This window comes from Amblyraja radiata, chromosome 20 (assembly GCF_010909765.2).
Source record: "Amblyraja radiata isolate CabotCenter1 chromosome 20, sAmbRad1.1.pri, whole genome shotgun sequence".
NCBI lineage: Eukaryota > Metazoa > Chordata > Chondrichthyes > Rajiformes > Rajidae > Amblyraja > Amblyraja radiata.
Genome location: NC_045975.1, coordinates 43569255 through 43700724, shown reverse-complemented (window position 1 = coordinate 43700724; position 131470 = coordinate 43569255). Strand labels below are relative to the sequence as shown.

The 131470-nt window shown below is 43.7% G+C and overlaps 2 protein-coding genes across 7 annotated transcripts; both read right to left on the bottom strand.

Annotated features, from left to right (window-relative positions):
• Positions 1-13633: 13633 nt before the first annotated feature.
• Positions 13634-68992, bottom strand: rras2 (RAS related 2). The gene is made up of 6 exons (XM_033038510.1): positions 68636-68992; positions 29033-29120; positions 26638-26740; positions 23687-23795; positions 16184-16302; positions 13634-15163 (listed from the first exon to the last, which is right to left on the bottom strand). Exons 1-6 carry the CDS (start codon positions 68735-68737, stop codon positions 15076-15078), a joined length of 609 nt encoding a protein of 202 aa, XP_032894401.1. The 5' UTR covers positions 68738-68992; the 3' UTR covers positions 13634-15075.
• Positions 68993-90670: 21678 nt separating this feature from the next.
• copb1 (COPI coat complex subunit beta 1) lies at positions 90671-127631 on the bottom strand. Of its 6 annotated transcripts, none has more exons than XM_033038508.1 (22): positions 127510-127631; positions 124031-124161; positions 121781-122010; positions 120689-120858; positions 117965-118079; positions 117124-117216; positions 115252-115389; positions 113972-114091; positions 112966-113073; positions 112722-112868; positions 111028-111173; positions 108382-108478; positions 107660-107817; positions 103826-103946; positions 102571-102798; positions 101351-101530; positions 100505-100649; positions 100263-100382; positions 99231-99376; positions 99042-99131; positions 92735-92890; positions 90671-90969 (listed from the first exon to the last, which is right to left on the bottom strand). In XM_033038508.1, the coding sequence occupies exons 2-22, from the start codon at positions 124119-124121 to the stop codon at positions 90910-90912; spliced, it is 2859 nt and encodes a 952-aa protein (XP_032894399.1). In that variant the 5' UTR covers positions 124122-124161; positions 127510-127631; the 3' UTR covers positions 90671-90909. The 6 variants fall into 6 exon arrangements, with proteins under 6 accessions (XP_032894399.1, XP_032894398.1, XP_032894397.1 ...); XM_033038507.1 differs by having other exon boundaries at positions 127506-127618; XM_033038506.1 differs by having other exon boundaries at positions 127490-127591.
• Positions 127632-131470: the final 3839 nt, after the last annotated feature.

The window sequence follows — 131470 nt, the reverse complement described above, 5'->3', positions numbered from 1 at the left end:
GCCATTTGCTGTGGATGTAATAGTGAAATTGGAGATAAAATAATTATGCTAGTGTGTAGGAAGGAACGGCAGACGCTGGTTTTAACCAGACAGACATAAAAATCTGGAGTAACTCAGCAGTAAGACAGGCAGCATCTCTGGAGAGAAGGAATGGGTGACGTTTCGGGTCGAGACCCTTCTTCAGACTGGTTAGGGATAAGGGAAATGAGAGATATAGACGATGATGTAGAGAGATAATTATGCTAGTTTATTTAACTGAAAATAAAATTAAATGGATAGTCAGCAGAGGAATGTGTTATTGCAAAACTAGACAGATTTAATATATTGCCAGGAAGTATGCAATATATTTTAGAAGTTCCATCAATGGGTTTAAAGTAATAATGGATTAGCCAAGTCATCCCAGGTGTGGATGGCAGATCCACGGATGTCCACCTTTCCAACAGCACCACCTCCTGGACGTGTGCTCTGATGTGGGGCGGCCAGCATTTGCTGATGGATTTGGGAGCTGACGGGAGCTGCAGGTGAACCTCATCTGGAATCCAGCGGCCATCCCCGTTCTGTTGGAAAACTTCTGATTCTGAGGAGGATGTGCCAGCGTAGACCAGGAGCAGGGCCAGAAACATGTGTAATAACAAGGAACAAAGTGCTGGAGTAACTCGACGGGTCAGGCGGCATCTCTGGAGAACGTGGATAGATGACGTTTCAGGCGGGACCTTTCCTCAGAAAGTCTGAAAAAGGGTCCTGACCCAAAACGTCACCTATTCATGTTCTCCAGTGATGCTGCCTGAAGTGTTGAATTACTCCAGTACTTTGTATCTTTCTCCATCAACACATGAGCTGAGTTAGGACAAAAGGTAAGTTCCAAATTATTCTCCTTTAGTGTCAAGTTTTTAAAATTATTTTGAAGTGACTTGCATTTTAATTAACTTTATTTTAATGTATTGTAATTATTGTTGGTCAGGTCGGGGGGAGTTCCTCCCGCCACGGGTAACATGTAATCCCGTGCTACCTGCTGCATGGTCGGATAGTCGGCAACTAAACCATCTCCCCCACCTGGTTTGCCAGGTGAAGAGGGGGCTGTGGACCCCCAGTAGGACCGAAAAACAAGACCTGTCAAAGGGCGGATGCGCTCCTAGCGAGCCAACGGCCATCCACACTTCAATAGAAGTTGCGATCACTGTCGTACATAGCATTATAAGGCACCGTACCCATTGATGTTTTCGACGATGATGATGATGATGTAATTATTCACTACAAACTTAATGGGTTTAATGCCGCTGGAAATGCCTCTTCTTCCTCTTAGGCCCCCTTCGGTCATGACTGTTTAGAAGGATGAGGGGGGTGTTATAGAAACATATAAAATTATAAAAGGACTGGACAAGATAGATGCAGGAAAAATGTTCCCAATGTGGGGCGAGTCCAGAACCAGGAGCCACAGTCTTAGAATAAAGGGGAGGTCATTTAAGACTGAGGTGAGAAAAAAGTTTTTCACCCAGAGAGTTGTGAATTTATGGAATTCCCTGCCACAGAGGGCAGTGGAGGCCAAGTCACTGGATGGATTTAAGAGTGAGTTAGATAGAGCTCTAGGGGCTTGTGGAGTCAAGGGATATGGGGAGAAGGCAGGCACGGGTTATTGATAGGGGACGATCAGCCATGATCACAATGAATGGCAGTGCTGGCTCGAAGGGCCGAATGGCCTCCTCCTGCACCTATTTTCAATGTTTCTATGACTGACCATGGGTGCCTCCAGGGTGCCATTCCCTATATTGAGGAGGCCTGTGCGTGACTTTGTTTAACGTGGGGAGACTGGTGCACAGACAGATCTGGGTCGGCATCCAGTGGCATGGAGTCCAAGACGACCGGAGACCACTTTCTGCTGCAGCCTTCATCCGTCTTCACAGCCGTTGTGACGCTCCACTAAGGTCAGCCATCGTCCCTTGCCTGTTCCACCATTGAGGTCTTGATTGGATCGCTCTTTGTCAGAGTCCTCCCCCTCGACCTTACCGGCATGGGTGGCCCTACCAGGAGCATAGCTCCAGACAGCATCACTCTCAGGATCTCAGGTCCACACAAGCTTCTCCACCACGACAAGGTGACAATGTATGGAGAAGTGCCTCATCCCTTTCATAATTGGCTGACCCCTAACTTTATCTTTTGTAAGTCCCATCTGGATATTCTAGGTCAGAGACTGAAGTCTTATGCCATACAGACCAGTGGCAGACTGCAGAGAGATCTCCCCTCCACCTCTGGCCCCAGTCAGTGCAGATGCATGGGCAATAGATAATAGGTGCAGGAGTAGGCCATTCGGCCCTTCGAGCCAGCACCACCGTTCAATGTGATCATGGCTGATCATCCCCAATCAGTACCCCATTGACTGATGAACAAGGACCTCCAGATCCCGTTGTGCTTCCCTTTTTCCCAACTTGACACCATTTAAATAATAATCTGCCTTCCTGTTTTTGCTACCAAAGTGGATAACCTCACGTTTATCCACATTGTAAGGTATTCTCATCTGAAGGTAAGGCTTCGTTGTGACTAGCACAAAAGACAGGTCCACACCGGGTTTGTGTTCCAGAGCAAGAGCACGTTTATTCTGCAATCATTGCCTTTTATCTTGAAGGTCACTTGACCTCAGTCACGAGGCTCATGCACGAGTTTCTGTTACATTGATAGCAAAGACATCACAGACATCACACACATTAAACTGCATCTACCATGCATCTGCCCACTCACCCAACCTGTCCAAGTCACCCTGCATTCTCATAGCATCCTCCTCACAGTTCAATGAAAGTAAGCATGCAGCTACAGCAGGCAGTGAAGAAAGCGAATGGCATGTTGGCCTTCATAACAAGAGAAGTTGAGTAAAGGAGCAAAGAGGTCCTTCTGCAGTTGTATAGGGCCCTAGTGAGACCACACCTGGAGTATTGCATGCAGATTTGATAAGATAAGATAAGATAAGATAGATAAGATAGCCTTTTATTGTCATCCAGACCGAAGTCTGAACGAAATTGAAGCAGTCATACATACAATACAATACAATAAAAAAACAACAATAAACACATATTAACATCCACCACAGTGAGTCCACCCAACATCTCCTCACTGTGATGGAGGCAAAAGTCTTAGGGCTGCAGTCTCTTCCCTCCTCTTCTCCTTCTGCGCTGAGGCGATACCCCCCGGGCGATGTTAAAACCTGTCCCGCGGCTCAAACACCGCGGCCCGGGGTAGTCGAAGCTGCCGCTCACCAGACCTGCTGACGCAGCCGCTGGCCCGCGGCCGAACCCCGGTCTCAGGCCACCGCCACCAGAACTGCCGTCCCAGCCCCCGGAGCATCGTTCCAGCCCCGAGCCGGATCGCCCTCACGTGAGTACTGCCACCGTCTCGAGCCTCGCGCCAGGCCGCCTCCTTCCTCTCGCCAGGGCCGCCCCGGACCGGGAGCAGAGAGATCTAGGGATGGAAGCAAAGGATGTCCGGGAGCCGCTCCTACCTAGGGAGGGGACGCAACGACCGTGGCCGCTCTCCATCGGGTGGGCCGCCCCGACCGGGCACCGCTCCTCCCTCGGGCTGGAAGCCGTACCTCCCCCTGAGCTCGGCCACTCCGACGGGAGCACGTTCCTTTCCTCGGGACGGCTCCGTCACAGCCCCTCACGAAAAGCCCTGTTCCAGCCCCGAGCCGGGCCGTCCTCACGGGAGCGAGCTCAGTGCGAGTCCTGGCGGGCTCTGCCTCCCGAGCCTCGAGGTCGCCAGCTCCGCCATTAGGCCTCAGCGCAGACGGAGGCAGAGAAGGGGAATACGACAAAAAAGTCGCATTCCCCCGCAGGGAGAGACAGCAAGCCCGTTTTCAACCCCCCCCCCCCAAAAAACACAAACTAAAAACCAAAACTAGACTAACCAAAACGAAAATAAACAACCCAAAAAACACAAAACAAACAGGACTGCCGGAGAGCCGCTGCAGCCAGAGCCGCGCCGCCACTAGGAGCCGCCAGAGCCGCGCCGCCATTTGGTCCCCTAATTTGAGGAAGGACATTCTTGCTATTGAGGGAGTGCAGTGTAGGTTCACGAGGTTAATTCCCGGGATGGCAGGATTGTCATATGCTGAGAGAAGGGAGCGGCTGGGCTTGTACACTCTGGAATTTAGGATGAGAGGGTATCTCATTGAAACATATAAGATTATTAAGGGTTTGGACACACTAGAGGCAGGAAACATGTTCCCAATGTTGGGGGAGACCAGAACCAGGGCCCACTGTTTAAGAGTAAGGGGTAACCCATTTAGAATGGAGATGAGGAAACATTTTTTCACACAGAGAGTTGTGAGCCTGTGGAATTCTCTGCCTCAGAGGGCAGTGGAGGCCGTTTTAAGAGAGAGCTAGATCGGGCTATTAAAGATAGCCTAGTCAGGGGATATGGGGAGAAGGCAGGAATGGGGTACTGATTGGGGATGATCAGCCATGATCACATTGAATGGCGGTGCTGGCTCGAAGGGTCGAATAGCCTATGCACCTATTGTCTATTGTCAAATAACCTGCAAAGCCGTACGTTTTTGGGATGTGGAAGAAAACCGAACCTGGAAGAAACCCACGCGGTCACAAGGAGAACGTACAAACTCCGCACAGACAGCACCCGTAGTTGGGATCGAACCTGGGTCTCTGGCGCTGAAAGGCAGCAGATTTACTGCTGCACCACCGTTTCGCCCTATCAAACCCTCTCGAGTCTGCTCCGCCAGTCAAAAAGCTAGCTGCTAGATCTTAAATTCAACTCTACTCTCATGAATAAAAACAAATAAATAAATTCTGTTCTGACTGCCCTGTGCTATTTATGGGAACAGCCAGGATTCGAGGGCAAGAGCTAAAGGGAGAGGTTGGGCAGGCTAGGAGTGTAGGCAGCTGAGGGGTGATCTTAAAGAGGTGTATAAAATCACGATGGGGAAGAGATAGGGTGAATGCAGTGTCTTTTTCACCAGAGTATGGGAATCAAAAATCAGTGGACACAAACACAAAATGCTGGTATAACTCAGCGTGTTAAGCAGCATCTCTGGAGAAAAGGCATTGGTGACATTTTGGGTCGGAACCCTTCTTCAGACTGGAGGGATATGGATCACGTGCAGGCAGATGGTAGGTAGTTTGATTTGGCATCATGTTCGTCACCGACATCGTGGACTGAAGGGTCCTCTTTTGTACTGTTCTATGTTCTATGGTAAATCGAGCGCAGGATAAAATGGGCTATCAGCAATTCAGTGCGATGCATTCCAACTCATGAAGAGTGCCGCACTATAGATTATTGTGAAAAATAGCTTTGGATGCAGAGGATGTAGCCTGAAAAGTCACGGGTCTTATCGTAAATAGCTGTGAATCAAATACTGGTAAACCAAGGAATGTCTGTACTCAATGCTGTGTGCAAGGCAGCATCTGTGCCACTGGAGGGCGCCAGTTAGTGCAGGACAGTGTTAAATGTCCAAAAAATCCACACAGGAAAGGTTGTGTACTCAAAACCATTTATTGAAAACACAATGTTGAGCTTTTCAACTGCAGAAAACACATTCTTAATTTTTGATGGAAATTCTTCACCCTAATTTTAGTTTTTTCTTCCTGATACACAATCAACTGCACACTGCAAGAGATATGTATACACATTGAATGTTAATATTCACAAAGATGCAAGATCTTTAAATACATTAGATTCTTATGACGTTTAATGCTGAAACACCCTTTCAGTGGTGTAGACTTGTGCTGAACAGCACTGATTTTTAATGAAAAGTATAGTTTGGCATGGTGGTGCAGCGGTAGAGCTGCTGCCTTACAGCGCCAGAGACTTTGGTTCGATCATGACTATGGGTGCTGTCTGTACGGAGTTTGCACGTTCTCCCTGTGACCACATGGGTTTTCTCCGGGTGCTCCACACTTCAAAGACGCACAGGTTTGTAGGCTAATTTGTTTAGTAAATTGTCCCTAATGTGTGTAGGATAGTGTTAGTGTGCGGGGATCGCTGGTCGGTGCAGACTCAGTGGGCCGAAGGGCCTGTTTTCGTGCTGTATTTCTAAACAAAACTAGAGCTCTAATTGAATTATTAACTCCAAAATAATGTCAAGACATTAACTGTTTACTGTCATCTGCACAATTACAATGAGGTACAGGTACAATGAAAAATCTTGCTGTAGCGGCATCACGTCCAGACACAGAAACAAATTATACATAAATGACACACTGGTGCTACAAGACAGTGAAATGCAATAGACAGTGCAGAAGAAACCCAAGACATTAGCACAAAAAACAATTATAAAACAAATGCGTGCCAGAGGTGGTCCATTGCTGAGGTAGGATTGAGATTGTGCTGGTTGGTTCACGAGCTGGTTGGTTCACGAGCTGGGTGGTTCACGAGCTGGTTGGTTCACGAGCAGCAGTTGTTCCTGAACCAGATGATGTAAGACTTTAGGCTTCTGTACCTCCTACCCAAATGTAGCAGCGAGAAGAGGGCATGGCCCAGATGGAGGGGATCTTTGATGATAGATGTCGCCTGCTTGAAACCGTACCTCATGTAGATGCTTTCAATGGTAGGGATGGCTGTACTGAGTGCACCACTCTCTGCAGCCTCCTGCATTCCTGTGTTGGAATTGCCAGACCAGGCCATGATACAACACGACAGAATACTTTCTGCAGTGCATCTGTGGAGTTTGTTTGTGTATTCCGGTCCTTGTCTAATCTCTTTAAACCTCTCAGAAAGTCGATGCACCTTCTTCATGATTACATCCCTGTGTTGGGCCCAGGACAGGTCTTCCGAGATGTTAACACCCAGTGTTTTGAGGCTAACTCTCCATAGTTAGCAGGTCTGATAAGGGTCACCGGCCCTTATCTTATCACCGACTGATCTTGTAGAGGTGTACAAAACTATGAGAAGAATAGATTAGGTAAACACAGTCTCTTGCCCAGAGCAGGGAAAACAAATCCCAGAGGATATTGGTTTAAGGTGAATAGGGGAGGGGGAAACAAGAGATTTACAAGGGGGGGGGGAGGGAGGGGGAGTACCTTTTTTTTTACACAAAGAATGCTGTGTGCATGGAACATAGCTGCTGGAACAGGTAGTTGAGGCAGGTACTATCATAATGTTTAAGAGACATTTTGACAGGTACACACATAAGATAGGTTTAGAGGGATATGGGCTATCACAGGTAGGTGGGACTAGTGTAGATAGGATATGTTGGGTCGAAGGGCCTGTTTCCATGCTGTATAACTCTATGACCCACTGGCAAGTCCATTTTCTGAAGTTGATCAGTTCCTTGGTTATGCTGACAATGAGTGAGCGGTTGTTTTAGCCCCACTCAACAAAGGTGGCTTCTGTGGCAAATTTATAGATGGTTTAGGAGTTGTGCTGAAGAACATGGTCATGGGTGTACAAAAGTAGAATTGTGGATTAAACACATAGCCTTAAGCCGTGCCTGAGTTGATGGTCAATGAGGAGATGCTGTCACTGATCGTACTGATTGAGGTGCCATGTGGAACTGAGGATCTAGTTGCAAAGGGAGGTGCAGAGACTCGGGTCTTGGAGTTTGGTGGGATGATTGTGTTGAACACCAAGTTGCTGATGAATCACAGGCTCATCAGGGTCGTGTGGGTGTGTCATTGTCCTCCCTTTTAAAGCATGCATAAAAGCATTCTAATCTAGAAGCAATGCATCGTTGCCTCTTAACCCACCCAGTTTCACCTCATAGGACGTGATTGCGTGCAAGCCCTGCCACAGAATCTAGTGTCTGCCTGCGACTTAGTCCAGAATTGTTTCTTTGCTTTCGCAATAGCCTTTGGAGGTTATAGAAGGTAGAACAGTACGACACAAGAACATGCCCTTCAGCCCACAATGTCTGGACCAAACATGATGCCAAGATCATCACTTATCTACAGTGCCCTCCATAATGTTTGGGACAAAGACTCATCATTTATTTATTTGCCTTTGTACTCCACAATTTGAGATTTGCAATAGAAATAAATCACATGTGGTTAAAGTGCACATTGTCAGATTTTGATAAAGGCCATTTTTATACATTTTGGTTTCACCATGTAGAAATTACAGCAGTGTTTATACATAGTCCCCCCATTTCCAGGCACCATAATGTTTGGGACACAGCACTGCCATGTAAATGAAAGTAGTCATGTTTAGTATTTTGTTGCATATCCTTTGCATGCAATGGCTGCTTGAAGTCTGTGATTCATGGACATCACCAGTTGCTGGGGGTCTTCTCTGGTGATGCTCTGCCAGGCTTGTATTGCAGCCATCTTTAGCTTATGCTTGTTTTGGGGGCTAGTCAAGAATTGACCATTTTTTAGCTTTGAAAAACTCCTTTGTTGCTTTAGCAGTATGTTTGGGATCGTTGTCTTGCTGTAGAATGATCCACCGGCCAATGAGCTTTGAGGCATTTGATTGAACTTGAGCAGATAAGATGTAATAATAATAATAATACATTTTATTTAATGGGCGCCTTTCAGACATCTCAAGGACACCTTACATAGTAATCGGAATAAAAACATATAATCGGAATAGAACAGGTAAAAAAGACATCAGAGACACAAATTAAAAACAGAATTCAATCCAAAAACAGAAAATCAAGATGTGTCTATACACTTCAGAATTGATTATGCTACTATCATCAGCAGTTGTATCATCAATGAGGATAAGTTAGCCAGTACCTTCAGCAGCCATACATGTCCAGGTCATAACACCCCCACCACCGTGTTTCACAGATGAGGTGGTATGGTTTGGATCTTGGGCAGTTCCTTCTCTCCTCCATACTTTGCTCTTGCCAGCACTCTAATACAAGTTAATCTTCGTCTCATCTGTCCACAAGACAGATTTTTGCAGAACTGTGGTTGTCCTGGCCAAACTGTAACTCGGCCATCCTATTTTTGCTGCTAACCAGTGGTTTGCATTTTGCAGTGTAGCCTGTCTGTTCATGAAGTCTTCTGCGGACAGTGGTCATTGACAATTTCACACCTGACTCCTGAAGAGTGTTTCTGATCTGTCGGACAGGTGTTTGGGGGATTTTCTTTATTATAGAGAGAATTCTTCTGTCATCAGCTGTGGATGTCTTCCTTGGCCTGCCAGTCCCTTTGTGATTAGTAAGCTCACCAGAGCTCTCTTTCTTCTTAATGATGTTCCAAACAATTGATTTTGGTGAGCCTAAGTTTTGGCTGATTTCTCTAACAGTTTTATTCTTGTTTCTCAGTCTCATAATGGCTTATTTGACTTTCATTGGCACAATTTTGGTCCTCATGTTGATAAACAGCAATAAAAGTTTCCAAAGGTGATGGAAAGACTGGAGGAAAGACTAGGTGCTGAGAGCTCACATATACCTGCATTAAGGAGGCATTTAAACACACCTGAGCAATTGCAAACGCCTGTGAAGCCATGTGTTCCAAACATTATGATGCCCTGAAATGGGGGGGACTATGTATAAACACAGCTGTAATTTCTACATGGTGAAACCAAAATGTATAAAAATGGCCTTTAATAAAATCTGACAAAATGTGCACTTTAACCACATATTACAAATCTCAAATTGTGGAGTACAGAGGCAAATAAATAAATGATGGGTCTTTGTCCCAAACATCATGGAGGGCACTGTACTTGCACATAATCCAAATACCTGCATTTGCATATCCACATGCCTTTCCAAAAGTGTTATAAATGGCAACAATGTATCTGCTCCTCCACTTTGCCTGGCAGTGTTTCAGGCACTCACCACCCTCTGCGTAAAAAATAACTTGCCCTGCATATCTCCTTTAAACTGTGCCCTACTCACCTTAAAGCTATGCCCCCTAGTATTTCATTTTCCACCCTGCGACAAAGATGCTGTCCACCCTGTATTTAGTTCATATAATTTTACATACCGGTACTTCTGTCAGGTCTCCCGCCACCTCCAGCTTTCCAGAGAAAACAATCCAAATGTGTCCAGCCTCTCCCAGTAGCTAATACGCCCTAAATCAGGTTGTATCGGGACAACTTGAGATTCTAGATCACAAGCCCTAAATATCATACATCTTGCCTTCTGCAATCAATTTGTAAAGCAACAAGAAATATTTTTTCACAATTTAAAATGGAGCTTGGTTCCTTCCATTGCTACCATCTGTTTTCATTTCAGGCAATGAAAGTAGATCCAACAAATGAACAGTTAATATGTAGGTCAGTATCATTTTTAATATCATTACCAAATTCTAAACTTTACCAAGTAATTTATCATTTAAACTCCCAGAATCAATTGAGACACATTTTCATTTTTCTTTTGCACTAAAAATGAAACATGGTTGAATAAAATGTTTGCACTAAAATAAAGCAAAGTTCCGCTAGGCAGTGCCTATAATTGACATATAAATGACTTGTCCACTTTCTGCTCCTCAAATTTAGCTAATCAACAGGACGACATTCTGGGATACTCACAAAGATCAGCACCATAGATCCTCCTTTTGTCAAACTCAACATCAATAGAATTTTACATTTTGACATGCTCTAAAATTCATGCTTTTTTAAATTCCATTACACCAGATAATTACAGTGATGTGACTGAGCAGGATGCATCTCTCAAAATAATAGAACTAATTCAATGCTTTGCCTGAGAGCACTCAGATAATGAAAGGGAGATTTCCTGCAATGACTATTATCATAATGGTTACTAATGGATCACACCGGTTGAAACAAGTCTTTCCCCAACCACTACTTTCAACAATTCTTAACCACTTAGTGGCACATTTCTCAGCATAAATACCATGAAGGCTATCAGGTAAAACTAATAGGATGTTAAGAAAACTGATGGCAGTTCTGAGGGTTTAGTGATGGGAAGGGTTGCTCATCAAGCATCCTGCTTTACCCTGGTTGGTGCTGAGCTGCTTGCATTTGTGGAGCAGATTTACACAATTCTGATCTGTACCTCGCTGTGCTGCATTTGTGATCCCCTAACTTCCCCACTCGCTCCACACTCTTTGCCAGCTGTTTGCAGGCTTGAACTGCGGAATGCAGAGTTGAAGCCATTTCACAGCCATTAAAATGGGGAAAAGACAAAGTGCTGGAGTAACTCAGCAGGTCAAGCATCATCTCTGGAGAACATGGCTTCAGTTCAGTTCAATTTATTGTCACGTGTACCGAGGTACAGTGAAAAGCTTTTGTTGCGTGCTATCCAGTCAGCAGAAAGACATTACAGTCGAGCCATTTACAGTGTATAGATACATGATAAGGGAATATCTTAGCTAATATAAAACATGTAACTGTAGGAATAGATTTAAGAGTGTGGGGCGAGTGTAATGTATGAGTGTAGACCAGCTTCTGTGACTCGCATGCATATAGTCGCCTGGGTTGCGTGACATTTCACGTTGGGACCCTTCTTCAGATTCCAGAGTTTGTACATTCTTCAGGTGCTCTGGTTTCTTCACACATTCCGAAGAGGTGCAATTTGTGCGTTAATTGACTTCTGTAAATTGTCCCTAGTGTGTCAGATAGAACTGATGCATGGGTGATTGCTGGTCAGCGTGGACTAGGTGGGCCAAAGGGCCTGATACAACACTGTATCCCTAAACGAAAGTAATCTAAAAACATCAACCTAGAATCAATGTCATTTGCAGCAGAATCATTTCTGGGTTGAAGCATCATGGCAAGTCTTCAAGTCTTCACTCATTCTGCAGTACATTACGGCATGTGCTTGAAGTGTCAAGTGGAGAGAGGTTGAACGCTAGCCCTGATCTGTACTCTAGTAAAGTCATAATCACACGGCACAGACATGGAAACTGGCACTCTGGACCAACTCATCCATATCAACCAAGATGTCCCACCTATGCTAGTCCCATTTGCCCAATATCCCTCGACCTTTGATCTATGTTCCTACTCAAACGTCTTTTAAAAGCAGTTATTGTACCTGCCTCGACTACTTCCTCCGGCAGCTCCATCAACATACTCATCACACTGAAACACCTGCTCCTTTGGTTGTCTTTATATTATTCCACTCTCACCTTAAATCTGTTATCTCTAGTTCCCAACTCCCCTACCCTGGGAAAAAGACTGACCATCCACCTCCTCCATGCCCATCATGATTTGACATACCTCCGTCTCAGACTCCAGGAAAACCCCCCCAGTCCATCTAGTCTCTCCTCATGCCTCTCCAGTACAAGCAACAACCTCGCAAATCTGTTCTGCAGCTTTTCCAGCTCAGTAACACTCTTCCTATAGTTAGGTAACCAGAACTGCAATATCAATACCCCATGTGTGGTCTCACTCACAGCTTGCACAGTTGGCTTGACCTGAAATGTCACCTACCCATCTTCTCCAGAGATGTTACACACACACCCTGAAGATTCTATAAACTGGCACATTGGTTATAGCTAATGTCCTTCTTTCAACCAGGGGGCACCGCACGATGGCAGCCTCGCCAACAGACGGTCTGCTTTTTCGTCTTTTTATTTTTATTTTCAGTGTTTTAAAAGTTTGTGTTAATGTTCTTTGGTTTGTTTTATGTGAGGGGTGGGGGAGGTGATCAGAGGCAACGTATTTTTTCCAATCTCTTACCTTGCCGGAGATGCGATTGTTTTCCGGATCGTATTTCCGGTCGCTCTACGGCCTAACATCATGGAGCTGGAGGCCTTGCTCGGGATTGACTTTGAGCCCCACCGCAGGGATGTGAAATTACCATCAGAGCCGATCCCTTGGCTGGGATCGACGCTCCTACCGCGGCTTGCGGATTTCACCATCGAGGAGCTCGCAGTCTCGGGTTGAGCCCTATGTTGGGAAGCTCCAAACGACGCAGGAGGATTCTACCAGCTTCAATCCGGGATCCGATCGCCCGGCGTGGGGTGGTTGAGAATCCCGTCGATGCAAGAGCTTGATCGCCCCAACTCGAGGGCCCAAACACCGCCGGCTACGGGAGCCAATATCGCCCGGTCAACGGAAGGCTCGAGAACAAAGAAGGGAAAAGATTGAACTTGTTTTCGCCGTCCATCACAGTAAGGAATGTGGAGGAGTCACTGTGGTGGATATTTATGTTAAAATGTGTTTTGTGTGTTCTGTTGCTTTTAATTGGTATGACTGTATGGCAAATCAAATTCCTCGTATGTTGCAAAACATACTTAGCTAATAAAGTATTATTATGATTATGATTATGATATTGATCAATACTAAAGTCATCAGCTTTACTAGTCCAACTCAATGTATTGGATGCAACGTAGCCCACCAATACTTCCGTGTAGCTCATCCTTGTCTACAATGTATATGGGACTAAGTTGTTCTTTTATATTAGACTGCATCTACCTCTCACCGTGATATATATTCTCATATTGATTCAATCAGGTCTACTAACATTCATGTCTAAATTAAAACATGAGCAGTCAGCACCAAAGATTTTGAAAACATACATTACATTCAAAGATAACACATCCTAATCCACCTGCATGCAACAAGGCATGGAACTTCTGCAAAATATAACAGAGGAAAAAAACATTACCAGTGTTGTATTCAGATTTCGAGATAGTGAGCCTTTTATGAAAGGGAGCAATTCATTTGAGAAATTGAACAGGCACTAGGATGCTTTGCAATCAGGGCAAAGACAATGATTGCTAATAAGTTTAATTTAAAAAGTATCACGATAAAGGAGGCACAGAGAAAATAATAAGTCTTCCACTAAATTAATCATCCTTTATTCGAGCACCAGAAGCTATACAAGGGTGTAGTCAGATCAAACTTCAAGGAGCTGATGTAGAGGCAGTATCAGGATTGTTGTGTACATCTTTTCAGCGATCGAACTCAAAGGACAAATCTCAAACCAAGTTATTAATCCGCTGAACTTGTACTCAGAGACCATTCACAGTCAAACCCAAAAAATATCAGCAGGAGTTTCTCAGATTCTGGACTTTTACAAAATGTATCCACCTTCTGAAATGGTTGGTCAGAGCATGCTAAAGTTTATGTGGGTACACTTTGCAGGCACATGACCTGATACAACTAGGTGCACCCAGCTGCCGTGAGGAGATTAGGAAAGTATTACCACAGTTCTGTAAATTATACCTAAAAGTTTGTCCGTTAAAAGTGAAATGTGAGAATTAAATACTCATCTTTACATATACACAAGTTATGCTGTGAAAGCATATTTGTTTACAAACATATAAAAATACTTGTTAACTAGTTTGATAAGAAAATAATGTATAAAAGTATATAGCAAAACATTTAATCATCTTCATCAGTGGAAGATTCAATTCCATCTCTTTATATTACATGAGGAAAAACAACTACACTTCAGCACTTTGAATCCCTTATCCCGAAATACAATCACATCAAAGGAAGACAAAGAGAAGACTTGAAACTCCTCAACAATGATGCAAAATTAGTCTTTAAAAAATCTCAAATGTTTACACCCAGTGAGATCACAGGTGTTTGGCTTCATTGATTCCCGATAATGTCTCCAGATGGTTAAAATAAATACAGTAGACTGACTGGATTTGGCCACTGGAGCAAAATGCAGCATTACATGAAACTCAGACTCTCACCAACAAAGTGTTATTTAAGGCTTATTTCTCTGTATTTTATCCAGGGCGAAGAAATGACCAGTTCAACCCTTCCCTGTTGCCCTTCACTTATAATCATTTGATACTTGTTTTTCTTGGAAATCAAGGATCCTTATGTACAATATGTGGTTAGCGCATAATCATAGCATTAAACGTTAAATGGCACTGTGGACAAGACATGTAAGCATGGCTTTAAACACCTCAAGGCAAATTAGCTCAAATCAATTGTCTACATTCTGAATTTTCTTTCCTAACAAATAATAGAAATCCCATTCCTGAAACAAATGGAACTCTGACATTTAAGTAGCAGCCTTAGTGTTTATATTCTTTAAACTTTACCACCTGCCTCAGGACATGAGAGGTGACAAAATACTTCTCCCTCACCCCCTCCCCAATCAAGTGGGCAACACAGCCAGCTTTTTATTAGACTACTAAGGCAATCTGCGACCAAACAGTAAGCATGCAGTAAAGAGGCAATATTGATTGACACAAATGTTTTTGAAGGCATGAATGGGGGCAGGTGGTTTGGCAGCTGTTGAGTAGACAAGCCAGCATCTCAAATTATAACACAGTGGCAGCCACTACTGTCTTTTTCATTCCGCGATGGCTCAGGAGAAGGAGGGCATTCTTGCTCTTGAAATCTTCTGCACAAGAACAAAAATAAACAAGTTATTTTCCATTTAAGTGTTGAAATGCTAATGAAGAGCTGCTCAGAATAGGTAGTTCGCATCGTGCCTGAGCCAGGACCTTTAAAAACCATCCAATTTGTTCTTGCTGTTGCCGTACACCCTTGCAAACATCAACAAGATGCATCAAATTTATGATTCAATCAGCAGCATTATTTCAAGATGTACTGTCCAGATTGCAGCTTAATGCGTAGAAATGTACTCATTTTCTTTCGAATACATCTTACAACTACTTTGAAACTGCATCATCAGTTTATCAATCCTGCCAGTGGAAACGCATTATTCTTACTTTATCAAAGCTATTCCTGACATCAAAGACGCCTGTTAAATCTCATCATCATCTTTCTTGTTTCCCTTAAATTTCACTGTGTTAGTCCCAGTTTCACCAAATATAAAATTAGTAAAACTCCGTTCAGTAGTGCGGTTATGGTAAACCACCAATGGAATGTCTTCAAGAACAATATCCTTTTCAATCTACGGTGTTGAAAAGTATATTTACATGTTTTGACACGTCATCATTTTTATTGAAGATACGCAGGATCATGCATTACAGCATTACCAACTTGCCCTGCAATCTTCAAAGATTTGTGCACACAACTAACTCTATCTATCAATAGCTTCATTTTGCTTATATTATAATTCTTAATTCCAAAACTCATCTACACTTGTTCATGGGGTGTATAACAAATGGTTTACTGGTTCATTAGATTGTGGACTAATGCAACAGGCTATTTCAGATCTGGTATCATGCAATTGAAAAGGGACAACCGATATCACAGTTAAAGGACCTTACGATAAGATGGAATTTTTTTTAATTTAAATTCAAAACCAGAATCTTTTATATGAAAAGATCTCGCTCAAATTTGTGGAAGATTCCAATTTTAATTGGCATTTATTCCAGCACAATTTTCCTTGCTTCACGACTCTCCCTACTAAGGCACGGCAGTCACCCCACATAATACGCCAATTGATTCCTACCTTATAACTCGAACTAGCTCATGAAAAGCCTGGTCTACATTCAAGCGGATTTTAGCTGAAGCCTCCATGTATGTTACTTTGAGCTGCCTCGCAAGCTGTAGCCCTTCCTCAGTTGTTATCTGCAGGGAAGGAGAAAAAAATATTAAATACACTACAAATCTGACTTACAATAACCTTTACAACATAGTGCAGAAAATTAGGTTGATTGTGGGGTGTATATATATATTAGAGAACAGAGGTAGATATTAAAAGATTGGAAACAGACTCCTAGAATCGGTTCAGATAAAAGATTATGCTTGTGCTTAACATAAATAGTTCCTGAAGTTGTTGGGCACACCAGGCACAAGCTTAAAGTGACTGCCCATCCCAAAGTGGCCAGAGCTAATGATGGTCGTCAGTACGTACACTTCTGTGGAATAATGTGTTCCAGGAATTAGACCCAGGAATATTCCCAAGTCAGAGGGTAAGGATGGAAGGATACTTGCAAGTGGCGGTGTTCCCATGCACCTGCTGCTCTTCTAGTAGGAAGTGATGGTCACAGGTTTGGAAAGTGCTTCCAATGTTATGGGTTTGGAAGTTTCAAGGCAAGTAGATACCATTCCATTACTACTCACTATTTTCATGAGACCGCTGAGATGTGACTCCAACCACCAGAACATTTACCCATTGACATTTTACCAGGAATGCACATGCCACACTTCATATAGGGAAACAAAAAATCAAAGCAGCCCCACATCTGACATCAGAAATTCAGCTCTCGTCTGCATTAGATGCAAGGCTGTAATGGAGGTCCACTGCCAAATAATGCTGTTAGAATCCAAACTAAAAAACAGTGAGCAAGGACAATTTCATCACACCTTCCATCTCTTTAATGATGATAATGATTGTCATCTTGTAGCCCTCAAGGTATTACGTGAACGCACAGGATTTAAATGAAATTACTTTTAAAGGAATAAAATGTAGTTTGTACACACTCAGTATTCTGTATTTATTTTGATCACAACACTGTCAAATGCCCACACTTTAAATAAGCAACAGTTCCACTAACAAATTGCAAGCATATATCTTTATTCTTAAAATAGGATGTGACGTGATCGTGGCAGTGTGCTGATCAGGACACATGGCACATCAAACACCTGTCCCATGGACAAAAGGGAGCAGCTGTATGCATTTCCAGAGGAAAACTTGGAGGATGTGTTCCTGATATAAATGAACAACACTGGATTAAATAAAGTTGTATTCCATCTATTGGCCTTGGAAATTTAAATAATTTCAAATCTTTTAACCACAAAGTTAGAAATCGAGTCACTTATACAGCACAGAAACAGACTCTTTAGCCCAAATTATCCATGCCGTTTATCCATTTGAGCTGTATTTGGCTCGTATATCCCTCTAAAGCTTTTCTATCCATGTGTCTGCCTAACTGTCTTTCAAATGTTGTGATTCTATCCACCTCTACAGCTTCCTCTATCAGCTTGTTCCATATACCCATCTCCCTCTAAACTGAAATGTTATCCCCTACTACCTTTTAAATCTTTCCCCCAACCTTAAAACTATGTCCTCTAGTTTTAGGTGCTACTACTTTCGGGAAAAAGTCGAACCATCTGCTTCTGTAGGCTCTCATAACTCCTCATAACTTTATATACCCAAATACCATATCAATGAATGCAAATAACATTATACCCATCCAAATGACAACAAGAATGTCTATTTATACAACATCTTCAGAGTAAAATACTGCTAGATGTTTCACATAAGCATCGTTAATAGACCCAAGTAGCATGTAAATAAAAAATAGCCTCCAGTAATTTATAAAGACTACAGTGGATCCAGGGATTTGCAGTGCATTCTAGCTTTGGATTCCCTAAACTTCCAAGACTCCTTGTCTTGTTGGGAGAACAATCACCCAAAGGACAACCTTTTGTTTAAGAATGGAACTGCAGATGCTGAAAAATCGAAGGGAGACAAAAATGCTGGAGAAACTCAGCGGGTGAGGCAGCATCTAGTGAGCGTAGGAAATAGGCGACTTTTCGGGTCGAGACCCTTCTGCTTTAAAAAAAAAAAAATCATCAATGCCATGACAAAAGAAAAGTCCAATCATAATGTTTAAATCAATGGTGACATTTGGCCCACTGTAGATACCTGCTAATTTATACGATGAAATCAAATTATAATATCCCTCTTCAGTCATCATTGTTGAATACACATGGGGAACTTCAGCTGGTTATATTTACATCCTCATTCCCTGCTCCACTGAAGTCAAGGGCGATGCTTCCAAACCCTTCCATTCATCCAAAAGATGCTGAAGTCAAAAAGGAACAGTCCTTCCTCCTCTTCATTCACGTGTCCCCCATTGGAACTGAAATACACGGGCTCAATTGCCACAAGTGACCAACTAATCCCCATGCTCTCAATCGCCTCTGTCGTCAGGTATCCAGCACAAGATTTTATTTCATCACGCTAGGATAATTATTTTCAGAATATGACATAGATGGATAGCACACAAAACACTTTTTTCAATGCATCTAGGTGCACATGTCATTAATAAACCAATCCCAATAATTCTTTGCTATTTAACAAGATTTCTGCAACCACTGCACCCACAATGTTAGGAGCAGGAACTTCTCACACTTCTGTGCTCTCACAAGTCACAAGGAGTAGCACTAAATATCATAGACACATAGAAAAATAGGATGAGTAGGCCATTCAGCATTTCTAGCCAGCACCGCCATTCAATATGATCATGGTTAATCATCTAAAATCAGCACCCCATTCCTGCTTTTTCCCCCATATCCCTCGATTCCTTTAGCCTTAAGAGAGAAATCTAACTCTCCCTTGAAAACATCCAGTGAATTGGCCTCCATTGCCCTCTGTGGTAGAGAATTCCACAGATTCACAACTCTCTGGGTGAAGAAGTTTTTCCTCAGTCCTAAATGGCCCGAAACGGTGATCCCTGGTTCTGGACACCCCCAACATCGGGAACATTTCTTTCTGCATCTAGCCTGTCCAATCCTTTAAGAATGTGATATGTTTCTATAAGATGCCCTCTCATCCTTCTAAAATCTCTCCTGGCTTTCATTCGCAGGATCAGTGTCATTCTTAACATTTTTTTCATAACTCTGGTGGTGGCAAAAGGTATTGCGAGAAGATATTGCAGGGACTGTAAATAAGAAAGGGAACATGACTGATGGAATCGCTACTGAGAGCCAGCAAGGATATGGTGGGTGACAAGGCTTCCTGCATCGTAATAGATGGGCAAGTAAAATAATTGAATGGCACCAACAGCTCAATGTCCATTTCAGGAATCGACAAAGTTCCAGTGGGGATGGGTGGCACAGTGGTAGAGTTGGTGCCTCACAGCACCAGACGCCCAGGTTCATTCCTGACTATGCCACTGCCTGTACAGAGTTTGCACGTTCTCCAGGACCACGTGGGTTTCCTCCAGGTGCTCCGGTTTCATCCCACAAACTAAAGGCGCGCAGGTTCGTATGTTAATTGGCCTCTGTAACTTGTCCCTAGTGTGTAGGATAGAACTAGTGTACAGGTGACCATTGGTTGGCATGGACTTGGGCGATGGGCCTGTTTCCACACTGTATCTCTAAACTAAAAGATCTCAAAACTGTGCAAATGTATGGGAAATACTTAAAATAATTTGGGTGATCAATGGCCAATATTTTCATGCACCTGCACCTCCTTGAAACAATACATTGAATCACTATCTATGTTTATAAGGATATTAGGGCCTTCCTTTTACTTCTGACATAAAATTAGATTAAAGCAACAAGCGCTCTCCTTTTACAAGATACCTTCTGTTTGAAAACATTGCTTGCAAGATAAGTGATTGTATAAAGTTACATCAGATTGCAGCAGCTTAGATCGGAAATCCATGAAGTAATCATGCTCAGAGCTGATCAGCTGACTTGCAGTTTTCTGTTCACTCTGATTACAGTTAACAGGAATGCTGCCAGTCCCAGCATTTCTAATAATGCTTGTCACATAATTATTCAACATGACAGCCTACCCATGAGAACAAATTGCATTAAAGCACACACGAGTATTTCTGCTGTTCAGCAAACTTGCATCACGTCAAAAAGTTCCTGACAAACGAGCTCATCAATGCAAGGCACTATTAATATTCAAAAGCACAAATTGTTCTGCATCATGACAGCATGATAATAACAAGGTTCACTCGGTGTCCTGAGAACACTCCCGGCATGGAGCACAAGATCCAAAGCTTATAAAAAGGAGGCATTCACAGTCATCTCCAGCAACCCCAAAACTTAAAAAAAATATCTGTGCCTAAATAACAGACCAAACAAATTAGTTTAAAATTAACATAATGCTAAAAAAACATGACCAGATGTATACAAACTCTAGTGAAACTATTGAATTCTTGTATAAGAAATAAGTATAAGAAATAAAGTGCATGAGTTTGAGGCTCAGTTAGAAATTGGCAAGTATGATGTTGTGGAAATTACAGAGACATGGCTGCAAGAGGGCCAGGGCTGGGAACTGAATATTCAGGGGTAGACACAAAATGCTGCCTCAGCAGGTGAGGCAGCATCTCTGGAGAGAAGGAATGGGCGCCGTTTCGGGTTGAGACCCTTCTTCAGACTGAAGAAGACATTCAGACAGATATTCAGACTTGAATATTCAGGGGCATACGTCCTATCGAAAAGACAGACAGGTGGGCTAGCTCTGTTGGGAAGGAATGAAATTCAGTCCCTTGCGAGGGGTGACATAGAATCAGGAGATGTGGAGTCAGTAGGGATAGAACTGAGGAATTGCAAGGGTAAAAAGACCCTAATGGGAGTTATCTACAGCCCCCAAACAGTAGCCTGGATATAGGGTGCAAGTTGTATCAAGAGTTAAAATTGGCATGTAGCAAAGGTAATGCTACGGTAGTTATGGGAGATTTCAACATGCAGGTAGACTGGGAAAATCAGGTTGGTGCTGGACCCCAAGAAAGGTAGTTTGTGGAGTGCCTCCGAGATGGATTCTTAGAGCTGGTTGTACTGGATTTAGTGTTGTGCAAAGAACTGGATTTGATAAGGGAACTCAAGGTAAAGGAGCCATTAGGAGGTCGTGACCATAATATAATAAGTTTTAATCTACAATTTGAGAAGGAGAAGGGAAAATCGGAGGTGTCAGTATTACAGTTGAGCAAAGGGGGCTATGGAGGCATGAGGCTGGCCAAAGATGACTGGAATGAGATCCCAGTAGGGGTGACAGTGGAATAACAAGTATTTCTGGGAATAATACAGAAGGTGCAGGATCAGTTCATTCCAAAGAGGAAGAAAGATTCAAAGGGGAGTAAGAGGCGACCGTAGCTGACAAGGGAAGTCAAGGACAGTATAAAAATAAAAGAGAAGTATAACATAGCAAAGATGAGGGGGAAGCAAAGGATTGGGAGACTTTTAAAGAGCAACAAAAGATGACTAACAAGGCAATACAGGGAGAAAAGATGATGTAAGCTAGGTGAGCTAGCTAAGAATATAAAGAAGGATAGTAAAGGCTTGTTTGCGTATGTAAAGAGGAAAAAAAATAGTTAAGACAAATGTGGGTCCCTTGAAGACAGAAAAAGGTGAATTTATTATAGGGAACAAGGAAATGGCAGATGAGTTCAACAGGTACTTTGGATCTGTCTTCACTAAGGAAGACACAATCTCCCAGATGTACTAGTGGCCAGAGGACCGAGAGTGACGGAGGAACTGAAGAAAATTCACATTAGGCAGGAAATGGTGTTGGGTAGACTGATAGGACTGAAGGCTGATAAATCCCCAGAGCCTGATGGTCTGCATCCCAGGGTACTTAAGGAAGTGGCTCTAGAAATTGTGTACACGTTGTTGATCATTTTTCAATGTTCTTTCGATTCCGGATCAGTTCCTGTGGATTGGAGGGTAGCTAATGTTATCCCACTTTTTAAGAAAGGAGGGAGAGAGAAAACAGGGAATTATAGACCAGTTAGCCTGGGGAAGATGATCCAGAGAACCGGAGGCCATAGTTTAAGAATAAGGGGTTGGCCATTTAGAACGGAGAGGAGGAAAACCTTTTTCACCCAGAGAGTTGTGAATCTGTGGAATTCTCTGTCTCAGAAGACAGAGGAGGCCGATTCTCTGGATGCTTTCAAGAGAGAGTTAGATAGAGCTCTCAAAGATAGCAGTCAAGGGATATGGGGAGAAGGCAGGAACGGGGTACTGATTGTGGATGATCAGCCACAATCACAGTGAATGGCAGTGCTGGCTCAAAGGACCGACTTCTGCACTAGTGTCTATTGCCACAGTTCTCCATACAAGAATTCCCAGTATTATTCATTATTTCAATGAAGGTACAGGAGCTTCATTGCTTTTTTGGTAAGTGTTTACGTTAATATTTTCGTATACCCAACTTGCCTTATTACACCACCGCCTATTGCACAAACCCTTTCAGTAAAAACCAAAACATTATCCTTCTGTAAATTTGACTTTTAATAAAACTAAAATAATTGAGCTACTGAGCTTTGGAGTCGTAAAGCAATACCGCACAGAAGCAGGTCCCTCAGCCCAACTCGTCCATGCCAACCTAGGTGCCCCATCTAAGCTAGTCCCATTTGTCTACATTTGGCTCATATCCCTCGAAACCTTCTTATCCAGCTTCATGTAATTACCGTTAGCAGCCACAAAAAGTCAAAATAGATCAATTTAAGATTTTTCTTTCAGCACAGCTAAAACAGAGCCCCATAAACACATGCAATTAGAAAGCAAAAACTCATCCATTGCAAATCATTCTTTGAACACATCATCCGTGATACTTGTGTCCTTTGAGAATGATGTCAAGGTTAGAAAGGAATAAATGTTAAAGGAATCTAAATTTGAAAGGAATCATATTTATTTTAATCTCAAATGTGTTAAACCAACTCACAATGGCAGATTGCCAGTCTTAAAATGAAATGATTGAACCAGATGAGTTTTTACAATGACTGAACTGTTTAATTATTGAAAAAAGCTGATGTCAACCAGTCAGAGTCAAAACTAAATATTTATTTAGTTTTATCTGTACTCAAATCTAAAATAGAAAAAATGTAAATTTTAGAAAAGCTGGTGTAAGAAACAACTGTCATTGACATAGTTTGTTAAGAGTTAAATTTGTTTCTCCTCTGTAAAAATTTTAATGATTAGCTTTACATCAAATAGCTTTTTGATTTTCAGAATTGATATCACAATATTTCTATCAGCAAGTTGGTGCAGGTTAACTCAATATTTTGAGGACTTAGGAACCAAATTAAGTTAGTAGTGTAAAATAAGACGAGGAAAGCAAAGCTTAATCTGACAAAAAACTGCCAATATTGAATAGATTTCATATAAAAAAGCATTTCGCATTTTAACCAGAGTAGGTTTCAATCCTCCTGACATTTCTGTATCAGGAAGCTGCACATCAGTCAAAACTCAAAAATCAATAACCCCGGGAGTGATCTTTTATTTTTGTCGTCTTTGCTAAACAGCAAGGTCAGTTCCTGGTGCTCACCTGCCTTTGATGTTCCAAGTCTGCTTTGTTACCCACAAGGATCATAGGGAATTCATCACGATCCTTCACTCGAAGGATCTGTCTTTGGAACTTGTAAATTTCTTCAAAACTGTAAAGAAAGATAAGTGGCACATCTTTAATATAATTGACAAGAGTCCTTCATCAAACTTCATCAAACAGAAAAAATAAATTCAGAAAAATTAAGTTGATTCACACCAGTCAACTTGACCTAAGAAAATGATCAAAGGATTTTGAAAAGCTTTTGCCAGATTTGTACCACGGTTCATCTTGTGTGGTTCACATTTGACACTCTGCCATCATTGTTCGAGCACAGAAACTTTAAATGTTTACTTCCTTTATTATACTCTACATTTTGTCTATCCCCAATTGATATCACCAGTGTAGGCAAGACCTGAAGGCAAATTGCCTTCAAAACACTAAATAAAAACCATTCATTGTTGATTGTTAACTTCCAGAAAGTAATGGAATACTATTCCAGATTTCATATCCATATCATATACTTATTAAAACTGTGTGTGAGTGTGAGTCTGCGTGTATGTGTGTGTGTGTGTGTGTCTGTCTGTCTGTGTCTCTCTCTCTCTGTTTCTCTCTCTCTGTCTGTGTGTCTCTGCATGTCTCTGCGTGTCTCTGCGTGTGTGTGCATGTGCATGCCTCTGTGTTTGTGCGTGCGTCTGTGTGTGTGTGTGCGTCAGTGTGTGCGTGCGCTTCTGCGTGTGTGTGCGTCTGCGTGTGCCTGTGCGTGTGCTTCTGTGTGTGCGTGTGTGTGTGCGTCTGAGTGTGCCTGTGCGGGCGCGTCTGTGTGTGTGCGTCTGCGTGTGTGCATCTGCGCGTGTGTGTGTGATCACATCTTCTCTAATAAACGACGTGCTAACGGTAACATTTAACATATTCCACTAGAGATTTTCCCCCTGTAGTCCAAAAACGCATTATCTGAAAAATTCATGCTTTATTTCTCCAGTTATTAATGAAAATGTTCAAGCAACGGAAAAGACTTTCTGTCTTCTTGCTCGCGCTGCAAGTGACGTCACCGCCCCGACCACGCCCCCCCCGTACTCGGGGCCCTGTCTGGAGCTTGGAGCCGAGGAGGCTACGGGCAGGGGACGAGTGCGTTGGGGGGAGCCTGCAGCCGGGAGCCGCCAGCCACGAGCGAGGGAGTATTGCATTCGGGAACCAGCCCTCCCCTGTGACGACGCGCAACCCCCCCCCAACCCTTCAAACTCTACCCCCCTTCCCCACCCCCCCGCTCCCTCTCTGCCCCCCTGCCCCCCTCCCCCCCCCCCTCCCCCCCCCCCCCCCCCCCCCCCCACTCCCTCTCTGCCCCCCTCCCGCTTCCTCTCTGCCCCCCACGCCTCCCGTGGTGGCTACAGGTCTACATGGTCTAGTATTATCTAAAACCCAAATTTCATTCAAAGAATTAACCCAAACAAGAATAAATCATGTCTCAGACTTGTTAATACCCAGTTTGAAAAAAATCCTGGAATAAAGGAACTGGAAACTCAGATTAACCACTAGCTCAACACCTCTCACCTTGGGTCTCAAGGTCTCCACAGCTGCTTCAAGGGAGGCACATTGGGGGCGAGGAGAAGTTGATGGGTGCAATGTCAGGGGAAGAGTGCTAAATGGTAGCCATTTTCAATTCATAGTCAACGTAAAAAGCAACCAATCAAAAATGAAAACCCAAGTTATCTAACCAGTTCCAAGTTCAGAGCTCGTCAAATATCAAAGTAGGGAGTTCCCTGGTTAATGCAGTTCAGCTCCGCATACCAACTGTAATCAGGAAAGGAACAAGTAGAACACAGCAAGCTTACTTGCCTTGATCGTATTTAAATTAAGACAACATTAATTTGCCAAATTCATCTCACATTTCCATTATGCCCGGTTTCATACATTGTTAAGGTGACCTCTAAGATCCAGGTAGTAGCTTGCTCAGTCAACACACATCTTCTGTCAAACAGAAGAGAAGTCTGAACTTTTCACATCTATGCAGGGTCATCCACTCGACCCATTTTTCCAGGATCTGGGTTAAAATGTACTCCAGATACTGCAACAGTTCATTTGAAATCACAGAATCTACAGATAGTGACTAGGAGGCTATTTTAATAAATACAAACACTCCTTTGAAAACGACACTCAAATTACAAACAATCAAATGCCTTAATGTACGGTTTATAAAAGCTTAAAACAGCTGACAAGCAGGCGATAGGCAATAATGACCATCGTTTCACCGGGAATGCAAGGGCAGAGAATTTCTTGAGTTTCCAAGGCTAAATGCTAGCTGGTGTTTACAATCAGACTATATAGAAAATGTTTATCTGCTGCTTGAAGCCTGGATTGGAAGATTTCACCACAAAAAGTCAGGGACATGGAGAAGCTCTTGTCAAAGGAAAGGCTGACTATTGCATGGGAGTGGGAGAAGAGAGAGATTGAAGATTTAATGGAGGTTTTTGTGGCTTTTTTAAAAAATATCCTGAAAAGTTGACCATTTCTCTTTCCACAGACATAGCTTGATCTGGTGTGTATTCCCAGCATTTTTATTTTTTATTTTATGTTTGTAGCATCTACAATTTATGATTTTCATCATTTGGAATTACATGACTTTACAATAACTTTCAGAACATCACAGCATGAATGAACCCACACGCACAATGACCATAGATTTAAATTTGAGTACCTTCACCTATACTGCAATTGAGCATCACTAGTTAGTGGGGCAAAGATCGTCTGTTCATTGTACTACCTGAAGCATCAAGTAAAACAAACAATAACTTGAAGCAACTTTAATTTGGCACAATATCACCATATAACCTAGGATCCTCTTAAACTATTGAAAGATTTGACAGTAGCTCAATAAATATACTTACAACAAAATACTGAATTTTATAGTCCAAGGAAATTACGTGATTTTTCTCCCATGCAGTGTTTAAACATACCTTCCTCTATCTGTAACAGAGAAGACCAGCAGAAAACCCTCCCCTGTCCTCATGTATTGCTCTCGCATGGCTCCAAACTCTTCTTGTCCTGCAGTGTCCAAAACTAGATGGCACAAGGAAAATTCACAAGAGTGATTAAAGAGGAAAATTCACAAGAGTGATTAAAGAGGAAAATTCACAATAGTGATTAAAAAGCATGCAGCAGGCAAAATACAAAGTGTACGAATTGTAATGATGGATCATTGGCTTGATAAATGATTCCACATCATCACTCCACAGATGCCGATTAACTCACTGAATATTTCCCGCATTGGTTTCTTTCCTAATTTCCAGAATCTGCAGCTTTTTCCTTTTTAAATGAACTGTAATTATCATTAGTTACCACATTTCAATTGTCAAGACAAAATAGGTTTCCTTAATCTTGACCTTAATCAAAAATTGTATGCATTGGGAATGTCTAAGAAAGCAAGTTCTATTATTTTTTTCTAAATAGTAGAAATTTGTGCTATTTTTCAAGAATGTCAAATTAGTAAAAGGAAATGAGCCAAGATGAATTCAAAGTAGCTAATTCTTTGGTACAATAAACACTGGAAGTTAAAGGCATGAATCAAATTACTAATCACAAAATTGGCATCAGTAAACTTCGCTCCATAGATGCTGCTGCACCCGCTGAGTTTCCCCAGCAATTGTGTGTACCAACTGTATGGACAAGTTTGATTTTAACCAGGTGTGGACAAGAGAAACTGCAAATGCTGGAACATTGAGCAAAACTGGTGCTGGAGGACAATTGTGTTGATTGCAGCCTCGGTCATCTCAGTTTGCAGGCCAGATCATTCTGGACACAGCCCAATTTTTGCCAAAGGTAGGGGATTGATTGAGCTTCCTCATCACAACTAACAAGTGCCCAATGGGGCTCTGAGGTATAAGAGGCACAGTGGGGCAACTAATAAAGGGCAGCACTGTGGTGTAGCGGTAGAGTTCCTGCCTTACAGTGTCACCGACTCAGAGTTCAATCCTGACTATGGGTGCTGTCTGTACGGGGTTTGTACGTTCTCCAAGTGACCTGCGTGGGTTTTCTCTGGGATCTCTGGTTTCCTCCCACACTCCAAAGACGTACAGGTTTGTAGGTTAATTGGATTGGTGCCGCACAGTATCTCTAAACTAAACTATTGCCTTTCAGCTCCAGCATCTTAATCTCGATCTCCAAAGGAATTTGAAAGTTCCCACCAGACGCTTTGGTTTCTTCTCTGAACAGTAGGGCACTAATCTTCCAAAGCGTGTAGAATCTGGGGAAAATTGATGGGAATATGGAGAGAATTTGTAGTTGGGGAAATTAGAGGCAAAAAACATATTTCTCTGGGAGCTGGTATAGAGTCAATGGGCCATAATAGCCTTCTCCTTTGACATGAAAATATATATTTTAAGTTAATGGACATTGTAATAAAGGAATTTAATATCACATCAGTCAATGGCTTTTTATTTCAGATAAATAAATATCTCATTTGCTCAGAGATTTAAATTTTGTTATTCAAATAGACAACAGAAAACTTGAAAATTAAGTATACATCAATGAACCAATAATTGAAACATGAAGTACAGCATCACTTCCCCTACTATTTATGTCCCTTTCTGGTTGTTTAATGGAAGAGCAATCCAGCTAGTTCCGGCCCACCAACCTCTCCCCAGGACCTTGAAAAATCTTTAGTATATTCACCAGCTCATCCCTGATTGTTCCTACATCATCCCTCAGCATACACATTGTGTAGACCCTCTTCAACAAGTCAATGTTCCATAATTAACCTCAATGTCCTGAGGCAGAACAGAAATGTCCTTCAGCATATCCTAAATGAATTCAAGGTGCACACGACTGGTAGTTGACAGAGGCGTAGGAAACTGCCTGCTATCAGTCAGCACAGTTTGGTCCCCTGATATTAACATTGTATTCCATTGCAAAGATCATCAGTGTGAAACTGCTAATTGCAGCTTTCAAAGAGAAGAATCCAAAAGATTTTACACGGTCATGGGTAGAGGTTGGTGGAATGGAACCAGCTGGAGCTTGTAACCAGACTGTCAGTTCAGAGACAACCACAGTCCTCTATGTCCATTTAAATGCAAGCAATGGAGGGATATGGACCACATTCAGACAGATGAGATTAATTTAACTTGGCAGCATGTTTGGCGCAGACATTGTGGGCCGAAGGGCCTGTGCTACACTGTTCTATGTTCAATGTTTGTGTACATTAGAGCCTGGATACACTGAAGGACAGCAACTCCAGTTCATTCCAATTAAAGTGATATATGAATGATCAATCAAGGCAGGTCTCAAAGTGATAACTTAAGGATGGCCTTTCCATGAACTGCCCAAAGGACTAAACTCTGATAACAAAATACTTACTATCCAATCTTGCTGCCCTGTCATCAATAACACACTGCTTGGTATAGGAATCTTCAATTGTTGGATCATAATCCGTAACAAAGTAAGACTGCGAAAGAAGAAAGGATTTAGAAAATGTGTTATTTTCACATTCAGAATTCCAACAATCAGCACCCCCACTCACCACCCTTCCCTCCACTCCACACCTCCATTTTACTTTTTGTACATTTTAATTTATCTGATAGAGGTTTGAAGTTTTTGCATCACTCACAACCATGGAATGAGTGCATATTTGGTTGATCCTGCCTTTTACTTTTCATTCTCCACGGTCATGTAATATTGACAACAGTCATCAATTACCAGGCCCATGTTAAGAAGTTTGATGTCTCCTGCTTTCTCTGCTCCTATTTTACAACTATCCCCAAACATCAAGTTGCTTATTCAAAGCGTCAACATGCTTCATCGTCCTACTAATGTGATATGCTCTCTAAAGTTTTTGATGTCCTTTCAAATTTGGTGCACTAAAAATGACAATATATTCTGACTACAACATTGTGGTACAGTTTACAAAGCATCTTGATAAATGTGTCATAAATCCCTAATCAAAGTACAAAGTTCCAAAGCCTTTTTTTTTTTTTTTTTAAATAGCTCGATCCAGTCATATTTATACTTAAATGAGGTGATTACACTTTCACTTCCATTCCTGCAGGACCAGGTCCAAGCCCTCAGTTATAATCCCCAGCACTTACTCCTGCAGCTTGCAAGGCTGATAACTACATACAGGGTGTTACTTTTCCTTTTAAGCTATTTATCATCACAATCTGGGAGAAATTTAGTCAGTGTGATTGAAAATGAATGGATGTTTTCATTAATTTAGACAATTAATTTAATGAATTTGCAAATAAGATGTTTATCATTTTAGCCTGAATGCATTTTCAAAAAGACAAAACACCACAGGATTTTTGCAATGTACCATCTGAATGGCATTCAATTTCTTTCCCTCAAACTGACTGCAATAAATGTATAGCAGTCTATTCAAAGTCTCTCACAAACCTTATCTCAATCATATTCCTATGATGAGCAAAACTGTACATTTTTGTTTACTTTTAAGTTGAGTTTTCAACGTTTTTCCCAATACTGCAGTCAAGTTAAAGACAATTAATATTTCACAGCAAAATGGATGGCAACTGTCTCCTGTATTCTAACCGAGTAACAGCTCGCACCAAATGAATCACAGGAAGGAAACCACACCTTCAGCAATGCCAGAATCAAAAATTGTTATGAAGTCATTAAGTTAAATGCTAGTTTTCAACTTAAATATTTCATGAGATAGACAAGGTCCTTGGGATAGTGACAAATGAACTACATTTTTGATCATACATAAGATTTATTTTTTACTTAGATCTATACAGCCAATATTCCCAATCTCGTAACTGAAAGGCAACAGCCTGTTGCAAAAGCTGCCTTTAATTTAGTCTTCATAAAGATGAGGGAAGCACACACAATTTTGCCAAACATGTTCCACCATCGAAGGATGTAAAGCTTAGTTCGACTAAAAGTAAGTAAGTTTATTGGCCAAGTATTCGCATACAAGGAATTTGCCTTGGTGCTCCGCCCACAAGTAACAACATGACATACAGTGACAGATATCAATGACTCAGAAAACACTAAACATTAATACTAAACACTAAAACATTAATACTAGCACTAAACATTAATAATAATAAAACATTAATGATAAAACACCATTGATCAAGCATTGTGAACCATTGTGAATCAACAAAATACCAACTAATTATGTTAAATCAGTTAATGCAGTCCTCTCTCCTTTCAAACAGTATTGATTAAGTCAAATGAGAAAGAAAACAAATAAAAACGTTTACAACCTGAAATGCCTGTTAGTATTTCTTCACATGCTGCCTAACTGCCCAAGTATTTCCAGCATTGTTTTTATTTAGCTTAATTATACAGGAAGTTCAATATATTCACAATGTCTCTTCAAAATTGTTGAAGCAAATTTCAAATTCTATCAATTTGAGTTGTAGTATCAAGCCATGTGAAATGAACATTGAAGTAAAATAAATCTCAAGTTCAATGCTCGCATCAATCCCTCAAAGCAGTACAACACAATTAAACACAAAAAAATGTCCCTGAAACTGTGATTGTACATCCATTGAACATTGAACACTGGCATGAACAATGAATTCTCCAATTTCAGATAAGCTCCGTCCCTTCTCATCACAGTTTCTCCCTCCCCCCTTCCTTTCCATTCCCCCAGTCAGTCTGTTCCTTGTTTCTCTTCCTCCATGCGCTCATCTTCCAGCCCTCCCTGCTCCGAGACCCCATTCTCCTTCCTTAGTTATCCCTCCTCACCTAAATCCACCAATGACTTGACATTTCTTGCCCCACCGTTCCCCCCACCTCTCCACAACTCCACTTCATTAGTCTGAAGGAGAGTCCTGGCCCGAAACATCATCTGTCCTTTCCCCTCCACAGATGCTGCCTGACCAGCTAGGTTCCTCCAGAAATGCAAACAGCACATTTTATCCAATTTAATTTCTCAAAAGCTTATAACAAAGTCCAGCCAAGTACACAAACAAACAAATGCTGGTTATTTTCAGCAATTCGTTTCTCCCAACCTGGCAATATCATACATCGATCTCCGACCTCAATGGAGAAGGGATTTTTATTTTTCCGTATCGTATCTCCGTCCCCACTGCGGCCTAACATTGGGGAGTGGCACAGCCTTTCCTAGAGACTGTCCCGGCGCTTCAACCACGGGCGCAGCGTGGATTTACCATCGTGGAGCTGGCGATCCCTTTGCCGAGGATCGACTGCGGAGAGCTCCAACCGTGGGCCTGTTGACTTTAACATCGTGGAGCCCGGGGTCCCTGGTTAGAGACCGATTCGTGAGCTCTAAACCGCGGAGAGCTTCGACCGTTCCGACGCGGGAGTTTTGATCACCCTGAAGAGAGGGCTTCGGATCGCCGGCTGCGAGAGTTTTGATGGCCCCGACTGCGGATGGTTCGACAACCCTGACCGCGGGAGAATTGGGCTTTATTATCTTCCATCACAGTGAGGAATGTGGGGAGCCGATGTGGTGGATGTTTATGTTCACTTTTATTTTATGTGGCTGTGTGTCTTGTTGCTTTTCACTTAGTATGGCTGGATGGTAACTGAAATTTCACTGTACCACTGTGACAGTAAAATGACCTTTAAGATTGTATTAATTTGTCTTTAAGCCTTTGAAGACATAAGGTCAATTGCAAACACATGCTAATGTTCCTTTTGGTATAGCATCCATTTAAAATTAAAAGTGGAACATATTAGTATTCCAAGAATCGTGGCGACTCTGCGTGCTGGTCTTAGAAGACGATCTTCTATCATACATCAACAGCATCAAAAACGTAGGCCCAAAATAAAGTGAAATGATCAAAACAAAATACATGTCTAACTTCAAGCAAAGCTTGGAATCAAACCAGCATCTTGCACAATTCAAGCACAACTATTATGTAACACATCCTAAAGCACATTGATTAAAACAACTGGTATGGACCAGTTACACACTGTCCATACCATGTCTTTGAGCCAACTACTGTGACAACTGCTTGACAGCTGGCTCATTCCACACCAGCATTGTACTGACTCAATAGTCAAGACCAGTAGTGGGTAAATGGTAATAACTTTCAATCCGCCATGGCATTCATTTGCAATTTATGGGCTTTTTTAAGCAATGCATTTTCAAACTATTCTTTATGCTCATACTCATAGAACATATGACATCTCTCATCTTTACAAACGGAATTAATTCAGTTGGCACAAGGTACTCAGCAGTCAGCATAATTCCCTTCTTGCCAACAGCAGAATAGATTTAGGTGCCACTTTTGCTGCTCTGTTAACACAAACAGTGCAGTGCTATGTAACTATAAAAAAACTGCAAAACTCAAATTTAATTAGTAACCATATTAAGAAGAATTTTCAGTTTTTTCCTGCAACAGACCAGTTTCATAACCCTACTTGGCTAAATACTGGAATTTCTGCAGTGTGATTGCAAATTGGAAGAGTAACATGAAAATGTTTTCGAACAACCTGCCACCAAAAGAATGTTATTAAACTAACCACATCCTGGTACATACACTGCTTGCAATGCATCGACTGCACAAACAACATGGAGAAATATCCAAACTGAAGAGAAGGTTATGAAAACTCTAAGAAACAGTTAATAAGCGAAACATTTGTCACTTTCCTCTTTACTTCTTCTTGCGAATGAAACATAAACCAAAGGAATAGTTAGATCTCAAGCCGGGTGTTGAGCAGCCAGGTTGTTGTCTCTGCGTCCTCTTAACTGAAACTTCCAAAAGAATTTTGCCTCACAAAAGAAAACCTAAATGAAAACATCCATGCAATTTATTTAAGCAAATCTAAACCACAATGTGATCAGAGAGTGAAAGCAGCTATACATCCATGTTCAACAGAAGCAGAAATACACAAAGAAATGTAAAGGAATCACTCAAATCTCATTTTCAGATTCCTGTACATGGAAAACAATTTTCTGAAGTTAGAAATATAAAATGGCCACTTTTAGTTCCCACCAGGGGTGCCACACAACTGCCAGCCCCACCAACAGTCTGTCTGTTTTTTCGTCTTTTTAAATTTTTTTTAGTGTGTGTTAAAAGTTTGTGTAAATGTTCTCCGGTTTGTTTTATGTGGGGGGTAGGGGTAAACTTATTTTCAGTTTCTTACCATGCCAGAGATGCGATTGTTTTCCAGGTCGCATCTTTGGCCGATCAGCGGCCTACCATCAATGGAGCTGGAGGTCTCCTCGGACTGACTTGAGCCCCACCACGGGTCGTGGATGTAACATCGAAGCTGATCCCCTGCCTGGGATCGTTCCAACCGCGGCCTGCGGACTTACCATCAAGAGCTCGCAGTCTCGGAAGAGGCTAATCAACTCCAACTGGTTGAGGCTCCAACTGGAGGCTCGACCAGCCCCGACCCAGGGTCCGATCGCCGGTGCGGGGAGCTGACATCCCCCAGATGCAGGAGCTGATCGTACTGATGCGGAGGGCCCAAACGGCGCAGGCTACGAGAATCAAGATCGTCCCAGAGGGCTAGAGGCCCCCGACCGCAGGAGAACATAGAAGGGAAGAGAATTGAACGTTTTTTCGCCTTCCATCACAGTGCGGAATGTGGAGGAGTCACTGTGGTGGATGTTTATGTTAAAATGTATTTTGTGTGTTCTATTGCTTTTTATTTGTATGACTGACTTGGCAAATGAAATTCCTCCTATGTTGCAAAACATACTTGGCTAATAAAGTATTATTGTGATAGTGATATTTCAATATTTAAAGAACAAATCAGTGCATTATGCTCTTCCAAAGTAGTGAATATTTTTAAGATAATACTGTGTCAGCAGATGACAGGGATTAAGTGATCTCTACAAATCCACCATAAACTGAAATGATAACCATAATTCTCTTTGGCAACTCGGCCAGGTGATGGTGGTTAGGGGTGCGGAAGGGGCGTATTGGGACGGGGTTGGGTTGCAAGGGCAATAAGAATGGATATCCCTCTCAATGTCCATATTTTATTCAGGCACTTTCAAGCAACAAAAAATATTAAACTGACATGGAGACAAGATGCTGGAATCATGAGCAAAAAGCAAATTACTGTGACTCTTTATCAGTCTTAATGGTCCCGACTCAAATATTTCCATAGATGCATTTGACCCGCTGTGTTCCACCTGTACTTTGTGCTTAGCTATATAACTAACAAATTATGTAGAGCAAAGATGATTGAAAAATGCACCAAACAGGATCAAGAAGTTAGATTTGCCTAAGAATCACCTCTATGGATTGTAGCCATGCATCTGAGCAGTGCACTGGGAGAAAGGGCAACCACCAAGGAGTGAAACTGCAAGGATGCTGACTACACAGAGTTTTGCAGCCAAATATGAAGATTTCATATACCAACTTGATTAGGGTTTTCATCATGGCCATATCCACCAAGGTATTAAGAATTATTTGTCAGTGCTGCAAAGCAACCAAGGTAACGGAGAAAACTAGGCAACTTGGAAAAGTTCACCTAATCAAAGTCATAACAAAATGTAAAATTTCAAAGGTTTTCAATGGATTACACCAAAATGTAGAAAAATAAAAACAAAATTCAGAATAGAAGATAGGAGGATGAACATAGTACATTAGCAAATTAACTGTGTTTCCGTTGGCTAAATAGCAGAGTGCAAACATTTCAATGGAAAATCCAGGCCGAGAACACAAAAGGATAGAGGAGAGGCAGAAGTGGGTTTTAATTGTAGGAATGTGACGGTATATTTGCACAAATTTATTTTCAGTGCCAGGAGATTGATTAATTAAGACTTAACATACCACGACAAAAACAAAAACACTTACACCTGCATGGACACACTCAAATATTTTCTGGCAAATTAAGTGAGAATTCACTTTCAGCTTAAGTTAAACAAATTGTTTGTTTTTTAACCTTTTGGTACTAATAACAAGTGACTTATGATTCAGTAATTTTGTACAAGCAATTTGAATAGGGATGCATTCAATACTTTCCCATGCAAACCCAAAAGGACATGCAATCAAGAACAAAACATGTCAACAATTTATTTTTTAAACTATAAGCACAAGGTTGCCATTCACACATTTGCGGTGCCAAGTTACAAAGAAATTCTCACAGGAGAGAGAGAGAGAGAGAGAGAGATCAATTCACAACTTAAAGAATGGCATTTACAACTACGCTAAAATGTCTTGGCTGTTTTATATCAAAAACAAGATCACAAGAGAATGATCCAAACATAACAAACCCACATCCAAATACATGACTAAATACTGTAGCAAATGTCCATTTCAGCTGACTAAATAACTTCTGCACAGACCAGATGCAACCATTTAAGTTGTTTAAAAACTGGAAGCACTGAGATGAGCATCAAATGCGTATTACTTTACATTGCTACCAGAATGTCACAGTAATGATCGATAAGGAAACAAGACTGGAAGGGGGAAGAGAGCAAATTAGAAGTAGTGAAAAATTAGTTTAAACCGTTTATCCACTTCCACAAGTGTGAGCTACTATTCATGTCCTTTATCACTCAAATGAGCCGACTTTAGCAGTGTCTTAAACTTGTAATGTCTCTAAATTCATGTGATTGAAGCTTCGTGCATTGTACCACAGCAATTAAGTTAATAATGTTGTCTTCATAAAAGATTTCAATAATGGTTGTGAAAATAAAGTCTTTTAAGGGGTCGGTTCTGGAGCCTCTTCACGTCACATATTAATGATTTGGATGAGGGGATTGAAGGCTTTATGGCTACGTTTGCGGATGATACGCAGATCGATGGAGGAGCAGGTAATGTGGAGAAAGCAGGGACTCTGCAGAGGGACTTGGACAGGTTGGGAGAGTGGGCTGAGAAGTAGTAGATGGAATACTGCGTAGTAAAGTGTGGAGTCATGCATTTTGGTAATAGGAGTAAATTTTCTCGTAGACTATTTCCTAAATGGGGAGAGAATTCAGAAATACAAAGGGACTCGGGAGGATTCCCAAAAAGTTTGTTTGCAAGTCGAATCGGTAGTAAGGGAGGCAAATGCAATGCTAGCATTTATTTCGAGAGGACTGGAACAAAAACAGGGATGTAATGCTAAGGCTTTTCAAGGCACTGGTCAGACCACATTTGGAGTACTGTGAGCAATTTTGGGCCCCATTTCTGAGGAAGGATGTGCTGGCACTGGAGAGGGTCCAAAGGAGGTTTACGAGAATGATCCCTGGAATGAGTGGGTTAACATATGATGAGCTTTTGATGGCACTGGGTCTCTAATCGCCAGAGTTTAGAATGATGAGGGTGGAACCTCATTGGAGCTTACCAAATAGTGAAAGGCTTGGATAGAGTGGATGTGGAGAGAATGTTTCCACTAGTGGGAGAGTCTAGGACCAGAAGTCAGTCTCAGACTTAAAGGATGTTCCTTCAGGAAGAAGATAAGGAGGACTTTCTTTAGTCAGAGGGTGATGAATGTGTGGAATTCATTGCCACAGATGGCTGCGGAGGTCAAGTCAATTGATATTTTTAAAGATAGATACAGTGCATTCAGAAAGTATTCAGACCCCTTCACTTTTCCACATTTTGTTACGTTACAGCCTTATTCTAAACCTAAAATGGATTAAAAAAAATTTATTTTTATCATCAATCTACACATAATACCCCATAATTAAAAAAGCGAAAACAGGTGTCTCGAAATTTTTGTAAAGTAATTAAAAATAAATAACTGAAATATCACATTTGCATAAGTATTCAGATGCTTTACGCAGTACTTTGTTGAGGCACCTTTGGCAGCGATAACAGCCTCAAGTCTTCTTGGGTATGATGCTACAAGCTTGGCACACCTGTATTTGGATAATTTCTCCCATTCTTCTCTGCAGATCCTCTCAAGCTCTGTCAGGTTGGATGGGGAGCATCGATGCACAGCTATTCTCAGGTCCCTCCAGAGATGTTCAATTGGGTCACTCAAGGACATTGACAGAACTTGTCACGAAGACACTCCTGCATTCTCTTGGATGTGTGCTTAGGGTCATTGTCCTGTTGGAAGGTGAATCTCTGCCCCAGTCTGAGGTCCAGAACGCTCTGGAGCAGGTTTTCATCAAGGATCTCTCTGTACTTTGCTCCGTTCATCTTTCCCTCGATCCTGACTAGTCTCCCAGTTCCTGCCGCTGAAAAACATCCCCTCAGCATGATGCTGTCATCACCATGCTTCACCGTAGGTATAGTATTGGCCAGGTGATGAGCAGTGCCTCGTTTTCTCTCGACGTGACACTTGGCATTCTGGCCAAAGAGTTCAATCTTGGTTTCATCAGACCAGAGAATCTTGTTTCTCATGCCTTTTGGCAAACTGCAAGCGGGCTGTTATATGCCTTTTACTGAGGAGTGGCTTCCGTCTGGCCACTCTACCATAAAGTCCAGATTGGTGGAGTGCTGCAGATATAGTCGTCCTTCTGGAAGGTTCTCCCATCTCCACAGAGGAACTCTGGTGCTCTATCAGAGTGATCTCCCTGACCAAGGCCCTTCTCCCCCGATTGCTCAGTTTGGCCGGGCAGCAGGCTCTAAGAGTCCTGGTGATTCCAAAGTTCTTCGATTTAAGAATGACGGAGGCCACTATGCTCTTCGGGACCTGCAATGCTGCATAAATTGTTTTATACCCTTCCCCAGATCTGTGCCTCAACACAATCCTGTCTCGGAGGTCTACAGACAACTCCTTCGTCTTCATGGCTTGTTTTTTGCTCCGACATGCACTGTCAACTGTGGGACCTTATATAGACAGGTGTGTGCCTTTCCAAAACATGTCCAATCAATTTAATTTACCACTGGTGGACTCCAACCAAGTTGTAGAAACATCTCATGGATAATCAATGGAAACGGGATGAACCTAAGCTCAATTTTGAGTGTCATAGCAAAGGGTCTGAATACTTATGTAAATGTGATATTTCAATTATTTCTTTTTAATTACTTTGCTAAACACCTGTTTTCGCTTTTTTATTATGGGGTATTGTGTGTAGATTGATGATAAAAAAAAGAATTTAATCCATTTTAGAATAAGGCTGTAACGTAACAAAATGTGGAAAAAGTGAACGGGTCTGAATACTTTCTGAATGCACTGCAGATTCTTGATTAGTACGGGTGTCAGGGGTAATGGGGAGAAGGCGTTCCCCCATTATGTGGAAAGGATAGTTTGTTATGGGGAAGCTGACAGTATGACAAAGGCCTCTTTAACAAAACCCAGCCCAAGCATTTAGCTTGGAGTCATTGGCAGTTCCCTTCATCGAATTCAAACATCTCAAAATTTGAAGAAATCATCTTTACTCAGCTTCCCCAGCGCCCTCTCCCATCCCCACCCACCAGTTCAATAGCAAGGCAACTCGAAAATAGCATGAGAGATACATGGCCTCCAAAAAAAATCAAATTAAAAGTCTATTTAAAGCCTATATTCCAAAGAGTTCAGTAAAAGAGTGGGACAAACTTCACCAAAAGAGAGGGGATACCAATAAAATATTCCCTATACGTATACAAATCGCACAACTTTGGTAATTTAAAACAGCACAATTAAAAGAGAAATGACATTTAGTTATCTATAATTGGAGGTTTTAAAGAACAATTGCTTCTGATAATAAAAGGCACAAAGTGCTGGAGTAACTCAGCAGGTCAGGCAACATCTCTAGTGAACATGGAAAGGTGACGTTTCAGATCAGGACCCTTCTTCAGCCATGAAATTTTTTAAAGGAACCATGTAAAGAAAGTGTAAACAACATTTCAAGCAGGAATAAAATATAAAGATGCAAGAAAGTACAGATGCTGAAATCTTGAACAAACCACAAAGTGCTGGAGGAATCCAGCATTGTTGGCAGCATCTGTGGAGCAGGCACGTGCCATCAGGGTAGGCAAGGTAGGCACTGCCTACCCTAAAAAATTATGAAATGGCAATTATTAAATATAAATAGTAACGGCATGGGAGAAGTATGCCTATCTAAGAGATCGATCTCCTAGGTAGACATAATTCTCCATGCCTTTCATCCGCGGCACTTGTAACACGCGAAGGTCTGTGCAGTTCACATTGCCGTCAGCGCTGCTTCAAGCCGTCAATTTCAAGGGGAGATGAAGGCAGCTGAAATTCTGTCTTTGCAGTACTGCGCATGCACAGCAGCCTACTCCGCATGTGCAGCACGGGTTTCTTGGCGGGTTTTTCAAATATGGATTGTAATTATTTTATGAGTATCTTGGGAAACAAAGAGTGAAGAATGGAGTTTGTGTACCCATAACGTGGTAAGTACATTTCTTGGTGCTTTATGTTTTTAAATACCATATTTCCCGGGGTGGGGAGAGCTCCTTTCAGTGTTTGGGGAGTCTGGCCAGGGGTAAAGTTGCTGGGAGGGCAGGAGCGTTGTGAAGGAGGGGATCGGGGCCAGTAAACCACTTGCGACGCTCTGGGCCCGGAGCCACCGCATTGTGGCCGGGGAGTGAATTAGCCTGGGTGGCTGTGAGTGGCCGCCGGACCGGACAGCCCCTTCTGCTGGTCCCCGCTCACCTCTGGCAGTGCTCTACGTCTGAAAACCTCTCTCCTGCCGCTCGCCGGCCTCACTCATGTCAGCCGCTTCCCGCAAAATCCTTAAATTCCGACAGCGCGCTCAAGGAACCAATTGAGGAAATAGGCAACATTTCGGGTCGAGACCCTTCTACAGACTGAAGGGTCAGTCTGAAGAAGGGTTGACCCGAAACTTTGCCTATTTCCTTCGCTCCATAAATGCTGCCTCACCCGCTGATTTTCTCCAGCATTTTTGTCTACATCAGTTCAACTTCTGTTTATGCACACGGCTATATTTTCACCAGACAGATGGAACATCCAGAACACGAGGGAGTCCAGATAGAGGCCTGCAGAGAGAGAACTGGGTGGCACGGTGGTGCAGCGGTAGAGTTGCTGCCTTACAGCCCCAGAGACCCGGGTTCAATCCTGACTACAGGTGCTGTCTGTATGGAGTTTGTGTATGTTCTCATTGTGATCACATGGGTTTTCTCCAGAAGGCTGGCAATGGATATTTTTAAAGCAGACTGATAGATTCTTGATTAGTGCTGGTGTCAACATGGGCGGAAATCCCGGGGGGGGGGGTGGGGGGGACGACACATCCCCTCCATGTTTTGAGAGGTGGGGGACAAACCTCCCCATGTTTTGTAATCAGGACTTTGAAATTTGGTGGAAAAAAAAAATCTATTCAAAATCTCCACTTTCCGCGAGACAGTGGGGGTGGGGGGAACATGATGATTCAGCATGATGATTGGGGGAGGGAGGTGTCGATCAGAGGCGGAAGTAGGGGGGTGGGACTGAGGATAGAGCGCAGTGATTGGAGGAGGGAGACGTCCTGGTAGACAAAGACCATCGAGCGGAGCTGGAATCGGCCCGTTCGCGGGCCTTTCATCCCCCGGCGTGGCTTAAAATCGGCCGCGGGATCTTCCATCGCCCCGCTGTCAAATTGCTTCGTCGAGGCGATCGAGGCTCCCGATGTGAAGCCCCCGCCGGGCGATGGAAGATCCCGCAGCTGGTTTTAAGCCGCCCCGGGCTATGAAAGACCCCGTGAACGGGCCGATTCAAGCCCCACGATTCAGAGCGGATGAAGGTGTTGTTGCTGGAGTTCGCAGTCGGTCACCAACCAGGTCAGCTCCCGATGTTACCATCCACAAGGCCCACGATCCTCACGCGCGTGCTGCCACCCCAAAAAAAAAATAATAATAAGTGTCCCCCCCCCCATGCTTTGATAGCGATTTCCGCCCCTGGGTGTCAGGGGTTACGGAGAGAAGGTGAGAGAATGGTGTTAAGAGGGAAAGATAGATCAGCCATGAGTAAATGGCGGAGTAGACTTGATGGGCCGAATGTCCTAATTCTGCTGCTACTACTTATGAACATGAACTTTTATATCATTCCCTATTTGGTGAATTTGTCCCATCTTTTCGCCGATTAGCTCACCAATGGAGAGGTGCTGTTGCCCTCTCGCGACAAGTTTCTCTTTTACTCCACGACTCTCTTAACATCACAACTCATTTTAGTGCCCACCTCCTTTCCTCCAACAGTGTTTTATTTTCCCTACTGTTAATTGCCTTTGAGCAGAGTGTTTTCCTTGACCATTTTGGAGGGAAATGAAGAAATGCTAGTGAGAAGAGATTCAGCAGGATACTGGTGGAAATGGAGGTGTAGTTGAAAGAAGAGATTAGGTGGACAGAGTTTGTTTTCCCTGGAGCCAAAGAAGCTGAGGCGTAAAAGCTGATGGAGATATATGAAATGGACAGGCATAGATGGGGAAGATAGCCATATAATCTTCCCCCCCCCCCCCCCCCCCAGGAAGTATCAAAAACAAAAATGCAGTGGTTTAATGTGAGAGAAAGGCGGTTTAAGAGTTCTGAAGTGCAAGTTTATTTCAAGGAGAGTGGTTATATTTGGAGTCATTCCGAAGAAGAGGGAGTTAGATACAAGTACTACATTTAAGAGACATTTAGGAAGGTACTTAAATAGGCAATGCATGAAGGCTACATTCAACATGCAGGTAAATGGAACCATTGTAGTGGGCAAAAGGTTTGGCATTACACAATGGGTCAAAGGCCCCACTTCTGCGCAATGCACCTCAATGATTCTACTAATTATTGTTTTTTAAAACAAAAGTGTGGGCTCAAATAAGGCTGTCAGCAAGTTCTTGCAAGAGAATGTCATTTGCACAATTAAAAAATAGATATAGGGTAGGAAATCTAATTTTAATAAGATTGGCAGCAATCAAAAAATGATCACATTGTCCAGGTGGAAGGCATCCAGTTCGAACAAAATATCGATGGAAATATTTTTTGCTGCAATCTCTCAATCTGTTTCAGGTGGGAGCTTTGTGCTGAGAACTGCAAGCCTGGGTGGTTTTTTTCCCCCATGATCGGTAACAAAATTGACTGAAATTTAGGACAAAAAGGTTAATAAATGACACCAAGCACTAATCTAAATTCAGATCTTGTCTGACAAGCTTGAGTGCTTTAAGTACATAGCGTTGGCGAGGGCTGATATCATATGTGTACAGCAAAAAACAAAATCACGTAACGTGCAACACAACAGACTTGTTAGAAAAATTTATGTCCACATAATTAGTCAGTGACATGGCAGATCAGATGACCAAATAATAAATGTTAAGATTGCGAGTCAGTGTACAGATGTATCCCGTGCCAAGGCATTATAAATACAACTTGTACTTGCTCTTAATCACGATAATCTTCAAATTTGAACAATGTCTGCAGAGAACATAAAAAAACAGATCTAACCAGTTGCAACTGTACAGATTTAAGGAGAATGCATTAAAATGGTATGGGTGACATGGCAGAAGGAATTTAAATGCAGAGAAGCAATAATCATCAAAGAGCTAAACTGGATGTTGCCAATGGTGTCAGAGGCCTAATTAGGGACAGTCAGCATGGCTTGTTGTGTGATAAACTAAACCGTCTTTTCTTTTTCCTCCTTGTGCTTCTGTGACCTATTCATAAAGACGATTCAAAATCTTCTTGCTACCACGTTCCGATCCCACCTTCCCATCTGGGCAAGTACAGGTGTTCCAAATGTCTTATATTTGTTCGTGACTGGGTATAATTGATAGTAGTCAAAAATGCTGGAGAAACTCAGCGGGTGAGAGAGCATCTAAGGAGCAAAGGAATAGGTGATGTTTCGGGTCGAGACCCTTCTTCAGACTGATTGATACATCATGTTCCTGTCCTCAACTTTAAGAGAAAGATACCAAAGGCTGTTGACTTCCTTTTGGGTAAAACTATGGAGTTGGAATATTTATTTAAAAACGTATTTGCTCTCCCTCTCCTATACGCCTCTATAAGATGGCAGTGGCTTAATCTGGCCTTAAACATCTTCTACCAGAAGATCTTTAGATTTTTATTCCCAGCCCCCCAACTCCCCAATGTGTAACCTTGTTGTTTTCAAATAAATGTACACCTCACACATAGCCATGTGAACATTTATTTTCCAAATGCATCCATTAAGCAAGTTTAATATTTTCTTTTTGCAGCAATCTGCTGTGCTACCTATCCAAATAACCCCATCCCCACCATCCGTAAATTCAGTAGTTACAGTGCCCTCCATAATGTTTGGGACATAGACCCATCATTTATTTATTTACCTCCATACCACAATTTGAGATTTGTAATAGAAAAAAAATAACATGTGGTTAAGGAGCACATTGTCAGATTGTATTATAGGCCATTTTTATACATTTTGGTTTCACCATGTAGAAATTACAGCTGTGTTTATACATAGTCGCCCCCCCCCCCCCCCCCCATTTCAGGGAACCATAATGTTTGGGACACATTGCTTCACAGGTGAGCTCTCAGCACCTAGTCTTTCTTCCAGTCTTTCCAACACCTTTGGAAACTTTTATAGCTGTTTATCAACATGAGGATCAAAGTTGTGCCATTGAAAGTCAAATAAGCCATTATGAGACTGAGAACCAAGAATAAAACTGTTAGAGACATCAGCCAAACCTTAGGCTTACCAAAATCAACTGTTTGGAACATCATTAAGAGAGCACTGGTGAGCTTACGAATCGCAAAGGGACTGGCAGGCCAAGGAAGACCTCCACAGCTGTTGACAGAAGAATTCTCTCTATAATAAAGAAAAATCCCCAAACACCTGTCGAACAGATCAGAAGCACTCTTCAGGAGTCAGGTGTGGATTTGTCAATGACCACTGTTATTGTGGTGCCCTGAAATGGGAGGACTTTGTATAAAAACTGCTGTAATTTCTACATGGTGAAACCAAAATGTATAAAAATGGCCTTAAATAAAATCTGACAATGTGCATTTTAACCACATGTGATTTTTTTTCTATTACAAATCTCAAATTGTGGAGTACAGAGGCAAATAAATAAATGATGGGTCTTTGTCCCAAACATTATGGAGGGCACTGTATGTGCTAGGTTTGAATTCTACAATAAATTGCAGACAGTGGCGCTACTCAACAAAAACCATAAAGCTCCACTAAAGCAACTGGATTATGGACTTTAGAAACAGAGGCAGAATACATGAGCAAGATAAATATGCAGAACATTTATATATCAATTATGCTTCAGCAACAGTGATCAATCCTGGGAACCAAATGTTAAAAAGGGCTACAAAATGGCAGAGCAGATTTATGAGAAAGACATCAAGATTGGTAGTTAAACCAGACAAACAGATTATTATTCTTCAAGGAAGAAAGATTAACCAAAGCTTTTATAACAATGTTTGAAATGTAGGTGTTTTGATATGGTGAACAACACGTGGAGAACAAGAACAAGCTCAATTTGGAGTAACAGCACCTCATATTTCGCTTGGGCCCCAGTGGTATGAATATTGACCTCCTTAATTTCAAGTAACCCTTGCCATCCCTCCCCCATCATATTTCTCCGACCAGACTGACTTTAACCACTCTGATTAACTTTTATCTCTGTACTTTGTTATCACCTAGCTAACAATGATCTATTCGACATTATCCTTGAGCTTCAACTCCTTTATGTCTCATTTTCACCATTTCTTATCTCTGTGTCTCCCTCTCCCCTGACTCAGTCGGTAGAAGGGTCTTGACTTGAAACATCACCTATTCCTTCCATCCAGAGATGCTATCTGTTCCTGTTACTCCAACATTTTGTGTCTATCTTCGATGTAAACCAGCATCTGTAGTTCTTTCCTACACACGTGGTCTCCTTGAACAGGAAGGACACTAACCAGGTGGTTGATTTGTGTTAATTGGAAAGGAGAAACAGGCACCGTGAGACTTGGAAACAATCATGCCATGAGGTATGATGATCCGAAATAAAGTTTTAAAAAAGCCAGTGGAAGCAAACAGACCAATTTACAAATGGAAACTGGACGTACTCACAAAATGCTCTCACTCTCCCTCACACACTCTGCACTCTCTCTCTCTCCCCTTTACACACTCTGCATACACGTCTTCCGGCTGGCGCTGACGATGGCTGCCACGGTGTACTGCTCCTTGCTGTTTCGTATGTGTTTGTTCATTTGTGTCGTCTGTGAAAATCCCACAAGGATCACTTTCATGAGAGAGGTACTCATTAACATCAGACATATGGTACCTCCAAACATCGCTGGATTATGTTGACATACTCGTCGGCGGGGCTGTGTTCAAGGTCTTGAGACGGAGGACCCGTGGGAAGCGCTCTGGAGCACTCACCCAACTCGGCAGCAATTACACACACCGCTCCCGTGTATATTCTTTGCAAATCTACGTTCTCTCAACAACAAAGCAGACAAACTGCAACTCGTGCGCCAGACAAACAAGGACTTCTCTCGAGCCGCTGCCCTGTGCTTCACCAATACCTGGCTGTATGATTCGACCACGGACAATGCGCTGCAACTGACTTTCAACTACATAGAGCAGAGGCAGCGGGAAAATCAAGAAGCGGTGGAATATGCTTCTATATGAGGAAATATTATATAAATAGAACCGCTCGGATGGCGACTTTTATATGCTAGGTGATTTGAAAAAGAAAAGCTTAAAATTTTCAGAAACATATGCCTCCTAACGAAATAAAGTACAACGAAAAACACACACAGGGAACGATGAATCAAAACATAGAAACCTGAATCTGAACCTGCATAGCTTAGTTTATTGCTTTGAAGCAATTATAACGCTGGAGGAAATTGTATTTGATATGATGTTGTGTTGAAGAATGGATAGCTGAATAGGGCCTCTTCTAAGGCCAGAGGTCATCTGCTCTTTCTCTATGGCACATTTTTGAGCTCTGAATGTGACATAAAGGTGAAGCGTTATGGCTGGTTATGCTGAGTTTGAGACAGAATTCAAGGCTGAGAGATAATAGACTCTGTAGTTAGCCTAGGCTATGTTAAATTATAATGAGATTGAGATAATGAATAGGATGTGTGTGAAGGGGAGCAGTTGCTCGGAGAGGAAAATAATTAGATTGATGGAGTTGTTTATAGAAAGTCGAAGAAGCAGATGTAATTCTGATGTAATGGTCTGAGTTGTACCTTGTACATTGTACCTTGTAAGAACCTTGTGTTCTGCCTTGTACATGAGATTGGAAATCCAGCTTCCAGATAGCAGGAAGGGGGCTACAAATTAGAATTAAGTTGTATCCTGGCACCAAACATTTATTAATTAAGTTGACAGATTTACGACCCATGTATGCTTGGTTGGGAGATGTGTGTGGGTTTTGAACTTAGAAACTGTAATTCAGCAAACTTATATAATGAATGTTTTAAAGACATAGGTAATAGTATTTCAAACTGTGTAAAATTGTAGTGAAACAATTTATGAAATGTATAGTCTTAGTAGGACTGTAAACATTTAACTTTGTTTAGATTTATAGAAAGTGTGTATGACTTGTTTGCAAAGTGTGTATGACTTGTGTGATCATTGTATTACATATGTATCTTATATTTTGAGGAGTGGTCTTTGATAATTGAGCCTACTGGGGTTTTGCTGTGTTGAAATAAAATAATTCTAAACAAAGTTATACCACAGGCAAACGAAGATTGTAAAAAGAGGCCAGGAAAGGGGAGATCATGTGACTGATGTTGTAAATCACCAGAAGGACTCAGATGATTGGTTACCAGTGGTCATACACTCCGTATCTGAAATGTCTAATACCTATATAAAGCAATGAGTTTGTATCAAAAACACAAATACTTTGGAGCTGCCCCAGAATTCTAGCTCTGTCGGAAGGTTCAAAGAATTGTCTCATAAAGAATCGATTTCAATAGCTACAAGCATTTGATTCAAGTTTTCTTGACTTTAGATTGACAAAAGAACTCAGTTTAACATATACTAACCAGGACTGGTGCAGCGACATCACGGTACTGTCAAATTTCTGTTCTCCCAATCTAGAATCTTTCTTTATAAACTGCAAATCCTTTTATTCTCCAAGGGAATTTACCTCTCTTATTCTCGCTGGAGTTTACACCCCCTCTCCCCAAGCCTGCGTACGTGAGGCGCGGCCGCAAACGCAACTCGCTGACCAGGAATGATGGTAGAGAGTGACTTCCCGGACTCCATGGTCATTGTATTGGGGGACTTTAACAAGGCTAACCTAAGCCGAGAGCTTCCAAAGTACAGACTTCATGTTACCTGCCCCACCAGAGAGGAGAGAACACTTGATCACTGTTACACTTCAATCAAGAACACATATCGCTCTGTTCCCCGGACGGCTCTGGGTCTCTCTGATCGTTGTTTAGTTCACTTCATTCCGACCTGTGGCAGCTGAGGAAACACAATCTGCCACAGGCAATGATGGTCTAATTCTATACTGCCATCATAGAGTCTGTCCTCACCTTCTCCATCATGGTCTGGTTTGGCTCAGCCACCAAGCACGACATCCGGAAGCTGCAGCGAGTCCTTCGATCAGCTGAGAAGGTTGTTGGCTGCAACCTTCCCCCCACTGACGAACTGTACACTGTAAGGGCCAGGAAGAGAGCGGGTAAGGTCATGTGACGCCTCTCACCCTGGCCACAAACTCTTTGAAGCATTTCCCTCTGGAAGGCGACTCCGGACCGTCAAAGCCGCCACAGACATAAAAACAGTTTTGTTTTCCACGAGCAGTAGCTCTACTCAATAACCAAAAGTCTGTAGCCTCCTTTTGCTCTGGTATTTTATTTCATTCACATGTTTAAACTATAATGTTTTAATGTTTTATTCTTAATGGTTTACTGTATGTCGTTGAAAGGTCGGTGGATGTGGACAACTGGGAATCCCCATTGAAGAAGGATATGTTCTTGCGCTCAGATCCTGAATATACAGAGTGCTCTTGGGAAAAGGTTCAGGTACAAGATGCAACTCAACCATTAAATGTGAAAAAACATGGTTAACTGCAATGAAGCATCTTGTTCTATAAGAAATGATGTTGTGGATGGATTGGTCTTTCTGAAAGGTATTTATCAAGTGAAGATGACAGAGAAATAAAAGTTAAGAATGGTTCTTCAGATGAGTCTTTTCAACCATATTGGAAGAAGAGTAAGTTACCAGTTAAGAAGTGCAATATTAAGGATGTGAAGAAACAATCTGGTCAAAATCGTGGCCAGAAACCAAAGTCAAACTTGGAAAGGGAAAATGTCCCCACCATGTATCGATGTCAGTATAAGGGTTGCTGTACTGTTCACAGAGGAGTTTACGGACTTAAGAAACATATAAAAGAGCAGCATGAAGAGGTCTGTGAAATACCTTGCCCCCACCCAGGATGTAACAAGGTGTTTCTGATTGATCGCTACCTGCAGCGCTATGTAAAGCTGATCCACACAGAAGAAAGAACATGTTTTCAGATCAGGAGGAAGTGCAAAGCCTTTGGTCACATCGGAAAGACAAACCACATTTGATCAACAATCTTGAAGCATTTTGAGCTCTATCATATGACCAAGAAAGAGAGAAGCTGAACAATTTGAAACAGATGGACCTCTTGAAAGAGATTATGCATAACCCTATCCAGGAAGACAATAACTCAGACCTGGTGGGTAATCAGTGTGATGACAATCGGGACATTGATGAGGATGGCAATGATGGCATTTCTGATGAGAAGGACAATAGTCGTTTTGTTCCCAACCCAGACAAGATCGATGCCGATGGTGACAGCAGAGGAGACACCTGCAAGGACGACTTTGACAACAACAACATCCCAGATATCTATGACATGTGCCTCGAGAACAGCGCCATCAGTGAGATACACCTGAGGAATCTCCAAAGGGGACGACGCAGATCGTTCCTAACTGGGTAGTGCGCAACAAGGGCAAGGAGTTACTGCAGACCGTCAACTCTGACCCTGGCCTTGCTGTCGGATTTGAGGAGTTCAACACCATCAACTTCAGTGGTACCATCTACATCAACACAGACTGCAATCTACGTTGGCTTTGTCTTTGGCTTCCAGTACAGCAGCCGCTTCTACGTGGTGATGTGGAAGCAGGCCACCTAAAACCTACTGGGAGAAGCTGTTCAAACCAATGGATACGGTGCCTCGCTCAAGGTGGTGAACCCCACCACGAGAGGGGGGGGGGGGGGGGGGGGGGGAGAACACCTGTGCAATGCTCTCCGAAGAGATTGGCAACACACTCGGACAGGTGCGAACTTTATGGCACAACCCCAATTATATAAAAGGATTACACCGCCTACAGGAGGCACCTGATCCATTGACCCTAAACAGGCTTCATCAGGATGGTTGTCAATGAAGGGAAAAATGGGTTTGTGATAGAGGTTGGAGGAATCTCCTTCTATTTTTCTATGAGGAAGGACATTTTGGAATACTTCAGGATTGCTAGTCAATGGAGATGGAGAAACTGTAAGGTGGTAATGGATATTAACAGTGTTTATATGGTTTCTGATGTATTTTGATGTTGGTATGAAGATGAGAATCTGGAATGGGCAAAGGAGAAATGGTTGGTGGGTTCCACAGGTAAAGGTGCAGGATAGTTTGTCAGTATGAATCTTGGAGATCACATCATGGTTCCAAGTACAACAGCCCAAAAGATGATGGGGAGAGTTTCTTCCCAGCCGGCAGAATAGTTGCAACAACGCTTGCTGCTGCTCTGTTTGATAATGCAATATATTGCCAACAAATCCATCTGCTTTCTTCATGAAGAATTCAGTTGTTTCAACATCAGTTGCACATTTTCTAACCTGAATTGTTACGTTTCCTACGCTGTACTTTTGGGGTAGACGTTTCATTGTTTCTTACAAAAAGGAGTGCATTCAAAAGCCCATAGTATAGGTTTTGGACACATGGTGATGTTTATTCCTTTTGACACTTCAATTCTTGATCAATCGCATATGGCTTTCAGTGTGTTTTGTGGTTTTAACAAAGCTGGGCACATTTTACAAATCCACTTGTTTTGTTTAAATTGTGGTATCCTGCACTTGCTGGTGCAGAGACAAGCACCAGGGTTTAATTAATTGTGGCAAGTTGCAAAATGGCATTGTGTTTACAGAATGTTGGATGTTGCTAACCAGTCTTGTACTTCAATAGAGTGCGATTTTAAGCTATTGTTCCTGTTTGGAACAATCTGATTTTGTGTTTTTAATAACATGGAACTGTAGCAGTTTTGTTGTCGTGATAGCGAACCTGATAAGAATGGTTGAAGTTCCTTATATTGTAGTGGCTTCATCTTCAAGTATGTAGACACAAGGAACTGCAGATACTGGAATCTTGAGCAAAAAACAACGTCTGGAGAAACTCAGCTCGTCAGGTAGCATCTGGAGGGAAATGGACATTTCATGCATCCGTCCGAAGAAGGGTCCTGACCTAAAATGTCATCTGCCTGATCCGGAGTTGCTCTAGCACTTTGTTTTTTACTCACCTTTAAGTACAATAGGCAAAGCATATTGTGTTTGTAAAACTTCAATGCATACAAAATCATGGCAGGATTTCAATAGTTAATGAGCTACTAAACCACAAATGCACTTGTGCAAAACGTATCAGTAGATTAATGTGCGCGATTGTATCATTTACTGTCACAACTTTTGTAAAACTTTTAATTTTGTTTTTAAAATGCTTAAAAACTCGTTACACAAGTTGCATGCCAAAAAGGAGAAAATTGTTTATTTTTGTGCTGTAAATCCAGTTCTGCGATCTTGGCAATTCACTCTAAAGAGCAAACATGCTCATTTTACAAAAATGATTACGATTGGATCTTTGATTAAGCTTTAGTGTTTGTGTGAAGAAAAATGATTTGTGATAAAACTTATGCTCAACTGCGGCGCGGCCAATTGGGTTAAAATGTAGTAGTAATGAATTGAAATCAATTAATATTTTTATATATAATCATCCAAATTAACATTGTTCAATTAATAAGCATAAAGCCAGTAAATATTGAGTGCATATCAGCAAATTATCTCCAACATTTGCATTATTACATAAAGAAATCAAATCACTTCAACTCCAAATGTAAATTAATAACTTTAACCAATATGTAATTTATTTGCTCAGCTTCTCAAAATACTTCACAATTTGGAAAAACTGAACTAATCTCAGAAGAAAAGCAAGCACAACCATCTGGCACTTTTGAAGAGCCAAGACGATCATTGCACTTCCCCCACAGATTGCATCAAATATGCAGTACAATGACACGAGCAGAGACTGCCATCAGGGGAAGTACTATCTTTTGCAGGATGCATGGCCTATTCAAGATCAGGCTTGCAAGAGGGAAATGTTGTAATCAAAAATCGAAAACCATTTCAAGAACGGCTATAACATAATTAAACAAGATGCTCCCCAAAAATTATGGTATTTATAAACAAGACTGGATAAATAGAGTTGAGACACCAATCATGTTCATATTGAACAAAAACATCTCTTCCGCCAATAAGTTATGGATGATGAACTCTGGAATTTAAATGTATTTCAAGATATTTCAACCACAAATATTTCTGACAACTAGGAAGGACTCCAATGTCTAATATTCCAACTATTGCACAAACAAGTGTTGCCAAAATGTTGTTAGGTTGTCTTGCTCCCTCACTGCAAATTGAAGGGTTTAATGGAAATTCAATTTCTGCCAAGAAACCAGTTTTCCAAAGCTACTGCACAGACAGTGACACAATGAGCATTTGACGGCACTGGGCCTGTACTCGCTGGAGTTTAGAAGAATGAGGGGGACCCTCATTGAATAGTGAAAGGCTCGGATAGAGTGGATGTGGAGAGGATGTTTCCATTAGTGAGAGAGTCTAGAACTAGAGGTCATAGCCTTAGAATTAAAAGACTATTGCATTATTACATAAATCAGGAAGGAAGGAGACGAGGAGGAATTTCTTTAATCAGAAGGTGGTGAATCTGGAATTCTTTGCCACAGAATCCCTTTGAATCCCTCAGATATGATCATCTTTGTCTCATCTGTCCACAAGACCTTTTTCCAGAACTGTGGTTGCCCCTTTAAGTGCTTCTTGGCAAACTGTAACCTGGCCATCCTATTTTAACACCTAACCAATGGTTTCCATCTTGCAGTGTAGCCTCTGTATTGCTGTTCACAAAGTCTTCTGCGACAGTGGTCATTGACAAATCCACACCCGACTCCTGAAGAGTGTTTCTGATCTGTCAGACAGGTGTTTGGGGATTTTCTTTATTATAGAAATAATTCTTCTGTCATCAGCTATGGAAGTTTTCCTTGGCCTGCCATTCCCTTTGTGATTAGTAAGCTCACCAGTGCTCTCTTTCTTCTTAATGATGTTCCAAACAGTTGATTTTGGTAAGCCTAAGGTTTGGCTGATGTCTCTAACAGTTTTATTCTTGGTTCTCAGTCTCATAATGGCTTCTTTGACTTTCACTGGCACAACTTTGGTCCTCATGTTGATAAACAGCAATAAAAGTTTCCAAAGGTGATGGAAAGACTGGAGGAAAGACTAGTTGCTGAGAGCCCTCTTATACCTGCATTAAGGTGGCAATTAAGCACACCTGAGCAATTACAAACGCTTGTGAAACCATGTGTCCCAAAGATTATGGTGCCTTGAAATAGGAGGACTATGTATAAACACTGCTGTAATTTCTACAAGGTGAAACCAAATTGTATAAAAATGGCTTTTATTAAAATCTGACAATGTGCACTTTAACCACATGTGATTTTTTTCCTATTACAAATCTCAAATTGTGGAGTAGAGGCAAATAAATAAATGATGGATCTTTGTCCCAAACATTATGGAGGGCACTGCAGATTATAATGCTAGGGATAAGTTTTAATGAGTCAGCTGGCTAAATAATGTTAGAGTAATTTTTATTTTATGCTACGAGTCGGCTACAAAACAAATTCCCAATTCTGTTGAGAAGTGGAACAATCAGTCCAGTAAAAATTGCATGACTTCTTGTGATTTAGCCTTCATGAGCAGTCAGATATCTGAAGAAGGGACTCGACCCGAAACTTCACCTATTCCTTCGCTCCAGAGATGCTGCCTGTCCCGCTGAGTTACTCCAGCATTTTGTGTCTACCTAGTCAAATATTATAGACGTATTAATCATCTTCTTTTTTTTAACCGCCATTTTATGGTCTAAAATACAAATGTTTTTCATATGCATTATGAAGTTGGCCTTTTCTGACTGAATGCAGCTTTAATATGCTGTTCCAGCAACAAGTAAAGACCCCTCTCTGACCTAAATGACAATACACAATTATGATACCCTGTGAACCACAATATATACATTTCCCAACACCCCAAGCACATGATCTACCAGAAGTGAAAAACAATATTCTTTAAAGTGCTCCTTTATGTAGGGACTGGGTGACTGCCCTTCAATCATGACTCGCAGCAAAGAGGGTCCACAGGTACACAGCACTGAAGAGGCAACCCAAATTGTTGTTGATGGCTAGTTGTTGCATCTCCTGATCACTTTACACCAAAGACCTTATAGCGGAGCAAGATGGGTTACTCTCACGCAAACGTGTAGTACGCTCATGGGCGGATTCATGGGTGATTATAAGACACATTTTAGCAACCAGCCCCCGCCATCTTGTTCCGCCATCTTGCTTCCGGCCAAAGATTGGATCTTTGTTTCCGCAGCAGGGAGAAGGAGTGCGCGGCCCGGGGAGAGGGAGTGTGGGGCCCGGGGAGAGGGAGTGTGGGGCCCGGGGCAGAGGGAGTGTGGGGCCCGGGGCAGAGGGAGTGTGGGGCCCGGGGCAGAGGGAGAGGGAGTGTGCGGCCCGGGGCAGCGGGGAGAGGGAGTGTGAGGCCACGGGTGAGGGAGTGCGCGGCCCGGGGGAGCGGGAGAGGGGTTGCGCGGTCCGGGGCAGCGGGGAGAGGGAGTGTGGGGCCAGGGGAGAGGGAGTGTGCGGCCCAGGGCACCGGGGAGAGGGAATGCGCGGCCCGGGGCAGCGGGGAGAGGGAGTGCGCGGCCCGGGGAGAGGGAGTGCGCGGCCCGGGGCGCAGGGAGAGGGAGTGTGGGGCAGCGGGGAGAGGGGCATAGGAGGGGAGGAGACATTGTAGTGAGGGGGCAGGTGAGGGAGTGCCGGGGGTGGGGGGGGGGGGGCTATAAGGCCTAGTGTGTGTGAAGTTGCGGGGAGGTTTACAATGTTTCTTATTTAATGTCCCTTGTCTAGTCTGAAATAAAGTTCATTATTGGATCAGAAGAAATATAATTGTGTGCGTTATATGATTATATACATTTATATCACATTCATGTATGCGTGTTTATAATCATTTTATTCTTTAACAAGAATTAACAGAATTATGAACTAACAGAATTATGAATCTAACCCTATATCACACACAAACACTTCCCCCGCAATGTTAATTACCCTGCGAGTCGGGTCGGTTCCGGTTACTACAAAATCAACTCAAACACTGCTTGTGAGCCATTTAAAAAGAAATGATTTAAAAAACATTAAAAAAGACAATTACCAGAGTCAAATTTTATTCTTGACAAGAAGTATGAACTGACAGAATTATGAATCTAACCCTATATCACACACACAAACTCTTGCCCCGCAACATTGATTACACTGCGAATCGGGTCGGGTCAGGTAGGCTCCGGTTACTAAAATGGGCGGGGAAAAATGCCCAGGATCCCCTCCGTAGTGTACTACACGTCAGCCCATTGTATTTCGTAGGAGTAGCCCATCTTGCTCCGCTGTAAGATCTTTGCTTTACACCACCATCTGTACTTTAGGTCATAGGTTTTCAACTAAGGTGTAGGAGGAACTGCAGATGCTGGTTTAAACTGAAGATGGATCCAACTAGTTGGAGTAACTCAGTGGCTCAGGCAGCATCTCTGGAGAAAAGGCATAGGTGACGTTTCAGGTCGAGACCCATCGTCAGACTGAGACATGGGGGAAAGGGGAACGAGAGATATAGACGATGATATAGGGAGATATAGAACAAATGAATTAAAGATATGCAAAAAAGTCACGATGATCAAGGAAAGAGTCCATTGTTGGCCAACTCGTTCTCACCTAGTCCACAGATCGTGACTTATTTGTATATCTTTCATTCATTTGTTCTTTATCTGTCTGTATTATATGTCTCAGTCTGACGATGGGTCTCGACCTGAAACGTCACCTATATCTCTCGTTTCATTTTCCTCCGATTCTCAGTCTGAAGAAGGATCGCGACCCAAAACGTCACCTCTTACTTTACTCCAGAGATGCTGCCCAACCCACTGAGTTACTCCAACTTTTTGTGACTATCTTAAAGCCATGTCCCACGGTACAAGTTCATTCCAAGAGCTCTCCCGAGTTTAAATAAAATCAAACTCGTGGTAAGCAGGGAGAATGAACGTAGCAGGTACATCGGAGCTCGGGGACGTCTCTTAGCGCTAACAGCAGGGAAGCACGGGAAGACTCGTGAAGATTTTTCAACATAATGAAAAATGTCCACGAGAGCCCCGAGTACCGACGAGTGGCCATTACCGTAAATCTCCGAGTTCGAATAAGGGCAAACTCGGGAGGACTCTTGGAATGAACACGTGCCGTGGGACAGGACTTTTAAGTTTTCAAATGAAGTTTGCATTTCCTTCTCTTAATAATCATTTATTTTATGAAGCTTGTTCAGTATCCACCACTGAAGTCCAACTCGTCTCCCATTATGAATTGGGTCAACCCTTTCACTAAATATGACCACCAAGATGCTCACCAGGAGTTATCCTTTGAAGTAAATCCTTTGAAGTAAATCATTGTGGTTTTAGCAAGTAGGCCTTTCAAGAAAAAGGCCCCCTACCATCCAGCTGCACTGCACAGCTTCTCCCCAAATAGCAAAAGCCAACAAAACATTCTGGAAAAAAAGGTTAACTTTCCCAATCTGAGCACACTCTCTCAAAAGCAAACAATAACAAAATGTAACCGCGTTGCCTTCAGTTGAGAGTGTTCCATGTATACCTCAAACCTAGACCACGTGCTTGGTTCTATCAAGCTGCAATGATCACAGATTCAGAAAAAGTCAGCCTACCATGCAGCCACCTCAAAGCAATGTGATGTTTAGTTTAGTTTGTTGTCACATTTACCGGGGTACAGTGAAAAGTTTTAGTTGCGTCCAACCCGACAGTGGAAAGGCAATATATGATAACAATCAAGCCATTCAGTGTACAGATACATGATGAGGGAATAAAGTTTAGTGCAAGATAAAGCCAGTAAACATAGAAACATAGAAAATAGGTGCAGGAGTAGGCCATTCGGCCCTTCGAGCCTGCACCGCCATTCAATATGATCATGGCTGATCATTCAACTCAGTATCCTGTGCCTGCCTTCTCTCCATACCCCCTGATCCCTTTAGCCACAAGGGCCACATCTAACTCCCTCTTAAATATAGCCAATGAACTGGCCTCAACTACCTTCTGCGGCAGAGAATTCCAGAGATTCACCACTCTCTGTGTGAAAAATGTTTTCCTCATCTCGGTCCTTAAACTTATCCTTAAACTGTGACCCCTTGTTCTGGACTTCCCCAACATCGGGAACAATCTTCCTGCATCTAGCCTATCCAACCCCTTAAGAATTTTGTAAGTTTCTATAAGATCCCCCCTCAATCTTCTAAATTCTAGCGAGTACAAACCGAGTCTATCCAGTCTTTCTTCATATGAAAGTCCTGACATCCCAGGAATCATTCTGGTGAACCTTCTCTGTACTCCCTCTATGGCAAGAATGTCTTTCCTCAGATTAGGAGACCAAAACTGTACGCAATACTCCAGGTGTGATCTCACCAAGACCCTGTACAACTGCAGTAGAACCTCCCCGCTCCTATACTCAAATCCTTTTGCTATGAATGCTAACATACCATTCGCCTTCTTCACTGCCTGCTGCACCTGCATGCCTACTTTTAATGACTGGTGTACCATGACACTCAGGTCTTGTTGCATCTTCCCCTTTCCTAATCGACCACCATTCAGATAATAATCTACTTTCCTGTTTTTGCCACCAAAGTGGATAACCTCACATTTATCCACATTATACTGCATCTGCCATGCATTTGCCCACTCACCCAGCCTATCCAAGTCACCTTGCAGCCTCCTAGCATCCTCCTCACAGCTAACACTGCCCCCCAGCTTCGTGTCATCCGCAAACTTGGAGATGTTGCATTCAATTCCCTCGTCCAAATCATTAATATATATCGTAAATAGCTGGTCCCAGAACTGAGCCTTGCAGTACCCCACTAGTCACTGCCTGCCATTATGAAAAGGACCCGTTTACTCCTACTCTTTGCTTCCTGTCTGCCAACCAGTTCTCTATCCACATCAATACTGAACCCCCAATACCGTGTGCTTTAAGTTTGTATACTAATCTCTTATGTGGGACCTTGTCGAAAGCCTTCTGAAAGTCCAGATATAACACATCCACTGGTTCTCCCTTATCCACTCTACTAGTTACATCCTCGAAAAATTCTATAAGATTCGTCAGACATGATTTACCTTTCATAAATCCATGCTGACTTTGTCCAATGATTTCACCACTTTCCAAATGTGCTGCTATCCCATCTTTAATAACTGATTCTAGCAGTTTCCCCACTACCGACGTTAGACAAACTGGTCTGTAATTTCCCGTTTTCTCTCTCCCTCCCTTTTTAAAAAGTGGTGTTACATTAGCTACCCTCCAATCCTCAGGAACTACTCCAGAACATAAAGAGTTTTGAAAAATTATCACTAATGCATCCACTATTTCTGGGGCTACTTCCTTAAGTACTCTGGGATGCAGCCTACCTGGTCCTGGGGATTTATCGGCCTTTAATCCATTCAATTTACCTAACACCACTTCCCGGCTAACCTGGATTTCACTCAGTTCCTCCATCTCATTTGACCACCGGTCCCCTGCCTTTTCCGGCAGATTTTTTATGTCTTCCTTAGTGAAGACAGAACCAAAGTAGTTATTCAATTGGTCTGCCATGTCCTTGTTCCCCATGATCAATTCACCCGTTTCTGACTGCAAGGGACCTACATTTGTTTTAACTAATCTTTTTCTCTTCACATATCTATAAAAGCTTTCGCAGTCAGTTTTTATGTTCCCTGCCAGTTTTCTTTCATAATCTATTTTCCCTTTCCTAATTAAGCCCTTTGTCCTCCTCTGCTGGTCTCTGAATTTCTCCCAGTCCTCCGGTAGGCTGATTTTTCTGGCTAATTTGTACGCTTCATCTTTTGTTTTGATACTATCCCTGATTTGCCTTGTTATCCACGGATGCACTACCTTCCCTGATTTATTTTTTTGCCAAACTGGGATGAACAATTGTTGTAGTTCATCCACCTCCTTTCCCTTTCTGTCTATCCCTCCTGAATATTGAATATCCCTGGATGTTCAGCTCCCAGCCTTGGTCACCCTGGAGCCATGTCTCCGTGATCCCAACTATATCATAGTCATAAATAGCTATCTGCACATTCAACTCATCCACCTTATTACGAATGCTCCTTGCATTGAGACACAAAGCCTTCAGGCTTGTTTTTACAACACTCTTACCCCTTATACTATTATGCTGAAAAGTGGCCCTTTATGATTTTTCCCCTGGATTTGCCGGCCTGCCACTTTTACTTTTCACCTTGCTACCTATTGCTTCTACCCTCATTTTACACCCCTCTGTCTCTACGCTCACACATTTAAGAAACCCTTTCCCTTTAACTCCATCCTCCACTATCCCATTCGACACCCCACCCCCTTAATCAGTAAAGTCCAATCAATGATAGTCTGAGGGTCTCCAATGAGGGAGATAGTCGTTCAGGACTGCTCTCTAATTGTGGTAGAATGGTTAAATTGCCTGATAACAGCTGGGAAGAAACAGTCTCTGAAACTGGAGATGTGCAATTTTCTCATTTTTATACATTTTTCCCGATGGGAGAGGGGAGAAGAGGGAGTGGCCAAGTTGCGACTCATCCTTGATTATGCTGGCCTTCACACACACATCTCAGCAAAAGTCCCAAAATTAATTTACAATTTAGGCAAAACAATGTTTACTATAACCAATAACGCCAGTTTGAATTATCTGATCCTGTAAGTGAGGCAAGCAGTAGAGACATAGAGTGATACAATGTGGATCATTGTATCTAGCTGTTTCTTAAACATTGGGACAGTCCCAGCCTCAACTACCTCCTCTGGTAGCTTGTCCCATACACCCACCACCCTTTGTGTGAAAAAGTTATCCCTCAGATTCCTATTAAATCTTTACCCCTTCACCTTAAACCAATGTCCTCTTGTCCTTTATTCATCTATTCTGGACAAGAGACTCTGTGCATCTAGCCCATCTATTCCTCTCATGATTTTATACGCCTTTATAAGTAACAGTATCTATACAACAGTACAGTAACAGTACTCTATAGGTAACAGTACATCAATGTATCAAGTGAAGAGGCAGACATAATTTGGGCACATGCGGGCTCCCATGGCTAAGCCTATGCCTTGGGATAAGTGAATGGAATTAAATGAGTTGTTCAATTTCAAATAACCTCAATGCTATTTCAACAAGATGATCACTGACCCAGCTAGAATTAGATCCCTATCTCAGCTGACAGAGAATAGTAGCTGCATCAAATGATCCGGTCCAGCACCTTCTGATAACCAACCAAACCTTGCTTTTACCAGTTCGACATTACTCACCTGCTATGTTTAAATGGAAGAATATCAGCCTAAATCTGCAAGTCTCTGTAACACATCAAGATAGCTGTAGTCTGTACCAGTATGCCTTGTGCACCAAGACATTTACAATGACCATGTTACCAGTTTAAAAAATACTCAATGGATGTATTCACAATCTTTTCATCTCAACCAGAATAAACCTGTTTCACTCTTCCTGGATCATGAAGTAACAAGGTCTCTTGACACCAATTACTCTTATATCCATTATCAAATTCAAACATATTTCTAAAACAAATGTTTCTGAAATCCTGTTGCATAAAATTCAGAGCACCTGTAAGATAGATAAACAGTCCATGGTGCCAGATGAAAATTGAAACAATGCTATGTATATATGACAAAATCAAACAAGGAAGGATTAAGCTGCATTTGGAAAGGTGAAGAGGAAGAACCAGCTGAGGGATAATTGCCAGGGTTTGCAATGGGATGCCAGTGATTGTGACGGAACAAATAAAAATGGAAGCAAGTGAGGGGATTTTACACAATCTTGCTCAATTCACATCATCATCTCATGTTTGAAAGCATAATGAAATTGTATATATGAAAACGCATTCTAGTCTTCTTCCCACATTCAGACGACAGTGACTGCGACTTTTAAAATAGCCTGTCAGTATCTCCCTTTTGACATTGCCGATGTGCACTACAAAATACTGCATTAGCATTACAGAGCATTTTAGGCACAAAAAGACCAACCTGGGGGAATTTAAATCAAAATAACTTATTTCTCAATGGAACATTCTGCACTTCAGAAATCAGTGGTTTTCTTAAATATGTGCAAAAAGTCAATCGGAGATAATCATTCTGCTGTCAGAGTGAATTTCTGGCACCAATTCAACGTTCCCCTCAGCTTCATGACATAGATAAATCTATGTTCAATCATTCTCAATGGGACAAAATCCTGGTACCTAAACTAAACTACCAGCATTACTACTCTTCCTTATGCCCCTGTCCCACTTGGGAAACCTGAACGGAAACCTCTGGAGACTTTGCGCCCCACCCAAGGTTTCCGTGCGGTTCCCGGAGTTTGCAGGTGGTTTCCAGAGGATGCAGGTAGTGGAAGCAGGTAGGGAGACGGACAAAAACCTCCGGGAACCGTACGGAAACATTGGGTGGGGCACAAAGTCTCCAGAGGTTTCCGTTCAAGTGGGACAGGGGCATAACACTTCACAAGGTCAGAAACAAAAAAAACTGTGTTATGGCATTTGTTTGCTTCAAGAGCAAGGTTAATTATGCTTGCCTATTCATGACCTGAGCTAACAGACATTCATAAAATAATGAGCTACGAGAGCTTAATTAACGTAATTACATGCAACTTGCCACACAAAGTTGTTATGCCCGTTCGTAACAGGCAGCAACAGTTCAAAGTAACCACACCTGGAGTATTTTGTGTAGTTTTGGTCCCCTAACTTGAGGAAGGACATTCTTGCTATTGAGGGTGTGCAGTGTAGGTTCACAAGGTTAATTCCAGGGATGGCCGGACTGTCAAATGCTGAGAGAAGGGAGCGGCTGGGCTTGTATACTCTGGAATTTAGAAGGATGAGAGGGCATCTTATTGAAACACTTAAAATCATTAAGGGTTTGGACACGCTAGAGGCAGGAAACATGTTCCCAATGTTGGAGGAGTCCAGAACCAGGGGCCACAGTTTAAGAATAAGGGGTAAGGCATTTAGAACAGAGATGGGGAAACATATTTTCACACAGAGAGTTGTGAGTCTATGAATTCTCTGCCTCAGAGGGCAGTGGAGTCCGTTTTAAGAGAGAGCTAGATCGGGCTATTAAAGATAGCCTAGTCAGGGGATATGGGGCGAAGGCAGGAACGGGGTACTGATTGGGGATGATCAGCCATGATCACATTGATTGGCGGTGCTGGTTCGAAGGGTCGAATAGCCGACTCCTGCACCTATTGTCTATTGTCAAGACCGGTTCTCTGGATACTTTTAAGAGAGAGCTTAATAGGGCTCTTAATGATAGCGGAGTCAGGGGATATATGGGGAAAAGGCAGGAATTGTGATTGTGGATGATCAGCCATGATCACATTGAATGGCGGTGCTGGCTCGAAGGGCCGAATGGCCTACTCCTGCACCTATAGTCTATAATAAACAAGAAAGTGAAAATTTAGATACTCTGCATACCAGATTAACTTCAAATAAAATTGTGGTACATAACTACATTTTGTGGATTTAAAAATAGGTACTACCTAATATCTATCTCTATACTTATAAAACTCTGATCTTGGATGTGTATTTATTTGTGTATGTGTTTGTGTGTAATCACATCTTCGCAAAAAAACGACGGTAACGGTATAATGTTTACATATTCCGGTAGACATTTTTCCCGTGGAGTCCAAAATCGCCTTATCTGAAAATTTAATGCTTTATTTCTCGAGTTATTACTGAAAATGTTCAGAAATCTGAATTTAAAAACTACTGTTTTTCGCTGATGACGTCACAATGGGTCTGCGTGCCGTTTTTCCTCACGTTGCGAGTGACGTCACCCTCCCCACCCCTCCCTCCTCCCCCACCGTTATTCAAAAGACGCAGCAGGAGATGAAGTCGGGCCCTGGACTGAAGACCAAAGATCATAGCTGAAGATTGCGGCAGCGCAACTCGCGGCCCTTTGGTCAATGCTTGCCTGCTCGGGTCTGGTTCTCGGCTCGGGTCCCTGCCTCTGTGCCTCTGCCCTGCGCAAGTTGGGGGCTATGCATGAGCGGATAGGGCGGGGGATGGGGTAAAAGGAGCAAATGAATTATATTAATATAATATCAAGGGGGGTGGTTCGTGTGTGTGAGAGGGGTGTGTGTGTGTGTGGGGGGGGAGGTGTGTGTGTGTGTGTGAGTGTGTGTGGTGGTGTGTGTGGTGGTGTGTGTGGTGGTGGGTGTGGTGGTGGGTGTGGTGGTGGGGGTGTGTGTGGGGGTGTGTGTGGGGGTGTGTGTGGGGGTGTGTGTGGGGGTGTGTGTGGGGGTGTGTCCGCAGGTTGCCCCCCCCCCTCAACCCACTTGGTCTAGTGCAATACTAAAAAGGTGGGGCATGTTTTGAGTAGCTTTGTTATTTCATCCAGAATCCGACCACTAGGTCATTGAATATATTATATATTATGTTATTGAGAAAAGTAAATCTTTTCAATCATAATTAAAACAAGTGATCAAGCTAAATGACAAAAGCAATCCTTTATTACCACAGTTGGTACCAAGACGCGTCGACTTAAACCCACTCCAACATTCCATAAGATCCTCAATCTTCTACCGGTGTCATTTTACTGCATTGCCCTTTAGCCCTAGATTCACAAAACAACCAGAAATCAGACTTTTTTGAATTAACTCAATGCCTTTCTGCATGTTTCTCACCAGATTACTGTCATTTAGTCTTCCTTTTTATCTTTTGTTCCTCTGTTGAGTTCTCAAGTGTCCCTGTTGCTCAATTCCTGACAATTGCATAAGCCCCTTTTGATATAATACCAGCTTCAATTTTCCCGATCAGTCACAGAATTCATGCTTTAAAAGGAATGTATGCATGTATGAATGTATGCAACGCTCTTGTGTGCACCTCCTAGTCACTAGCAGCCAAGTAGAAAAAAAAACCTTTATTGCCACTCTGCCTTCTGCCATTTAGCCAACCTGCTATCCATGCTTGTATCTTTCCTCTTATATCATGGGCTCTCATCTTCTTTAGCAGCCTCACGTGCAGCACCTTCTGAAAATCCAGGTAAACCATATCCACCGACTCTCCTTTGTCTAAGACACAAAGTGCTAGAGTAACTCAGTGAGACAGGCAGCATCTCTGGAGAGAAGGAATGGATGACGTTTCAGGTCAAGACCCTTCTTCAAACCTTCTCCTTTGTCTATCCTGCTATTTACTTCCTCAAAGAATTCCAACAGGGTCAACAGGCAAGATGGACACAAAATGCTGGGGTAGCGGGACAGGCAGCATCTCTGGAGAGAAGGAATGGGTGACTTTTCGGGTCGAGATCCTTCTTCAGTGATGTCAGGGGAGTGGGCGGTACAGAGATAAAATGTTGTCGGAGACAGGAAGACTGGTAAGAGAACTGGGAAGGAGAGAGAGGGTGGGGAGGCGAGAGAGGGAAAGCAAGGGATACTTGAAGTGATAAAATGTAGTCTGAGGACAAAATGTACTTCATCAGGCAAGATTACCCTTTCACAAAAGCATGTTGACTTCAGCCTATTTTATTGTGTGCTTCTAAGTACTCAGAAACCTTGTCTTTTATAATGGACATGAGTGTCCGCATAATGGTCTACATAATGTCAGATTCTGGCAATTTCAATGGTTAATACCAAAAATCAGATTATTGCACACCTATTGTTCTTCAATAGCACATTAAAAGCTACCATGGTCCATGGCACTCGACATAACAAAATCATAACAAAAAGCGTTGAGTTATTCCAGCAGTGTGTCTATCTTTAGAAAAAAAATTCACGTGGATTTCAAAGTATTAGCACTCACTAATGGAATTGAACAGCAATTTTTTTTCACAAGGTACTACCAATCCCAATTTTGAAGAAAGTGTTTTGTGATTAATTCTTCTCCTCCACACCAGCAACTAAGAGATAGTCTCAAGTAAAATATAGTTGTGAAGTTATGATACCTCCCTCTAAAGCATGCCAACAAATTATGGTTGATGATTTCAATTACATTTCAATAGCACTCAAAGTTACTATTTCCATGCTTTTTTGGTCTAGATATAAATTCCTCAAGTTTTTTAATTATTAATTTCCATTTTAACTTTTTCTTCCTTCAATCACATAATTTTGTCCCCATTTCACTTGTTGTACATGAATTTACATCAAACTAAATATTCAAATGTATGGTTCCCGGTTTTACTCCACACATAGAAACATAGAAAATAGGTGCATGTGGAGGTCATTCGGCCCTTCGAGCCTGCACCGCCATTAATTGTGATCATGGCTGATCGTCCCCAATCAATAACCCGTGCCTGCCTTCTCCCCATATCCCTCGACTCCACTAGCCCCTAGAGCTCTATCTAACTCTCTCTTAAATCCATCCAGTGACTTGGCCTCCACTGCCCTCTGTGGCAGGGAATTCCACAAATTCACAACTCTCTGGGTGAAAACTTTTTTTCTCACCTCAGTCTTAAATGACATCACAGTGAAGATTCACGCTCACTGCTCACAAGCATCCCAGATAGCACGCTCTCCTCACAAGCATCCCAGATTTTGCCCAAGTTGTCATACTGAGATGAATTTCCAAATTCCTCAAAGTGATAGCACACAAACCTACACATTTCCAAGAAGCTTCGAGAATAATGATCAGCGAATACAGTTCTTTGCCACTATCTGCAAAATGTCTCCAATTCATAAAGGTTATGAATGACATGATGGCATACAACAGATCTAAAAATTAAGGGACAGAAATACACAAATGAGATTGAAGTAATTTATTAAAGAATGTAAAAGAGTAAATCAGTAATACTGCTCAGAACAATGCGAATGGCCTCATTTTATTAGTCCGCACCAAAGCTAACTAATGGTGCTTTAGATTAGTTTATAACGCACAGATTAGTTTCCCCTTAAATCTTGCTCTGATCTTGACCAAGATCATGCCTGATTGGACTGCAACAAATCTATTGTGTACATTGGCCTGGTTAGCTATCGCACCCGTGCTTATCAAGAAGCTATCAACGTGCCTTAAAACTAAATCAAAAATTCTGCTTTCACCGCTCTAGAGGGACAAAGTTCCAAAAACTCTAGATAAAGACTACAAGACAACCTGCATATTCAAGGTATTAGTCTAGTAACCCTTCGCCAAATTACTTCTAATGCATTAACATTCATCTTTAAATCAAATGACTAACATTAATACCGCTGTTAGCTTTCCTCATGCCTCACGCTCCTGCATATAAGCTTTCACAAGGAAACTCACAGCACCCAGTATTTTCCCACCATTTTGATGTGCCTTTTAACTTTTCTGCCAAAATGGACCACTTCACATTTTCTTCACAATACACTCAATTAGTCACATTCTTGCCCATTCACTTAAACTGCCAATATTCCTTTGATGCCCGTGTCTTAACAACTTAACAACATCAGCAAATTCCACAACAATATATTCAGATGCTTTAATGCAAACATTTGTAATAATTGTAAATAGTTGAGGGACAGGACTGACCCCAATAGCACATCACTCATTACATCCAGCCACCAAAGTAAAGGACCATTAATAAACACACATGGTTGGAGTAACTCAGCGGGTCAGGGAGCATCTCTGGAGAAAATGGATAAGTGACGTTTTAGGTCAGGATCCTTCATCAGACCATTAATATTTGCTCTGTCTATTGCAAACTAACCAATTTTCAAACCATGACAATACATTGTCTCCAACATCATTAAGCTTTTTGTTTCTCCCACTCCATGACTTTCAATATACCATCTCAATCAAATGTCTTGTAGAGAGTGATGTACATTCACCAATTCCACTTGTTGCACAGCTTGTGACTTCAAAAATATTCCCATTAATCTGTCAAATTTAATTTCCCTTGTAGAAAATTATTTAACCCCAATTAGCTTCATTTTGCCGTACCATTATGTCTTTAATATTGTCCTATTGGCAGGTGTCATGCTAATTGGTCTGTACTTTCCTACAGTCTCCCACCATTTTTGACCAAAGGAAACAGACAACAGCTTTAGTCTTAAGCATGAAGGGTCCCGACCCGAACGTCGTCTATCCATTCCCTCCACAGATGCTGCCTGAGCCGATGAGTTCCTCCAGCACTTTGCACGAGATTCCTGTATCTGCAGTTCCTTATATCAACAATGTTCACCAGTTGAGTTTCTGTTCAATAATAATCCTGCCCTCTCCCAGCAGATTGAATGAGGACATTCAGAGGGACAATGAGTTTTGCAACCTACAAGATAAACTCCTCAATCTCATTATTCAGAATATAATGAGGTTACTCAGAAGATACAGATATTAAGACTACTGCAATCTGTTTCATTTTACAATACTTTTAGGTTAGCTGGCTTTCTTAATATTTTCCCATCCATCAACCACACAGTGTATGGCACAGTGGTAGAATTGCTGCCTTACAGCGCTAGAGACCCGGGTTCGATCCTGACTGCAGGTGTGGTCTGCACGGATTTTGTACATTCTCCCTGTGAGGTGCTTGTGTTGTCTCCGCTTTCCTCCCACACTCCAAAGACGTACTGGTTTGTAGGTTAATTGACTAAGAAAAATTGTAAATTGTGTGTAGGAATCACTGGTCGGCATGGACTCATTGGGCAGAAGCGCCTATTTCTGCGCTGTATCTCTAAACTAAGCAAAGAGCCCAAACTATTATCATAGGAATTAAACACAAACAATGTAATAATACTAAAAAATTCAATGCAGAACGGCGAGTTAAATGGCACCAATGAAGAATAATGTGTGCTTGTCAGGAACAGGGTTTAATGTGACAGCTGGAAGATGGCCAACAGTTGTAAACATAACGGTTGAAATGCCACAGCTGTTTACAACTTAAAATAGGTTACGTTAATGAATTAAAACATCGAAACAAATATATTTTTCTTGATACCTGGGACACATTATAGCCCTTAAATATGAAAGGACTATGGTGATTTGCTTGCTCGAGATTTAAACAAGCTTCTTGAATAAAAATATATTTCCTGCAAATGATGCTAGGCCATTCACTAAAGGCAGTTTCAGAGCCTGGAAAAGCAGATCCAGGAGTACAATATCCAATTTACGTAAGTAAATCATTGTTATCTTCGAATTCCATATTTCTCACATACTTGCTACATGAGAGAGCAAAATACATCCCATCCGAGGTTAGAATATAAGGTATCACACAGAACTGCAAGTTTAATTTCCATTCCGGATAAAACAGCAGTTGCTAACTGCAGAAACTTCTCTAACCTCTTGTTATAGCGATGGAAATCCACGTCAAGCCCAGTTTAAAGCCATTTTACAATAACACTTGGAGAATTGTATCCAGAGAAAAGAGTGATGGCAGTGTGGACACTAACAGGGCTCGGCCATGTAGTCTCACAAATCAATGCAACTGCGAGGAGGGGAAGTGGAAAGAAGTGAGAGTAAGATTTGATCTTATCTGCCCAGGATTTGTGGATTGCTGGCCGGGAACCGCTGACTCACGGAGCTGAGTTACTCCAACATGTTGTGTCTGTGTGTGGACTTGTGTCTATGTGTGTGGACTGTCTAGTGGCCGGTGACCCCGGGGACAGATCCACTGACGGGTGCAAGGACAGACTCACATGGACAGGGACTCGACCCGCTGAGTTACTCCAGCATTTTGTGTCTATCTTCGCAGGGACAGACCCCGGGGGTGAAATATAACCAGGATAGGACCCTGTGGGGGAGGCGGACAGAGGCAGGAGACAGACCCCGTAGGGTGGGGATCAGACCCGAACACACACGTACCGGGGGGGGGGGGGGGGGACACGGACCCGGGGGGGCGGGGGGACCGGTTAGGGAACTGCAGGGCGCGGCCCCGGGTGTAGGCCGCAGCCCCGGGCTGGCGTGGTGCAGCGTCCTACCTGGATGAACTGTATGGTGAGGGCGCTCTTGCCCACGCCGCCGCCGCCCACCACCACCAGCTTGTACTTCTCCTGCGCCGCGCCCTCTCTGCCGGCTGCCATGGCAACGGGGCCTGGAGCCTGGGCCCGGCCCGAGCCTTGGCCTCCCGCCCCCTCCCTCCCTCCCCCCGGGGCCGCCTGCTGCCGTCGGGCCACGGACACGGGCCCGCTCACTCCTCAGCTCAGCGCTCCGCACTGGACCACACGCTGCAGGGAGAAGGTGTGGGCGCGGACTGACTGACGGACAGAGAGAGAGGGAGGGAGGGAGGGCTGCGGTCAGGCACCGCCGATCATGAGGAGAACGCCCCGCGGAGAATGGAGGCGGCACACGCTAATGCAGGCAGCTCAGCTGCTGAATATTCATGTACGGAGCAGGCGACGTATGCTAATACATGCAAATAACCTGCCGAATATTCACGCCCCGCGCATGCTAATACATGGAAATAACCCGCGGAATATTCACGCCCCGCGCACGCTAATACATGTAAATAACCCGCTGAATATTCATGCCCCGCGCATGCTAATATATGCAAATAGTTCGCTGAATATTCGCGCCGGTAGCCCGCCCTAACATGCTAATAATGCAAATTTGCTGCTGAATATTCACACACTTCCACACCAGAGAGTGAAATGAGCGTGGTTCGAGAGTATTTAATTGTCATGTGTACCGACAAGGGGGCGACGAAATGCTTAGGAACGAACTGCAAATGCTGATCTATAGCGAAGATAGACGCAAAAAGCTGGAGTAACTCAGCGGGTCAGGCAGCATCTCTGCTGCTGGAGGGTCATCAACTCGGTGAAAGACGCTCTTTGGTCTGCCCGAGCGTTGCTCACCACCCAGCAGAGCGAGATGTCCGTCAGGGAATGTTGCCGACTGGCCCACTGCAGACTGCAGGAGTACGTGCTTGGTGCAGCCAAGGCCAAGGCTCGGTGAGGGAGGGCCACAGTCTAGGGTCCTTCCGCTGCTGGACATGGGGGGCACGGTATGGTGGAGACGCCCCTCAAATTAAATTAAGGGAAGGTATCCCACGCCAGGGGGCCACATGAGTGGCACGGGTGGGGGACATTTTTTGTGGAACTTGAAATGTCAGATGGAAATTTTCGCACTGTGTACACATTGTATATATTTATTACTTGGACAGGGGCCACAGAGTGGCACGGGTGGGGGACTGTTTGGTGAAATTTGACAAATGTAAAAAAATTGTACTGGAAAAAATTTGTATAGTCTCCGAAAATGTCGGATGAATTTTGTTTGAATGGTTCAGAAATTGTATATATTTTCCAATTGAATAAAGTATATTTTGAAATAAAAAGGGTCAGGCAGCATCTCTGGAGAGAAGGAAAAGATGACGTTTCGGGTCGAGACCCATCTTCATCTTCCTCGCAGCAGTTTAGCGGGCCCGTGTACACAATAAGCATCCTAGTAGTAATGCAAAAACACACGTTGCATCTCTCTCTTCACCACTGGTGGTTGGCTCGAATGGAGGAACAGAAATGTTTTTCATTCAGCTCCATGCAACAGCTGTGTGTGTGTGTGACATGTAGAAAACTGCCGTTGGTTTTACACCTGCAGATGGGTGTTTGTTCGCATTTCAACATAATATCAACCAGATTCTCCTCCTTTGTGCTTCCCCCCCCAATGAGTCGTAGAGTTATAGAGCATACAGCATGGAAATGGGCCATTCAGCCCAATTTGCCCTTGCCGATCAAAAAAAGATAGGTCCTGGTAATCGAAAGGTTAAAAAAAGGATAAGTCCAAGAAGAAATGTTGCTCATTTCACATCAGGAAGAATTAATGTCATTGGAAAAAACACTAGACTTTAAAGGTCAAGTGAAAAAAATGTGGAACTCGAAACTAAAACATATCACTTTGCACCACCGAGCGAGGGGTCTGTCACTCCGTTACTTTATGAACTAACTTTAACTTTCTAATGTTGCAATGTTAATTAATATCATGCACCGGTAATGAACTGATTCTGGGCACTCATTTCAAGAAGCTACCGGCTTTAATTTTGGGGAATAACAAGGAGAAAACATATTATCAGTGCCACAAGTTGCTATGCAAGTCTACATTAAATTCAACTTTTAAACAAAATGCCAGTGTTTCGCGACTGAGTTAAAATATTATCCGCCAGTGCATTAATTTTACCTGAAGGCAAGCAAAACGCACAACATGCGAAATAGTTACGCCGGCAGTTTTGCTCGCGTGAAAGCGAGTTGTCTGCGGCATCAGAGAGTTACCATCAATTCATTCCTCTGAGAGTCACTTATATCCTACTTAATATTCATATATCGTTATCATCTCTCAATAGAGGGAATTATGATAATATCCTGCTTAATATTATTGTAACATTAGCTGCAGTCACGTGTCCGCAGAGAGGAACGCGATGATTCAAACTTTCCATTTCCCCACAATAAAGTGGTGATTAAAAGTCGTGAACACGTCTGGTTGAATACTTTTTTTAACAGCCCGTACATGTAACAGTAATTTAGTGAAAGATCTATCAAACAGACCTTGTATTTGCACAACTCTACAGTCAGTAGATCTGTGTTCAGCTCTAAGTACGTTTTAAACACGAGCGAAGTCTTCCATTGTCTAAATGCTAGACACAAAAAACTAGAGTAACTCAGCGGGTCAGACAACATCTCTGGAGAAAACGAATAGGTGGCGTTTCAGGTTGAGATCCTTCTTCAGACTGAGAGTCCGGGGAAAGGGAAACGAGAGATATAGACCAAAGATCTTATAGCGGATCTTTGATATAGACAGTGAATATAGAGAGGGTAGAACAAATGAATGAAAGATATGCAAATAAAGTAACGATGATAAAAGAAACAAGCTGTGGACAAGGTGTAAACGAGTTACAAACAATGAGACTCAAGACGACTTTGAAACTAGGACAACGACTTGGGAGGGGGAAGGACGGGGAGAAAGGGGATGCAAGGGTTATTTGAAGTTAGAGAAATCAATATTCATACCGCTGGATTGTGTTTTCTATAAATCACAGTTCGCGCGTTGTAACAGAAATCTAAAGGTCTACTTGGAAATAATATTTGAATGGAAAATAAATGTAATGTTGGAAATAGTCGACTGCTCATCATCACCGTGACTGCCCGTATATCAAGTCCGTTTGTTATGCCTATTACCGAAATGGTCATCTCCAGGCAGGTGTGATGTATATGTAATATAAATGCCAGTGCCCCTTTAATATAAATGCCTGTGCCTCGTGATCGAGATCAGGTGACCTTCGAGAAGTTTCCGTGGGTTGTTCAGATTAAATCTTACTTACAAGATGTCGGACGTGTTTTCTTTGTGCTAGTCACAACAGGGCCTTACGTGGTCACAAACTTTACAGCAGGGTGTCAATCCGTAGGACAGCGGAGAAAGGGCAAGAAAACGCAAAACACATATGGATGAGAAGGGAATGGAGGGTTATGGTATGAGTGCAGGCAGGTGGGACTAAGGGAAAAAAATTGTTCGGCGCGGACTTGTAGGGCCGAGATGGCCTGTTTCCGTGCTGTAATTGTTATATGGTTATATGGTTACAGTCGACCAAATCGCGGAGACCATTTCTATTGACGTGCTCGGTGCGTCCACGATCACCGACAAGCCGAGGATTTCGCTGCGGGTCTCGAACGTCGATCTACAGTTCCAGGTGGACACTGATGCGGCTGTGTCACTGTGGGTCAGGACATCTGGGAGCGGATCGGATCGTCGAAACTGAAACCGGAAAACATCCACCTTTTCGGATACGGACGACAGCCCATTCCCACGAAAGGCAAATGCCTGTCGCCGTTTCCAGTAATGGTATGACACAGATGTTGCCGCTGATCGTCGTTGGTAAAGAAGGTACATCCCTGTGCGCCATTGAGTGGATCCATGCTTTCAAGCTTGACATGAACGCCTTGATCTACGATGGATCAACTATGGCATTGTCATCGACCACAGATTGGTCAGCAAGTGCGAGAATAACCTGCGAAAACAGGGCGTCAAATGTCACTGGTCCAAAGAGTGTGACCATGCATTCACCAGGTTGAAGGATATGCTCGCCCAGAAGATGCGTTTGGTCCACTATGACCCATCGAAGCCGATCTCGCTGGCCGCCGATGCATCGCCATATGGTCATGGAGATGTAATCTCACAAATGGCGCCGAACAGCAAGGAAGAACCAATTGCATTCGCATCCAAAACGCTGACGACCGCCGAGAAAAACTACAGCCAAGTGGAGAAAGAACAACATACAGATAAAGCATATATTTATATCTCTTCAAAAGGGAACACTGACGAAAACTCTGTTGATTCTGTGCCTTTAGAGTTGTGAAACACAAAAAAGGCTGGGGAAAAAAAGAGTGAAGCGAGGTCCAGCCAAATGGAGATGTTCAAACTGGAAAGGGGGAGTGTGATGTTTGGTGGACTGTGTGGGGTGGGAGGATCCGTTGCTCCTCCCGTGCAACAGGTGGCGCTGCACAGGATAAAGGGAGATATAGTTTATCCTGTCGGCAACCATTGTGACTAGTCTTGCTGCCAGCATTGAGTGAAATATTAAAGACTTCTGTTGGAAACTAAAGACTCGCAAGTTTTGTGCAGACCTAGAAAAGGAACACGAAACCCCCTGAATGTCTGAACACAGAACTAACCACGACATACCGACACTGTCATTCTCATTTCACATCTCATTATACCCAACGCTTCGTGGTTTGGGCGACAACTGGGATGTTTGGGAGATGGTTTGGGAGAAAAATGGAGAGCAGGGGAAAGAAAAGACTTTGCCTTCCATCACAGTGAGGAGGAGGTTCACTGTGATGGATGTTACTGTAAATTGAATTGTGTGTATGTCTGTAGTAAATTGTCTTTGTTTGTATGGCTGTGGAAACGGAGTTTCGTTTGAGCCTCACTGAGGTTCAAATGACATGTAATAAATATTGTAATATTGTATATAACTACTTTTTTTTTCCTTTTTCACCAAATGACACAACAGCCCCAGAAAACACTACAGGCAACATTTTAGGTTCACCAGCGCCACCATCTAGCCGATCGTGGTAGTGCCTCCTTCTGTGCCAGTTACCAGAAGCTGAATTAACTTGTTCAAATGAAGTCGGTGACTTCAAAAAACGGATTCCACCTTCGTCTGAACACAGTCACAGTTCCATTTGTGAACTGTCTCCACCATAGGGTGCATCCTAGACAGTAATCCTGGCAGCAAACCACATAACATGAGGGAAATTAATTAAGATTCAAGACTGGTTGTTGTCAAATGTACCAGCAACCGAACAATGAAATTCTTACTTGCAGCAGTAGGTCGCTATCCACAATATATCCACAATCATATATACGAAACAATAATTAAATAAATTAATAACCAGTGCAAAAAGTCCGCAGACGTTCATAGCGGCTATGGGTTAGTGTTGTATAGAAAGAAACTGCCAGAAGGGTCTCGACCCGAAACGTCACCCATTCCTTCTCCCCAGAGATGCTACCTCTCCTGCTGAGTTACTCCAGCATTTTGTGTCTATCTCTGGTTACATCCAAGAAGACCAAGGAGCTCATTGTAGACTTCAGGAAGTCCAGGGGCGGCACGCACACCCCCATCCACATTAACGGGACGGAGGTGGAACGTGTTTCTAGCTTCAGGTTCCTGGGTGTTAACATCTCCGATTACCTCTCTTGGACCCACAATACCTCAACTCTGATCAAGAAGGCTCACCAGCGTCTCTTCTTCCTGAGGAGACTGAAGAAGGTCCATCTGTCTCCTCAGATCCTGGTGAACTTCTACCGCTGCACCATCGAGAGCATCCTTACCAACTGTATCACAGTATGGTATGGCAACTGCTCTGCCTCCGACCGGAAGGCATTGCAGAGGGTGGTGAAAATTGCCCAACGCATCACCGATTCCTCGCTCCCCTCCATTGAGTCTGTCCAAAGCAAGCGTTGTCTGCGGAAGGCGCTCAGCATCGCCAAGGACTGCTCTCACCCCAACCATGGACTGTTTACCCTCCTACCATCCGGGAGGCGCTACAGGTCTCTCCGTTGCCGGACCAGCAGGTCCAGGAACAGCTTCTTCCCGGCGGCTGTCACTCTACTCAACAACGTACCTCGGTGACTGCCAATCACCCCCCCCCCCCGACACTCCTCCCACAGGAAAAACACTATGTCTGTATATATGCTAATGTAAATATTTATTCAAATCATATGCTATGTCGCTCTTCCAGGGAGATGCTAAATGCATTTCGTTGTCTCTGTACTGTACACGGACAATGACAATTAAAGTTGAATCTGAATCTGATAGAAACATAGAAAATAGGTGCAGGAATAGCCCATTCGGCCCCTCGAGCCTGCGCCGCCATTCAATATGATCATGGCTGATCATCCAACTCAGTATCCTGTACCTGCCTTCTCTCCATACCCCCTGATCCCTTTAGCCACAAGGGCCACATCTAACTCCATCTTAAATATAGCCAATGAACTGGCCTCAACTACCTTCTGGGGCAGAGAATTCCAGAGATTCACCACTCTCTGTGTGAAAAATATTTTTCTCATCTCGGTCCTAAAAGACTTCCCCCTTATCCTTAGTGTTGTATTGTGTTCAAGAGCCCGATAGTTGAGAAGAAACTATTCTTGTACCTGGTGGTCACCCTTCTCAGATGGTAGTAGCGAGATGAGAGCGTGTCCAGTGTGGTGTGGGTCTTTGATGATGCTGGCTGCCTTCTTGAGGCAGTGCTCCTGTGGATCCCTTCGATGGTGGGGAACTCAGTACCCGTGGTAGCGGCAGTACCTGTGAGAGTCCACACCACTCGCTGTTAACCTCCCTTGTTACATAGTTGCAACAGGGAAGGAGACCATTCAGCCCATCAGGTCTGTGCTGTGTAAAGACAATCCAACATGTCTCACTGTCCCATCCTGCCCTGGGAGCACAGAACCCAAGTGAGTTTTGTTTTGTCGGTAGCCACCTTCCATTCTATGCCCCGCAGTTCTCGATCCTCCATCAAAGTGAACAGTCACTCCCTTTGACCTTCAATACCTCCATCAGATCTCCCCAACAACCACATTCCAAGGATAATAACCTTCACATCTGGACCCTGCACACCGATGCAATTATAAAGAAGGCACATCAGCGACTCTACTTCCTGAGAAGGTTACGGAGATTCGGCATGTCGAAGAGGATTCTCCTAAACTTCTACAGGTGCATGATAGAGAGCATTCTGACCAGTTGCATCGTGGCCTGGTTCGCCAACTTGAACGTCCAGGAGCGGAAATAACTACAAAAAATTGTGACCACTGCCCAGTCCATCACCGGCTTTGACTTGCCTACCGTCGAAGGGATCTATCATAGTCGCTGCCTCAAAAACGCAGCCAAAATCATCAAAGACCCACACCATCCTGGCCACACATTGCACCATTGTCATCGGGAAGAAAGTACAGGAGCCTTCTGTAACGTGTAGGTTCAGGAACAGCTGCTTCCCCACAGCCATCAGGCTATTAAACACAACAACAAATAAGCTCTGAGCTCTGAACTGCAAGACTATATTATTATTGCACTATATTTGTTATGTATTTTTATTTTTTCTCTTCTCCCGTTATGTACTATGTTTACATATTCACATATTCTGTTGTATTGCAGCAAGTAAGAATTTCATTGTCCCATCTGCAGCATATGACAATAAAACACTCTTGATGACTAATGTAGAAGCCATTTAGCTTAACTCAGTATGTTATAACTATAACCAGTTACCTTTAAATTTTATCTGCCTACAATTATGTAGGTGGGATTTATTACGTAGTCGGAGGCATGTTTGCGGCTGGGATTCTCGCGCAGACGCCCTGGTATTTTTTAGTTTTAGTTTGCAGAAGCAAGGGGGAGAGGTCACAGTTTTTGACCATGCACGAGTTTGACTATGAGTAAGATCAAAATGTATTTAAACAAGAAGGTTGGATAAATATCTTAATATTTTTATTTCGACAATAAAGAAACTATTAATTAAGAGACTGTGTTCTGAAGATTTATCTTTCGACGGCATTGAATGTCTCGTGGAGAGCTGGTGAATGCGTTTCGATTATTATCTCCTAACCCGTCTTCAATCATAGTGGCTAGAGGAAAGATTCCTTGAACGATATAAAATCTGTCACTACAACTAACATCTAGTTTATCCACCAACAGAGGAATCATTTTATTTTTGCACCTCTTCTGAAATATTTACATATTTCCAAAGTGTAACATCCAGACCCAGACACCATTGGACTACTTAATGAACCCTCATCATGGTTCCCTTATTCTTACACTCTGTGCCCTTATTTATAAAGCACAAGATTCCATATACCTTTAACCCCTTCTTCGTCCACATGCCACTGTCATAGTGGAAATATATAGTGGAAAGACACAAATCGCTGCAGTAACACAGCAGCTCAGACAGCACCTCTGGAAAAAAGGAACAGGTGACGTTTCGGGTCGAGACCCTTCTTCAAAAGTATCTATCTTTGGTTTAAAACGAGCATTTGCAGTTCCTTCCTACACATCAGTGGACATATCCTCCTGCATCTCCCTGTTCTTGCTTCACTTTTAGAAGTGGCACCAGTAGTAAAGTCCGGCCAGCATCCTGGGCCTGTTCTTTTCCTAATTCTTCTTACAAACACCTCGCATTTCTCAGCTGCCACTTATTCACACATTCCACCAGCCTATCCAGGTCTCCTTGAAGGACACAGTACGCTGGAGTAACTCAGTGGGTCAGGCAGCGCCTCTGGAGAACATGGACAGGTGACATTTTGAGTCAAGAAATTACACAAAACAACAGTCATCTATCCATGTTCTACAGAGATGCTGCCTGACCCGCTGAGTTACTCCAACACTCTGTGTCCTTTTGTGTAAGCCAGTATCTGTAGCTCCTTGTTTCTACATTATGTCTCCTTGAATTAGTTTATTTTCCTCCATACAATTCACTGTGCCACCAGTACCTCCATTTATCTAAATAGGAGCAGCTCCACCAATGCTTGACTTCATCCCAACCAGGACAAAGAACTTTCCCTCACTAAGTATCCAGTACACTGTCGTGCCGTGTGGATCATCATCAAAGGCAAAACCGTTATAATGGGTGACTTCAATCTACATATAGATTGGGTGAATCAAATTGGCAGGGGTGCTGAGGAAGAGGATTTTTTGGAATGTATGCGGGATAGTTATCTAAATCAACATGTAGAGGAACCAACGAGAGAGCAGGCTATTTTAGACTGGGTATTGAGTAATGAGGAAGGGTTAGTTAGCAGTCTTGTTGTACGTGCCCCCTTGGGCAAGAGTGACCATAATATGGTTGAGTTCTTCATTAGGATGGAGAGTGACATTGTTAATTCAGAAACAATGGTTCTGAACTTAAAGAAAGGTAACTTTGAGGGTATGAGACGTGAATTGGCCAAGATTGACTGGCAATTAATTCTAAAAGGGTTGACGGTGGATATGCAATGGAAGACATTTAAAGACTGCATGGATGAACTACAAAAATTGTTCATCCCAGTTTGGCAAAAGAATAAATCAGGGAAGGTAGTGCATCCGTGGATAACAAGGGAAATCAGGGATAGTATCAAAGCGAAGGATGATGCGTACAAATTAGCCAGAAAAAGCAGCATACCGGAGGACTGGGAGAAATTCAGAGATCAGCAGAGGAGGACAAAGGGCTTAATTAGGAAAGGAAAAATAGATTATGAAAGAAAACTGGCAGGGAACATAAAAACTGACTGCAAAAGTTTTTATAGATATGTGAAAAGAAAGAGATTAGTTAAAACAAATGTAGGTCCCTTGCAGTCAGAAACGGGTGTGTTGATCATGGGGAACAAGGATATGGCGGACCAATTGAATAACTACTTTGGTTCCGTCTTCACTAAGGAAGACATAAATAATCTGCCGGAAATAGCAGGGGACCGCGGGTCAAAGGAGTTGGAGGAATTGAGTGAAATCCAGGTTAGCCGGGAAGTGGTGTTGGGTAAATTGAATGGATTAAAGGCCGATAAATCCCCAGGGCCAGATAGGCTGCATCCCAGAGTACTTAAGGAAGTAGCTCCAGAAATAGTGGATGCATTAGTAATAATCTTTCAAAACTCTTTAGATTCTGGAGTAGTTCCTGAGGATTGGCGGGTAGCAAACGTAACCCCACTTTTTAAGAAGGGAGGGAGAGAGAAAACGGGGAATTACAGACCAGTCTAACATCGGTAGTGGGGAAACTGCTAGAGTCAGTTATTAAACATGGGATAGCAGCACATTTGGAAAGTGGTGAAATCATTGGACAAAGTCAGCATGGATTTACAAAAGGTAAATCATGTCTGACGAATCTTATAGAATTTTTCGAGGATGTAACTAGTAGCGTGGATAGGGGAGAACCAGTGGATGTGGTGTATCTGGACTTCCAGAAGGCTTTCGACAAGGTCCCACATAAGAGATTAGTTTACAAACTTAAAGCACACGGCATTGGGGGTTCAGTATTGATGTGGATAGAGAACTGGCTGGCAAACAGGAAGCAAAGAGTAGGAGTAAACGGGTCCTTTTCACAATGGCAGGCAGTGACTAGTGGGGTACCGCAAGGCTCAGTGCTGGGACCCCAGCTATTTACAATATATATTAATGATCTGGATGAGGGAATTGAAGGCAATATCTCCAAGTTTGCGGATGACACTAAGCTGGGGGGCAGTGTTAGCTGTGAGGAGGATGCTAGGAGACTGCAAGGTGACTTGGATAGGCTGGGTGAGTGGGCAAATGTTTGGCAGATGCAGTATAATGTGGATAAATGTGAGGTTATCCATTTTGGTGGCAGAAACAGGAAAGCAGACTATTATCTAAATGGTGGCCGACTAGGAAAAGGGGAGATGCAGCGAGACCTGGGTGTCATGGTACACCAGTCATTGAAAGTGGGCATGCAGGTGCAGCAGGCAGTGAAGAAAGCGAATGGTATGTTAGCTTTCATAGCAAAAGGATTTGAGTATAGGAGCAGGGAGGTTCTACTGCAGTTGTACAGGGTCTTGGTGAGACCACACCTGGAGTATTGCGTACAGTTTTGGTCTCCAAATCTGAGGAAGGACATTATTGCCATAGAGGGAGTGCAGAGAAGGTTCACCAGACTGATTCCTGGGATGTCAGGACTGTCTTATGAAGAAAGACTGGATAGACTTGGTTTATACTCTCTAGAATTTAAGGAGATTGAGAGGGGATCTTATAGAAACTTACAAAATTCTTAAGGGGTTGGACAGGCTAGATGCAGGAAGATTGCTCCCGATGTTGGGGAAGTCCAGGACAAGGGGTCACAGCTTAAGGATAAGGGGGAAATCCTTTAAAACCGAGATGAGAAAAACTTTTTTCACACAGAGAGTGGTGAATCTCTGGAACTCCCTGCCACAGAGGTTAGTCGAGGCCAGTTCATTGGCTATATTTAAGAGGGAGTTAGATGTGGCCCTTGTGGCTAAGGGGATCAGAGGGTATGGAGAGAAGGCAGGTACGGGATACTGAGTTGGATGATCAGCCATGATCATATTGAATGGCGGTGCAGGCTCGAAGGGCCGAATGGCCTACTCCTGCACCTAATTTCTATGTTTCTATGTTTCTATGTATGCACTAAACCAATTTACCTAAGCTTCATCAGCAGCCCCTTTCAATCCTATAACCTCGCCACCTTCTCAAGAACACAAAAAGTGCTGACATTGAAGCTAACAGGAGCATGTGTCTAGTAGAAATTTGCATGGATCTGCTTACATACATGTCAACAACTTGCCTATGCCCAGGAACAGGCTGCAGTGAAGCATCTCCACTGGATTTACAATGGCAGCAGGACATCTGTGGAGCCCAATGGGACTATATCAGGTTAATCCTACCAGAACAATAGTGGTATACAATAGTGGTTAGGTACACAAAAATGCTGGAGAAACTCAGCGGGTGCAGCAGCATCTATGGAGCGAAGGAAACACGCAACGTTTCGGGCCGAAACCCTTCTTCAGACTGATGGGGGGTGGCGGGGAGAAGAAAGGAAAAAGGAGGAGGAGGAGCCCGAGGGCTGAGGAAGGGGAGGAGACAGCAAGGGCTAACAAAATTGGGAGAATTCAATGTTCGGGCTGTCTCCTCCCATCCCTCAGCCCTCGGGCTCCTCCTCCTCCTTTTTCCTTTCTTCTCCCCGCCACCCCCTATCAGACTGAAGAAGGGTTTCGGCCCAAAACGTTGCCTATTTCCTTCGCTCCATAGATGCTGCTGCACCCGCTGAGTTTCTCCAGCATTTTTGTGTACCTTCGATTTTCCAGCATTTGCAGTTCCTTCTTAAGTGGTTAACCCTGCCAGAACAATAGTGGTATGATTTATTGATATGAATGGTAGAAGTCCACAACCAGCAGAAAGGGAGGTAGATTAAATGCTTTGAATTGCTTTTAAATGTTTAATGTTTTAAAAAAAGTAAAACACATTCAGAAACATCCAATTTCAAGCACATCTCCGACAGTGAAAGAGCAAGTGGGGATTCAGCAATTGCCAAGTGGCTGAGTGCAGCAGTTTGCTGCATCCCCCACACAGCACCGCAGTGCATCACACCAGAGCTGGACTCTCAGCAGAAGAGTGAACCAGGGCTTCCCAGCAGTAGCCAGGCCAACGAAGGTATGCAGCAACTTGTGGATCAACGTCATGGTTCTCCAAACCCTATCCATCTGCTGTTACCCTGTCGACTCATTTAACTTCTCCACGTTTTTGTAGAGGCTAAGTTTCCTCCTCACCTTTGTCCTGTCAGCAACCATGGACCTGCATCACTGGGCCCCTTCAGCCAACTCCCATTGGTTACAACTTGTCATCTGACAGTACTGCGAAGGGACTGGACAACCCAATTTAGGAGAAATAAAGTGAATAAATTCATGTAAGAGATAGGTTTCTCGATCAGTTGGTGAAATATGGGGTGCTGTCTATTAATAATCCGTTGATTATTAGTCCTTCTGGGAAGAAGGATAGAATTAAACAAAGCATATCAATACTGGTAGCGATTTGGTCATCTTCTGTTGAAGCACAGCAAACTAAATGGTAGAAGGCATGAAATGGCTATGGTACGTTGGGAAGTTTTATTACATTTTATAAACGAAGGATGCAAAGTTTACAGCAAAAGTTTAAAGAATGCAAAGTTTGCAGCAAAACCTAACAGGAAAGGATCTATGTGCAGCTAACAAGTGACGAGTAGGTTTAATGGGAAGGTTTATCATGTTGCCAAAAAGAGAAGGTACTGCGAAACTTCTGAATCTCTTCTGAACCATTCTGAACCATTATGGAAATCAAAATCAGAATGTGAGAGCACTCTGGTGAGGAACAACTATTCTGCAAATCGATACATAAACAGGGGAAAATAACTAAAGTTTAAAAAAAAAGATGAGGTTAAATACTCAGGCCATGCACCATCTGTGGAGGAAAAAAACAAAGCTAATATTATAGGTTTAATCTTTCATAGCGCTAACTTGCTTTGTTGCAAACTTGACATGCTCTGTCTAGACATGTGAAATGGTTGAAAATTGTTGCATCCTGAAGCCATGTTGAGTTATCAGCTGATATGACTTGAGCTTGTAAAGACTTCATTAGAATATCAAAAGAGCATAAATATAAAGAGCCAGAGATGGATAGGGATGGAGAATTAAAATGTACAGGCAATTGTAAGATCGTATGCAGAACATAGGAGTTCTGTGAAGCCGACACACAAATTACTGTTTGAAATCTCCAGTGTAGAATTTTGTTTAGTTCGGAGATACAGTGCGGAAACACGCCCTTCGGCCGACCGAGTCCTCGCCGACCAGCGATCCCTATACATTAACACTATCCTACACACTAGTGACAATTTCCAATTTTTACCGAAGCCAATTAACCTACAAACCTGTAGGTTTTTGGACTGTGGGAGGAAATCGAAGCTCCCGGAGAGAACCCACGCAATCACAGACAGAACCTACAAACTCCGTAAAGACAGCACCGTAGTCAGGATCAAACCCAGGTCTCTGGCGCTGTAAGGCAGCAACTCTACCGCTGCGCCACCATACTGCCCTAGAGGAAGCCACATTATGAGCAGGGGAAGTAGATTTTGTAGAAAGTCATAACTAGAAAGGGTATAACTAGAGATAGAATAGGCCCCCTTAGAAACCAAGTGGCCATCTATGTGTCAAGCCCAGAGGACTGACTAACTTTAAGGGCTGCAAATAAAACCTCCATTTAAGGGCTGCAAAGAAACCCCTGGGAATTATAGACCAGTGAGCCTAATATCTTCTGTCATGTTTTTAGATGTTGCATCGTTCATACAACATGCAAAGTATGGGCAACCCCTCAATTATAGGATGCTGGTAACCTAAATTGCATCGTTTTAATCACTAACACACAGCAGATGGTCTTTGCCAGAATTAATTAATACATATTGTAATTGGACTGTATCTCCCATCCAGAGTTAGGTTTTCACAACTAACATGGATGTGAGCAATTTTCGCTCTTGATTATTTTGGTAATCATATTCTTAATAACAGATATGAATGCTGTTTTGGAAGCAACAGCAACAAAGATAAGCAGGAGAAAACACTGATTGGCTCTAGCCCAAGTGGCAGGAGAGTTAGAAGTGAGTCAGAGGGGGAAAACAGTTGAAAACTGCGGAATTTGGTTTGTAAATTGGTAAATTAGGCAATTTATCAGTCAATATAAGCAAGAAGGCTCTCAGGGAGAGGCAGTGGCCTTGTGAGGAAATTGCCCTGTGAGAAAAATGCAAGTCTTTGGCTCGAGAGTCTTCGGCGAGGAGGCTGAGGAGAGGAGGCTACGCAAAACGCTGGAGAGGGGGAGACGAAAGAAGATGTCAAGCAAGCTGATTCAGTGTGATGCTTGCAGTATGTGGGAGGTCAAGGACACTGCTGGTACCTCTGGCTGCTACAAATGTGAGAAGTGCATCCAGGTACAGCTCCTGAAGGACCGTGTTGGGGAACAGGAGAAGCAAGTGGATGACCTCAGGTTCGTCCGAGAAACTGAGTCGTTCCTCGACAAGTCCTACAGTAAGATTGTTACACCTAAGGCACTGGAAGAGAGAAGGTGGGTGATGGTGAGAAAGGGAGGGAAGCAAGGAATGCAAACGTCCCCGGGTGTTGTACCTCTTGTGAACAGGTTCACCCACTTAGAAGCTGACGGGACAGAAGACGTTATTACACTGAGCGGCGGACTGGCTTGCGAAGCAAATAGGGCTGTTGAGCCAAAACCAAAGAGGCCAACGTCAGGCAACGCCATTGTAGTGGGAGACTCCATTGTGAGAGGTACGGCAACAGACGGAATTCGAGGATGGCGTGCTGCCTTCTTGGTGCCAGGATCCAGGATGTCACGGACAGAGTTCAGAAAATCCTCAAGGGCGAAGGTGAACAGCCGGAAGTGGTAGTGCATGTCGGCACAAACGATGTTGGAAAGAAGGGGATGAATATTCTGCAGCGTGACTTTAGAGAGCTCGGAAAAATGATGAAAAGCAGGACCTCCAGGGTTGTTATCTCCGGTTTGCTTCCAGTTCCTCGTGCTGGCGAGAGCAGGAACATGGAGATACGGGACCTGAATGTGTGGCTGAGGATCTGGTGCAGGGGGCAGGGATTTAGATTCTTAGATCACTGGGATCTGTTTTGGAGTAAGGGGGAACTGTACAAAAGGGACGGATTGCATCTTAACAGGTGTGGGACCAGCATTCTGGCAGGCAGGTTTGCCACTGCTACATGGGTGGTTTTAAACTGAATAAGGGGGGTGGGGTGTCAAATGGGATAGTCGAGGATGGAGTTAAAGGGAAAGGGTTTCTTAAATGTGTGAGCGGAGAGACAGAGGGGTGTAAAATGAGGGTAGAAGCAATAGGTAGCAAGGTGAAAAGTAAAAGTGGCAGCTAGACAAATCCAGGGCAAAAATCAAAATGGGCCACTTTTCAACATAATTGTATAAGGGGTAAGAGTGTTGTAAAAACAAGCCTGAAGGCTTTGTGTCTCAATGCAAGGAGCATTCGTAATAAGGTGGATGAGTTGAATGTGCAGATAGCTATTAATGACTATGATATAGTTGGGATCACGGAGACATGGCTCCAGGGTGACCAAGGCTGGGAGCTGAACATCCAGGGATATTCAATATTCAGGAGGGTTAGACAGAAAGGGAAAGGAGGTGAGGCAGCGTTGCTGGTTAGAGAGCAGATTAACGCAATAGAAAGGAAGGACATTAGCTTGGAGGATGTGGAATCGATATGGGTAGAGCTGCGAAACACTAAGGGGCAGAAAACGCTAGTGGGAGTTGTGTACAGGCCACCTAACAGTAGTAGTGGAGTTGGAAATGGCATCAAACAGGAAATTAGAAATGCGTGCAACAAAGGTAAAACAGTAATAATGGGTGACTTCAATCTACATATAGATTGAAGGAGTGGCTGCGCTGCCTTGCAGCTGCAGCTCGCCTGCAGTCCGTTTGTCTTTTCTGTTTTTTGTTTTCTTTTGTCCTGTTTTTGCGGTTTGTTTCGGTTTGTTTGGCTGTGTGTGTGTGGGGGGAGTTTGAACCGGCCCGTTTGCGGAGCTCGGATTCAGCCTGCGGGACTTACCTACCATCACCCGGCGGGGTCATAACATCGGAGGCTTGGATTGCCTCAGCGCAGAGGGAGAGCAAGGAGGGAAGAGACAATGACTTTGGGACTTTAAACTGTGTTGAGTATTTGTTATTTATTCTATGTTATGACTGCAGGCTAAACCATATTGTTTGTTTTGTTTTTGTCATTGTCTTTTGTTTTTTACCTTGTTTGGGATGTGTTTACCTTGTGTGGGACCAAAGATGGAAATTAGCCACTGGTCTACAATCTTGCATATTACAAAGCAAATGTTTTATTAATATGCACTGTCCCTAATAAAATCAATTCAATTCAATTGCGTGAATCAAATTGGCAGGGGTGCTGAGGAAGAGGATTTCTTGGAATGTATGCGGGATAGTTTTCTAAACCAACATGTAGAGGAACCAACGAGAGAGCAGGTTATTCTAGACTGGGTATTGAGTAATGAGGAAGGGTTAGTTAGCAGCCTTGTTGTGCGTGGCCCCTTGAGCAAGAGTGACCATAATATGGTTGAGTTCTTCATTAGGATGGAGAGTGACATTGTTAATTCAGAAACAAGGGTCCTGAACTTAAAGAAAGGTAACTTTATGGGTATGAGACGTGAATTGGCCAAGATAGACTGGCAATTGATTCTTAAAGGGTTGACGGTGGATATGCAATGGAAGGCATTTAAAGACTGCATGGATGAAGTAAAACAACTGTTCATCCCAGTTTGGCAAAAGAATAAATCAGAGAAGGTAGTGCATCCGTGGATAACAAGGGAAATCAGGGATAGTATCAAAAACAAAAGATGAAGCATACAAATTAGCCAGAAAAAGCAGCTTACCAGAGGACTGGGAGAAATTCAGTCCAGCAGAGGAGGACAAAGGGCTTAATTAGGAAAGGGAAAATAGATTATGAAAGAAAACTGGCAGGGAACATAAAAACTGACTGCAAAAGTTTTTATAGATATGTGAAGAGAAAAAGATTGGTTAAAACAAATGTAGGTCCCTTGCAGTCAGAAACAGGTGAATTGGTCATGGGGAACAAAGACATGGCAGACCAATTGAATAACGACTTTGTTTCTGTCTTCACTAAGGAAGACATAAATAATCTGCCGGAAAAGGCAGAGGACCAGGGGTCAAATGAGATGGAGGAACTGAGTGAAATCTAGGTTAGCCGAGAAGTGGTGTTAGGTAAATTGAATGGATTAAAGGACGATAAATCCCCAGGGCCAGATAGGCTGCATCCCAGAGTACTTAAGGAAGTAGCCGCAGAAATAGTGGATGCATTAGTGATAATTTTTCAAAACTCTTTAGATTCTGGAGTAGTTCCTGAGGATTGGAGGGTAGCTCAGATTCAGATTCAAACTTTATTGTCATTGTGCAGTGCACAGTACAGAGACAACGAAATGCAGTTAGCATCTCCCTAGAAGAGCGACATAGAATATGAGCAATAAATAAATATATTTACGTACATACAGTCGTAGTAGTGCAATTATTTCTGGTGGAAGGAGTGTCCGGGGGGGGGGGGGGGTGACTGGCAATCACCGAGGTACAGTGTTAAGTAATGTAACAGCCGCAGGGAAGAAGCTGGTCCCTCAACTGAGAGACCTGCAGCGCCTCCCGGATGGTAGGAGGGTAAACAGTCTATGGTTGGGGTGAGAGCAGTCCTTGACGATGCTGCGCGCCCTTCGCAGACATCGCTTGCTTTGGACAGACTCAATGGAGGGGAGCGAGGAACCGGTGATGCGTTGGGCAATTTTCACCACCCTCTGCAGTGCTTTCCGGTCGGAGACAGAGCAGTTGCCATACCATACTGTGATACAGTTGGTAAGGATGCTCTCGATGGTGCAGCGGTAGAAGTTCACCAGAATCTGAGGAGACCGATGGACCTGAAGTTCACCAGAATCTGAGGAGACGCTGGTGAGCCTTCTTGACCAGAGTTGAGGTATTGTGGGTCCAAGAGAGGTCATCGGAGATGTTGACCCCCAGAAACCTGAAGCTGGAAACACGTTTCACCTCCGTCCCGTTAATGTTGATGGGGGTGTGCGTGCCGCCCCTAGACTTCTTGAAGTCTACAATGAGCTCCTTGGTCTTCTTGGAGTTTAGGGCCAGGTTGTTGTCAGCGCACCATGCTGCTAGGAGCTGGACCTCCTCCCTATAGGCCGACTCATCGTTGTTGCGGATGAGGCCAATCACCGTTGTATCATCTGCATACTTGATGATGGTGTTAGTACCATGTACAGGTGTGCAGTCATAGGTGAAGAGGGAGTAGAGGAGGGGGCTCAGCACACAGCCCTGTGGAACGTCGGTGTTCAGGGTGAGGGTTGAAGAGGTGTGCTTGTCTAACCTAACAGTCTGGGGTCTGTTGGTTAGAAAGTCCAGTATCCAGTTGCAGAGGGAGGGGTTGATGCCCAGGTTACCGAGTTTGGTGATCAGTTTAGAGGGTATAATGGTGTTGAATGCTGAGCTATAATCGATGAACAGCATTCTTACGTAAGTGTCTCTGTTGTCGAGGTGGGAGAGGGCGGAGTGAAGTGCCGTTGAGATGGCATCCTCCGTACTCCTGTTCTTGCGGTAGGCGAACTGATAAGGATCCAGTGTGGGGGGTAGGCAACTTTTGAGGTGTGCCAGGACCAGTCTCTCGAAGCACTTGGTGATGATGGGAGTAAGTGCAACTGGGCGGAAGTCGTTGAGGCTTGCCGCAGTGGAGTGTTTTGGCACTGGCACGATGGAGGTGGTTTTCAGGCACGTGGGTACAACTGCTTGGGCAAGTGACAGGTTGAAGATGTCAGTCCAGACGTCTGTCAGCTGCGCAGCACAGGCCCGGAGGACGCGCCCGGGGATGCCGTCAGGGCCAGCAGCCTTACGTGCATTAGTCCTGCTCAGTGCCACGTACACGTCGTAGGGGGTGAGTGTGAGGGGCTGGTGATCGGCAGGGAGCACAGCCTTGATGGCCATCTCTAGATTGTCCCTGTCAAAGCGGCCATAGAAGTGGTTAAGCTCCTCAAGGAAGGAGGCGTCGCTGGATGTGGGGGTGGTGTTGGTGGGTCTATAGTCTGTGATGGCCTGGATGCCTTGCCACATGCGTCGGTGGTAGGAGTTGTTATTGAAGTGCTCCTCAATCCTTAGCTTATAGCAGTGCTTGGCCTTCTTGATGCCCCTCTTCAGGTTTGCCCTGGGTGAACTGTAGGCTCGGGCATCGCCTGACCTGAAAGCAGTGTCCCGTGCTTTCAGCAGTAGCCTGACCTCGCTTTCATCCATGGCTTCTGATTCGGGAATATGGTAACCCGTTTGAGGGAGGTGACACTGTTGATGGAGGAGTTTATAAAGTCCAGAACAGAGGATGTGTAGGAATCAATGTCCGTGTGGGAGTCAAGGGTGGCCTGGGCTGCAAACGCCTTCCAGTCAGTGTTTCCAAAACACTGCTGAAGTGTGGAGTCCGCCTCCTCTGACCAGACTTTAACTGTCCTCACAGTGGGTTTAACACATCTGATGAGTGGGGAGTACTTAGGGAGCAGGAACAATGAGAGGTGATCAGACTGACCAAGGTTGGGGAGGAGGACGGCTTTGTAAGCTTCAGCCATGTTTGTGTAGACTTTGTCCAGTGTCTTGTCTTCTCTAGTGGTGAAGGAGACATGTTGGTGGAATTTGGGGAGTAGTCTTCAGGTTGGAGTGATTGAAGTCACCCGCAACAATGAAGGCTGCCTCGGGGTTGTGAGTCTGTTGTTTGCTAATGGCAGTATGCAGTTCTTTAATTGCAAGCTTAGCATTAGCATCAGGAGGAATATAGGCTGCAGTCACAACAGTGGAGGTGAACTCTCTGGGCAGATAGAACGGTCTGCATCTAACCAAGAGGAACTCAAGGTTAGCTGAGCAGTGACTCTCGATGATGGTGGAGTCTGTGCACCATGCTTTATTTACATAAATGCACAGCTAATGTAACCCCAACTTTTTAAAAAGGGAGGGAGAGAGAAAACGGGGAATTACAGACCAGTTAGTCTAACGTCGGTAGTGGGGAAACTGCTAGTTATTAAAGATGGGATAGCAGCACATTTGGAAAGTGGTGAAATCATTGGACAAAGTCAGCATGGATTTATGAAAGGTAAATCATGTCTGACGAATCTTACAGAATTTTTCGAGGATGTAACTAGTAGAGTGGATAAGGGAGAACCAGTGGATGTGTTATATCTGGACTTTCAGAAGGCTTTCGACAAGGTTCCACATAAGAGATTAGTATACAAACTTAAAGCACACGGCATTGGGGGTTCAGTATTGATGTGGATAGAGAACTGGCTGGCAGACAGGAAGCAAAGAGTAGGAGTAAACGGGTCCTTTTCACAATGGCAGGCAGTGACTAGTGGGGTACCGCAAGACTCAGTGCTGGGACCCCAGCTATTTACAATATATATTAATGATTTGGACGAGGGAATTGAATGCAACATCTCCAAGTTTGCGGATGACACGAAGCTGGGGGGCAGTGTTAACTGTGAGGAGGATGCTAGGAGGCTACAAGGTGACGGATAGGCTGGGTGAGTGGGCAAATGCATGGTAGATGCAGTATAATGTGGATAAATGTGAGGTTATCCACTTTGGTGGCAAAAACAGGAAAGTAGACTTATCTGAATGGTGGCCGATTAGGAAAAGGGGAGATGCAACGAGGTCTGGGTGTCATGGTACACCAGTCATTGAAAGTAGGCATGCAGGTGCAGCAGGCAGGCAGGTGCAGCAGGCAGTGAAGAAAGCGAATGGTATGTTAGCATTCATAGCAAAAGGATTTGAGTATAGGAGCAGGGAGGTTCTACTGCAGTTGTACAGGGTCTTGGTGAGACCACACCTGGAGTATTGCGTACAGTTTTGGTCTCCTAATCTGAGGAAAGACATTCTTGCCATAGAGGGAGTACAGAGAAGGTGCACCAGACTGATTCCTGGGATGGCAGGACTTTCATCTGAAGAAAGACTGGATAGACTCGGCTTGTACTCGCTAGAATTTAGAAGATTGAGGGGGGATCTTATAGAAACTTACAAAATTCTTAAGGGGTTGAAAAGGCTGGATGCAGGAAGATTGTTCCCGATGTTGGGGAAGTCCAGAACAAGGGGTCACAGTTTAAGGATAAGGGGGAAATCTTTTAGGACCGAGATGAGAAAAACATTTTTTACACAGAGTGGTGAATCTCTGGAATTCTCTGCCACAGAATGTAGTTGAGGCCAGTTCATTGGCTATATTTAAGAGGGAGTTAGATGTGGCTCTTGTGGCTAAAGGGATCAGGGGGTATGGAGAAAAGGCAGGTACAGGATACTGAGTTGGATGATCAGCCATGATCATATTGAATGGCGGTGCAGGCTTGAAGGGCCGAATGGCCTACTCCTGCACCTACTTTCTATGTTTCTATGTTTCTATGAATGAAACATTTCTTAACATTCCCAAAAACCAGATGAGCAGCAAACATTTCCAGAATTTATCTTTATTATAATTGATAAACTTTAGTGTAAAAGAGACGTCTGCAGCAAGGCCCAGAAGACAAGATTAAAGGATTCTATAGTCTTTGAATTGTATGATAAAAGCTTCATTGCATGGAAATGTGAACAATCACAAGTGCCCTCAGGAGACTTAACATCTATGATCTTGTATTAGATACATTGGATATCGATGGATTAAACTAACATTAATTTAAGCTGAAAGGATGTTTGACAAAGCCGCTATGCTTTCACTTTCTTCTGGGACAGGTTGATCTTGTCACCCAAACTGAGAGCCATTCCCTGCAACAAAGAACAGACAGAGTGAACAGAAGTTTATCCAGTTTAACGTGTGCAGATGTACAGTGCCCTCCATAATGTTTGGGACAAATACCCAATATTTATTTATTTGCCTCTAAACTTCACAATTTGTGATTTGTAATAGAAAAAAACCCAGATGTGGTTAAAGTGCACATTGTCAGATTTTAATAAAGGCCATTTTTATCCATTTTGGTTTCACCATGTAGAAATTACAGCAGTGTTTATCCATAGTCCCCCCATTTCAGGACACCATAATGTTTGGGACACATGGCTTCACAAGTGTTTGTATTTGCTCAGGTGTATTTAGTGCCTCCTTCATGCAGGTATAAGAGAGCTCTCAGCACCTAGTCTTTCCTCCACCTTTGGAGACTTGTATTGATGTTTATCAACATGAGGACCAACGTTGTGCCAATGAAAGTCAAAGAAGCCATTATGAGACTGAGAAACAAGAATAAAACTGTCAGAGACATCAGCCAAACCTTAGGCTTACCAAAATCAACTGTTTGGAATAATAAGAAGAAAGAGAGCACTGGTGAGCTTACTAATCACAAAGGGACTGACAGGCCAAGGAAGATCTCCACAGCTGATGACAGAAGAATTCTCTCTATAATAAAAATCCCCCAAAACCTGTCCGACAGATTAGAAACAGTCTTCAGGAGTCAGGTGTGGATTTGTCAATGACCACTGTCCGCAGAAGACTTCATGAACAGAAATACAGAGGCTACACTGCAAAATGCAAACCACTGGTTCGCCACAAAAATAGGATGGCCAGGTTAGTTTGCGAATAAGCACTCAAAAGAGCAGCCACAGTTCTGGAAAAGGGTCTTGTGGACAGATGAGATGAAGATTAACTTATATCAGTGATGGCAAGAGCAAAGTATGGAGGAGAGAAGGAACTGCCCAGGATCCAAAGCATACCATCTCATCTGTGAACCACGGTGGTGGGGGTGTTATGGCCTGGGCATGTATGCCTACTGAAGGTACTAGCTCACATCTTCATTGATTATACAACTGCTGATGGTAGTAGCATAATGAATTCTGAAGCGTATAGACACATCCTATCTGCTCAAGTTCAAACAAATGCCTCAAAACTCATTGGCCGGAGGTTCATTCTACAGCAAGACAATTATCCCAAACATACTGCTAAAGCAACAAAGGAGTTTTTCCAAAGCTAGAAAATGGTAAATTCTTGAGTGGCCAAGTCAATCACCCGATCTGAACCTAATTGAGCATGCCTTTTATATGCTGAAGAGAAAGGTGAAGGGGACTAGCCCCCAAAACAAGCATACAGGCCTGGCTGAACATCACTAGTGAAGACACCCAGCAACTGGTGATGTCTACGAATCGCAGACTTCAAGCATCATTGTATGCAAAGGATATGCAACAAAATACTAAACATGACTACTTTCATTTACATTACATTGTTGTGTCCCAAACATTATGGTGCCCAGAAATGGGGGGGGGGGGGCTATGTATAAACACTGATGTAATTTCTAGGTGGTGAAAACAAAATGTGTAAAAATGGCCTTTATTAAAATCTGACAATGTGCACTTTAACCACATGTGATTTTTTTCTATTACAAATCTCCAATTGTGGAGTACAGAGGCAAATAAATAAATGATGGGTCTTTGTCCCAAACATTATGGAGGGCACTGTATATCAGTTACATTTTAAATCCAAACGTTGCTTATGCTTCGGTATGTACTTGAATGATAGAATTTCACTGCCGAATCGGACATAACGTACCTGACTCTTTGCCCGAATGCGTATGTGCCCAGTCACAGGAGCATCAATTCCCAGGTGAACTGATCGCTCTATGCTAACGTTTGCAAGTGCATCTTCTCCAAATATTGAACGTGCATAGAGGTTGGCTGCCATAAAACCGCAGTAACCAGAAAGTGCCTGAAATTGAAAAACAATTTATATTATTTGAAAATCGGCTGTCTCATAAACGACACTGGTGCAAGAAACTCCCTAAACAGAAGAACAGTCTGAAGGGTAAATGCAACCCCATATTTATGCCAAACATGCAGGGAAATAAGTGAATAAATTGGTTCCACGTAACTAAGTTTGAGTTGGCGAGAACTATATTTTGCACTCAGTATCTTTCCCTTGCTACCTGAGTTCGACTTGATTGTATGGTATTATCTGATCTGTTTAGATAGCATGCAAAACAAAGCTTTTCACTGTATCTCGGTCCACATGACAATATTAAACATAAACTTAAGATTGGATTGGATTCAATTTATTGTCATTGCACTTTTCAGTGCAACGAAATGGTTTAGCCTGCAGTCATAACATAGAATAAATAACAAAACAAACACTCAACACAGTTTAAAGTCCCAAAGTCATTGTCTCTTCCCTCCTTGCTCTCCCTCTGCGCTGAGGCAATCCAGGCCTCCGATGTTGTGACCCCGCCGGGTGATGGTGAGGGTGAAGATGCCACACACTGGAGAATTTGTAAGCAATGTCTTAAAATCCCCCCAAAGCTGACGGCATACGTAAAGAAGAACTCTTGGATAGGGTGCTTCCCTCATCACACGGCAGTGTCTCTGCATCTGACTGACCCCTGACCAGTTGTTCTGTTGCCTGCACATCTGCTCTCCCTCAGCCCCTCCCTCCCACAATGTGATGAAGATTCTCCTCAACCTCTCATTCCATCCATCAGTCTCCACATTCCAGCCACATCCTATCTGTAACGGGTAATCGAGTGCATACGTGCTGCCCAGGTTTTAAAATAAAATCGTGGACAAAAGACATTTCAAACCAAGAATTGATCTTTTCACAACCACCTGGATTCACCACTGCTAATCACAGACCCATCGCGGTAATCTCATATCGCAGGTTCAGAACTCTGCTGCCTGCACAGTTACACATTGACAAACACCATCCAGCCATTTACAGTTACCATTTACTTTCTTCACATTTTGGCAATACCAATCATGGGTGTAATTGCCAAAAGGCAAGTTGTGGCACTCATTCCCCACAACAAGTGATTGCAGTGACATTGTTGATGTCAGGATGATCCTCATTTCAACGTGGGTTTAGTGAGGCCAGAGCTATAGCTATAGTCCCATTGAAGTCACCCTTTGCTCAAAAACCAGCACAAGGTCTTGTTTGGAAACGCTGGGAGCTAGTGTGCAGTGTTTAACCATTCCACTGAGTGGCAGCGTTACACAAGACTCGGTTCACATACGCTCAAACACCCAGACTTTCCAGCAGCAATTTATTCATTGCTTCCCAGTTCAAACGTATGTTTTCAAAGACCAGCCACCTTCTTCAAATTGACTCCCTTCATTCAACCACCCTCACAAATAATGCCCTCTCATTTTCATTTTAGGGGACACACCGTATACTTTGACGAGTCACATTTAATTACCCGTTACAGTTATCATGTGTGATTGGAATAGAGGAAAAGAAACCAAGAATAGTTTTAGTGGTGTTGGTGTTAAATGTGGGCTGAGAGAGCGATTGGGAGAAATTGGCAACAACTGTTCCCCTTTTATCTTGGAGGGTTGAGTAATGGTGACATCTAATGTCAGGTAGAGATACCAAGCAAGTTTCCCTGAACTCAAACAGGTAAAGAAATCACCCATTTGTTAGAAGGATATTTGTCTATTCTTACAACTCTGCTCGAACTCCTTGACCTATTCACCCAACTCCCCATTTCTCCACTTCCAATGCTTTCACTTGGAGCAGCGTGAAGTGATTCTTGCATTTAGGCACGAACAATCATCACCAAATGCGACCAATTAGCAACAATCTGGCCCCGATTTGCTCGTTAGCTCTGGACGTCCCAAAAGGCATCCCAATCACTCATTCAAGTGTCATTTGCAATAGTCCATGGGGTTCTTTCAAAACCCGCCTTTCTCCCACAGATCCCTTCCATTTACCTGATATCCACCCTCCCCCCCTTCCTAAACCTTTCTCTATCCACGAGTTTGTCCATGCACCCCTTCCCCCACCCCACGTCTAATATGAGCCTCAGTTATGTACTGATGATAAGACACAAAATGCTGCAGTAACTCAGGAGATGGGACAGGCAGCATCTCTGGAGAGAAGGAATGGGTGATTATCCGGGTCGAGACCCTTCTTCAGACTGAGAGTCAGGGGAGAGGGAGACATAGTGATATGGAAGGGTAAGGTGTGAAAATGACCGATCAAAGGGTACGATGATCAAGGAAAAAGTAGAATGGCTCATTGTTAGCCGAGGGGAAGGTGACAACGAGGCATACAATCAGTAACATCTAATCAGGAGGTCAGTGAAACTAGTCGAACTGGGATGGGGGAGGGACGGGGAGAGAGGGAAAGCAAGGGTTACTTAAAGTTAGAGAAATCAATATTCATACCGCTGGGTTGCAAGCAGCCCAAGAGAAATATGGTGGTGGGTCACTGTCATCAAAGATGAAATGAGTGAAAAAATATCCTGCAGGAACTCATCTGACTATAACATGGAATTCGACGGGAAAATGGATTTGTGTTAGACAATAATCGCTGTGGGTCCAGGGATTTCTCAGAACACAACCCCTCCGCAACACAGGAAGGGGTCACCTGTACAGGCGAGGGGAAACGCTGAATGAGAACTGCAGGCAGCAAACTACACCAACAAGACCAGCCTGTTAGAGCACATCAATGGACCAAACCACATAGCTTGTCCAGAGGAACCTACTTAATGCCAGAATATAAATATCACCAAAATAGAAACATAGAAAATAGGTGCAGGAGGCCATTTCTCCTGCAAAGTTTTTTCTCATCTCAGTTTTAAATGGCCTCCCCTTTATTCTTAGACTTTTGCCCCTGGTTCTGCACTACCCCAATATTGGGAACATTTTTCCTGCATCTATCTTGTCCAGTCCTTTTATAATTTTATACGTTTCTCTAAGATACCCTCTCATCCTTCTAAATGACAGAATACAAGCCCAGCCTTTCCAACCTTTCCTCATATGATAGTCCTGCCATCCTGGAGATTAACATCATGAACCTACACTGCACTGGCTCAATAGCAAGGATGTCCTTCCTCAAAGAGAACAAAACTGCACACACTACCCCAGATGTGGTCTCACCAGGGAACTGTACAACTGCAGAAGGACCTCTTTGCTCCTATACTCAAATTCTCTTGCTATGAAGGCCAACATGCCATCAGCTTTCTTCACTGCCTGCTGCACCTGCATGTTTACTTTCAGTGACTGGTGTACAAGGACACCCAGGTCTCGTTGCACTTCCCTTTTTAGTAATCTGACACCATTGAGATAATAATCTGCCTCCTTGTTCTTGCCGCCAAAGTGGATAACCTCATATTTATCTACATTATACTGCATCTGCCATGCATCTGCCCACTCACTCAACCTGTCCAAGTCATCCTACAACCTCCTAGCATCCTCTTCGCAGTTCACACTGGGTCACACTGCCACCCAGCTTTGTGTCATCTGCAAATTTGCTAGTGTTACTTTTAATCCCATCATCAAAATCATTAATATATATGGTAAATAGTTACGGCCCCAGCACCGAGCCTTGAGGCACTCCACTCGCCACTGCCTGCCATTCTGACAGGGACCCATTTATTCTCACTCTTTGTTTCCTGTCTGCCAACTAATTCTCTACCCATGTCAATACCCTACCCCCAATACCTCTAATTTTCCCACTGATCTCCTGTGTGGGACTTTATCAAAGGCTTTCTGAAAGTCCAGATACACTTCATCTACGTCTCTCGTTCATCCATTTTACTTGTCACATCCTCAAATAATTCCAGATTAGTCAAGTAGGATTTCCCCTTCATAAATCCATGCTGATTTGGACCAATCCTTTTACTGCTATCCAAATGCACCGTTATTATTTCTTTAATAATTGACTCCAGCATCTTCCCCCACCACCGACGTCAGGCTAACTGGTCTATAATTCCCCGTTTTCACTCTCGCTCCTTTCTTGAAAAATTTGCTATTCTCCAATCCACAGGAACTGATCCTGAATCTATAGAACATTGGAAAATGATCACCAATGCCTCCATGATTTCTAGAGCCACTTCCTTGAGTACCCTGGGATGCAGACCATCAGGCCCGGGGGATTTATCAGCCTTCAGTCCCATTAGTCTACCCAATACTATTTCTCGCCTTATGCAAATTCCTTTCAGTTCCTCTGTCTCCCTAGATCCTCTGTCCTCTAGTACATCTGGGAGATTGTTTGTGTCTTCCTTAATGAAGACAGAACCAAAGTACCGGTTCAACTCTTCTGTCATTTCCTTGTTCCCCATAATAATTTCACCTGTTTCTGCCTTCAAGGAACCTATCTTTATCTTTACTAATCTTTTTCCAATATACATAAAGAAACTTTTACCACCCTTCTTTATATTCTTGGCCAGCTTACCCTCATACTTCATCTTTTCACCCCCTATTGCCCTTTTAGTTACCTTCTGTTGTCCTTTGAAAGTTTTCCAATCTTCTGGCTTCCCGCTACTCTTTGCTATGTTATACACCTTTTCTTTTGGTTTTATTCCATCCCAAACTTCCCTTGTTAGCCACGGTTGCCTCTTATTCCCCTTAGAATATTTCCTCCTCTTGGGAATGAAATGATCCTGCATCTTCTGGATTATGCCCAGAAATTCCTGCCATTGCTTTTTCACCGTCATTCCTGCTCAGATGTTTTTCCATTTGACCTTGGCCAGCTCCTCTCTTATGCCTTCATAGTCCACCTTGTTCAACTGCAACACTGACACTTCTGATTTAACCTTCTCCCTCTCAAATTGCAGATTAAAACTTATCATATTATGGACACTACCTCCTAGAGGTTCCTTTACCTTGAGTTCCCTTATTAAATCTGGTTCATTAGACAACACTAAATCCAGAATTGCCTTCCATCTGGTAGATAGATAGGATAAATGTACAGTCTTTTACCCAGAATAGGGGAATCAAGAACCAGAGGACCAGAGGTTTAAGGTGAGAGGGGAAATATTTAATAGGTACCTGAGGGTCAACTTTTATTGTACAGCATGGGTGGTAGGCATGTAGAAAACGCCGATGGATGAGATATTTCAGGCACGTAATCACAGCATTTAAGAAACATTTGGACAGGTTCATGGATAGGATAGGTTTTGAGGGATGTGGGCCAAACTCAGGACAGTGGGACTAATGTAGATGGGGCATGTCGGTTGGCATGGGCAAATTGGGCCAAAGAGGCTGTTTTCACGCTGTATGACCCTACGACTCGCCTTCCGACAACAATGACCAACTTAATGAATAGGAGTAAGTTTTGTGACTTAAACAATATGGACATGACAATTTCGGCAGCACTCATTCAGTTTCATGGTAACTAATATTTCAGTCCTTGGGAAACTGCATGCTCAGAGTTGTTTAGGAAGGAACTGCAGATGCTGGTTTAAACTGAAGATAGACACAAAATTCTGAAACTCCAAATGTCTAATTCAGGAAGCATAAACATCTAAGTCAGGGGTCGGCAACCTACGGTCCCCGGGTCGAATGCGGCTCGTAACCTGAAGTCATCCAGTCCGCAGGCGGATTTTTTCCCCTGTAATCATCCGGCCCGCCGAGCGCCCCGAGCGCGGCCGAGCTCAGGCCGTACCGCATCCTGCGCAAAGCCTCCAGCACGGTTGCGCACCTTCTGCGACACATTTAAGAAAGAACTGCAGGTGCAGGAAAAATTGAAGGTAGACAAAATGCTGGAGATACACAGCCAGTGAGACATGGAAGGACTGCATGAGGCTGCCTCACCCACTGAGTTTCTCCAGCATTTTTGTCTACTTTCTGTGAACACGTGATTTGATGCCTGCCATCCAGGGCGGGAAAAGGGCGGGATCCATGTGTACGCGCGATAGATGTGGTCCGCTCACAGACATGCGTCCCGGCCCCTATGCAGAACAAGGTTGCCGACCCCTGATCTAAGTAATAAAATACTAGCGGGAAATGTGCTCAAATTATGAACTGAAGCGGACAGATCAACTGCAAAGAAGAGGGCATGGATGGAGATCAGTACCGCCTGGCAAAAAGAGGAAGAGCCCTGATTTATACATATATCCCACTCTTGTGGCAACAAATACACGCACCTTCTCTGGAGTCAGACACCTCATGTTGGTCGAATTAAGAATATGCTGCAAATATTCATTCAGATCAGTAATGTTCGTATTAACTGTAACCTTGAGGAAATAAAACACACAAACAATTCGATCAGTTATCCATGAACAGTTGTTTTAGCTGAGCAAGCAAACTATTGTTTTGGTGAATGGTTTCTCTACCTTGTTCTCCCATTCAAACTCGGCCCACATCTGCCGGAACTCTGCGTCGGTGCACAGAGCGGGCTGGATGTAGTCCATGATGTCAATGTGTATGTCGCTCAACACCACACAGTTGCGGTCACTGGCTGCCCCGGATATATCGTAAACTGCAAACACAGATCAGGCACAACTATCAATTCAAGTACCGAAATGGAAAAAAATCCTTCCCATGGAACACAGGCAGAGGAGTGATTCTGTTCATCAAAGACATTTTGATTTTCTCACTTCATTTTTAAAGTATTTTCCTCTTCGTTTCCAAACATCTCCACTTGTTTTCTTTCACACACAGATGGTGGTGAGTACTTGGAACTAGCTGCCAGGGGTGGTAGTGGAGGCAGATACGATAGTGGTGTTTAAGAGCCCTTTAGATAGTCATATGGATATGCAGGGAATGGAGGAATATGGATCATGTGCAGGCAGAGGAGATTAGTTTAACCTAGCAATAGGCTTGGCGCGGGCGAACATTGTGGGCCAAAGGACTTGTACCCGTGCTGTGCTGTTCTATATATATCTGAAACACTGAATTTTTTGACATTATGATATCTCAAATTAAGTTTTAAGATGTGGGTTAACCGGTGTTAGTTTTATTTGACTCATTTCTGAGCAGTTTCATGCCTGGCCACAGCACATGATATTTCCTACAGTGGAGACGGCGTGCTCCATGTGTGGGACATGCCATGAAGAGTCCTGCCAACAGTCTGTGCTAGTTCCTCTTGGGAGGATTACAAACGGTTCTCAAAACCCATGTCGATGGTGAACTGGCATTGTTGATACTAACTACACCGAGCTGTTTCCGCACATCACGCTTTGTCAATTCTTTTCCATAGATTAAAATAAATATCAAAAGGAACCCAACATTAAGGCAGGAATCAACAAACGTTCACCCCAACACATTCTTTATTCCATTATTATCTGTTGTTTCCTAATCCAGTGTTATTTTTCTTCAGACAATAACACACAAATTGTTACCGGGTAAACAAACCTCCTTCTCACCTATATTCCCGAAAATGATGCCATTTTCTGTTGAAGCTACTTTGACGTTTGCCTTGATGTTAGCAAAATCGTGTGGAGCAAGTGTTAGCGGTGAAGGCTTCTCAACGAGTTTAAGATCGCCTGGTGAGGGGAAAAAAACAACCAGGATACACATCACCGCCTCTCGTGAAATGACGTTCATACAGCAATGTCTCAAAGAGTTAAATCATAAAATGAACTCTTTCTTAACTGTGAAAACCTACCCAACGTGGCTAGTTCCAGAGTGCAGTTCTGAAGCGTGTCACTGGTCTGATTGACCACAAGTACATCAAGTACAATATCATATTGATTGACATGTACATAGGCTTCTGCATAAACTGGATCTGAGAAACCAGTCAACTGTGTAACCTACAAAATAAAATAAAACACAATAACCCAGTACTCCTTTCGAGTCATAGAATCAATCATACAGTACGGAATCAGGCCCTTTGACACAACTTGATCAGAGCAACTAAGGATGCCCCATCTACACTAGTCCCACCCGTCCACATTTGGCCCATATTCTTCAAAACCTTTCCTATCCATTTACCTGTCCCGTGTCTTTTAAACGTTGCAACCATGAGTGAGCTTTCCAAGGACAATAACCGCTCAGTTTACCTGGTTGGATGATTAAATCCATTGCATGGGAGAGTGCCCAGACAGGGAGAGATGGGTGAGGAGGGACAAACCAACCAGGGAGACGTAGGGAGAATGGCTATCATGGTGAGCAGAAAGGGACAGGGAGGGCCGACTGCTGGTGAAATTGTGTTGCACCTGGTGGGAATGACTAATAACATGTTGGATGCAGAGGCTGGCATGCTGAAAGCATGGACTAATGGAACTTTAGTGGGGAGAAAGCAGAAGTGTGGGAAATGGATGAGATGTGGGCAAGGGTAACATCAACCAATCAATCCAGATGTCCTGGAGTGGATAGCCTCATCTGGAGAACAGATACAGTAGGGACACAGAAAGGGAGAAAGGGATGGGAGACGGTGTGGTTGAGATAGCAAGGGAATAATGATTACAGAGAGTTTCTCATTAAAGTGAAGGGTCAAGTATCATCACTGTACCTTGCTGAGCTTGGAAGCCAGGGGGTCGGAAGCTTCCTTTCGTTGTGTGTTACCCATTGCTGCCAACAAGCTGAGCTGGAACTGGTCCTCTTTGGAGGACATTTCATTCTTGGCCATCAGCTGCATGAAGGAGATGGGATCGTCTGCCTGCACCATCACGTTTCTCTTCTCAGACTGTTTCTGTTTGGGGCAAAGAAGAAAATCATCAGGGTACATTTACACAAACTATAACAGTGGTCCACAGGATTCAGGACCAACACGCTGAGAATTGAAATCCTAATACCATTCCAAGCCAACATAATTATGCGAGGGAAGGGCAATATTTTGTTGTATCTGGTTGAATGTAGGAGAACAACTGTGGCGAATGGAGAACAATTATTTCCTAAACTATCTGAAGGCACACCCGTGTTAAACTATAATTACATGCGCATTCACATCTATTTTTAGAACATTTTTGTTGGACTGAAACATCTCCAGGTTCTTCAGAGGCTTTGAACAAATATTTGTTTACAGATGTTAATTTTTGCCATGGACCAGGAAGTTTCAATTTAATCAAATGTTCTTAATCAGAAATCTGCAACAGCAATTTGACTTTGAGGTTTTTATTTATCTTTCGAGCTTTTAAAATTAGAATCATTTTACTGACAAGTACATTTGCTCCACAGGCAGCACCCACATTGTGAAAAGGTTGTGTCACCAAAAACAGTTTGTATCGCGATTTAAAAAAACGCAAAGCTGCTTCATCTGCACATGCATCAAGAAATGGGAGTAGAAAATATATATTGTATCTACTTTTTTCACAAAATTCAACCAGACAATTTGATTCCACGTCTCAAATTTTTGGGATGCGATTTGTGAATTCTGTAAGTACCCAAATTCTGTTAGCCAAATGACAGAAATACAAGATGTAGAAACAAAGAATGGCAGATGCTGGTTTATACCAAAGACAGACACAAAGTGCTGGAATAACTCAGTGGGTCACTGACCTGTAACGTCACCCATCCTTTTTCTCCATTGATATTGCCTGACCCAATGAGCTACGCCAGCACTTTGTGTCTATTCTATCTGACAGGTATACAAGGGCCAACAGTAACTCTTGGACAACAGTGATCTGAATCATGAATACCAGACATTCTCCCACTTCAAATATACACAGAGGTTACAAAAACAAAACACCCGGATCAACCGTTACGCATCCTGGGCTTTCTTGAATACATTACCTTCTGAGACAGTTTCTCTTCTTCTAGTTTGGCTGACAGCATTTGAGAGAGGGACTTTCTGCATTCTTTATTGAAGATATCACTCATCAGCGGGGAACACTCAGAGAGAACTTTGAGGCAGAGCGAGATGCGGTCGACATCGTCGTCAGTGATGGGTTTCTTCGGCAGAGACGATTTACCCAGGTGTAAAATGGTGGCCATGATTAGCATTGACTCCGCAATAAAAGTCTATCAAAAGAAAGATTATTTAAGAAAGCAAGAAACAGGATAAGCAGGTCAATGGTTGCCATTCAATACCATGGGTAAACTTCCACATCCATGCAGCTTCTTGCTCGATTTCCATATTTCTCCATCCATATTTCTTTACCCAGCAACCACAACTCCTTGCGCTTTGAGAATTTCAGTGAAGCAATCCTTTACTCACGTAATTCCTCCGCTCCAAAACATTTGAAATGCTTTATCCATCGTCAGATATCTGCTGTTTTACTCATTCATCTCATCTCCCCAGATTACCCCCCACCCTCACTCTCCTCCAGATTATCCCCAACCTCCCCCAGATTACCACCACTCTACCAAGATTATCCCCCGCCCACTTTCCCCTGATCACCCACCACCCACTCTTCCCCAGATTACCCCCCCACATTGCCCCCACTCTCCCAGATCACCCGCCCGCCGTTCCCCAGAACATTACAGCAGACTGCAACAGTCTTTTGTCCCAGTCTTTAAAAACAGAATTTGAACGTGCATACTTCAGACATGAGACAGAAAAAAAGGAAAAAAAAAGGAAGAGATAGATTTCTCCACGGACCCGCAAATTCGGCAAGGCCCCATCGCCGCGGTCTCGATGCCTCCTGCATCACCGCCTAGAAACCCAGCCGTGGCCTCGTGGGCACCACGGAGGCCGTGAAGTGGGCTCGGCCGCACGGCACCATGCAGACGTAAAGTGGGGTGTCGGCAGCGGTGAAGCCTCGCGACGTTGGGGCCACGGCTGCGATGCCTCACCGAAACTCGAAATCCGCAGAGAAATCTCATGCCTGATATTTTAAATACGAACCCTTGCCGATGGCTAATATTTACTGCAAACTTGACAATTAACACCTAAGTTTTGCAAAGAACTTTAACAGAAATAAATACTCTTCTAATGGCACATTTAATTTCTTAAACTTCTTTCAGGTTAAAATACTTCTAGTTGGTGGAAACAACGGAAATCAGCTGTTCAATTGCTTGTTGATTTCTCAACAGAATTATTACTTACATTTTGTTTCTTTTTATCCTGAACGAGTGCCGTATAACGCAAAGCTATCTTGGTCAGTGTAGTAGCAAGGGCACCGGCCACAAAGAAATCACCATCCAGCAGGAATCCACGGAGAGGTGGTCTTAAAGAGTACGAATATTTTTTAGAATTAGCAGAGCCCAAAAACGGAACTGTGTGGATGCAATCATTTGTAATGGCATATATCAATGCCCATTGAATATTATTGAGAAATCAAATATTACTAATTATATTCTCCAAGATTTACAGCTATACCACACAATACAGACAGCAGAAAGCAACTCAAAATATTTGGTAAAATGCACTTTTAGTTTAAAATTAGATGATGAAGCAGTATCCATCAAAGTAACTTGTGCATGCAATACAAGCCATTCAGTTTGAAAGACATGAAAACTTTTATTAAAATCAATAGTCCTTTAATTCTTACGGTTATACTTTTTCCTGATCTGCTAACATGAAAATGTTTATGCCAACATGAAGATGTTATGTTTAAACCTTGGGATTCAAATCAGTAAAATAATTCTACATTGACAACATATGTTGCTTACGTTGACAGACTATAGTGTTTAAAACTGTTTTGAAGTGAACTGTACACAGTGGTGCAGCGGTAGTGTTGCTGCCTTAGAGCCAGAGACCTGGATTCGATACTGACTATGGGTGCTGTCTATATGGAGTTTGTACATTCGACCTGTGACCTGTGTGGGTTTTCTCTGGGTGCTCCAGTTTCCTCACACTGCAAAGACGTACAGGTTTGTGGGTTAATTGGCTTGGTATAATTGTAAATTGTCCCTCGAGTGTGTAGGATAGTGTTAAAGTGCGGGGATCGCTGGTCGGCGTGGACTCGGTGGGCCAAAAGAGCTATTTCCGCACTGTATCTATAAAATAAACTAAACTAAATTAACTCCAATGCCCTCCATAATGTTTGGGACAAAGACCCATCATTTATTTATTTGCCACTGTACTCCACAATTTGAGATTTGTAATAGAAAAAAAAAAATCACGTGGTTAAAGGGCACATTATCAGATTTTATTAAAAGGTATTTTTATACATTTTGGTTTCACCTCCTTAATGCAGGTATAAGAGAGCTCTCAGCGCCTAGTGTTTCCTCTAGTCTTTCCATCACCTTTGGAAACTTTTATTGCTGTTTATCAACATGAGGACCAAAGTTGTGCCAATGAAAGTCAAAGAAGCCATTATGAGACTGAGAAACAAGAATAACATTGTCAGAGACATCAGCCAAACATTAGGCTTACCAAAATCAACTGTTTGGAACATCATTAAGAAGAGAGAGCTCTGGTGATCTTACTAATCGCAAAGGGACTGGCAGGCCAAGGAAGCCCAGCACAGCTGATGACAGAAGAATTCTCTCTATAATAAAGAAAAATCCCCAAACACCTGTCCAACAGATCAGAAACACTCTTCGGGAGTCAGGTGTGGATTTGTCAATGACCACTGTCCGCAGAAGACTTCTTGAACAGAAATACAGAGGCTACACTGCAAGATGGAAACCACTGGTTAGCTGCAAAAATAGTCTGGCCAGGTTAGTTTGCCAAGAAGTACTTAACAGAGCAACCACAGTTCTGGAAAAAGGTCTTGTGGACAGATGAGATGAAGATTAACTTATATCAGTGATGGCAAGAGCAAAGTATGGAGGAGAGAAGGAACTGCCCAAGATCCAAACCATACCATCTCATCTGTGAAACACGGTGGTGGGGGTGTTATGGCCTGGGCATGTATCCCTACTGCAGGTACTAGCTCACATCTTCATTGATGATACAACTGCTGATGGTAGTAGAATAATGAATTCTGAAGTGTATAGACACATCCTATCTGCTCAAGTTCAAACAAATGCCTCAAAACGTGTGCGAACATGGAGCCAACGGACGAGAAGCCGAAGCCAAAGAGCCGAATGGAAACAAGGCCGAAACGTCAACTAACCGAAAGAGTACGAAGCCGAAACACCAACTAACCGAAAGGATGGGACGCCTAAATGCAAACTAACCGAAAGGGCGGGACGCCTAAGAGCCAACTAACCTCGTCCATCACATCACTGTGGAGGGATGAACATTGTCCCACACCTCCGCTCCACCCGACCCGCAGCCCGTGGGAGAATGGGGGGCTGTCCCGAGGGATGCACACCTTCGGCTGCTTACAACTTGGTGCTTGGGTTCAGATTGCTCAGTCACCTATGACTTGTGTGGGAAAATGACCCTCACGCTCCCATCTCCCACCTTCTCCCCACCCTCTTCTCTCTCTCCCCCCTCTTCTCTCTCCCCCTTCTTCTCTCCCACGGCCACCCTCCGCGGGCTGTGGGTCGGGTGGAGCGGAGGTGTGGGACAATGTTCATCCCTCCACAGTGATGTGATGGACGCGGCGGTCTGGACCAATCGCTGATTAGTCTCGCCCCCCGTCAAGGTCATGTCCGTTATTTGACGTTTCTGTTGAGCAGCAGTCGGTCCTTTGGTCTGTAGGCGACGCCGCCTTTCGGGTAGGTGGCGTTTCAACAGAGCAGCCATTCGGTGAGTTTGCTTTTAGGCGACGCAGCTTTTCGGTTAGTTGGCGTTTAGGCGTCCCGCCCTTTCGGTTAGTTTGCATTTAGGCGTCCCATCCTCTCTGTTTTTTGGCGTTTCGGCCTCGTTTCCATTCGTTTTTTTGGCTTCGACTTCTTTGCATCGGCTTCACGTCTGGGTACCGCCTCAAAACTCATGTTTGGCGGTTCATTCTACAGCAATACAATCACCCCAAATATATTGCTAAAGCAACAAAGGAGTTTTTCAAAGCTAAAAAATTGTCAATTCTTGTGGCCAAGTCAATCACCCGATCTGAACCCAACCGAGCATGCCTTTTATATGCTGAAGAGAAAACAGAGGGGGACTAGCCCCCAAAACAAGCACAAGCTAAAGATGGCTGCAATACAGGCCTGGCAGAGCATCACCAGAGAAGACACCCAGCAACTGGTGATGTCCATGAATCGCAGACTTCAAGCAGTCATTGCATGCAAAGGATGTGCAACAAAATTCTAAACATGACTACTTTCATTTACATGGCAGTGCTGTGTCCCAAAGATTATGGTGCCCTCAAATGGGGGGGATTATGTATAAACACTCCTGTAATTTCTACATGGTGAAACCAAAATGTATTAAAACGGCCTTTATTAAAATTTGACAATGTGCACTTTAACCACATGTGATGTTTTTTTCTATTACAAATCTCAAATTGTGGAGTATAAAGACAAATAAATAATTGATAGATCTTTGTCCCAAACATTATGGAGGGCACTGTATATCTTCAGTACCTCCGCCATCAAGGAATGCAATTCATTGTGTTCAGAAAAACTTAAAGTTGGAATGCAAGTACTAGAAATTGCAGATGCTACTGTACCAAAGGAAGACACAAAATGCTGGTGTAACTCAGTGGATCAGGCAGCATCTCTGGGGAACATGGATAGGTGATGCTTTGGGTTAAAACCCTTCTTTAAAGTGATTGCTGGTGGTGGTAGGGGGAGGAGAGGAAAGAAATGTGGATGAGAGGAGGAGTAGCACAATGCTGGAAAGAGCAGCTATATTCAACACCGATTCTAAAATAGGACGGATGGACAAAGTCATCTTTGAATCCAAAACTAAAGCTTCCCACAATTTTGGGCAAGAACTGCAGAAAGCATATCTTCATATTTCTTGATTTCATTTGTGTCCAAAATGCCTATTTCATTGAATGGGAGGTTGCTGGTATCAGATTCAATTAAAGCAATGAGGTATCTATCTCTAACCTTTTAATGTGATGGCATTTATACACAATGTAAAGTAATATGGCATTACCGATCTTCATCTTTTTTGGAAGGCCTTGCACTAAGAGCGCTCTGGGTTGCATAGGTTCCCATCTCTGTCACGAGTTTTTGTGTTGGAACCACTTGAACATCATCATCCATCCTCGGCTCGCCGGTTTCCTTCTTTATCTCAGAATCGACAATTGGAATCTAATACAGGGGCCAGACAAATACAAGTTACAGTTATCAAATAGCCTTGTACACTCCCACCATATTTCAATTGGACATTCCTGCATAATCACGACAAGAAAACTGAAAATAATTCCTTCAACAATATTCTCAGTTTAACTGAAAATAATTCCGTCACCAATATTTTTATGGTGAATTTCTTCCATGTTGTCTTCTCCCTTGACATACTAATAGAAAACGAATTACCTCTCGTAAAGATGTGGAATGAATTAGAGTTGAACTAACAATTATAACTGCAATTTTCAATTACAATCATACTGCAATTCACATTTTGTATACAATTTCAAATACTTGAATAATTGATTTTGGTTTGCTTCCATTTCTGTTTTCAGATATCACTTACTACAGAGATTGAGCAAGTAAATCTTAGCAAGGCATTATTTGAGTTTAGATTGAATTAAAACATGTGATAAAACATGTGATAAAACATGTGGGTATCTGTATACCATCTGCAAATCTCTCATTCAGTCCTTTGTTAGCAGACTGGAGCCCAGCACTCCACAGGAGAGAGAAATACCCACATACCTCACCCAATGATCGGCGAACTTCAGTCATGACACTCTGAATGTCTTCCTGAGAGCTGCAATATTCGCCCAAAATCCAGAGAGCTCCCCTATAAATCCTGCAGCAGAAACAAAAGATACCCAAATGAACAAAGTGTTTTGAAATGCAAGATGTTGGAAATCTTCAATAACAACAGAATACATTGGAAATACTCAGGTCAGTCAGCATCCGATTACAAAGAAACGGATTGAACATTTGAAGTCAGAACCTTGTGTACATTAAACTGAGAACTACAAGATGGTGCAGCTGTTCCTGTCAGGTAAAGGTTTATGTTGTTTTAAATGCTTCGTTTCAACAGAAAACCAGAGGGAAATTTTGCACCTATGACGATACTTTCCAAAATGAACCAAACTGAATCTGGTTACATCAGTCCAAAAATTAACTGAAAACAAAACTTAATGCCATCAAGAATGGATCATGAAAAGATCAAACTGATTGTAAAGAAAACCAAGTTCTGCAAGACCGTCTCCTCCATGTCACAGTCTTTATTTGAATTTGTTCAATGGCCACATCCACCATAGATTTCTGCTTATTATTCCCAATGTTTCAAACAAATGATTTTATTGCATAGTATAATCTATCAGTTTGTACTATTTGTGATAATAAAAACTGTGTGTTACCCAATTACACTTGCACATTACATACTCAAGCTGCAATGTCAAGATCACCATCATCCACAATATTAAACCTGTTACTTCTTTGAACTCTAAATTAATCTGCACTAATCAATCTCCACAGAACATATACTCTAAAGCCCACAAGTAACTACCTATCTAAAGCCCACAAGTAACCACCTACTAATTGGGACAGGATTTTGAACTCAGAATCCAAATGGCAATTAAACAGGATCCATCCACAACTAGCCCAACGTAAAACTGGAAGTGAAGGCACAGAAAACAAATAATTAAGTCATAGGTACAGGAAGGAACTGCAGATACTGGTTTAAATCGAAGGTAGACACAAAATGCTGGAGTGACTCAGCAGGACAGGCAGCATCTCTGGAGAGAAGGAATAGGTGACGCTTCGGGTCGAGACCCTTCTTCAGACTGATGTCAGGGGAGTGGGCGGGACAGAGATAGCACAGCATAGTACAGAGAAGTTGCATACAGCATATAATCCTCCAACACTTTCACCACCTCCAACGGGATCCCACTACTGCCCACATCTTCCCATCTCCACCCCTTTGCTTTCTGCAGAGACCGTTCCCTCCGCAACTCTCTGGTCAACGTCCCTTCCCACCCAAACCACCCCCTCCCCAGGACTTTCCCCGGCAACCGCAGGAGATGCAACACCTGTCCCTTTTACCTCCCCCCTCGACTCGATCCAAGGACCCTGACAGTCTTTTCAGGTGAGGCAGAGGTTCACTTGCACCTCCTACAACCTCATCTGCTGTATCTGCAGTTCCAGGTGTCAACTTCTGTATATCGGCGAGACCAAGCACAGGCTCGGCGATCGTTTCGTTGAACACCTCCGCTCAGTCCGTCTTAACCTACCTGATCTCCCGGTTGCTCAGCACTTTAACTCAGCACTCAGCACTCCCATTCCCAATCTGACCTGGGACTCCTCCATTGTCAGAGTATGGCCCAATGCAAATTGGAGGGTCAGCACCTTGGGTAGCTTACACCCCAGCGATATGAACATTGACTTCTCTAACGTCAAATAGCCCGTGCTTTACCTCTGTCTCCATTCCCTCCCCCTTCCCTGTTCTCCCACCAGTCTTACCGTCTCCGACTACATTCTATCTCCATCCTGCCCACTCCCCTGACATCAGTCTGAAGCAGGGTCTTGACCCGAAACATCGCTCACTCCTTCTCTCCAGTGATGCTGCCTATCCCGCTGAGTTACTCCAGCATTTTGTCTCTACCAATAATTAATTCATGCCTGGTCATATAAAAATAACCCAAAGAGCACTTTAAATGGAAAACCAAACAGAATAACAGCATCTCATATTCTTCTTGAGTCGCTTACAACCCAATGGTATGGACATAGAATTGTCAAATGTTAACTAACACACAGTACGGTGACGCAGCGGTAGACAGTGCATGCAGCGCCAGAGTCACGGGTTCGATCCCAACTATGGGTGCTATCTGTGCGGAGTATGTATGTTCTATCCAAGATCTTCGGTTTCCTCCCACACTCCAAAGGTGTACAGGCTTGTAGGTTAATTGGCTTGGTATAATTGTAAATTATTCCTAGTGCGTGTAGGATAGTGTTAATGTGCGGGGATCGCTGGTCAGCAAGGACTTGGTGGTCCGAAGGGCCTGTTTCCGCACTGTATCTCTAAACTAAACTAACCAACAAAACCTACCTAACCCCCAACTCCCCCCACCCCCCCAACTTCTTCACTGTGCCCCACCTGCATGTGCACACAGTTCTCCCACTATCACAGCCCCCTATCCCCTATCCCCTTCCACCTATATCCCTTTCTCTGGCTTCACATTTCACAATGTTTTGTAAGCTTACATCTACAGTTCTTTGTGTCCAAAATTACACTTTTGTTCAGACATAATTTAAATAGGAATGAACAGATGTCAAATGTTTGCAAGAGTGGAAATCAAGCATAGAATCACTGCATTTATTACTGTGCAGAGATCTTCTGTGCCTTACTTGACAGATTTGATGGCGTAGAACACCTCCAACATTTTCTCGACGATGAGTGAACGAAGAGCTTCAAACCTCTGGATGGCTTCCCGCACAAACTCCAGAACATCTGCAGCGGCGGCCTCGTTGCTATCACTGAGGAACTCCATCAGCTGTGGTGTAAGCATCCGTAATGAACACATCACCAAAACTGGCAAATCACTCTGTAACTTTCAGTTATAGCATTTAATGTTTTAAAATAGAGTCCCATTTATCAGATGTTTATATTAGTCGGGTATTGTCAGACCTCCCTTGCTCTCTCCAGTATTTGAACCCAATGTTCAGCGATATTCAATGAGTGCAAAATGTACTCTGCACCTTTCAATACTTCATAAGTTCTAGGAACATAATGAGGCCATTCAGCCCATCAAATCTACTCCACCATTCAATCGTGGCTGATCTATCTTTCCCGCTCAACCTCATTCTTCTGCCTTCGCCCCATAACGCCTGACACCCGTACGTAAGTTACCAACTAAGTTAAAGTATCCACTGACTTGGTCTCCCCAGCCTTCTGTGGCAAAGAATTCCACAGATTCACTACCCTCTGACTAAAGAAATTCCTCCTCATCTCCTTTCTAAAGGTACGTCCTTTTATTCTGAAGCTATGGCCTCTGGTCCTTGACTCTCCCCCTAATGGAAACATCCTCCCCACATCCAATCTATCCAGGACTTTCACTATTTGGTGTCCACTCATCCTTCTAAACTCCAGCGAGTACAGGCACATCATATGTTAACTTGTTTTGTAACAGAAAGTGCCCTTTTCTCAGATATGTTTACTATCATTGTAGTTTTAATTTTTAGTTTTAGATTCAGCGTGGAAACAGGCCCTTCAGCCAAAAACCAAGTCCACGCTGACCAGCGATGTACACTAGTTCTATCCTACAGACTAGGGACAATATACTGAGGGCCAATTAACCTACAAAACGTTGGAATGTAGGAAGAAACTGGAGCACCCGGAGGAAACCCATGCAGTCACAGGGAAAATGTACAAACTCCGTACAGACAGCACTTGAGGTCAAGATTGAACACGGGGCTCTGGCGCTGTAAGGCAGCAACTCTACCGCTGTGCCAACACGCCAAAATCAGAATGTGTTGCTGTGGCATTTCTTATTTAAAGAGATGTTAACATGCTACTTGCAGTAAACACAACTTCAAATAGCCTCTATATTAGTAAACGCACAGGCTGGATGCATTTGAGTCATGAAGTCCCAAAAAGACCAAGCATGATCACTGGACTGTGTTGAAGGGGTAAACTTCCGTGGTGGTGCACCAGTCCTGCTTGATTAGTACGGGTGTCAGGGGTTATGGGGAGAAGGCAGGAGAATGAGGTTAGGAGGGAGGTATTGATCAGCCATGATTGAATGGCGGAGTAGACTTGATGGTCCGAATGGTCTAATTCTGATCCTATCACTTACGACTTCTTGGACTGGAGAAAAGTGAAGCAAATGTCTGCTCTTAACGTGTATCCAGTTGATCAGAGTGTACAATGGGCGTGGGTGAGAACAAGGCTGGGCTTGCCAGCAATGTCCTTGCTTCTGCCCATGCTACTGCCAGATCTACCTGCCAATACAACAACATCTAAACACCTTTGCCAGCACCAACACAAGGTACAACAGGCAGAATAGGTTTCCAGGATAAGAGAGTGACAGATGCTCACATACCACTGGGATTACATTTCCTGCCATGTCAGGAAAACGGATGCTGCACGAATGTAACGTTCTGACCAGAAGCTGACGGTATTTGTCAGTGTCTTCATGCTCCGACGCGTTGTTTGTTTTGATAACTTCTTTCTTTAAAACGATGACAAGCTGCAGAGAACAAACACGCATGGAATTTGTCAAACACGCAGCTTTGACATTGGAGGTTGGTGATCAGACAAATGGCCTGAAAGCTCAAAGGTCCTACCTCTTCAACATTCCGTGACGAAACGAGATCCAGTGCCAAGTGTAGCGTTTTCTTGCGAACCTCCAAATCAGTCGTGGTTAGAACTCGCAGCACATCCATCACCAAGTCCTGAGAAGGGCATTATTAAACTTAATTAACGAGGGGAAAGAAATGACTTTATCCCCATCTCAAAATTTCCATATGAAAATAAAAATAAAAAAGGAAAACCAAGTTTTCTAGGTGTTTAAATAATGCATTTCATAACTTTCATTTCCCACGACACCAGAGGACATACGTTTAAGGCGAGAGCGGAATATTTAATAGGAACCTGAGGGGCAACTTTTTCCACTCAGAAGGTGGTGGGTATATGGAATGTGCGACCAGAGGAGGTAGGTGAGGCAGGTACTATAAGAATATTTGAAAGATATTTGGACAGGTACATGGATAGGAAACTTTTGGAGGGAAATTGGACAAATGCAGGCGGGTGCGATGAGTTTATAGATGGTGCATCTTGGTCTGCATGGGCATGGATGAGTTGGGCTGAAGGACCCGTTTCCATGCTGTATGACTATTACCACAGGACACCCTTCAGGTGCTTTAAAACCAATCATGGTCTTGGGACTGATAAGTTTTCACTAATGTGTTATTAGAGACAACTTCATTAAACTTAGTGCATCAATGCACTGGTTTACTCTGGATCATGCTCACTTCACTTAGTAGAATAAACAAGCACAATAATCACGCAGCGGTACAGGCAGCATCTATGGAGAGAAGAAATGGGTGACGTTTCTGGTCGAGACCCTTCTTCAAACAGATCTTCAGATCTTTGGAGTAAACCAACATCTGCAGTCCCTTCCTAGAGTCTGAAGAAGGGTTTCAACCCGAAAGGTCACCCATTCCTTCTCTCTAGAGATGCTGCCTGTCCCGCTGAGTTACTCCAGCATTTGGTCTATCTTCGGTGTAAACCAGCATCTGCAGTTCCTTCCTACACAATCACACATCCAGTCACATGTTCCAGACTCATTACCTGTAGCACCCTCTCATGGGTGGGATGCTCCCGAAGTTCAATCAGACGATCAAGAACGATCAGTTTCACATTGTTGTCACTCTCCTTAATAATCAAGTCAATGTAGCACTGAGCAGCAGCCTAGAAAACAACCAAATTCGTCTTATATTTTAAAACGTTTTCAGACAGAAATGTCAACCATGCAAGTATTTGTGTTACACTGACAAAAAATCCCCAGTCTGTGAATCAAGAGAAATATCTTGCTAGGGAAGTTTTGTTGGAGATTAAAAAGAATCAATCAAGCTGCATAGTTACCTAACCAACCAACAGAAATATGTTTGTCCCTAAACAGAGCGGCATGGTGGCGCTACGGTAGAGTTGCTGCCTTACAGATTCAGATTCAGATTCAATTTTAATTGTCTGCGTCAGCGTCAGAGAACCGGGTTCGATCCCGACTATGGGTGCTGCCTGTATGTAGTTTGTACATTCTTCCCATGACCACGTGGTTTTTCTGAGATCTTTGGTTTCCTCCCACACTCCAGAGACGTACAGATTTGTGGGTTAATAGACAATAGACCACAGACAACAGGTGCAGGAGTAGGCCATTCGGCCCTTCGACCCAGCACCGCCATTCAATGTGATCATGGCTGATCATCCCCAATCAGTACTCTCCCCATATCCCCTCACTCCGCTATTTTTAAGAGCCCTATCTAGCTCTCTCTTGAAAGCATCCAGAGAACCTGCCTCCACCGCCCTCCGAGGCAGAGAATTCCACAGACTCACCACTCTCTGTGAGAAAAGGTTTTTCCTCGTCTCCGTACTTTGGCGTGGTGTAAATGTAAATTGTCCCTAGTGTGTGTAGGACAGTATTAATGTGCGTGGATCGCTAGTCATTGCAGACTCGGTGGGCCGAAGGACCTGTATCCATGCTGTAGCTCTAAACTAAACTAATTTAAATTGTATGGAAACTGAAAATAAACTGATTTCTAACATTTTTATCCAAAAATGTGACCAATACAACATCTTGAATACTAATTGTTGAAGATGAGGTTCACCTTTTACAGATGCAGCTAGGAATTAAAAGCTTTTTGTTAGTCATGCTCAAGGGCACTCTTCACCTTCACATTTCCGCAATAGTTACGTAATACAGTTGTTATTTTGAAATAAATTTGATTAATTTATCAGCTTAAAAAATAATTATTCCAAATGTAGACTTCACTATCTTTGGTGGGTATCTAAACTTGCAACCATGATAGCCAAGCTTGTATAATTTTCCAGTTAATACATCGTAAAGTCAGTACCTTGATGGCAGTCGGAGCACTGGAGAGCGTGACTAAAGTTCCTGCGGCTTCATACTTTACTGCAGGGCTGGAGGACTGGAGGAGGTTGTAGATGCAGCGAATAAAGCGGGCTCTCTCTGTGGGATTGGCATGGCACACCTAACAACAACAAAAACACAAATGTGCATTGAACATTCAGCTTATATTTTGTTGAGTCGAGTCTGTTCCCCACATGCTGCTTGTAACCTAGGCCACACTGTACTGCAGCTAAATGGTGAGGCCCCATGTAGCTCATGGATCCAAAACGTGGATAACTGGATGAGATTGCAGGACCAGAATGTACCCAGTCATAATACATTGACAGGCAGAAATATTAAAACCTTTGTCCTCTGATCAATGTGTCCCTTTTAATAGTGCTTCCTGTTTGTCATTTACATAAAACACTACAGATCAGGCCTTTGGACCCACAACGTCCGTGCCAAATATAATGCCAGATTTTACTCATCCCCTCTGCCTGCACATGATTCATACACACATTCCCTGCATATCCATGTGCCCATAGAGGAGTTTCTTAAATGTCACTATCACATCAACATGCATGGAAAAATATCATGTAATCATTAAAAATAGCAGTTAATTAGTTCAATAAATGTAAAAGGTACTAAAACACAAAACAAAGACAGACTACAAATAAATCACCATTTATTTCCGGTTCCGATTACGCTGCGAGTCGGCTGCAGCGGATTTGTTGGTTAGACTTTTTTAGTTTTTTTAGTATGTCCAAAAGTATGTTTTAGTATTTCTCTGTATGTCTTGTGTGGGGGGGTGGTTGGGGGGGGTTAAAGAGGGGGAAACTGTTTTCAGGCACCTACCTTGACCGAGATGCGACTTTCTTTCTTGTCGCTTCTTCGCCCTCCCTTCTCGCGGTCTTATAGCTGGTTTGGTGCGGCCATTCCCGGAGTCGGGCCCAGAGCTTCAGCGGCGGCGCAGCGTGGACTTTAACATCGTGGACCCCCTTGCCGGGGGTCACCGGAGAAGCGCTCCGACTGCCGGCCTGCGGCCTACAGCATCCTGGAGCCTCGGTCTGTGGAGCTTCTGGTAGCACGCGTGGAGCGGACCTTCCATCGTGGAGCGGGCGATCCCTCGCTGGGGGTCACCGGAGAAGCGCTCCGACCGCCGGCCTACAACTTGAAGCCGCGGTCTCCGGTAAGGAGGTGGCCGATTGGGAGCTCCGGGCCGCTGGGTGTGCTCGACCTGTCCCAACGTCGGCGCTCCAACCATTCCGACCAGAGGGCTTGAACATCGGGCCGTCCATAGCGGCGACTACAGAGGGTCAGGGCCCCGACCACGGATGAACAAGGGAGGACTGTCTGAACTGTATTGCCTTCCACCACAGTGAAGAATGCTGTGGTGGATGTCTGTGTTGAATTATGTTGTGTATTATGTCCTTTTTTAATTGTAACACTGCATGGTAAATTACATTTCACTGCATCTTGTGGCGCATTTGACAAATAAATTTAAACTTGTACTTGAATGGGTCAGTTCACAAATCTTGTCCTGTACCAGGAGCCTGTTCCACTGTGTCAATGCTTGGAAGTCTGAACCCGCTCATGCCCCACTGCTGAGCTTCACAGAGGTCAGGAGTCCATTCCACGCCAGCACCGTCATAGAACTGCCAGTGGAACTCAGCATGCAAGACTAGGACCTCCAGCTTAACACTCACCCCCAAAACCTACCAGTATTTCCAAGAGACTAGCTGTTGTACCTCTCTTTTATTTCAAGAGCCATTCATTTGCAACATCAGCTTAATTTCCAAGTAAAAATAAATTGGTCAGAATTTTCCCAGTTGTGCAAACCTACATCCCCAATGAAGCTCATGTTTTGTCGCTTTACCTTGTAAATCAGCTCAACTATAACCAATTGCAGAATGTCTCCAAAGGTATGAACCTGATCAATGCATGTACTCAGGTAATCCAGAGCTCGGTCCTGGAGAAACATCACAAAAGAGGGTTAAAAATCATTCGTAGAACCGCAGTTACTGATCTAGATCTGAGAACATTCCTGCAATCGCACATACATAATATTTTAAATGCATTTTTTTTTACTATCTAAACCTTATTTATTGCAATATTATTTACTTTTTCCAACAAAAGATGCCATTTGATCAAAAGCAGACTCAGTGGAAGGCACCCGAGATTTACAGGAGATTAACCAAGTCATAATTTGGGACTTCATTACAAGAGTCGGCCATTCATTCCTCTCCCCCCACCTTCCTTTCACCGACTTGACCGTTGACCCTTTTTCGCGTCAAATTCCTTAACATTCTGACCAAACAAAATACATGTTTACAAAGATTTCACATTCTGAGCTGTGCTCCTTCAAAAGGATCTGCAGGTGCTGGTTTACAAAGAAGGACGCTAGTGCTGGAGTAACTGAGCAGGTCAGACAACATCGAGGAGAACATGGATACGTGGTGACGTTTCGGGTCAAGACTCTTCTTCAGAGGTAAGGGGAGTCCTGACCCAAAATGTCACCTATCCATGTTCTCCAGGGAGGCTGCCTAACCTGCTGAGTTATTCCAATACTTTGTGTCCACCTGTGAATGTTTCCCTGTTCTCTCCCTTTTGTCTGACGTCCTTAAATATGCTCATTTAAGAAAAGTTGAAAAGGGTATTGGAAAATTCACTGGGTACATCTGTGCTTTGTTATAATTTGTCAAAGATAAATACTTTACCTGATCGGCATGAATAAGCATCATGAAAGCATTCCGTTTACAACTGGCATCTTTTTCATTCACCAGGAAATCATGAATCAACTCGGGAGCATCGGGAATCAGGTTTTCAAAGTTCCTGGAAGGATTATAAAATGATTTCCAACATTGAAATTCACAGGAGATCTGGCTTTTCCTGATAAGAATGCATGTTACTGTAGCCTCCTTTTGCTCTGGTATTTTATTTCATTCTTCACATGTTAAAATTATAATGTTTTATTTTTAATTGTCTACTGTGTATTGTGTTCTTACTTGCGAGCAAAGCACCAAGGCAAATTCCTTGTATGTATACATATTTGGCTAATAAAATGTATTCAATTCAATTCATGTTAACCTTCAACATTTGGCGAGGTTTGCTAAGCAAAAATAAAACCAAGGCGATTGATCCTATGATGAAAAATTGTCATTGTTATTTTGTTAAACCCTGTGTTCCCTTATCAAAGCAAAACATTCCTTTTTGTGCATCTTTTCTCTATGAATAAATTGAATTTCGGTTTCAGACTGTGAACATCTATCGTACATCTGACTAAAGGGCCTGTCCCACTTTCATGACCTAATTCACAACCTTTTTTACTCATGGACATTTTTCATCAGGCTAGAAAAACGGCCCGACCTACTTGATGCCACGAGTACCTACGACTAGCACCTACGACCTCCTACGACCTCGTGACGACCATGCTGCGAGTAAGAGTCACGGGCAAACTCGGCAGAGGTCGTGAAAGTGGGGCAGGCCTTCAGTTATTATGCTTAAGAAAGAACTGCAGATGCGGGAAAAATCGAAGGGAAACTAAAATGCTGGGGAAACTCAGCGGGTGAGGCAGCATCTATGGAGTGAAGGAATCGGTGACGTTTCGGTTTGAGACCCTTCTTCAGACTGATGTAGAGGTGGGGGGCGGGAAGAAGAAAGGAAGAGGCGGAGACAGTGGGCTGTGGGAGAGCTGGGAAGGGGAGAATGACGGAGAAAGCTTGGACTACCTGAAATTGGAGAAGTCAATGTTCATACAGCTGGGGTGTAAACTGCCCATGCGAAATATGAGGTGCTGCTCCTCCAATTTGTGGTGGGACTCACTCTGGCCATGGAGAAGGCCCAGGACAGAAAGGTCAGATTCGGAATGGGAGGGGGAGTTGAAGTGCTGGGCCACCGGGAGATCAGGTTGGTTAGTGCGAACCGAGCGGAGGTGTTGGGCGAAACGATCGCCAAGCCTACGCTTGGTCTCACCGATGCAGAGCAGCTGACACCTAGAGCAGTGGTTCTCAATACCCGGGGACTGAGGCACCCGGGATCGTGAGATTTAAATATGGCCTAAATGTGAGATTTTTGCGCTGGTTGAACTCTGAAAAACTTTCCAGGGTCATCACTGAAAAGGAACCACGACTGAGCACGATCAATAGATGGGTTGGGGTGCCGGGACATCGCCGCACCTGGAAGACTGCTGGGTCTGGATGAAGTCAGGGGAGGTAAGCGACAAGTGTAGCATTTCCTGCCATTGTAGGGAAAGTACCAGGGGAGGGGGCGGTTTGGGTGGGAAGGGACGAATTGCCAGAGTTACGGAGGGAGCGGTCTCTGCAGAAAGCACAGAGGGAGATAATAAAAATATACGATGGGAGCCTTCAGGCAAGGACACCTTGATGGGAAGATGTGGCAAGTGGTGGGATCCCGTTGGAGGTGGCGCAAATGTCAGAGGATTATCTGTTGTATGTGACAGCTGGTAGGGTGGAAGATGAGGACAAGGGGGACTCTGTCCTTGTTACGGGTGGGGGCATGGGGAGTGAGAGTGGAGCTACGGGATATAGAGGAGTCCCTGGTGAGACTCATCTATAGTCGAAGAGGGGAACCATCGTTCCCTAAAGAATGAGGACATCTCCGATGCCCTGGTGTGGAACACCTCATCCAGGGTGCAGTTGCGGCGTAGACGGAGGAATTGTGAGTAGGGGATAGAGTCCTTAGAGGAAGCAGGGTGGGAAGAAATTTAGTCCAGATAGCCATGGGAGACAGTAGGTTTATAGTGGATGTTAGCATAAGTTATTATGTTAGTATGTTACATTTTAGTACAGTGTAACATTAACATGTCTTTGTTTCAGCGCTTACCCTATTATATATAGTATCCTGAAAGAGTAATATTTCAGTTGAGAAGGGGAGAATGAAAATGGGTGGGAAAAAAAAGTGGTGTGGATAGACCAGTTAAAATGAAGTTGATTTCCTCTGGAATACTGAAGAACAAAATTGTTTGAAATTAACAATAGTTTCAAAAAGAATAAAAGGGGAATGGTTTTCAGTGGCCAGAGCATCAATATCAGTGACCTTTGTTTAATTAACAGCGACCTGGGAGGTGGAAATGCATTTTTTTTAAAGGAATATGGTTAAGGAGAACAAATGCCATGTTAAGGAGCAAGAGCAGAGGATTGGGACTAATTGGTTTACTGTGGAATTCATTGCCACAGACGGCAGTGGAGGCCAAGACATTGGGTATTTTTAAAGCAGAGATTGACGCTCTTTACTGGGAAGGGTATCAAAGGTTACAGGGAGAAGGTTAGAGATTGGGGTTGAGGGGGAAAGGTAGATCAGTCATGATTGAATGATGGAGTAGATTCGATGGGCAGAATTCTGCTTCAACGACCTATGATCGACCAAAGAAAAAACACCTTTGACCAAACGGCCTCTCCCCAAGCTGCACGCGCTGATTTTACCTGTATATGGTGTAGATGGCCAACACAGCGTTTCTGCGTACATAACTGTGCCGATGTTCCAGGCAGGCGCGAATAGCTGGCATCAGAGGCTCCAAAAGCTCTGGTTCTTTCAGCTTGCATAAAAAGCGCAGAGTGGACCCTCGAATAAACTCATTTGGGTGCTGCAGGTCCTGATGAAGTTCAAACAAGAGCTTATTAGTATTTGTTACGCCCTAGGTAACACTGTCACCCATGGGGTTCACAGTTTCCACAAAGCTCCCGATTGTCACCCAAGATGGGAGGAATCAACGCAAAAGGTCAAAGAAATTCAAGCACAAACTACATTCACCACATGCCCTTCCTATTACCTATGATGCTCATTTAGAGCCATACCAGCCCCCAGCTCAAATTAATTGCTCAGACATTTCTACTAAATGAACACCTTTTTTTAAGTGCATGTTTTTTTTAAGTTTTAAGCGATGGGCAATTTATGTATGGATTTTCAAACATTTCATACAATTTTTTTAATTTTAAATGGCATTTTCTGGTTTTATTAAGGTGGAGCAGATACTGGCTAAAAAAAAATCTACACTGATTTCAAATGTATTCCTGGATCTCCACGACCTTACCAATCTTGAATAGCACAAGTAACATTTTAAAAATACACTTTTATAAACAGATCTAAAATGTTACCAGATTACACAGGTAAATGGAAAATGTTACATTTGTTATATGTAAATTGGCCTGATGCAGAAAAGCGAGCAAAGTCTTCAGCAGAATTTGCACAAGGCCTGTCTATTTCACCCAACTCTGCACAAATTTTTATTTCAATACAATAACTTTAACTTTCTAAATATGTATGAATAAAGCAGAAAGATTTCACGAAATAATCACGAATTTAGTCAATGGACAATTCTGAGCATTTCCCAGAGTAGCCTCAAGAAACAACTCTTGTAAAGGGCCTGCCCCACATGCGCGATTTTGTCCCAAACATTATGGAGGGCACTGTAGATATTGCTGAAAAACTGATTTGAACAGTGCAGAGATCAAATCTATGACTCCATTGTCAAATCTAAGATTCAATTGTTAACGCTAACCCCAGTCTTCCTTTACCTTTCTGTAGGCATCACACACAAGTATCATCTCCTGCAGCAACTTGCCGTCGGCTGTAGTTTTAGGGACAATCTCCCAAAAGACAAGCAGCAGCTTTTTGATGGTGTGATCCTGAAGCGGCAACACAAACCGAATAATGGTCATGAGTAGTCCAGGGAGCTTCTCTCCATTCAGAATCATGATGATCACTTTTTTCAATGCATCGGTTTTGGTCTTCACGTCTCCCTTCTCTGGAGGATGGCGGGGAAAGCGGGGAGAGAGAGTGAGAGTTAGATTCAAAAAAGCTGAAAATACCGTTTCATTTCATAGACCGTTAACATTTGAAAGATATTTGGACAGGTTCATGCAGAGGAAAGGTTTAGAGGGATATATCAGCCAAAAGTGGGCGTGGGACTAGTGTAGAAGGGACATCTTGATAGACATGGGCAAGTTGGGCTGAAGGGCCTGTTTCTGTGCTGTATGACTCCATGCAATTCTTGACCTATTAGTTCACAATGTCTATGCTAAGGCCTTGCAAAGAAATTTCCACAAGAAATATCCACTTACTCCTTCCTGTATTCCTACAATATATCCTTTGATGTTCTTCCAAACCAAGGCTGATTCCATTCTTTCTCACATTCTAAATCATAACAATTCACTGTTCAAAATCTTAACCCACAATGGCCTGAATTTAATCGCACTATAGGATATTGGCAACACATTGCTTTGGCAACTGCCTGCCTTAAATGAGGTGGTGACGATTTTCAAAGTGCATTTAAACGCCACCAGTTTGAGATCACATCAAGGCCAGAAAGGGCAAAATATGGCAGAAATCTATCCCAGGAGGATGGTGGCTAATGAGATGGATTACCAATTGCTTAATTCCCTTTCCTGGACCCAGCACGCTGATGCAATTATAAAGAAAGATTCAAGATTCAAGAGAGTTTATTGTCATCTGTCCCTGATAGGACAATGAAATTCTTGCTTTGCTTCAGCACAACATAGTAGGCATGACTATGGAACAGATCAGTGTGTCCATATAACATTGTATAAATACATGAATAAATAAACTGATAAAGCACATCAACGTCTCTACTTCCTGAGAAGATTACGGAGATTTGGTATGTCAGAGAGGCTTCTCTTGAACTTCTACAGGAGTACGGTAGGGCGCATATTGACTGGTTGCATCACGGTCTGGTCCGGCAACTTGAATGTCCAGGAGTGAAGAAGACTGCAAAAAGTTGTAAACACTGCCCTGTCCATCACCGGCTCTGACCTCGCCACCATCGAAGGGATTTGCCGGAGTCGCTGCCTCAAAAAGGCAGCCAGCATCACCAGAGACCCACACCACACTGGCCACGCACTCATTTCACCCCTGCCATCAGGAAGAAGGTACAGGAGCCCGAAAACTGAAACATCCAGGTGCAGGAACAGCTTCTTCCCTACAGCCATTCAGTTATTGAACACTACAACCTCAAATAAGCTCTGAACTAACATTCTTGACAAATTCCAGATTTATGTAATTGAATTTAAATTCTCTGGGCATTCTAATGGGGTTTGAACTCAAGACCGCAACTCAACTGTCCAGACTTAAAAATAAAAATAAAATAACTTACCCATTTGGCAACCATAAATCAGCCATAAAATTAAAAACATAAAACTGTTCAAAGGACAACATTCTCAAAATAATGTAGTTACACAAAAGGATAGGTGGCTCTGTTGACATTTTCTTGCTGCCTTCACCAAATTAACAAGTAACAGACTGCAGGCTTTCACTTTCATGATTTTCAACATCTTTTTGTTGGGGGGGGGGGGGGGGGGGAAGAGAGAAAAATACAGGCCCCGGTCAGAGTTCCAGAGCCCTTGGCTGAGGTCAGGATCAGCCGCCTCACCCTGCCTAGGCGCCATATTTTCAGGGGTAATTCCGGGGGGGGGGGGGGGGGGGGAGTTAAGTACGCTCTTGTAATTTTGTGTGGGATAAAGGATGTACTGGACCACCAGCTGCCAGAAAAATCTATGCCGGACCTGTATATCAATATTTGAAGTGATAATGTCCTTCTGCTGAGGGAACGCCCTGGTGTGGCATCACTTAGACAAAGTCCAATAGATACCACTTTTCAGGAAACTACAGAAAGGATTTATTTATAGTCACACTGGAACTTTTTATTTATCTCCTTGTGGGATAGATCCAAGACAATGCTAACATAATAATAAAATGGGCAAATTAACAAATACTGCACACTTCGTTATTCAATGGGAGAAGAAACTTACCCAAGTCTACTTTCAGACTGTTTTCATTAGGAGGCTCAGAGTCCAAGGAGACGTTTATGAGAGTATAGCAGACATTTTCAGCAGCCGTCATGATGGCAGCGTTTGTAGGGTACCCCAAGATGGCAGTTAATCTATGTGTGTGGAAAGAAAATACAGATTGTGAACCAACTCTAAAAATATATATATTGTTTAAAAGTACCACCTGTCAAGGCCATCAATTACTAATACAGTAATCAAATGTTTTTCTGATCCATCGCACAGATTCCAATAATGGCGCATCACATAATTCTGTTTGTATTTAATTGCAGCACAGTAGAATGATAAACTTTCCAGTGACCCTGAAGGTCATGGGTAACAGAGACTAGAAAGCTTCACGGGTGCAGAGGTACAAAATCAGACGAGTTTAAAGAGAGCGTGGAATGGGATGGGCCCCAGTTAAGTGGATGGGGAATGCAAGGATCCAGGGCCCCATTTAGTCACAGAGTTATAGAGTGATACAGCGTGGAAACAGGCCCTTCGTCCCAACTTGCCCACACCGGCCAACATGTCCCAGCTACACTCGTCCCACCTGACTGCATTTGGCACTCCAAACCTGTCCTTTCCATGTACCTGTCTGTTTCTTAAACAATGGGATAGTCCTTGCCTCAACTACCTCCTCTGGCATCTTGTTCCATACACCCTACCACCCTTTGTGTGAAAAGGGTTACCCTTCAGATTCCTATTAAATATTTTCCCATTTACCTTAAACCTATGTCCTCTTGTCCTCGATTCGCCTACTCCGGGCAAGAGACGGCATCTACCCAATCTATTCTCATGATTTTACACACCTCTATAAGATCACCCCTCATCCTCCTGCCCGCCAAGGAATAGAGTCCCAGTCTACTCAACCTCTCCCTATAGCCCAAACCCTCCAATCCTGGCAACATCCTTGTAAATCTCTGTAACCCTTCCAGCTTGACAACATCTTTCCTATAACATGGTGCCCAGAACTGAAAGCAACTCTAAATGCGGCCTCACCGACGTCTGAAACAACTGCAACATAACCTTCCAACTTCTATACTCAATACTCTGACAGAGGAAGGTCAATGTGCCAAATGCTTTTTTAACCACCCCATCTACCTATGACCACAACTTCAAGGAACCATGCACTTGCACTCCGAGATCCTTCTGCTCTACAACACTCCCCAGAGCCCTACCATTCACTGTGTAGGTCCTGCCCAAGTTAGATGTTCCAAAATGCAACACCTCACATTTCTCTTTATTCTTCCATCAAACATTCCTCAGCCCACCTGGCCAGTCAATCAATAACCTGCTGCAATTGTTCACAACCACCTTCACTATCTGCAAAACCACCCACTTTTGTATCATCAGCAAACTTGCTAATCTTGCCATGTATGTTCTCATCCAAATCATTGATATAGATGACAGTAACGGGCCCAGCACCGAGCCCTGATGCCCACCACTAGATACGAGCCTCCAGTCCGAGATGCAACCTTCCACCATCACCCTCCGCTTCCTTCCATGAAACCAATTTTCTATCCATTCAGCTATCCCTCCTTGGATCCCATGCGATCTAACCTTCCTGAACAGCCTACAATGCAGAACCTTGTCGAATGCTTTAAGGGCCTGTCCCACTTATGTGTCCTTGGCACGCAAATTACGCGACATCGTGGTCGCGTTGAGCCGAGACAGTCGAGCGAAGGTCGGGCGCGATTACATGCGTACGCACAGCCGTCTGGAGCGCGTGACGTCATTTGAAGATGGACACAAAGGTGGAGTAACTCAGCGGGACCGGCAGCATCTCTGGAGAGAAGTAATGGGTGACGTTTCGTGTCGAGACTCTTCTTCAGTCTGAAAAGAAGGGTCTTGACCCGAAACGACACCCATTGCTTCTCTCCAGAGATGCTGCCGGTCCCGCTGAGTTACTCCTGCATTTTGTGTCTATCTTCAATTTTCTTGGCTCCACTCTGGGAGTAGAAGTGGGGGCAGATCCGGACTGCAATGGCCGTGAGCCCCAAGCCGAGTTCGGCGATCGTTTGCCTGCTTCTGCTGCTGTTGCAAAGATTTAGTTCACTGCAAGAATTTTGGAGCCCCACGTGATGTCAGGACCGGCCCCACTTAACTCCATGCCCCTCCGCGCCTCCAAGTGGGATCGGCCCCGTGCAGCCATACGATGCCCGTACGCCTCAAGCGACCATTAGGTCGCGTAATTTGCAAGCCAGGGATGCGTAAGTGGGACAGGCCCTTTAGTGGATGGGGAACAAGGGAACCAGGGCCGCAGTTAGTGGATGGGGAATACAGGGACCGTGGCCCCAGTAAGTGGATGGTCATTTGCTTCAGTGTTACCAGTGGTGCCATGATACCACACTTGATAAAATGCTGCCTAGCTTTAAAATAAATTGAGTTTTAAACTTTAAGTGTCACTGTTCCACGACCCAATGGAGTTTAGCAAGTGCATGATTAATGGGTTAAATGGACATGTTGCAAGTTACGAGATGGCAGCGGATGTTATGTTGGCTCTAGTTCATGTAGAGTGAAAGAGGTTGATCACTCCCATCGGAACTACTGGTGCTGGTGCTAACAAAGGTGCACAGAATGGATCCACAATAACACGGGGCCAAGGAACTGGAGAAACTGGATCCTTGAGCAAAACACACAGTCCTCGAGGAACTCAGCAGTTCAGGCAGCAACCGTGGAAGGAGATGGATGGGCCTGTCCATGTTTACTACAGATGATCCTGACCCACTGAGTTACATAAAAACATAGAAAATAGGTGCAGGAGGAGTTCCTCCAGCACTTCGGGTTTTTCTCTACAAGGAGTTGCTTCAGAGTCTGCAGATAGACACAAAAAGCAGGAGTAACTCAGGCAGCATCTGTGGAGAAAAGGAATAGGTGACGTTTCGGGCCGAGACCCTTCTTCAGACCGAGCTTGTCTACATGTCAGCTGCCTTCTGCTCCTCATCTGTGACAGTAGCTTGGGCTCGTCTATTTAACGCCTGGCACTGTCTGGGCAAAGGAAAGGTTCACAACACAAACCTCCCTCCATTTGTAAACCCACACAAGGGGCAGCAGCGCTGAATAAAGTTACGACTCTGCAGCCTGGGCTTTAAGTTTAACCCCTCACACACACGGTTTACACGGGGAGCCTCGAGCTGGGCTGCAGCCTCTCCCGGCCGGTCCCGGGCTCCCCCTGCAGCCGAGGCCGAGGCCCCGCCGGGTTCAGGCCGCGCTCCCCGGGCCCCGCGCTCCGTCCGCCCGCTGCACCAGGACCGGGGCCGGGGCCGCGCTCACCGCCAGCTCCCTGCGCCCGGCCCTCCCTCCCTCCCTCCACCGCGGCGGCGCTCCCTCACTCACTCACTCCCCGGCGGCGCTCCCTCACTCCGCGGCGACGCTCCCTCACTCACTCACTCCCCGGCGGCGCTCCCTCACTCCGCGGCGACGCTCCCTCACTCCCCGGCGGCGCTCCCTCACTCACTCACTCGCCCTCGGCCCGGAGCCGCTCGCCCACCTCCGGCTGACGTGGACACGGACGGTGGCCGTCGGGACGCGCGCACCAAACGCGTTGCTACCGAACGCGTTGCTACCGGCCACGTCACTACTGCCAAGTCAGGCAACGCTGTACTCGACCAGTGTTACTTAAACTGGTGAATGGTTCACCCAATTATGGTGGGGTGAATGAAACTAGAGTTAAATTAATGACTTAATTTATTCAGATATTTATATATTTTTTTCTACACTTAAAAAAGGCAATAGAGTGGTTAGTAAGTTCTTAGGTAGCCAAAAGTGCTGGAGAAACTCAGCAGGTGCAGCAGCATCTATGGAGCGAAGGAAATAGGCAACGTTTCGGCTCCTCTACGCCGCGGAGTGGCCACAGCCACCGGGCTATCCTCGTCGACGTATGCTGGCTTAAGGCGGCTGACGGAGACGAACTCCTCCCTGCCACCCATGTCCAACGTGAACGTCGAGGTACCAGTACTCAGCACCCTGTACGGACCTTCGTACACCCGCTGTAACGGCGAGCGGTGAGCATCCCTACGAAGGAAAACATAAGCACAATCCCGTAACATAGTAGGCACATGCACCGCGGACGACCCGTGTCGGGAGGTGGGAACCAGGACCAACGCGCCCGCTCGCTCGCGAAGGTCAGCTAGTACCGCCGAAGCCGGGACCTCCTGATCTAACTGGGGAAGTCTGTTCCCTGCTGAGAATCCGGAATGCTGCATTCAAATCTGGGGACAACGCAGCATACAAACTGGCAAGGAGTAACCTATCCCGGGGGATCAGGGAAGCGAAGAGGCTGTATGGGCAAAAACTTAATAGCCACTTCGAAAATGACAAAGACACACGTCGCTTGTGGCAGGGATTTCATACCATCACTGACTACAAGGCCCCCCCCCCCGCTGCGGATATGCCAAAGCGACCCCTCTCTACCAGATGAACTGAACGAGTTCTACGCACGGTTTGAGGTTAAAAACAGCACCCAGACACGTGCACTACTGCCATCTCCCAGTGACCAGTCGCTTAGGCTATCCGCAGCCGGAGTTAAAAAGGCCTTTGCCAGCATCAATCCACGCAAAGCTGCAGGGCCGGACAACATTCCTGGATGCGTTTTAAGAGACTGCACCGAGCAACTGAAAGATGTCTTCACAGACATTTTTAACATCTCACTCAGCCAGGCAGTAGTGCCCAACTGTCTTAAGAGTGCCACCATCGTCCCTGTCCCGAAGAAACCAAACCCGGCCTGCCATAATGACTTTCGACCAGTGGCTCTAACACCCATAGCAATGAAGTGTTTTGAGCGACTGGTTATGCAGCACATCAAAACTTGCCGACCTAGACCCACTGCAGTTCGCCTACAGAGCCAACCGATCCACAGAGGGCACAGTCTCAACAACACTGAACCTCGTACTGTCACACCTTGATCGGAAAAATACTTATGCCAGGATCCTCTTCATAGACTTCAGCTCTGCGTTTAACACAATCATTCCGCAGCAGCTGGTGGAGAAGTTGGAGCTATTGGGGGTTGATGCTGGCACATGTAACTGGGTCCTAAACTTTCTATCACAACGGCAGCAGACAGTCAGGGTGGGCAGTAGGACATCAAAAACCATAGCCGTGAGCACTGGCTCGCCCCAAGGCTGTGTCCTAAGCCCCCTGCTGTTTAGTCTGCTTACACACGACTGTACTGCTAGACTCAATAACAACTTCATCAACAAGTTCGCTGATGACACAACAGTGGTGGGTCTCATCAGTGACAATGATGAGTCGGCGTACAGGATGGAGGTGGAGCTGCTCACAGGATGGTGCAAATCCCACAACCTCATTCTCAACGTGGGAAAAACTAAGGAGATGGTGGTTGACTTCAGGAGGGCGGGAAAACAACACCATACACCTCTGCACATCGATGGAGCTGATGTGGAAAGGGTCAGCAGCGTGAAGTTCCTAGGACTCCACCTGTCAGATGACCTGATGTCCACAACCAACACCACAGCACTGGTCAAGAGAGCCCAGCAGCGACTACACCCTCTCCGAAGACTACGTAAAGCAGGTCTCCCCACTACACATCTACGAACTTTTTATAGGGGGACAATCGAGAGCACATTAACCAATGGCATCACTTCCTGGTTCGGGAGCTGCAAGGCGTACGAACGGCACCAACTTGACAGGATTGTGAAAACCGCCAGCAGGATTATTGGTGTTCCACTCCCTTTCTTGCTGGACATATACAGGAAGAGATGTATCAACAGAGCCATCTCCATCATCAAAGACCCCTACCACCCATCGCATCACATATTCTCCATCCTGCCATCTGGGAAGAGGTACAGGAGCATTAGCTGCAAAACCAGCAGGATGCTCCTCAGCTTCTTCCCGCAGGCTATAAGACTGTTAAACGGACTTTGCCCCCTGCCAAAGTATCGCGCACCAACCACCAACCTGGACAGAGCCACTGTCGTGCCGCTGCCGATCGGAACGCCTGTTGATGTTTAGTTGAGAGTAGTGTTAAACTTGTTCATGATATATGTATTTTTATTTCTATTTATTTTTTACTGCACACTGAATGGACACTGGTTTGAGTAACGTTTTTTTGTTTCCTCTGGGTATGTGAGTACTCAGGAAAATAACAATAAAGATATACAATACAATACAATACAATCATGGGGGACGGGCAGAAAATTCCCAGGTACCCGCAAAACCGAGTCATAAACCAGCCCCGGCAAGCATCAGATGAACTTCATCTGGCATCTGATCTAAGAACGCCTGTTCGAAGAGCAGACACGGGCGGTGCCCGTCCATCAGGGCTAACATCTCTGGCCATGATGGTGGATGGCCGCCGGTCGCCGACGCTGTCCATGTGCAGGATCTTTGCCGCCCTGTCGCTACGACTGAGACCGAAGGTATGGAGCAGCAGGGTCTTCAAACCTTCGTATTTCGCGATCGTCGGCGGGTCTCTGATGTATGGCAACAGCCTCGAGGCACAGTCCTGTGGCAGAACTCCTACCACATGGTGTCATCTGCAACAATGCGGTGCAGGTGGAACTGTGCCTCAACGTGGGCAAACCACACCTGAGGATGGTCTGGCCAAAATGAAGGTAATTTGAAGGCCGGTGAACCCTGCCTCGTGCCGGCTGATTCTGCGGGAACGTAATCCTCCTGCATGATCTTCTTTGTCTAACGACAGCTAGACAGGTCGGGGTCACCAATTTGGCGGATCTAAGAACGGCAACCAAGTTTTTGTGAACTTATTTATTGCAGAAATAACTCTTTGGTTTACAGGTCCTCACAAACACATCTGACCACAACGGTGGTCAGCTACACAACCGTGGCGCGAAAGCGAAACCGCGCGAAAACAGCAGCCCCTCCCTAATCACGTGACCTCGACTTCCGAACGCCGGGTTCGATACCTGCGTGCACCAGCAGGCACCACTACAATATGTTTTTTTCTCTTTATGATTTTCTAATTTCAACCATCATCATCTTCATCGTTGAAAACATCAACGGGCATGGTGCCTTACAATGCCGTGTACGACAGTGACCGCAACTTCTACTGAAGTGTGGGTGGCCGTTAGCTCGCTAGAAGCTCATCTGCCCTTTGACAGGTCTTGTTTTTAGTCCTGCTGGGGGTCCACAGCCCCCTCCTCACCTGGCAAACCAGGTGGGGGAGACGGTTTAGTCGTCCCGACCTTACCTTGTCTAATTTCAAAGTAGCCGGATATTTCCCAAATTTACTGTAATATAACCTTTTAGGGAAGACCTGATGAGCTAGTGGGATCATACATTTACAAATGGCAACACTGGAGGATCGCCAGAGGCAACTGTTGAACAGTAACTTTACTTTGTGTTGCCAATTTAGCTACTTTTCTAGAACTAGAATTCTATTTATATTTACTGTACTTCAATCTAGCAGCACTTATTTGCATCAAGCAACATATATTGTGGAGA

What these genes read in the sequence shown, in the direction of transcription:
- rras2 (XM_033038510.1), bottom strand. Translation starts at nt 68,737, where the DNA reads ATGGCAGCCGGCAGAGAGGGCGCGGCGCAGGAGAAGTACAAGCTGGTG. An exon ending in TCTGTTACAGATAGAGGAAG is followed by an intron (nt 23,796 to 26,637) that starts GTATGTTTAAAC and finishes CTTTCTTTACAG; the next exon opens with TTTTGAAGAAATTTACAAGT. An exon ending in GAGCTAGTTCGAGTTATAAG is followed by an intron (nt 15,164 to 16,183) that starts GTAGGAATCAAT and finishes GTTCTTGTGCAG; the next exon opens with AAGATTTCAAGAGCAAGAAT.
- copb1 (XM_033038508.1), bottom strand. Translation starts at nt 124,121, where the DNA reads ATGACGGCTGCTGAAAATGTCTGCTATACTCTCATAAACGTCTCCTTG. An exon ending in TGTGTGATGCCTACAGAAAG is followed by an intron (nt 120,859 to 121,780) that starts GTAAAGGAAGAC and finishes GAACTTCATCAG; the next exon opens with GACCTGCAGCACCCAAATGA. An exon ending in GTGCTCCGACTGCCATCAAG is followed by an intron (nt 114,092 to 115,251) that starts GTACTGACTTTA and finishes GTTGTTTTCTAG; the next exon opens with GCTGCTGCTCAGTGCTACAT.